Here is a 144,179-nt window from a genome sequence, read left to right as displayed (position 1 = left end):
GTGCATAAGTGATTTTTCCATAACTTGCTAATTTTAGCTTTATTTAAAGGTGTTTTGTAATTTCAATCAATTTATTTTCCCACCTTTAAATAAGCTTAATCTTAACTTCAACTGCATCAACAAACGTTAAAATATCTAAAAATAATTTATGCAGATAAAAATCACTTTTTAAGACATTTTTATCACACAAGCTCAAATAAGCTAATTGTTAGAATTATCAATTAAATCACTCTTTAAGCACATAAATTCAATTAAATACCCAGAATTAAACACTGAATGAGGGTAAAAGTACGCACTCATTAGTGGTCTTTGTTCAAATCAAAAGGAGGCTACAAGCCAAGCTCTTGGCTCTTGATTTTATGCAAAATGGCAGCACTTTGGCAGCACATTTGGAGTTGCATTGTTTCTTATTTTTTTGGCTTTATTTCTTTGTACTTTGTACTTCTTTTTGGCTCATCTTATTTGGTACCATTTTGAAGCCTCCTTGATTGTGAAATTGCACCTTTTGAGCATCAAAATTTGAGATATTAAGTGGCTTGAGGTTGCTTCATTTTGAGTACCAAATAAGTGAACCAAAATTGCTTTTAAGTTCTCAATTGTATCCATGGCCTACTTAGGTATCTTGGGGAACCAAAGGTGTTCAATCCCATCTCCTAAGTAGAACCTTTTTCATATTATAGTGCAACGTTTTAGTAAGTGAGTGTGTTGAAAGTTCTAAGTGCTTTCTCACCTTGCTTTTAGGTCGCATAGATTAGATGCTTAGTGGTTTTAATTTGTGAGACCAAAGTCTCTAAAATTTTTTCCATTTAGGGTTCTGTTTTTAGTGTTAGTCTTTGTTTCTGTTTGTTTGTGCTTAGTGTCTCAAGTGATTCTACTTACTTAACCTTAGACAATTGTGTGATCTTTGAAACCTTTTTCAAGTACATCTTGGCAAGAATTGGCCTTGGTACTTAAGAAGTCTTTTAGACTCACCTCACCTAACCTGGAGGTCTACTTGTGCTTGGTTTCTTCTTTCACCATTTTGTTAAAGTTATAAGTTCTTTCAATCACCATGAGCACTAGAAGGACTACTCATGCTACTACCCAAAATCAACAACAAGTTGATGAAAACAACCTCCACACAAGTGGTGATGAAGAGGTTGAGGTTGATCCTAGAGTCCTAAATAATCTCTCTCAAGAAGTTAGGGACCTTAAAATTCCAATGGCTTCCATGCAAGCCAATCTTCAATTAATTGCCAATCAACTTAACCCTTCCAACCTTCATACCTGTGCCTCTCCTAGGCCTTCTCGTGCCTCTTCAAGGCATGAGTATGATTTTGAAGAGGAGGAAGATGAGCGCATCAACCTTAGACAATCGCCTCGTGTAAGAAGGCAAAGGCGCATACCTCCTCATCTTAAAGAAGTCAAAATCTATTTGCCTCATTTCTATGGAAAGGATAATGTTGAGGTTTTTCTTGATTGGGTTGCAAAAGTGGAACAATTGTTTGAGAGTCATGTTATGGGGGAAGAGAGGCGTGTGTCTCTAGCTACTCTTAGCTTTCAAGGGCATGCTCTTAATTGGTGGACTTCCTTAGTCCTCCAAAGAAGGAGAAAAAGGGCTACATGATATTGAGTATTGGAATGATCTTAAGGAAGCCCTTCATGCCCGCCATGTTCCCTCCTACTACAAAAGAGAGCTCTTGGACAACCTCCAAAGGCTCCAACAAAGATCTATGTCTATAGAAGAGTATAGACAAAAGATGGAGCTCTACATCATGAGAGCCGGAATTGAAGAAGGAGAGGAACTTACCATTGCTAGGTTCTTAAGTGGACTCAATTACAACATAAGAGATAAAGTTAAGTTGCTCCCCTACCGCAATTTTAATGATCTTGTTCAAATGAGCATCAAGGTGGAGCAACAACTTTTGAGACGTCCTTCTCGCAAGGATTCTCCCTCTTTTTCTAAAAGTGATTTTCAAAAGAAAGATTTTTCAAAAGAAAAAGAGTCCACTCATAAGAGCCTTACAAAGGTAAGTGACAAAGGTGAATCCTCCACCAACAAAAGAGGTAGTGACATCAAATGTTTCAAGTGTCTAGGTAGAGGTCATGTGGTCGCCCAATGCCCTACCAAACGCACCATTGTGCTTAAGGGCAAAGACCTCTACACTAGCCAAGAGGAGTCATCTTCAAGTGACTCTGACATTTCTCATTCTAGTGATTCTCAAGAACATTCATATCCAAATGAAGGGAAACTTTTGATGATTAGAGGCTTCTCAATAACCAACCTAGCCTTCCTCTCAATGATTAAAGAGAAAATATTTTCCACACAAGATGCGAGGTTTTGAAAAACACTTGCTCTTTGATCATTGATAGTGGGTCTTGTTGCAATTGTTGTAGCACAAGATTGGTTGAGAAGTTGAATTTGACTTTGTTACCTCATCCCAAACCTTACTGTTCTTACGGAACCGAAGGTTGTAATTCACAAATCGCTTGAGGGCTTCGGATGGTTGATCTCGGTAGTTCTTCTGTTGCTTCCAAAGGAATTCTAGGGGCGGAGCAGGAGACCTGCAAAAGACACTCCGATGCCTAAGTCAGCACTGGTGATATCAGAGTATCAGAATAATTTAATGCGTAATCAATGCATAGAACAGTGTGCTATTTATACTTTTTTACCTATGGGTCTGATGAATATCACCCTATGAGGTTTTTCATAGCATTGGCCAATGCCTAGGCTTTTTCTTTTATTATTAAATAAATGATCTAATTTGGTTTGTTTTGTTAATTGTAGACATTTTTCTAATCTCCCAATACCAATTGGTCCTACGGTCCAACTTCTCCTTCATGCCTTCCGCACACAAACCAGTTTTCTGCATCTCTGCTGATTGGGCCTCGATCTGTCAGCCCAAACCCCGCACACCAACCTACGGTACAAAGGCTCCCTCCAGCGTGCCTCCTTCTTCACACCTCCACGGTGCAGTTAACATCAATCCTTTATTGGGCCCGAGCCCAATTCTGTCACATATTTAAGTGACCAACCAACAACACACGCGCAACTCTTTTCTCTTCACATGGATCTAGCGTTCTTTTATTCTTCTAGCACAACAAAGCTGCCATTTGATTCCAATGTAAAGTTGGGCCTAACACATCAGCCCAAATCTGTCAGCGTGCTTCACAAAGCTTCCAACCCAACTACTTCAAGCTTCTAGTTGTTTCCAGCGCGTTACTGGGACGCATCTTCCATCGGCCACAGACCATAATCCAGCCCTCTGCTAATCAACAAGGCCATTCCCTCATTGCAGCGTAATTAGGTTTTTTTTAATCAAAGAGGGTTGTGCCCCTTGCTTGTAGTGTTCTTGGTCACACCCAAGCCTTTAGCTGCTAGGGTTTTACACTTTCTTCTTCAAACATCCCAATCATAGCTTGGGTTCACGTTTTCCTTTCCTTCCCTCTTCTCTCCTTATAAAAGAGGCAAGCTATCATTGTAACATTTTTCAACTTTGAAAATATATGAGAGTGATTTGATTTGTTGCTTTATCCTTTCACCTTCAGAGTTCAATCAAACCAGAGCTAGGGTTTTTCCCTAACCTTGCTTCACCATAAGCACCGAGCTCCATGATCGGGAGCGTCATTTGTTTCCATCGTTCCTTCACTTCCGCTGCATCTTTCACCGACCATTCACCATTTCCGCTGCGAGAACGAGAGTTTGGCAACGTTCTACCGAACTGGCTCTCATCAGGGTCCTACCTGGGATGGGCCTTTGGGCCCAATATCCCCTTTTTGGTTATTCTTGGATCCAACACTAAAAAGGGGGAAATTACCAGGGAGTCCTCCAAGGGTTGGCGGTACTCGGTAATCACTCATGAGGGTCTCTGTGGGTGGATGTTCTCATCCTGTCCGTCGTGATGGCTACATCTGGATTTAGACTACTTTGGGTAGGCGGCCTAGGAGGATTGTTGTGGGTCGTATACTTTAAGGGGGGTTGTCTGGTGTAATGTATGCGGCCATAGGTCCTGCTTAAGGTCGTGTTCTTCAGGGAAGGTATCCAGCGTGATGTATGCGGCCATGCGATCTGCTGAAAGCCGCACATTCCAAAAGGGGTCATTCTGCGTAGTTAAGCGGCTATAAGGCTTGATGGGTGCCGTATGCTCCAGAAGGTTGATCTCTCGTGGAGTAGGCGGTCAGCAGATATGCTTTGGGCTGTATACCTGAGTATGGCTGGAACACTTACAAACTTCATTGGCTTAATGAAGATGGGGATCTCAAAGTTGAACATCAAGTGAAAGTCAAGTTCTCCATTGGGAAATTTAAAGATAAAGTTTTATGTGATGTAATCCCAATGGAAGCTTGCCATATTCTCTTGGGGAGGCCTTGGCAATTTTATCATAACACCTTACACAATGGCCACACCAATGAGATCACCCTCCAACATCATTCAAAAACTTTTGTGTTGCATCCCCTCACTCCTAGCCAAGTTGCTAGCGATCAAGTTCAAATGCGAGCTAGGAGAGAGGAAGAGAGTTCCAAGAACTCTAATGCTTCTAAAGATTCTAAGGACAAGATAAAGGTAGAGGAAGTTTCTTCTTCTAAGGATGTTGCTCATGAAATTCTTTTAATTCATAAAACTCTTTTGCACACTCTTCATAATGAGCAACCTCCCTTCCTCTTACTTTGTCAAGAAATCCTTACTTATCTTCAACATCCTTCTCTTAAGGATCTACCTCCTTTCATTCGTGCTCTCCTTCATGAATTTCAAGATATTTTTCCAAAGGATGGCCCCCACGGCCTCCCACCTTTTAGAGGGATTGAGCACCAAATTGATTTTGTCCCAGGGGCAAGGCTTCCTAATAGACCCGCCTATAGGACAAACCCAATTGAGACCAATGAGATAGAAACTCAAGTGAATGAGTTGCTAGACAAGGGATGGGTTCAAAAAAGTTTAAGTCCTTGTGTTGTGCATGTGTTGTTGGTGCCCAAGAAAGATGGAAAGTGGCGCATGTGCTGTGATTGTAGGGCTATCAACAACATCACCATAAAATATAGGCACCCAATCCCAAGACTAGATGATATGTTGGATGAATTACTGATTTGGTTCCTTTTGTAGGTATTTTTGATGAAGAGGATAACCACCAAGATTTGAAGGCAAATCCTCTTCAAGGGGGACGGGATGATATGACCCCAACAAGCCCAAGCTCAAGTGCATCAACAACCCCAAGCCCACATCAAGGCCCAATCACTAGAAGCATGATGAGAAAGATTCACATGGGCCTCTCACAAGATGATCAAGTCAATCATGGGCTTTTTACATTATTCACATGGGCTAAAGAAATCTCTAAAATATGAGATGATGCATGAAGGAAGTAGTATAGATTTAAATTGGGCCATTGTTTAAGCTTTGCTTTTCTAGAATAATAAGACAAACAATGTGTAGTTGAATTGAAAAAATTGGGCTTGACTAAGCCCAATATTGGATTTGGCCATGAGCTACCAAAGGTCAAAGGTGGACTAAGTGGAAGTCAACATTCCTTCCTACACCTCATGGATCATGTGTAACATCCCTAAAGAATATTACTGGTTTTTAATAAATAACGTATAAAATAACAATTAAAAATAAAATACCTCATTTAATAGGATACCGTTTCCCAAAAACATGGGAAAATTAAAACCAAATAGTAACCATAACATAGTTCGAATGTACACAATCATTCTATACAAAACTTACTAAAGTTCAGCATAAATAAATTTTACATCAAAATCAACAAAAATAAAGTTTGCTTCCAAAAGCCCAAGTAGCCCATGCTCTCCATCTCTAAGTATCTCTAGGCTCACCTATCAAATCATCTGCTCCCGGATAACATTATCTGATCATCGCCACACACACACAGATAGGGTGAGCTATGCATAATATATAAACATGTACATGAATTAAATATGCCACCCATCCCAAAATAACATAACTTAACATTTCATGATTTTCAAATTACCCAACCATAACCTCATAGTCCATCTTGAGGCATATACATGAACTAGGTCTTGGGACTTCACTGTGTTCCCACGAAACTAACTCATTCGTGGTCCAACCCTATGAGCCTATCCCGCTCATAGTTCTGCCCTACAAACTCCTCGTCTGTAGCAAGACATCCAAGTCTCCTCAACTTGGATCCTGGCACGCACGCAATCACCATACTATGGACTCCTCGCCCAATAGTAGCCGTCGGGAACATAACAGTTCCTTGCCCATCGTGCGCCTGACACATGTAATCACCATACTAAGGACTCCTCGCGCATTAGTAGCCGACGAGAACTCAACCAGTTCCATGCCCATCTTGTGTCCAACCACCAAGCACATCCCAGAACCCTATTGGACTTAGTCCTTCAAGCCCAAAGACCACACCACATGCATATACATCTTATACTTAGGATAATGCAGCCAAATCACACACACAAGCACACACAAACTTGGAATTACGCATAAACTCGCTTAAGCTAGGGACTCTCGCCCAAGCTAAGCCCTCAGTCTCGCTTGGGCTAGCTCACTTCGCTTGACCGAGCTTGTAACAGTAGCATCAACACATCATCTGGCTTAGGATCCTCTTGCCTGGGCGAGTCACACCTTCGCCCAAAACAACACACAAACCTCGCCTAGACGAGTATTCGATAAAACACACATGAATACGCTTCGAGAACTCGCTTAGGCGAGCCACTCTCGCCTAGGCGAGAGTGTTAGTCGCTCAACTCAAAACCTCCCGCCTGGGCGAGATATCGCGCTCAAAACTCTCAGGTTTCCTCACGACCTCGCTTAGGCGAGTGCCTCTCGCTTGAGCGAGAGACCATGTCGCTCAACCCTTTTCCTGGTCGCCTAGGCGAGAACCACGAACCAGGACCCAATGTGAGACTCTACAACTCTCGCTTAGGCGAGATGGACCCGCTTGGGATAGACTTGCAGGTTTTTGAGTCTGCTCACACACTCAATTCACCCAACTTTGCCCAATTCGCACAAGAAACATACTAAAACACAATTAACACAATACCAAGCACAAATATTGACCACAATCATTATAACAGGTCCTATATCCTCCATTTAAATATTCGAACTCGAGATTGAATCATCTCTAACCATTCCATACCCCAAAACCCTCATTCTCAACCCAATAACGCATGAAAGGATTTGCAATCAACAACAACTCATCCAATTCTTAACCACAGTGCACATAATCCAGAATTCATACCTTACAGATTGCAATCGAGATTATAAAGATACAAAATCATATACAATTCATGCAAATTACACACGCAAAACAGACAGCTCCCCTAACATGGACTTCTTGATTCAATTTGGGGAAAAAGAGAATGTTCCTTTGTTGCCCACTCTTTTGTTCCAATACCCTCCCAATTCAGCCTTCAATTCTCTTCTCACACCCTCAGAACTCGTGCTCCTCTCAAAAGCCAATTACCAGCACTGCTAAAACCCTTCTTTTTCCTTAAAATTGCCTTTTATAGGTGTCTTAATTAAGGGTTTAAAGGTTAAAACGAAAATTGACTTTATGGTGAGTTTAATTCCTATTTAGGGGTCATTATAGTGTGTTTTCCAACCCCTCTTGGCTTCCCCTTCAAAGTTTTCTTTTGCCCTCTCATATTCCCTCCAAAACTACACTTTTAAAAAAATAAAGTTCTAATTTCATTCCCAACCAAGTTTGAACTCATGACCACTTAGTCACCATTCAAGTGCATAACCAATTCAACCAAGTCATATTAGTGATACACTCCAAACATGATAAGTTAACAATACCAATTCCATATTCATACATATTATTAAAAATCAATAATAAAACAACAACACATAATTAACATACATAGGACTCGAACCCAAGTCCTCTCACACAATCAAGGTACTCTCAACCATTTGAGTAGTACTTTTCCACGTCACACACATTAAACAATAATTAATGCCATAAAGGCGCTTTCTACCCGTATTTATTAATTAATTAATTAATTTTCACGGGTCTTACATCATGCATCCCATGGAGCCAAGTCCACACTCCACCCATGTGCCTCCTTCATCCAAGGGCTAAGAGAGTGTCTTTTTTTCCAAGTCTTCATCCAAAGGCTAGGAAGATGCCTCCTTCTCCAAGCCACCATTCAAGGGTGATGATTAAAGCTTCTCCTCCATGCTTGATCTAAGGGCCAATAATTAGTCTAGCTTTTAGGATCACATATAAAAGCCAAAAGTAGACCATTTGTACATTTGAACTCTTGAAATTTCTAATAGAATGTATGTGTTGAGATCACTCCACTCTTCTATTATTTTGAGAGCATACATGGCTAACATTCTCCTTCATCTCCTGTAGCCACCTTCCATACCATAGCTCCACTTCTACTCTTCATCTTCACCAAAAACCTTCATTGCCTAGAGCTCTTCTTGCTTTTATCTTCATTTTCGCTACATTTCATCTACTTTTTGGTGTCTTCCATGGATCTCCTTCCTCTCCTACACCAAGGACGTCCATCACAAGTCAGTAAGGATTAACATAGGCTGAAGGAGAAAATAGAAAAAGAAAGAATAGAAAAAGAAGCAATAAAAACTGTAGAAGGAAGGGTAAATGAAGAAAAAGAAATGGAAGTAGAGAAAAATATGATGGAAAGTTTATTTGTCATTGTTTTTTCTTATACAATTTATGAAGTCATTTTATAAGAACAAAAGGATAAGCATATGTATGAAACACACCAACTTCCATGTTTGAAAATGAAGCTTGTTCATAGTGCTTTATTATGTATTTGGTCCGCTGAGGAGAAGCAAATTCACCAAACACAATGCAAGGAATTATTTATTGTTACATATCAAGGATGGGTAGTGTTGGCAAGAAAAGTGCTCCACAGATTGCAACCATTGGAAAGTAATAAATATCAAGTTGAATTTGATCCTGGACGAAGAGAATTAGTTTCAAGTTGTGGAAAAATAAAGTCCTTCACAAGATCATAATAAACTTATATTAAAACTAGTGTTTTAAGATTCGGAACGAATCTTCTCGTTGAAGGTATGGTGTGTTTAAACTCTAAGGCTTATCTTCTATTCTTAGAAGTGTGATGTCTATCAATTTCCATTCCATCTTCTTATATGTTTCCATTTTCTCGTTTTAATTAATTTCTCAAATTTCTTGCTTATTAACATTCCAACCTTGATAGTTTAGTAAAACGAATCCAACCCTCTAGATTCACATCATTTGGTATTCAGAGCTTGGCTATCTAGATTTGGAATTGGAATTGAAGTTCATTATACAAGGTGTTTAATCGAAGGTCACCCATGTTTAGTTGCATTCGTTTACAAACGCGACAACAATGTTGTGAGCCAAAGATTGGTGGAGAAACTCCAGTTACCAACAACCTTTCATCTGAATCAAGCATGGATCAAATTCAGTACATGTGATGAGTGCATATTTTTGCCCTCATTAAGTGTTTAATTCTGGGTATTTAATTGAATTTGTGTGTTTAAAGATTGATTTAATTGGGATTTCCTATAAGTGGGTTTATTGAGCGTGAGATACAAAAACATGTTAAAAATAGCTTTTTAGTTGCATAAATGTTCTTTGGATATTTTGAGGTGTGTTAGTGCAGCTGCAGCTAAGTTGAGCTCATGGAGGTGTGGAAATAAATTGATTAAAGCTTCATGACACCTTAAAGATAAATCCATGAATAAGAAATTATCAAAAGCACAATAATTCAATCCAAGCATTGCATGAAGACGGCAAGAAAAACTTCAAAAAGTGAAGAAGTTTGGCTAAATCAAGAAGAGAGGAACAAAAAAATTGGACCTTGCGGTTTTCTTTATCTTTATGATAGAAGATAATTTGGGAAAAATATATCTTTAGATATTTTATTTGATATTTTTAAATAATTATCTTATTTAATTATATCATAAAATATTAAAAGATATTAACTACCAAATCTTTTTAAATATGACAAGATCTTCTGGAATCTTTTTAGATCCACAACAAACAAATATATCTTGAAGATATTGGATTATTTAAAAGATAATTTGAGGAGATTAAAAAGGGTTGATTTGGAAAATTAATACAAATATTAATTGGTGATAATTTATAATATATCTTAAAGTAATTAATTAATTTAATTATATTAGATATTGATATTATCAACCAACTATATTTGTCAAATACTCTATATCTCTCCAAATATTTTTAAATATTTATATTTATCTTTATTTTAAAAGATATTTGTGAGATTTTAGCAACAGAAAAGCCTAGTCCAATTCCTATATAAAGAGACCAAGGGAGAAGTAGAAAAGAAGCTCGACACGTCAGAATTTAGGAATCCTTAGGGGGTCCTAATTTCTTTCTCTCTCTTTTCTTCTCTCTATTCTTCTTTTATTTTTATTTTGTATTCCATGGATTGCTAAACTTCTTCGGTTGATTCCATTATAATTTCATTATGGATTTTGAGGTTAGAATGAATTAATTTCTTTGTTCTTTTTATTATTGTTGAGGTTTTAATTCATCTATGTCTTTTATCTTTGAATCACGTAAAAAGTAATGATTTTAAATCTATATGCATGTTGATCATATGAGTTCAAGTGTTTTTAAATTTAATTGAGACTTTACTTTGGTTAAAGGTATTAACTCTAACGAAAATTAATCGAGACTTTACTTTGATTAATAAAGTTTTTTATTTGGTGAGGAGATAAAAGAATAGACATGATTAGGCATAGTAAAATTTGATTGAGACTGTACTTTGGTTGAATTTACTGTGGATAATCTAAAAGTTCTCACTTTTAATTGAGACTGTACTTTGGTTAAAAGTGAGAACGCCCACTAATTAATTGAGACTTTACATTGATTAATTTGTAAATCTACAACAATAATTAATTGAGCAATAATCTTTAGATAACCGATGATGAATCTATTTTGAAAAAAGAAATGGAATCAATCTATTTTCTTCACTATTGTTTCTATCTTATTTATATTTTTATCTTAATCCTCCTATATTTTTATTGTTTTATTTGATTAACTCTTTTGTATAGTTTTATAAGAACTAATTTTTTAAAAATCAATTCCGTGTTCGTTTGGAGACGACTTTGGGTTACTTTACCCTTTCTATTTTCTTGACTACTTTCTTAACAATACTGAAGTTGTTATAGATAAGTAGTATTAATTTGATCGCTTGACGACAATGTTATCAAATTTGGCGCCATTGCTGGGGAACACGGTTAGAATTTTTATCATTTTAGTTCTTATTTTTCTTTTTATTCTTTTGATTTTATTTTTGATTTTGATTTTGATTTTGATTTTTTGTTTATCACTAACATTTTCTTTTCTCAATTTTTGTTCTAACATTTTTTTAATTTTCTTTAGTTATTTTATTTTATTTTATTTAGTTATTTTTTTTAAGCATAGTTTTTGTTTGAGGAATTTTGTTGGGAAATTTGTGAAACTAGTTGGGAAAAACTTTGGCTAAGGAAAGACAAGGTACTTAAGTTGTCCATTGAGATACTCCTCTCTTTCCTAGAAGTCTACACAACAAGCATTCAACTTATTTCTTTTCAGAAAACCTCTTTAAAAAATGCAAAATAATTTTTCATACAAAAGTAATCAATATTGTAGTTTTCAAATGGATTACAATTGCTATCCACAACAACCACGTGATTTTCAGCATCAAATTTTCACACCTACTTCTACACCTGATATAAGTGGGTTAACTTTACGACAATTTAATGATATATATCCTAGATCATCTTTTTTGGGATATGAGCAACAACCATATTTTGAGTGTCCACCTCAGCAACCATATGTTCCAAATAGTTTTCAACAACAATATGTACCACCACAACAAGTTGAAGCAACCAATGGACTATCTTACAAGGAAGTTATGTTATTAATGGGTGAAGTTATAGAGAAATTAGAGTCCATGGATGAAAGGTTGCGAGTTGATCAAAGATGTAGAAATATTGAGCAAGAGTGGTACGAAAATAAGCAAATATTGTCTGATATGTTGAGGGATGCAAGTAAGAACAACTTCATAGAATTACTTGTAACTGTTAATACCACCCCTCAACCCCATCAGAGATTTCTTGAAAATCCAGATTTTAATGCACTTCGTCATGAAATCAAAGATGTGCTTCTGAAGTTGGCCATCAAAGCTGAACAAATGTCTGAAGATTTGAGTCAACTAATGAATGATACAGTTAGAAAGGTCACTTTGGAAGATATGATGAATATGATGACTGAAATGATGAAGATGAATCAGACAGATCAGAAAGAGATGATGAATGCTGCCACACAAAGCTTGCAGAATCAGTCTGAAAAACCAATAGCAGAATCACATCACATTGATATATCTACTGATGGATATAATGATTGTCATAGTAATATGTCTACTGATGGACATATTAAGGATCTTGCTGAAGTTGATGAAGAAATTAAAGATTCTCACACAAAGATATCTACTGATGCATATGTTGACAATGCTCCATGTGAATATAAAGTTGTACCTGTTGATGATGTTATGAGTACAAATGATCATTTTCAAGAGCAAAGTTGTGAGAACAATACAATAGAGGAACCAAGTGCAGTTGAAGAGCCAACAGTATTCGAAGCTGCAGCTGAAGCATCTATTATTGCAACTGAGTTGGTTAATGATGAAGCAGCATATTCAACTACATCAAGTGCAGATTTTTGTTCACAAGATGAGATTACAAGGATTACTGATGATCCAGTTAACCATCTGAATGCAACTGATGATGCTCAAGTTGAGTTGAAGCCACACACTCCACACATCAAATTTGTTGATGTGAATGATGCAAATAAATTTTCATTGGTTATCTTTGTTGACATGGCTGCAGAAAAAGAAGAAAGGTTGCTACAACATGTAAAAAGCTTAGATTCAAATTCTTTTGAAATCACTCTTGATAGAAAAGTTAATTTGTGTGCATGTTTGTTTTTTGTTTCTGTTTTTAATTTTAAAAATATTAAAAAAAATTCAAAAATATGTGTTTTTGTTTTCTTTAATAAAATTGTACAAGCTGACTTGTACTTTATAAAATTAAAGAAAATAAATTTTGACATATGGCCAGATTGAGCCAATAGTCATAAGATTTTTCGTTTCCTCCCCAAAAAAAGTTCATCAAGGACATTTTTTTTGTAATAAGTGTAGGGGAAACAAACTGTAGGTAGAAATTTTCTTTTCTTTTTTCTGTTTTTCAATTTTTTGTTTTTGTTTTCATTTAAAAAGAAAAAAAAATTGTGATTTATTTTTGAGAAAATTGTGAAAGAATTAACTTTTTACTAAGTGAAACTTTTAAGCAATATGTCTCATAAGAAATCCACCAAAAATATTTTCCTGCTTTCAATAAAACAATTGACATTGGATTTTGGATTTGATTCAATAATTGGGATGATCATAATTTTGGAAAAAATAAAAGTCATGTTGATATGAGTGGATTATTTCTATGATTTGCTAATTGAGTTGATTTGAGAATTTCTTGATTAAATCTTTTGTGAAAGAATTTTGACCTTGTAAGTCTTGAGCCTTAATGCAAAGGATGGTCTGCCTTGTGCCATTTTTATTTTTTCTTGAGTGACTTGCTCATGTTTGTTTATACTTAAATATTTAGCTTGACTCTTTTGTTTTGCATCTTAGGTGAATATGCATGATTTGATATGACTGAGGCATTTCTTGTTTTTAGCTACTTGGCCAAATAAGCCCACCTTGATATTAATCCATTGGTAGCCCTTTTGAGCTTTTAACCCTTTTTTTCTTGTTTTAAGCCTATTGCATAACCTTGAAAGAAAAAGACCATATTCTACCTTAGGAAGAAAGAAGGAGCTAATGGATTGTGTTCAAGAATGGTTGAGGAATAAAGTGTGTGGGTGAGTACCTCACCCCCAAATTAATAAAAATGGCAAAAGGAAAAAATTGTTGATGAAAAAGTGTTGAAATAATTGCTTTCTAAAAGAAAAAGAGAGAGCAACAAGCAATAAATGAAAAAGAGTTGTTTTTGAAATTATGCTCCATTATTCTTTCTATATTTTAATTTCAAAAATCCCAAAAATCCTAAAATTTTTCCTACCTTTGCCTTGGGCCCATTATAACCTGTGAAAAGTCCTCATGATCTTTGAATGCATATTTTTCTAAAAGTTTGTGAATATTAGAGTCTTGTTAAGTATTATGAGAGTTTGCTTACATTAGTATTTTGAGTGAAAACACAAGCCAAAACACTTGAGAGAATTTCGGTGAGAAAATACACATTTAACTTGAGTGCTTTCTTTCATAATTGATTGTCTTGTCAATTCAAAAGATTAACTCATGTGTGAAAAATAGAACCTTTCCATTTGTATATACATGATAATTTGATTTCTAGAAGATTGATTTGTCTCCAATGATGTTCATTCCTTTGATCCAGTGTTGATGTGAAATAAAATACCTCAGAACAAGTTTTGAAATTACTCAATTTTGCCCAGGAGTGCAAAAGGATAAATGTGTGGGTATGATGAGTGCATATTTTTGCCCTCATTAAGTGTTTAATTCTGGGTATTTAATTGAATTTGTGTGTTTAAAGATTGATTTAATTGGGATTTCCTATAATTGGGTTTATTGAGCGTGGGATACAAAAACATGTTAAAAATAGCTTTTTAGTTGCATAAATGTTCTTTGGATATTTTGAGGTGTGTTAGTGCAGCTGCAGCTAAGTTGAGCTCATGGAGGTGTGGAAATAAATTGATTAAAGCTTCATGACACCTTAAAGATAAATCCATGAATAAGAAATTCTCAAAAGCACAAAAATTCAAGCAAAGCATTGCATGAAGACGATAAGAAAAACTTCAAAAAGTGAAGAAGTTTGGCTAAATCAAGAAGAAAGGAACAAAAAAATTGGACCTTGCGGTTTTGTTTATCTTTGTGATAGAAGATAATTTGGGAAAAATATATCTTTAGATATTTTATTTGATATTTTTAAATAATTATCTTATTTAATTATATCATAAAATATTAAAAGATATTAACTACCAAATCTTTTTAAATATGACAAGATCTTCTGGAATCTTTTTAGATCCACAACAAACAAATATATCTTGAAGATATTGGATTATTTAGAAGATAATTTGAGGAGATTGCAAATGGTTGATTTGGAAAATTAATACAAATATTAATTGGTGATAATTTATCATATATCTTAAGGTAATTAATTAATTTAATTATATTAGATATTGATATTATCAACCAACTATATTTTTCAAATACTCTATATCTCTCCAAATATTTTTAAATATTTATATTTATCTTTATTTTAAAAGATATTTGAGAGATTTTAGCAACAGAAAAGCCCAGTCCAATTCCTATATAAAGAGACCAAGGGAGAAGTAGAAAAAAAGCTCGGGACTTTGGAGTTTTGGAACCCTTAGGGGGGCCTAATTTCTTTCTCTCTCTTTTCTTCTCTCTATTTACTTGAGACTTTACTTTGATTTTATTTAGAAACTTTCATGTGATTGAATGATTTTTTACTAATAGTTGAGACTTTACTATGGTTAAAGGTATTAACTCTAACGAAAATTAATCGAGACTTTACTTTGATTAATAAAACTTTTTATTTGGTGAGGAGATAAAAGAATAGACATGATTAGGCATAGTAAAATTTGATTAAGACTGTACTTTGGTTGAATTTACTGTGGATAATCTAAAAGTTCTCACTTTTAATTGAGACTGTACTTTGGTTAAAAGTGAGAACGCCCACTAATTAATTGAGACTTTACATTGATTAATTTGTAAATCTACAACAATAATTAATTGAGCAATAATCTTTAGATAACCGATGATGAATCTATTTTGAAAAAAGAAATGGAATCGATCTATTTTCTTTACTATTGTTTCTATCCTATTTATCTTTTTATCTTAATCCTCCTATATTTTTATTGTTTTATTTGATTAACTCTTTTGTATAGTTTTATAAGAACTAATTTTTTAAAAATCAATTCTGTGTTCGTTGGGAGACGACTTTGGGTTACTTTACCCTTTCTATTTTCTTGACTACTTTCTTAACAATACTGAAGTTGTTATAGATAAGTAGTATTAATTTGATCGCTTGACGACAGCGTTATCAACATGGCAATGTGTGAAAGAAGTATTATGTGATATTGCTCCATGGACTCTTGTCATCTTCTTTTGGGATGGGCATGACTTCGTTTTAAAACACTCAATCTTGATTGTAAGACCCGAGAAAAAAATTATACTAAAGGAAAACACAGGGAAAAAATTAATGGCTTGATTAATATTGTTGATTTATTTAATTTAGTTAGGTTATTAAATTATGAAATAATTATTAGTTGAGTGATTTTAGTTACTGTTTTATTTATAATAATTATTTAAGTGATGTAAGTTATTGTTTTATTTATTTTTAATTTTGATATTATATTTAAGGTTGGGGATATGTGTATATAACAAAATGGTGCATATTATGATATGAGAAAACATTTGGCTTGGTGATTGACCTACGTGTTGTTGTGCAAAGCACGCAGGTTCGATTATTAGCTAGGAAAACGTGCTTTAGGTTATTTTATTTTACTAAACTAATCAATTATGGTGGATGGACAATATAGGTTTATATTTCATTCGTGCATAATAATATTGAGAAAGTATCTGGTTTAGTGGTTGGTGTATATGTGTGGTTTGACGTGGTGTGTGTTTTTGAACCCTGCACAGGTTTATTTTTTTATTTTTTCTCTTTGTTCTTTCTGGTGGGATCCACAAAACTTTTTTTAAATTAAATTTCTCTCTCTTTCACGTTGAAGCATGAAGCATACAATTTTTATTTTTTTGTTGCTGCTATTTTTTTTTTCAAAACGTGTTGCCATTGATATACAAAAATAAAAACGGCTAAACCTTAAGATTTTAATAAAAAAGACTATGTAAGAGATAGTAAGGGCCATTTACATTAAAAAGGGTTAGGGTTTGTGAAAAAAAAAAGAAACGGCACACACAAAAATTATAGAGAAAGAGACCGAGAGAAGCCATTGAGAATTGAAATGCGACACTAAAGGAGATGATTGGAAGAATTTCTAAGAGTTAGGGGAAACTAACCTTTTGTATGTTATTCTTTAACTTTTTTTCCTCTTTTGCTTCTTCTTTTGGTTGTTTTTATTGTCATTGCTGCCATGGATTATGTAGTTGTGCTATCATTCCAATATTTGCATGAAGCTTTGTGATGATTTATATGTGTGCATGGTGCCACTGTTTTTAATTGCATTATTCTTCTATTCTTTCATGCATGAGGGGCAACCACGAGTGATGGCTTAGTCAAGAGTTAATGGTATATAAGAGTGGAGTGTAGAACATGCGTCATTGCATGTTCTTTGTGGGTTCTGTTTTTGTTTTTGGTGCATGTGCGAGCTTGCACTTGCCCGTTCTCCTTGGCTGCCATACCATCAAACCCTTGGTTTGGTTAATTGGGTTCTTTGTGAAAGTGGGTTCTATGTGAAAATGGGTTCTATGTGAGAGAGGGTTCTATTAACATGCAAATTAATTTTTCATTCTTCCTGTTACTCATGGTGTAGTAGTAGGTTTATGGTGCAGCAGTTTGGTTTGCATGGGTTAAAGTGTTGGTTCTTTTGTTTTTTTCTTTTGGCTTACCTCTTAATAGTAATTGCATAGATAAGGTTGTGTCTCATTTGTTTCTTTCAGTAAGTGTAGTTACTCTTGGTTGGATAAGGGATAAAGGAAGCAACGTTTGCACGTTCACGTGAATTCATCTTTCTCTTCACATGCGAAATTCTGTTTCACTTTTTGGTCTCTTTGTTTTGTTTTCATCCTTTATGCGTCGTTGTTATTTAATCTAGAGAGTGCATGTTCATGGGGTTTGTATTTTAAAAGTTTATATAATCTGTTAGTTAGAGGTATGGGTTCTTAGAACATTGAAGGGTGGTTTACGCATTGTTTGGTATGGTATTGGGGTTTCTTCACTTTGCAGGGAAGAGAATGGGTTCTTAAAATTTTTCACTTTCTTCACTTTTTCTTAAATTCACATAAAGGTATGGGTTTTTCTCTTCCGTAATGATATTTTAACAACCAATTTTCACAACTTCTCTCACTACCTGACGTGGTAGTGAGAGATTTAATTTTTTTTTTAAAATCCACTAAGGCACGTTTTTTATGAGAGAGTGATTAGTGGTTTGAAGGAGTTATAGAACTGAAATAGAAACAAGTGAGAGAGAGAGAAGCAGTGGTTGAAGTGAGAGAAGCGAGAGTTATAGACTTGAAAGAGAATGAGGTGAGAGAGAGCGAAGTAGTGAGAGAAGGAAGTGAGAAAAGCGAGAGAGGAGTTATAGAGAACGCAGTGGAAGTGGTTTGAGCAGTGGTGGTGAGCAATTTGTGGTTAAACCAGGTATCATTTTCTTCCTTGCCTACTATTTTTAGGTCCCCCATCTCGTCTCGTATGTGTATTGTTGGCGAGCCCTGTAATTTTCTTCTTCCTCCATGGTCGTTATTCTGTTCCATGGTCTTCCCTTTCTGTTTTGGTGGAGCACAAAAATTTTTGGGTTAACCCATTGCAAGAAATTTGTTGATGTTTGTGGAAATGAGTGATTTTTGTTTCTATTTTTGGTTAATATGTGATAAAGTTTTGATTTTTTTTTAAATGTGTGTTGTTCAAGAGGTAAGCAAAGTGATTGTTGAAAATTTATGCTAACTTGTTAATATAAGTGCTAAGGCAAGGTATTACTTTTGCACAAACGTTGCAGTAATTTATTGGAAATGAATATTTAAATTGTTTGCACAACAGAGCTGTGAGTGGGGTAATTGTTTTTGCAGATATGATGATTGGTTCGATATTATGTTAAGTGGAAAAAAATATTTGGTGTGCTAAAGCATGCTTATATGTTGGCACATATGATGTCCGTTGTTGTTGCATTTATTCATAGGTGATATGGATTGCATTTATGGTATGCAGTTATTATATAATTGCTAACCTCTTAGTTTGTAAGTGCTAACCTATCAGTTTGTTATTGCTAGGCTATCATTTTTTATGTGTTAAGCTTTCAGTTTGTAAGTGCTAAGTTATGAGTTTTTAAGTGTTAAGGTATTGTCCCAGCCTAGGTACGCGGCACCAAACACACCCGCCAACCGCATACCAAAGCCCCTTCCCAGATCATGAAACACCCAACAAAGCTGATGACCACCCACATCACGTTACACCATGGAAGGTCCCAACCCCTAGTATACGGCCCCCAGCAAAGCCTTGTGGCCGCTTACTCGAAGTCTTGCGGCCGGGTACTCAACCAAAGTCACACCAGCCGCATGCACTACGCCAAACACCCTCCCTAGAGCACGGCCCTCAGCAGAACTGGGGGCCACATATTCGTAGAAAGAAACCTCACAAGATGCGCGGCCCTCGGCGACCACCATACCCCACGTTACAGATGTCTTTCCACCAAGTAGCTCAGATCCGCGACACAACCAGTCAACATGAAACCCCAAAGATCCTCATGACCGAGTACCGAATACCGCAAACCCCTGAAGGATCCTTTGGTAATTTCCTCCCTAAGAAGCACTGGATCCAAGAATAGCCAAAAAGGGGATGATTGGGCCAGAAAGCCCATCCCAGGTAGGACCCACAGGTAAAATAGTATAAATATCACACTGTTCCATGCATTGATTATGCATTAAATTATTCTGATATTCTGACATCACCAGCGCTGACTTAGGCATCGGAGTGTCTTTTGCAGGTCCCCTGCTCCACCCCCGGAATTCCCTCGAAGCAACAGAAGAACGACCGAGATCAGCCATCCGAAGCCCTCAAGTGATTTGTGAATTACAACCTTTGGTCCCGTAAGAACATTTGGCGCCCACCGTGGGGCCGAAGAGTACTTCACAGGTCCAAAACAACAGTCCAAGAAGACAAGATGGTTTCCACAAGAAGCAGGACAGCGGACATCCCCCCCGTGGTCCCAACTGTTGAAGTTGGGGACCCCGGACCAGCATCGGAGATTTCCCGCATCCTGGAGGCCCAAGCCAGGATGCAGCAAGAATTCGCAGAGTACAAGAAAAGAAACGCAGATGAAATGGAAGCATTGAGAGAGGAAAATTATCGCCTTAGGTAGAAGATAGAAGCAGACCAAGCGGCTGGGGAGCCCTACCGACCTCGGTCAAGGGCGGATGTCCCCCCAAACTCAAGGGTCACTGCCCCTCCCCACTCAAGGGTTGACATCCATCCAACTGAAGACGAAAGCGAATACAGGCCCACCGGGCCAACGACAAGTGGTAACTACAACTCCTTTGCGTCGAAGAGGAATCGCCGCCACCCCTTCATAGATGGGATCACAGAAACTCCCCTACCCCATAAATGGAAAGCGCCCACCGTGACGTATGATGGCACAACGGACCCAGACGAGTTTGTGTCTATTTACACCAACCAGGTGGGGTTATATTCCACGGACGACGCCGTCCTATGTAAGTCGTTTTCGGTAGCCCTCAGAGGATCGGCTTTAGAATGGTTCATGAGCCTTCCCCCCTATACCATTGACTCCTTCACCACGCTTACCACCACCTTCACCACCCAGTTCGACACGAGTCGTCGCCACGATCTCACCACAATTGCCCTCCTCAATCTCAGGCAGGAGGAGGGGGAACCTCTCCGAGTTTTTATCGACAGATTTGGCGCCATAGCCATGAAAATCAAGGACCTCACCCCCAATCTCATATTGATGTACATGATGACCTCCCTCCGGCCAGGACCCTTCGCTGATGAGCTAGCAATGCGTCCCCCCATAAGCATGCAGGAGCTTAGGAAAAGAGCGGCCATGTTTATCAGAGTCGAGGACATGAGGCGATACCAAAGTAACGCTCAAACTCCCTCAGCACAAACCAACATCAGGAAACCTAATAAAGAGCCCGCCCGATGGAGCGAAGGCCCGCTAAGTTCTCCAACTACGCTCCCTTGAACGCACCCAGATCTCGCATACTAGACGAAGTGCTGCAGGCAGAACTCATCCCCCCGCCCAGGAAGTACCAAAACCCGCCTAATGCAGACCTGAGCAAGTACTGCCATTACCATCGTAACAACGGCCATACGACTGATGAATGCGATACCCTGCGGGACAAGATAGAAGAACTCGTGCGGGCTGGACATCTCAAACATTACATAAGAGAAACCGGGGAAGGCCCACCCAGACCTCGGTATGAGAGGAATGACAATAGGCGAGTCGAGCGACGAACAGACCGACGAACTGAGCGTAGAGAGCCAAGAAGAGAACCCGCAAGAACCCAACATACAGAACAGCGAGCGCCAGCCCAACAACAACCCAAGCGAACCGACGATAGACCACCCTTACGCGGAACAATCAACACCATATCTGGAGGATTCGCCGGAGGAGGGAAGTCATCCTCGTCCAGGAAAAGGCACCTAAGAGCAGTCCAATCAGTACATGCTGTGTCTGGCAGAACGATAAGAAGAATGCCACCCATCACCTTCTCAGACTCAAACTTTCAAGGCACCGACCCCAACCAAGACGACCCCATGGTCATAACCATATAAGTAGAAAACTTCGCAGTCAAGAAAGTGCTCATCGACCAAGGAAGCTCCGTAGATATCTTATATTGGAAAACTTTCAACAAGCTGCAGATACCCTTAGCCGACCTCACTCCCCATAATGAACCAATATACGGGTTCTCAGGCGAAAGGGTCCCAACCAAAGGGTATATCGACCTCCACACAACCTTTGGAAAAGGCAGGCAAACGAAAACCATACCCATCCGCTACCTAGTTGTGGAGGCACACACATCCTACAACATACTTCTGGGAAGACCATCCATCAACGCCTTGGAAGCCATCGTATCCACCCAACATCTCGCCATGAAATTCCCATCCTCGCAGGGCGACATAATCACGGTACACGGCGACCAGCGCGCCGCTAGGGAATGCTATATAGCAAGCCTAAAACTTCCCCACCCACCCTTGACAACCCACAATATCGAGCAATCCCAGGCCAAAGCAGCCTTGGCAGGCGACGACCTCGACCCTAGAATAAACTTTGAAGCCAGGGTCGAGCCCGTTGGGGACATAAGACACTTCCCCCTCGAACAGCCAAATCGATTGCTCCAAATTGGCACCACCCTCCCCAAAGGAGAAGAGCACCACATCGAGCGCATCCTTACACAGAACGCCGATCTCTTCGCCTGGTCCGCCGCAGATCTCCCTGGTGTACACCCCAAGATAGCCTCCCACAGGTTGTCCGTCTTCCCCAACGCCAAACCTGTTTCATAGAAGAAGAGGAAACTCGGAGAAAGCAGAAGACAAGTAGCAATCGAGGAAGCCAATAAACTCAAGCAGGCCGGATTCGCCGATGAAGCCCAGTACACAACCTGGCTAGCAAACGTGGTGCTAGTAAAGAAACCCAGTGGCAAGTGGCGCATGTGCGTCGACTACACAGACCTAAACAAAGCATGCCCGAGAGATGCCTACCCACTTCCTAGCATCGACAGACTAGTCGATGGGGCTGCGGGACACGCGGTACTTAGTTTCCTGGATGCCTATTCCGGCTACAATCAGATACCCATGGCCGAAGAGGACAAGCTTAAAACCGCTTTCATCACCGAGGCGGCCAACCTTTTCTATAAGGTCATGCCCTTTGGCCTCAAGAACGCCGGCGCGACTTACCAGCGCCTCATGGATAGAGTCTTTCACCCACTCCTCGGCAGAACAGTGGAAGTTTACGTAGATGATATCATCGTAAAATCCCCCAACCCCAAGCAGCACTCAACAGATTTGGCAGAAGTCTTCAAGGCCCTGCGAGCATATAACATCAGACTCAACCCCGAGAAATGTACCTTCGGGGTCGACGGCGGCAAGTTCCTCGGTTTCATGCTCACGCAACGCGGGATCGAGGCCAACCCCGAAAAATGCCAAGCAATAATCGACATGAGAAGTCCCACAAACGTCAAGGAAGTACAACGCCTAGTGGGCAGGTTAACCGCTATCTCACGTTTTCTCCCTAAGTTGGCCGACAAAACCCAACCAATGATCAAGCTCCTATAGAAATCGGCCAAGTTCGTTTGGGACGAGACCTGCGAACAAAACCTCAACACCTTGAAACAGCTGCTAACCACCCCCCCCCCCAATTCTCACCAAACCAGACCTCAACCTTCCCCTCGTCATGTACATAGCGGCATCTGCAGGCGCACTCAGCTCCGCTCTCGTCCAAGAGAAAGACAACACCCAACAACCCATATATTTCACCAGCCGAATCCTCCAGGACCCAGAAACGTGATACCAGATGATTGAAAAGGTAGCCCTTGCGTTGATAACCGCAGCACGACGATTATGCCCATACTTTTAGTCCCACACCGTCATCGTCAGAACGGACCACCCTGTACAAAAAATCCTCCAAAAACCAAATTTGGCAGGACGCCTATCTTCGTGGGCCATCGAATTATCCGAATTCAACATCCAGTACGAGCCACACGGTCCCATCAAAGCATAATACTTAGCAGACTTCACCAACGACCTTCAGAACCACCCATCCACCCAAGACACTTGGTGGACGATGCATGTAGATGGCTCCTCAAACCCCCAAGGTGCCGGCGTAGGAATAGTACTGGAAGGCCCCGGCGACATCCTCGTCGAGCAATCCCTCCGCTTCAATTTCAAAACGTCCAACAATCAAGCAGAATACGAGGCCATAATAGCCGGCCTCAATCTAGCACGCGACGTCGGTGCCAAGAAGTTGTTTTGCAAAACAGACTCCAAGCTCACAGTGGGGCACCTCAACGACGACTATCAAGTCAAAGACTCCTTGCTCTCGCAATACTACCACACGGTAACCGCCTTAATCGAACACTTCGAGGCCTTCAAGATCGAACATGTCCCCAGAAGTAACAACACTAGAGCCGATATCCTCTCCAAGCTTGCTAGCACTAAGAAGAAGGGGCGATACAAGTCACTTTTGCAACACACCCTGAGCATACCCTCCATCGAACAGACTAATCAATGCCTCAACATCACCACAGCCGGCACCTGGATGGAACCTTTTGTCACGTACCTAGAAAAAGGAACCACCCCGGCAAACGAAGACAAAGAATGGGCCCGGAAAGCGGCGCGCTATATTTTAGTCGAGGGAGAACTATTTAGACGAGGATTCAGCAGACCCTTGCTCAAGTGCATCACACGCGAGCAAGCCGAATATGTCATGCAAGAAATACACCAAGGAATTTGTGGCTATCACTCGGGCCCCAAGACCATGGCCACCAGGATATTGTGAGCCGGCTACTACTGGCCGACAATGGAGGGAGATTGCACCACGTATGTTAGAAAATGCGTTCAATGTCAAAAGCACGGCCCCGTGACGCACGTACCCCAGGAAGAACTCCACCACGTATCCTCACCATGGCCATTCTCCAAATGGGGAATAGACATAATCGGCCCTTTCGCACCAGGTAAAGGCCAAGTCAAATTCCTACTTGTCGCCGTCGATTACTTCTCCAAGTGGATCGAGGCAGAACCCCTTGCCACCATAACTGCCAATCAGGTGCAGCGTTTCGTCTGGAAGAACATCATATGTCGTTACGGTATACCTCACACCATCATAACTGACAACAGCCGCCAGTTCATAGACAAGGGCCTCAGCAAATTCTACCGCAACTTGAAAATCACACACATCACCAGTTCCATCGAGCACCCCCAAACAAACGGCCAAGCAGAAGCTGCAAACAAAGTCCTCCTCGGCCAACTCAAGAAGCAGCTTGACGGGGCAAAAGGGAAATGGCCAGACGAGCTCCTCCAAGTACTTTGGGCATATAGATGCACGCCCCAATCCTCCACCCACGACACACCATACACCCTTGTCTACGGCACCGATGCTGTGATTCCCGTAGAAATCGGACAACCATCCCTACGCCAGCAACACCATAACGCCCAATCCAATGACGACTGTATGAATACCCATCTCGACCTTCTGTATGAAGCACGAGAAAAGGCACGCATCCACGACCTTGCGACCAAATTAAGAGCCGCTAGAAGATACAACTCCAAACTCAAACCGCGCTCTCTCCACAAGGGCGACTTAGTCTGGAGGATGACCAGTAAAGCACGAAAACACGAAGGCAAAGTCTCACCAAATTGGAAGGGCCCATTCCGTATACTAAAGGACGTCAGCAAAGGAGCATACCGTCTGGAGAAGCTTTCTGGGGAACCACTACCCAACACTTGGAACATTTCGCATTTAAAGTTGTATTTTAGCTGAACAGTACTTGTAATTAGATGTACTCTTTCCTCCCCTAGCATTTTTCCCTAAGGAGGGTTTTGGCCAGGAAGGTTTTAACGAGGCATCCACCCACCAATAAATCACAAGGAAAACATTAGTCAAGATTGTCCTGTCGCAACTCCCAGCCACTACTCTAGGTGCCGCTGGTCGATATTAAAAACTAACACTCCCAGCCACTACTCTAAGTGCCGCTGGTCGATATTAAGAACTAACACTCCCAGCCACTACTCTAAGTGCCGCTGGTCGATATTAAGAACTAACACTCCCAGCCACTACTCTAAGTGCCGCTGGTCGATATCGAGAACTAACACTCCCAGCCACTGTTCTAAGTGCCGCTGGTCGAAATTCAGAATAACACTCCCAGCCACTGCTCTAAGTGCCGCTGGTCGATATTAAAAACTAACGCTCCCAGCCACTGTTCTAAGTGTCGCTGGTCGAAATTCAGACTAACACCCCCAGCCACTACTCTAAGTGTCGCTGGTTGATATTAAGAACTAACGTTCCCGGTCGCTGACCTAAGTGTCGCCTGGCCGAAATCTATTCAAAACCCTAGCCACTACCCTAAATGCTACTAGTCGAAAGCCAAAACGAGTATCTCAACCACTACTTCAAAACGCCGAGCGGTAATACACTATCAAGAAGCCGATTCACTAAACATGATATATCAACCCAAGCGCATCATATAACAGAAACAAATCACGACACCATTCAACCAACCGCACGTACACACAAATATATAAACCTCAACTGAGTAAGTATAACGATATACAGAATGAAATAGAATATGAACAAACAAGCTTAGCATTCATTTCCAAATAAATTTCCCACCCTACAAGCCAATGCATAGCGGCCCTCTCAGATTAACACAACAAAAGAGAAGTACCCAAGCACAAGCAAATTAAAATTAAGTTCTCAAAAAACAAAGGCCTATAGTCACATTACAAAAATTACAAAGATGTCGGCGTCCTCGCCCCCAAGAAACTACGCTAAAAAACCTACTCCTCCCCTGCATCATTATCTCCATCAGCAGCCTCGGCTTCGGCCTCCTCACCCACACCTTCCTCGTTGGAAGCGCGGTCATCACCAACGTGTATTGGAGTCGTCATCAAAGTGCCCTCCTCATCCCGTGAGACCTCCTCGCCCTCGGCAACCGCCTTCAGTTTGCTAATCTCTGCCACGTCCAACATCTTGTTATCATAGATGTCCAAATTTACGTTGAAGCGACAGTCGGTGACAGAGACCTCTTTATACAAAAACTTCGCCTGCCTCAGCGCCTTCTCAAAACCCTTCACATGTTCCGTATACACGGCCTGCTGTAAGCCACTAATCTCATCGGCAGCCTCCTCAGACTCCGCTTTCCTCTTCGCCTGCAACTTTTCTACCTCCACTTGCGTTAACTTCAATTTTTTCTCCGCGGCCAACACGCCTACCTCCAACTTCTTCACTTTCGCCTCCAACTTCTTCTTCTCCTCATCCCATGTACGTTGATCAAGCTCCACCTGCACTTTCAACGTAGCCAGCTCATCGGCCAGTTTCTTCTTGTCACCCGCAGCGATCTCTTCCTGCATCATGGCTGACAACCGGCGCCCCAACACAAGTCCACGAGACGTATACTCGTTCTAGGCCCTCATAATCAGCCCAGGATCGGCGGCCTCAACAAGTGCAACCTCTGGATCCGTCAACTTGATCTCCACTCCCTTCCTCATCTGCACCTTCGCCCTCTCAAATCCGTCCAAGTCCGGGTTGTTAGTTCCACCAGGCGCAACACCTCCCGTCTTGGCAAGAGCTCTTAACCTTTTCCTATCCTTACCAACCCCCTTCAGTTTTGAAACAGCCGGCCTTTTCGCAGCAGGACGAACCGTCTCCACCACAGGACCCGCCAAAGCGGGCGCCTTCGAAGAACCCTCCCCCTTCGAAGAAGCCGCTAGCTGATCCCTGATTTTAGCAAATAAATCTTCTGAACCCCCCACTTTCTTTGCGTAATGAGCCATCACACTTGCAAAAACGCAACACATTCAGATTAGTCCAACACGCGAACCCATATAGCTACAAGAGAACATACAACAAACATCCCGCCCCGGATCATCCGTCAAGTAGCAACACACTATCCACTTCCCAGGAACCCTAGGCGGCAATCTTTCCAAAACTTCTACAATCCACCTACTGCCTACATCCAACGTATCTCTAGACACCACCTCCCACTTGGTAGGTGAACTCGTCCAATACAGCGGAAACCTCGCCACACCCGCCTGATAACGTTGTCGTTGACGCGATCAAATTAATACTACTAAACTATAGCAACGTCAATATTGCTAAGATAGTAGTCAAGAAAATAGAAAGGGTAAAGTAACCCTAAGTCGTCTCCCAACGAACACAGAATTGATTTTTAACAAATTAGTTCTTATAAACTATACAAATGAGTTAGTCAAATCAAATAAAAAATATAGGGGATTAAGATAAACAAAGATAGAAATAAAATTTAAATGATAAAAAGAAATAAAAACAATAGTAAAGAAAATTGATTGATTCCATTGCTTCTTCAAAATAGATTCATCCTCGGTTATCTAAAGATTATTGCTCAATTAATTATTGTTATAGATTTACAAATTAATCAATGTAAAGTCTTAATTAATTTGTTGGTGTTCTCAGTTTTAACCAAAGTACAGTCTCAATTAAAAGTGAGAACTTTTAGATTATCCACAGTAAATTCAACCAAAGTACAGTCTCAATCAAATTTACTATGCCTAATCATGTCTATTCTTTTATCTCCTCACCAAATAAAAAGCTTAATTAATCAAAGTAAAGTCTGAATTAATTGTAGTTAGAGTAAATACCTTTAACCAAAGTCTCAATTATTGGTAAAAACTCATTTAATCATATGAAAGTTTCTAAATAAAATCAAAGTAAAGTCTCAATTAAATTTAAAAACCCTTGAACTCATATGATCAACATGCATATAGATTTAAAATCATTACTTTTTATGTGATTCAAAGATAAAAGACATAGATGAATTAAAACTTCAACAATAATAAAAAGAACAAAGATATTAATTCATTATAACCTCATAATCCATAATGAAATTACAATGGAATCAACCCACAAAGTTTAGCAATCCATGGAATACAAAATAAGAATAAAAGAAGAATAAAGAGAAGAAAAGAGAGAGAAAGAAATTAGGTCCCCCTAAAGGTTCCTAAATTCCGAAGTGTCGAGCCCGTTGTTTCTGCTTCTCCCTTGGTCTCTTTAAATAGGAATTGGACTGGGCTTTTCTATTGCTAAAATCTCTCAAATATCTTTTAAAATAAAGATAAATATAAATATTTAAAAATATTTAGAGAGATATATACTATTTGACAAATATAGTTGGTTGATAATATCAATATCTAATATAATTAAATTAATTAATTACTTAAAGATATATGATAAATTATCACCAATTAGTATTTGTATTAATTTTCCAAATTAACCCTTTGCAATCTCCTTAAATTATCTTCTAAATAATCCAGTATCTTCAAGATATATTTGTTTGTTGTGGAACTAAAAAGATTCATGAAGATCTTGTCATATTTAAAAAGATTTGGTAGTTATTATCTTTTAATATTTTATGATATAATTAAATAAGATAATTATTTAAAAATATCAAATAAAATATCTAAAGATATATTTTCCCAAATTATCTTCTATCATAAAGATAAAGAAAACCGCAAGGTCCAATTTTTCTTTCCTCTCTTGGTTTAGCCAAACTTCTTCACTTTTTCAAGCTTTTCTTGCTGTCTTCATGTAATGCTTGGCCTGAATTTTCGTGCTTTTGATAATTTCTTATTCTTTGATTTATCTTTAAGGTGTCATGAAGCTTTAATCAATTTATTTCCAGACCTCTAAATGAGCTTAAAACTTAACTTCAGCTGCATCAACAAACGTTAAAATATCCAAAAATAATTTATGCAGCTAAAAATCACTTTTTAAGACATTTTTATCACACAAGCTCAAACAACCTAATTATCAGAATTATCAATTAAATCACTCTTTAGGCACACAAATTCAATTAAATACCCAGAATTAAACATTAAATGAGGGTAAAAATACGCACTCATCATACCCACACACTTATCCATTTGCACTCCTGGGCAAAATTAAGCAATTTCAAAACTTCTTCTGAGGTATTTTATGTCACATCAACACTGGATTAAAGGAATGAACCTTACTTGAGACAAATCAATATTCTTGAAATCAAGTTATCATGCATACACAAACAGAAAGATTCTATTTTTCACACATGAGTTAATCTTTTGAAGTCACAAGACAATCAATTATGAAAGAAAGTACTCAAGTTAAATGTGTATTATCTCACCAAAATTCTCTCAAGTGTTTTGGCTTGTGTTTTCACTCAAAATACCCATGCAAGTAAACACTCCTAATACTTAACAAGACTCTAATATTCACAAACTTTCAGAAAATATGCAATCAAAGATCATGAGGACTTTTCACAGGTTATAACGGGGCCAAGGCAAAGGTAGGAAAAATTTTAGGATTTTTGGGTTTTTGAAATTAAAATATAGAAAGAATAATGGAGCATAATTTCAAAAACAACTCTTTTTCATTTATTGCTTGTTGCTCTCTCTTTTTCTTTTAGAAAGCAATTATTTCAACACTTTTTCATCAACAATTTTTCCTTTTGCCATTTTTATTAATTTGTGGGTGAGGTACTCACCCACACACTTTATTCCTCAACCATTCCTGAACACAATCCATTAGCTCCTTCTTTCTTCCTAAGGTAGAATATGGTCTTTTTCTTTTCAAGGTTATGCAATAGGCTTAAAACAAGAAAAAGAGGTTTAAAAGCACAAAGGGGTTACCAATGGATTAATATCAAGGTGGGCTTATTTGGCCAAGTAGCTAGAAACAAGAATTGCCTCAATCATATCAAATCATGCATATTCACCTAAGATGCAAAACAAAAGAGTCAAGCTAAACATTTGAGTATAAACAAACATGAGCAAGTCACTCAAGAAAAAATAGGAATGACACATAGTAGTTCATCCTTTACATTAAGGCCCAAGACTCACAAGGTCAAACTCTTTCACAAAAGATTTAATCAAGAAATTCTCAAATCAACTCAATTAGTAATTCATAGAAACAAACCACTCATATCAACATGACTTTTATTTTTTCCAGAATTATGATCATCCCAATTATTGAATCAAATCCAAAATCCAATGTCAATATGTTTTATTGAAAGCAGGAAAATATTTTTGGTGGATTTCTTATGAGACATATTGTTTAAAAGTTTCACTTAGTAAAAAGTTAATACTTTCACAATTTTCTCAAAAAGAAATCACATTTTTTTTTCTTTTTAAATGAAAACAAAAACAAAAAATTGAAAAACAGAAAAAAAAAATTCTACCTACAGTTTGTTTCCCCCAAACTTATTTCAGAAAAAAATGTCGTTGATGGACTTATTTTGGGGAGGAAACGAAAAATCTTGTGACTATTGGCTCAATCTGGCCATATGTCAAAATTTATTTTCTTTAATTTTATAAAGTACAAGTCAGCTTGTACAATTTTATTAAAGAAAACAAAAACACATATTTTTGAAATTTTTTTGATATTTTTAAAATTAAAAATAGAAACAAAAAACAAACATGCATGCAAATTAACTTTTCTATCAACAATGATTTCAAAAGAATTTGATTCTAAGCTTTTTACCTGTTGTAGCAACCTTTCTTCTTCTTTTTTTTGCAGCCATGTCAACAAAGATAACCACTGAAAACTTATTTGCATCATTCACATCAACAAACTTGATGTGTGGAGTGTGTGGTTTCAACTCAACTTGAGCATCATCAGGTGCATTCGAATGATTAAGTGGATCATCAGTAATCCTCATAATCTCATCTTCTGAGCAAAAATTTTCACCTGGTGTTGTTGACTCTGCTGCTTCATCATTAACCAAGTCAGTTGCAATAGTAGATGCTTCCACTACTTCTTCGAATATTGTAGGCTCTTCAACTACACTTGGTTCCTCCATTGTATTGTTCTCATAACTTTGCTCTTGAAAATGATCATTTGTACTAATATCCTCATCAACGGGTACAACTTTATATTCACATTGAGCATCGTCAACATATCTATCAGTAGATATGTTTTTGTGAGAATCTTTAATTTCTTCATCAGCAACATCTTTAGCAAAATTGATATGTCCATCAATAGACATATTACTATGAGCATCATTATATCCATCAGTAGATATATCAATGTGATGTGATTCCGCTATTGGTTTTTCAGACTGACTCTGCAAGCTTTGTGTGGCGTCATTCATCATCTCTTTCTGATCTGTCTGATTCATCTCCATCATTTCAGTCATCATTTTCATCATATCTTCCAAAGTGACCTTTCTCACAGCATCATTCATTAGCTGACTCAAATCTTCAGACATTTGTTCAGCTCTGATGGCCAACTTCAGAAGCACATCTTTGATTTCATGACGAAGTGCATTAAAATCTGGATTTTCAGGAAATCTCTGATGGGGTTGAGAGGTGGTGTTAACAGTTACAAGTAATTCTATGAAGTTGTTCTTACTTGCATCCCTCAACATATCAGACAATATTTGCTTATTTTCGTACCACTCTTGCTCAATATTTCTACATCTTTGATCAACTCGCAACCTTTCATCCATGGACTCTAATTTCTCTATAACTTCACCCATTCGTATCATAACTTCCCTGTAGGATGGTCCATTGGTTGCTTCATCTTGATGTGGTGGTACATATTGTTGCTGAAAACTATTTGGAACATATGGTTGCTGAGGTGGACACTCAGAATATGGTTGTTGCTCATATCCCAAAAAAGATGATCTAGGATATAGATCATTAAATTGTCGTAAAGTTAACCCACTTATATCAGGTGCAGAAGTAGGTGTGACAATTTGTTGCTAAAAATCACGTGGTTGTTGTGGATAGTAATCATAGTTCACTTGAAAATCACACAGTTGATTATTTTCATATGAAAAATTATTTTGCATTTTTGAAAGAGGTTTTCTGAAAAGAAATAAGTTTAAGCTTGTTGAGTAGACTTCCAGGAAAGAGAGGTGCGTCTCAATGGACAACTTAAGTACCTTATCTTTCCTTAGCCAATGTTTTTCCCAACTAGTTTCACAAATTTCCCAACAAAATTCCTCAAACAAAAACTAGCTTAAAAAAATAACTAAATAAAATAAAATAAAATAACTAAAGAAAAAAAAATCTTAGGACAAAAATTGAGAAAAGAAAATGTTATAAACAAAAAATAAAAATAAAAAATAAAAAAATAAAATCAAAAGAATAAAAATAAAAATAAGAACTAAAATGATAAAAATTCTAACCGTGTTCCCCGGCAATGGTGCCAAATTTGATAACGTTGTCGTTGACGCGATCAAATTAATACTATTAAACTATAGCAACGTCAGTATTGCTAAGATAGTAGTCAAGAAAATAGAAAGGGTAAAGTAACCCTAAGTCGTCTCCCAACGAACACAGAATTGATTTTTAACAAATTAGTTCTTATAAACTATACAAATGAGTTAGTCAAATCAAATAAAAAATATAGGGGATTAAGATAAACAAAGATAGAAATAAAATTTAAATGATAAAAAGAAATAAAAACAATAGTAAAGAAAATTGATTGATTCCATTGCTTCTTCAAAATAGATTCATCCTCGGTTATCTAAAGATTATTGCTCAATTAATTATTGTTATAGATTTACAAATTAATCAATGTAAAGTCTTAATTAATTTGTTGGTGTTCTCAGTTTTAACCAAAGTACAGTCTCAATTAAAAGTGAGAACTTTTAGATTATCCACAGTAAATTCAACCAAAGTACAGTCTCAATCAAATTTACTATGCCTAATCATGTCTATTCTTTTATCTCCTCACCAAATAAAAAGCTTAATTAATCAAAGTAAAGTCTGAATTAATTGTAGTTAGAGTAAATACCTTTAACCAAAGTCTCAATTATTGGTAAAAACTCATTTAATCATATGAAAGTTTCTAAATAAAATCAAAGTAAAGTCTCAATTAAATTTAAAAACCCTTGAACTCATATGATCAACATGCATATAGATTTAAAATCATTACTTTTTATGTGATTCAAAGATAAAAGACATAGATGAATTAAAACTTCAACAATAATAAAAAGAACAAAGATATTAATTCATTATAACCTCATAATCCATAATGAAATTACAATGGAATCAACCCACAAAGTTTAGCAATCCATGGAATACAAAATAAGAATAAAAGAAGAATAAAGAGAAGAAAAGAGAGAGAAAGAAATTAGGTCCCCCTAAAGGTTCCTAAATTCCGAAGTGTCGAGCCCGTTGTTTCTACTTCTCCCTTGGTCTCTTTAAATAGGAATTGGACTGGGCTTTTCTATTGCTAAAATCTCTCAAATATCTTTTAAAATAAAGATAAATATAAATATTTAAAAATATTTAGAGAGATATATACTATTTGACAAATATAGTTGGTTGATAATATCAATATCTAATATAATTAAATTAATTAATTACTTAAAGATATATGATAAATTATCACCAATTAGTATTTGTATTAATTTTCCAAATTAACCCTTTGCAATCTCCTTAAATTATCTTCTAAATAATCCAGTATCTTCAAGATATATTTGTTTGTTGTGGAACTAAAAAGATTCATGAAGATCTTGTCATATTTAAAAAGATTTGGTAGTTATTATCTTTTAATATTTTATGATATAATTAAATAAGATAATTATTTAAAAATATCAAATAAAATATCTAAAGATATATTTTCCCAAATTATCTTCTATCATAAAGATAAAGAAAACCGCAAGGTCCAATTTTTCTTTCCTCTCTTGGTTTAGCCAAACTTCTTCACTTTTTCAAGCTTTTCTTGCTGTCTTCATGTAATGCTTGGCCTGAATTTTCGTGCTTTTGATAATTTCTTATTCTTTGATTTATCTTTAAGGTGTCATGAAGCTTTAATCAATTTATTTCCAGACCTCTAAATGAGCTTAAAACTTAACTTCAGCTGCATCAACAAACGTTAAAATATCCAAAAATAATTTATGCAGCTAAAAATCACTTTTTAAGACATTTTTATCACACAAGCTCAAACAACCTAATTATCAGAATTATCAATTAAATCACTCTTTAGGCACACAAATTCAATTAAATACCCAGAATTAAACATTAAATGAGGGTAAAAATACGCACTCATCACCGCCTCATCCAAATACCACGGCTCATTCCCTGCCTCCATACTCACACGGAAAAACCCATCTTTAAAATTCTTGAAAGATTGGGTGAACCCATCCAACACACAACTCCTTGGTCTTCCCACCAGCGACACCCAACTGCACGGATCCCTTGGCCTCGTCACATAAAAGTACAAGAAGCTCTCGGCGGTCGGCTCTAACCCAAGCGCCCTACACAACAGTCTGAACGCTTGCAAACTACCCCAGCTGTTCGGATGCAACTGGGTAGGCGCCACGTTCAACAGCCTGAGGACACCCATCGTAAAGTTGTCAAACAGAAGACGGACGTGCAACTTCACGAACATACATGAATACATGTAAAAGAAGTCAGTAGAAGCCCCCTCTCGCCCATGGCATACACACTCCACGACACTCACCCGCTCCACTCTCATCGTGTCCGGATCGAAACCCCTCTCAAAAAGGTATATGCTATTTAGCCAAGATCTAAGCAACCGAGACCATCTATACTTCGAGTAACAATTCCCAACACCTTCGGCCACCCAAACGTACCCGTCCCGCTTCGGCCATAGGGACTCGGCATACTCGCTTGGTGGATCCTCCCGCACCACCCGCTCCACCTCAACTCGCAACGACTCAGACGAGCTGCTGAGAAACTCTAATCTCAATTCCCCATAACTCGCGTCAGACTCCCCGGAATTAGAACCATCAGAAGAGGACGACATACCTTCACAAGAAACAACACGGCCAATTCACGCAACTATCCTTAATCCCCTGCCGCTTTCCCTCTTCGCAACTTCAAGAGCACAACTCAAATATGACCCAACCACCACCCACGAGCCTTAAATACCAGGCACGCACCCTTTCACATCCCACACCAAACAGTACAAGCCCAAGGCCCAAACCCCTTCGAAAAATTCACCCTGGCGCAAAACAGTGCAACCCAAACGTTGCATCAATTCAATGCACCCTGACACCCCTATAGAACCTTCTGATAGCCACCTACGAACTCCCACTCAACCTTGAAAATCACCCAAACCGGCACATACATAGCGGCCTCTCCACAACAAAGCCCCCCCCAACCACCACCCAGTAAGTCTTTACATCACTCCGTTTCCCCAAGACTGGGAGGCTGGTATAGCCATAGGGCACGCGACCTTAACCCGCAAATGGAAATTGCAAAATAACACAACACTGGTAAGTCTTTTCGTCAATATCTCCTCAAGACTGGGAGGCTGATGTCCCAGCCTAGGTACGCGGCACCGAACACACCCGCCAACCGCATACCAAAGCCCCCTCCCGGATCATGAAACACCCAACAAAGCTGATGACCACCCACATCACGTTACGCCATGGAAGATCCCAACCCCTAGTATACGGCCCCGAGCAAAGCCTTGTGGCCGCTTACTCGAAGTCTTGCGACCATGTACTCAACCAAAGTCACACCAGCCGCACGCACTACGCCAAACACCCTCCCTAGTATACGGCCCCCAGCAAAGCCTTGTGGCCGCTTACTCGAAGTCTTGCGGCCGGGTACTCAACCAAAGTCACACCAGCCGCATGCACTACGCCAAACACCCTCCCTAGAGCATGGCCCTCAACAGAACTGGGGGCCACATATTCGTAGAAAGAAACCTCACAAGATGCGCGGCCCTCGGCGACCACCATACCCCACGTTATAGATGTCTTTCCACCAAGTAGCTCAGATCCGCGACACAACCAGTCAACATGAAACCCCAAAGATCCTCATGACCGAGTACCGAATACCGCAAACCCCTGAAGGATCCTTTGGTAATTTCCTCCCTAAGAAGCACTGGATCCAAGAATAGCTAAAAAGGGGATGATTGGGCCAGAAAGCCCATCCCAGGTAGGACCCACAGGTAAAATAGTATAAATAGCACACTGTTCCATGCATTGATTACGCATTAAATTATTCTGATATTCTGACATCACCAGCGCTGACTTAGGCATCAGAGTGTCTTTTGCAGGTCCCTTGCTCCACCCCCGGAATTCCCTCGAAGCAACAGAAGAACGACCGAGATCAGCCATCCGAAGCCCTCAAGTGATTTGTGAATTACAACCTTTGGTCCCGTAAGAACAGGTATCATTTTTTAAGTGGTAAGCTATCAGTTTGTAAGTGCTAACCTATTAGTATGTCAATGCACATATGGCAGGACGTGACAGTAGTTTACATAAGTGATAGTATCATGGCTCATTATAGTCATAGCAGTGAATGCAGTGGTCAGAAGAAGTATGAGTTTAAGGTGTGAAGACTTAAATTTTGGTTATTATTCACTAACATCACTAGTGCAGGAAAGAGATTATGCAGCGGTTATTTTGACTTTTTGGCTTCGGTTTTACACCCGAGGTATATGCAGGCGAGGTAAAAAAGAACATGTTTATGCCTCGGTTATGAACCGAGACATATGCGAGGGTTACTGCCTCGGTTCTAGAGGGAATCGAGGCCTAATGTGCATCACAGATTTAAAAAAAAAAAGTATTTTCTGACCCAATAACAGCATCACACGTAGCCATGATCCTTGTACACACACCTACACCAATCACAGTGTGCCACATCATCATCTTCAACCTTCTCCCAAATCAGAAACCCTAGCCACCATTCAAACCCTAAATGCCGCCAGTGTGTCGTGACCAGCATCTTCGACCACCGCATCACGCCGGAACAACTTCACGACGCCTTCATTCATCTCGCCGACGACGTAGAACACCCTCTCTTCACTACCATATCTGAACGAAAACATCCCACGACTAACCATCGTGAGCCAAATCGCGACTTCAACACACAGATCGACGTTCAAAACCCATAGAAGAGTTTTACAATTTGAAAAAGGAGAAGTACATACCTACAAGCGAGATTGAATGACGACAATGGAGGCAGTTTTGCAACCTCTGCGATGACAACAATGGAGGAGGCTCGCGTGACGGAGGAGTCTCATTCAACGGCGAACCGACGGTGGAGAGACGAAACTGCTACTACGTGGAAGAAGGAACCTTTGCGATCTGGAACAATGGCATTCAAAAATGGAAGAGAGAAAAATGGCTGCTGCTCTATGCGAAGAAGATGAACAGTGGCACGATTTATTTTAAACCCTAAGAAGGCTTATTGCCACGGTTGATTTTAAACTGAGGCATAAACATCTATCTGCCTCGGTTAGATGTGACCCGAGGCGTATTCCACTTGAAAAGGAATCAAATATGCCTCGGTTAAAATAGACCCGAGGCATAAACATCTATCTGCCTCGGTTAGAATTGACCCGAGGCATAAAAGTCTGCCACCAATTTAAAAATATCAATGTAGCGGGAAAAATAAAAATTTTACGGGATTTATGCCTCGGTTCTAAGTATAACCGAGGCATAAAAGTTTGAAAAAATTACAAAAGTGCCACCGCGTCTTCATATGCCTCGTTTGGAAGTGAACCGAGGCATATAGGGCGCTGTAAAAACCCCATTATGCACTAGTGCATGTACAATTACATTTCATAAGTTTTCCTGATGCATATGTGCAGACTTTTAGGCTTTGTTGCCAAACCAAGTACATTGCTTCGTTGAATAAAAATTTAACTGGAGAACAAAGGTCCGTAATTGAAGACACACCAGTTAGATGGTTTTTTATGTTGAAAAGAAGTGTAAAAATGAGTAATAAACTTCTTAGTTCCTTAATTAGTGTGTGGGTTGAAAGGATGGGAGTATAATAAGTAATAAAGTTGTCGTTTATCTTTATTGGATGTTTGTTTGGAACTCGGATTACAGGTTGTTGGTCATAGAATCAACTTAGATGACGTTTTTATGGAGAGCAAGTGTAGGAAATTATTGAATAACGAAATTGTTGATGTTGAATGTTATATGATTTTCTAAGATGTAAGGAGTCGGTTAGCCCGGAGGATTATTGTAGGTTATATATTGTTTTGGGAATATCAGAGTTCCTTATTCCAAGTTGCAAGGGAACAATTTTTCCCATGTTATTTGCCATTGTGGATGACCTTAGTGGTCTTGGCAAATACAATTGCGGTGGACTTGTTTATGAACCCTTAGTTGGAGCATATGCAATGCATCCATGTTCTTATAGGAGAAAGGAAAGAAGAGACATTTCCACATTGTTGGTTGTGTGTACTTGTTACAGGTAATTTCTAATGAATCCGTTTGAATTGAAATGTCTATTGTTTAAAATAGGAAGAAATGTATTCATTTAATTTTATTGATTTTGAGATGGTTTATATTTGGGCTTTTGAGCACTCTTTGATTTCAAAATGTGATGTTGGAAAGTCAAGCACAATGTTCCCCCGAATATTGCAATGGATAGATATGAAAGTGGCTGAGGAAAAAATAAGTATTGCTTTGAATAACAACAAGGTATGAAAGTGGATTTAGTATTAGTAGTTACTTTTAGGTATTCACATAAATTATATGTTTTAGGTTGTGATGGAGGTAGGTGTATCAAAGTTCGAGCTTATGCGAGGAGGAGGAAGCGAAGTAGTTAGAAGTTGTTGGATGTTTGTAGTGATGTTAGATTTGATTTGAATTAAACATAGTGTAAATTAATTGTGATAGCCTTAATTTGTGTAAGTTGTGGACGAATTATGAATTTATACTAGTAATTTTTGGAACAAGAATTAAAATTATATTCTTAATTTTTTTACTGACATTACAATGTGGTTCTTTTATTGGTTCTTTATTGAATGTAGTTTAATGGACTGGAATGATGTAGTTGTAGGGTGTAATGAAGGAAAGAAAGATTGAGAATGAGCAATGTGAAATTCTGTTGTCATGTATTCTGCAAGAATAACATATTTTTTTCCAGGATTCCTTTAATACTATTTTTACTCCATCCTACAATAGTTAACAATGCTATATGCGCATGGTTTTGTCTATCTTAATTGGTTTTCTAAGTGCAAAGCAATGACATAAGTTCTGATAACCCAGGTGAATGATTCTTAAAGAAATTTTCCTTGTGCTGCCAAATAAGAGGGTGCAGTTTATGTGCTAACTCGTGCCTTAATAACTGCTAAGCAGTACTACTTTCTTTTCAGTTATATTGATATTTTCAGGAGGCATGTAATTGTCATTGTACTCCATCCTGCAATAGTTAATAGTGATATATGTGCATGGTTTTGTCTATCTTAATTGGTTATGTATGTGCAAAGTAATGACATAAGTACTGCTAACCCAGGTGAATAATTTTTGAAGAAATGTTCTTTGTGTTGTCAAATAAGATTGCGCAGTTTATGTGCTAACCCATGCCTTAATAACTGCTAAGCAGTACTACTTTGTTTTCAGTTATATTGATATTTCCAAGAGACCTTTAATATTGTTTAAAGTCATATATGCACATTCGTAAGTTTGTCTTCACTGGTTCAAAAAGTGTGAAGCAATGACATAAGTACTTCTAACCCAGGTGAATGAGTTTTAAAGAACCGTTATTTGTGCTGCCAATTAACAGTGTGTAGTTTTTGTGCTAACCCGTGCGTCCGTAAGTGCGAATTTGTATGTGTTATTTGTTATTGATATCCATATTAGAGTTAAAAAGATTAAAGGACACAAAAAAAACTTAGCCATTTAATGTTGTTTGGAGTTAACAGAAATTTTTGTTTAACATTGTTTAATTCGTTTAAAATAATTATGAATGCATAATGTAGTGTTATCCTGGTCTACAATTATTTAAGTTTTGTGAAGTAAAACTTAAAAAAAAATTCTTGAATAACGTTTTTGCTTGTATAGTTTGTTCATGTCAGGTATACGACAATGTCAAGAAGTTGTAAATCCAAAAGATTCTAACAAAGTTCAAACATGAAATTATCTACAAACCTACAACAACGTATGTGCTAAACTACATTGGAAATAATATTTGTTGTTACTGTCTGAATACCACCAAATCAACCTTCATCCACCATTACAGAAGAAGTGCAGAAAGAACCTTCATCCACCAAATCAACCTTCATCCACCATTTCGTAATGACAAATATAGAATAGCTCCAAAAAGACAATACAAAATAACCCTCAAAATGTTGTAAATCATTTCTGCAATGAAAATTGAAAGTCATGACATATGTTCAATGGTTTGGATGTTAATAAATAACAGCAACGTGATATATTACCTAATGATGTCTTCATTTGTAGATATTTGAGTATCGATATTGTGCTCTAATGACGCTAGGAGAGACATAAAACCTGTGGAAGGTGAGAGTGATAAAAGGTTGTTTGAATTACCCATGGTCGTGGGTAGCTGAACTGTGGGTGCTCCACTTTCCATATTAAGGGTAACCTGGTGCAAAATGTAACCGCGTAAATTGGGTGTAATGAAGTAATTTTAATTCAATTCGTTCGGGGTCAACCCTTCCTCTTAACATGTGAAGGGCTTCGTACCATGTTGTCCATAGTAGGCGTTGGATGTTGGGTTAATTTTTCCTTCCCCTTTTGGGAAGGAAGACTTACTATATTCAATATAGGTAAGTCAAGAGTTGCATACATGGACTCAAGTTAGGTTAACACATAATTTGTCGCATTCTCAAATTGACATGGAACTTCTACAATTTCATAAAATCTCTTACACATGAAGTCATACCTTTCCACATGGGGATCGTCCTTATTATGATTGTATCACGCTCTTATATAAGTGTGTCTTCGTCGGATGCGTTTGCTCCACCTCTTCAATAGGTACTTCGGTGATACACTTTTGACCACTTCTTGTGCTAGTACAAGAAAGCTGTGTCGGCATAAAATACCTCTAAATTCAAACAAAAGACAAGTACATCCAATTTGTTGTGTCACTTTATCAAGAACAACTTCATTCATTTTGTCATCACCTTGTCCATTACATATGCACTCCTCCTTAACCATGTACTTTGAATAGATTTCATCACATTCGCAACTTTTGATAGTGTAATTGATCTTACTCCTTAACTCTTATTGAACTTCAGCTAGCTTTGCATGAGTGTATTTTTCTTGGAACTGCCTTTCAATAAATGATTGAGTGCCACAAGGTAGGGTGGTATTGGAGGAAGCAAAATTAGCTTCAATTTCCTTCTTGTCCTTCGACCATAGCATATTGTCATATTGGACGACAAATTGTTTCAGTGTTGTGGTTGAATTTATAAAGCGATCAAAGAATGCATTCATACTCTCACTTCTTTGAGCGGTGGATATATCATCCTAAAATTGAGACTTCAAATAACAAGGAACTCATCTACTTCTTTCGTCGTAAAGCGTAGAAAAGCCATTCATTATGATGTAAGTCGAAGCTGGATATGAATTGTTCCCAACCTAGCTCAAAATCAATTGTTGAGGTAGACTCGTACACCAATTATTTCAAATCATGCTTTATGGTCTTGTACGTTGTCTATCCACCCAACTTTTCGGGAACTCTCTTCATGATGTGCTACAAACACCAGCGGCTCTACTCCTTGCATCTGCCCAAAACCCATTAATGATTCTATTTTCAGCATTAATGTCACTTTCATAATAGAAGGAATTATTCAACTCTCTCATTCCTGAGAAATGTTGCATCAAAGCCTGCCTATCTCCCTCCTTGCAAAAAGCTCTTCTTTGTTGCCCGATGTACTTCCTTGTGTCTCGCTTAAGAAACTGTAAGTTGTCAAAACCTCCTGCATGACCAACCAACGACCTAAATGTCTTGTTCAAACGTACACTAGCCTCATCATTAATATCAAGTGTTCACTTTGACTACAAATTCAATTTTCTATTCCCACGTATTAACCTTGATTTGGTTGGACTAATGTCATGATTCTGATCATGTACCACAGTGCGTAGTATCCATGCTTCTGGTTTTTTTACTGTTGTTAAGCAAGTTGGACATTGTCTTTTTTGGGTTGGGTGGGTCTTCAATTCCACCTGGGATTTGGGACACGTACTTCCCTTCCCTTGCGCAAACTAATTTAAGGTAACACAACTGGTTATCGTCATCCCTTTTTAATGTACGAGTTCGAACACCAAAAGCACATTTCACAACAAGTTGCTTGTAGACTCTTAAGCTCTTCTGCACTTTGAAATCGCATTCCAACAGTGGGCACAACACCCATCTGACTGTTATTAATGACTTGAGCACTATCATACATTTCATCCCCATCAGATGTGCCAAGACCACAATCTTCATCAAGTAAAGTTATGTTGTCCAAGCATATTGGGTGATCATTGATGAAGGATTGGCCCCAACCAAGGATGAAGGCACATGCTTAAGAAGACTAAGCATGTTTAGAAAGGAAGTTCATTAATCCTTCATCCCTTTCATTTGTGTTTGTTATTTTTGATTCCCTAAGTTGACTTACTTAAATCAACTTTAGTTGACTTGTTGACCTTTGACTAGGTTTAACTTGTTGACTATAGTTGACTTGACTTAAGCCAACATGCTAATCTATGTTTATTTGCTTTGTAGGTTAATTAGGAGTAAGAAAGCAATGCTAGGTGGCGCATGGTGATTGGGGAGCATAAATGATGTGGAGGAGAGAGTAAAGCAAAGGCATAAAGCATAAAGTAAAAGGCATAAAACAAGTGTACCTATGTACCTTTGGTCTCCTTTGTTTTTAGCACACTTTGGCCACTTTTTGGAGACATATGAGACACATTCTTTGTCTCCTTTTGTGCTAGAACGAAACTAGCCTTGCACACACCATAGTTGGCTCTTTTGTCTCTTATTTTTGTAACCTTATTTGACCTAGGTTCTAGAAGCTAGGGTTAGGTTTTTGTAGAGACATCCTTAGGTATCTTTTATTTGCTTAGAGGCCCCTAAACTCTTCTATATAAGGGGTGCTCCAAGACATGTAAAAGGGTTGAACATTTTGAAGTAAAAACACTCTTGTGTCTCAACCATTTGTGAGAGTTTCCTCCCTTGGGAGTGAATACTTTTAAGCCTTATCTTGCATAGCAAGTGGCGGCACACATCCACTCATCTTCAAGGTTGCCATGGCTTCTAGCCTAGCCTTGTAGTGGCGTGCTTCTCACATTTTTACCATTTCTTTCCTTTCCATTTTATGTTTTCTTCTTCCTTTAATTGTTCTTGGTATTCTATGGTTTATGTGCCTTTCATTTCCTTTTTGTTTTGAATCAATCCATCATCTTCTTCTCTTGAGCTTTGTGAAAGGAACCTTCACATCTAGATAGCTTGCTATCTTAATGTCCAGTGGGGATTTCACTTAGCTTTCTTAATCAACTCACACCATATTCAATATTCTTAAAAAGGAACAAGATAATCCTTCATCATTTGGTATCAGAGCTTTGGTTGTCCTTGAATATGGTGTTTTCATGTTCTAACCTTGTCTTGTATAGCTATCTTTTAATGGTTCACATAAAAACAATGCTGGCGGAAACTGTTCACGATTTTAAAAGATTAAACTGCACCTGCTCAGTGGTCCACAAATTACGTTCTTTATGTCCAAAGAAAGCTCTGTTAGTCTAGTTTTTAAAAAAAAAAGAACCAATGCATTTGGAGTTCTGTGGAGAGAGTTATGATTGAAATAGTGAGCAAAGGTCAGTGCTGCCGAGATCACCGCGAATCAACGTTTTTCAGGTTATGTTGGGCAGTTTTGGCTACTGTTTTTGTTACTCTTCTTAATCCTAAATGTTGTTGGATAACATGTCTTTGTGTGCTTAATCATTGACCTTCATTTCCAAAAGTTTAAATGCATGATAGCTACATGTTTGAGTCTTTAAATGTGCCTAACTTTTGCTTGAGTCATATGTCATATGTTAGCTTGAAGTTTTCTTATTCTTGTTTTTCCAAGTATTTGAATCTTGCTTTCACTTTATGTCTTGCTTGATGTATGCCCCATGAAATTGATTTTGGCCTAAAACTTGAGGAACTAAGTGTCCAAGCCACCTAAAACTCTTTCTCACCATTTTATGAAACTAGTTGTGAAAGAAGAAAAATTTGCACCAATTTTTGCCTAAAAACCGAGAGCAACCTTGCTCCTTGGTGAACTAAAAGTGTGTTTTTTCACTAGGTGTTATGCTACTAGTTTTCATACTTGAGAATTGGGTGATATTGGCTAATTAGTTCCGTGCTTTAACTTGGTTATGATCTTTCTTGGTGCATGCATGATTTAAGACTTGAAGATGCTTGTCAAGTACTTTCCATAGAGTCTTAAAAATTTGCTTTTCTTGTGTTAGTGTTGTTCAAAGTTTTGTCACCAATATTTTTCTTTCCTTAGAGTTTAGCTTTCCTTGTTTTTGTGCTTTTCTTGCTTGTTACTAGGTGTTCTTTGTTTTGTCTTAGTAGTTTTCTTTTCTTGAAACTCTTGGGGTGTTGTGACCGAATCACTTGTCTTGCATTTGAAGGTTTTGAACAAGTTTTTAAAAGTGTTTGCTTCACTCCTTTGGTGGATTTTGAGTGCTAGCCTTGCCTTATTACTTTGGAGAGTGATCTAAACACTTGGGTTACATTTTGGGTTGGAATTGGTCTCGGTTTTCATGTTGTCTAACTCCTAATTCATTTATTTTGTCTTGGCTTTGAGTGTTTTGTTGTAGGAATCATGGCAAGTTCATCAAATGCACCTACTCTAAACAAAAACAATATATTGATGAGATTACTTCGGGATTTGGAGTTCACTAGGAAGGAGTCCTTTGAAAAATTGAGAAAAGAAAAGGAGCAAAGTGACCTAAGAATCCAAGAGCACATTCAAAGGCTTGAAGCTAAAGAGCAAGAAAGAGAGGCACATTCACATTCAGTTTACTTCACCCATAAGTCCAACATCCCAATGGCCATAACTCCAAACATGATAAGTTTACAATACCAATTCCATATTCATACATATTATTAAAAATCAATAATAAAACAACAACACATAATTGGCATACATAGAACTCGAACCCAAGTCCTCTCACACAATCAAGGTACTATCAACCATTTGAGCTAGTACTTTTCCACATCACATTAAACAATAATAAATGTCATAAAGGCACTTTCTACCCGTATTTATTAATTAATTAATTATTTATTTAATTAATTAATTTTCACGGGTCTTACAATTCCCCCACCTTTAAAAGTTTTCGTCCTTGAAAATAGGACTTACTAGCAAAGAGGTGAGGATAAGACTTCCTCATGACATCCTCCATCTCCCAAGTCATCTCCTGGGTTCCTTCGTCCTAAAGAACCTTCACAGTCCGAATCTCCTTCCCTTTGAGTTGTTTGACTTGGGAATCTAGAATCCTCACCGGTCCAACTCCCAAAGTCAGATTCTCACGCACCTGAACATCATCCTGCTCCAACACATGAGTAGGATCCGCACGTACTTTCTCAATTGTGATACGTCGAAAACATTGTGCAGGTTTGCCAAGTGAGGTGGCAATGCAATCTCGTACGCCACCGATCCAATTCGCCTCGTAATCTGATATGGACCAATGAATCGAGGAGTCAACTTCCTCGACTTCAATGCTCTCTCAATACCTGTTGTAGGTGTAACCCTAAGGAACACGTGCTCACCAGCCTCAAACACGAGTGCCCTTCTCCTCTTATCCGCGTAGGATTTATGCTGGTTGAAACATCAACTTTTGGACTATGGTGTAAGGCTAAGCAAGGTACCCTTGTATTGTGATAACACTAGTGCAATCAACTTAACCAAGAATCCAATACAATATTCTAAAACCAAGCATATAGATATTAGGCATAATTTCATTCGTGATCATGTTCAAAAGGGAGATTGTGAAATCAAATTTGTTAAAACTGAAAATCAATTGGCGGATTTGTTTACAAAACCATTAGCTAGAGATAGGTTTAACAAGCTAAGAACTGAACTAGGCATTTTAGACATCAAGAATGTGGTCTGATGTGTTTGTAGCATGTTAATCTTATGTACTCATGCATTGGTTTCATAAAAATTTGTTGATGTATGCAAGAGCTAAAAACTGTCATAGTCAACCTGTTGATTTTGCATTTCAACGTGTTTATTTCACTTAAATATGCCTTTGTTTGCACAATTCATGATTTGTCAACCTGTTATTTCTGTGTTTCAACATGTTTATTTCACTTAAACTTCCACTGGATGATGAAAAATTGATTTGCTATAATTTTTAATCTGGTGTTTTCATAATTCAGTATGTTGATTTCATTAAATCTGAATCTGAAAAAATGAAGTTCAATTTCACGATTTTCAATCGATTGATTTTCAAAATCAATCAGCTGATTTCACTTAACCAGATTCTGTTTTTAATCTCTGATGCTCTAATGCTGTTTTAGTCGACTAATTCTGTTTTTCAACGTGTTGATTTTACTTAAACTGTGCTTTTACTCACGAAATGAATTGTTAAGCTGACTCAGTCAAAGAAAGCATCTTTTTGTCAAGTATTATCTGCTCTTAACTACCCATTTCATCAGCCATGTGTTACTTGTACTGAATTATTTGACCAAAAAGCATTCTAGTGTACAATTCCAATGTGCATGCAGCTCACATGATCTGAACTGATTGATTCTCTCATAAAAACACATTGAAAACATCATGAATGCACAAGATACTATTTTGGACTGCATTAAATTGATTTGGGTAACATAAAACGAATTAATTAGAAAAATCTGCACCATTTAATCAACTATTTCTGGAAATCAGTTTGTTGAATTATAAATATTGCACTTGTATTGCTGCATTTGCATCATACATCTCTTAGAAATAGCCACACCAACCCTCATCATGCCTCGTCATTCCTAAAGAGCTACCCAATCTGATGATGAACACTCCACTCCTCCTACTCCAAGGTCTCCAAATCATGAAAGCCATGGGAGAATTGAAGCATGGTTTGAGGATCATGAGGACAACATTCAAGTGTTCCTCATTAAAATGAATAGGAAGCAGATCAGCATCCCTAAGGTGTTGAGGTTCTCTTGGCTAAGGGCTGAAGGCTTTGAGAGCCTATTCCAACAACTAAAGCATCAAAAGTTGAAGTCCTTCCCTGAACTTTCAGGGAAAATCTATCTAGACTTGGTGAAGGTGTTTTTCTCTAACTTGGAGTTCAAAAATGATGTCCTCCTGTCCAGCATCAAGGGTGTTCAAATGGAGATCAATAAAAGGGCTTGGAAAGATGTGGTTGGACTCAAACCAAAGGGTGTGCAAGTCAGAAAAGGTGAAATTGGGGCTGTTCCAGAATTCAACAAGATGCAATACTACAACCAATGCTTGAGAAATCCTATTGTTGAGATCAAAAACTTCCATATTGGTGGTCTCAAGGTGGATCAAAGGTTACTTGGTATGATTGTCACAAAAATCCTTGTTCCACGTGGTAGCAACCATTCAACATTGAATGAGGGAGATTTGATACTCATGTACTGCATTCAACACAACATTCAAGTGGATTGGATCTATGTGTTTCGTGATCACATGCTCAAGGCCAAGAGGCTCACAAATTTTAGGCTTCCATATGTGGTTTTGCTGTCTAAATTCATTGAATACTTTGGTATTGATGTAGAGGATGAGCTAGAGGAGTCAACTAGACTATTGAACCATACCTCCAACCAAAATCTGCACAAAATGGGCTTTATCAAGGTGGGAAATGGATGGACAACTTTTGGAGCTGTTGTTGGTGGTAGACATGACCATGAAGCTGGTCCAAGTGGTGCAAATCAAGAGGAAGAACCAACTATTGGACCCATGGACTTGATTCTCTACAATCCTCCAAAGGATAGAGGCCCTGTGTACTCACATTTTGAGAGGATGGTGCTGAACCAGATACATGAGCTTAATGTGTCTCAACATGAACATCACAACTATTGCAATGAGAGGTTCAATGCATTGGATGGCCAAATCCATGATATCCATGATATGCTCCACTCATTCCAGACCAGAAATGACCCTCAGGATGATTGAGTGTGGTGGTTGTTTAGGATCATGCATTGCATCCTTATGTTTGTGAATTTTCAGTTTGAGTTCTGTCTGTTTCAATTGGTTGTTTTTCATTTCAGTCGGCTTATTGTATGAACTTTATGCATCTGTTTTCTAGTTTTAGTTTCTGTTGGCTGCATTCCCCTATAGTATTAGTGAAATGAAATGCAATGCTTGTTATCTTTATGCATTTGTTCTGTTTGATGAATCCAAAGGGGGAGAAAAATTGGAAAATTGGAAAATGGATAATTGATCACATTAAACTAAGAATTAAAAATTGGAATCAATAATCAAATCTGAATTTGAACCCATATTATTGATAAAGGGAGCATGATCATAGTTGTATACTTGCTAGCTTGTGTGTATTGCTGCTGTAAAATGTGTTTCAGGTTCACAAGCTTCAAGCTAAGGTGTTACTTCATCAATTGGTTTCCAACAAATGGAAGAAGCATTTTGCAATGGAAGATAAAAGAAGATAGATGGAATAGAGGTTGGCTTCATCAAATGAGGGGGAGATTATTGACATGAGAAGCCAAGGTGGTTTGCTTCTTGAAGATTTGATGAAGATTGAATGAAGCTCTTTTGAACTATCTTGAAGCCATAACCATTGGAATGAAGCCTACATTGATGAAGGAAAGGAGATTTGATGATATCCATGGTGATCAAGACTGGAATGTGTGCTCTCCATGTAGTTACATCATTAAGAAAGTGTACTTGTAGTTTGTAATTCATGTTGTAGGCCTTAAAGCATTCATTAGATGTAGTTTGGTCTTTGTTGTGTTTTTAATCTGTTGAATGATTTTTCAATAGGTTAAAAGGTCTGTTTTAATCTGTTGAATGGCTTTTTAACAGGTTAAAAGGTTGGCTGCAATAGTCTTAAATTGTAACAAATTCAATTAGTTGATTTAGTTTTTAATCGACTGATTTCATTAAGTCAAGTGAAATCAACCGATTGATTTGAAAATCAACCTGTTGAATTTCGTAATAGTTTGACTATAAAAGCTGTGATTTTCGAAAGAGATGTGAGTTGATCATTTTAGAGCACGATATGGTTCTAGAAACCTGTGGAAACTCTCTCTTTCGTGATCATAGTTGTTGCAGCTGTTGAAGATTGATCTTGGATGAATTCTTGAAACTTTTGGCTTGGTTTGATGCTTAGAGAAAGTGGTTTGTGGTAGGCTAGGCTGTGGTACCATTAAGGTTTGATCTTTCTCTAGCTTTGTGTGCGTGCCTGGTGGTTTTCCAGGTCTGCAAGAGGGTTCTTGCTATGCTGGTGTGATTCTTGTGTGATTTAAGAGTCTTTTGTGGTGTTTTTGCATATTTTGGAAACGTAAGTGTAACATCTCGTTTTCATAGTTTTTATACTATTAAACAAAACATTAAATTTTAATAATTCAGAAGCAGATGATAAACATAGGCCAATATAAAGTACAATACAGTCATCCTCAAAAAATAACCATACATATACTGTCTAATATATATACAGCCCATACAGAACAAAGGGTTTACAAAACACCCAAACATCCAAGGCAGAACAAAAGGGCGACAACTACCACTGGAGACATCTAAACACCACTCAACTCCTGTCCAGGAGGGGTGTATCCTCACCTGCACCTTTATCTGCTCACGTCATACAATACAAACGATCATTGCAAAAGTAGAAGCACACAGAGCACACAAAAACAAAAAGGGTAAGCTAACTTAAATGAGAATGAATCATGTAATTTAATGATGAAGCATAGTTCAGGGTCCATTACACAATTATTAGAATCATCCAATTCATCACAACCATAACACTATATCACAAATCTAGACTCGATATCCAGATTATGTAAGTGACATTGGAGCTCTCGGCAGCTTGCACTTGTGACGGTTCCCAAACTCTGCAGAGTTTTGGGCACAAGGGATATTCACCCAACCACTCCCAAGGTAAGCCCCTTCACGTCTATGATGGATCGGGTCCATAGACCAGGACCTCCTGCTACTCCCCCGGACAAAATCCATCATACTCTACATGAGTCTTAATGGTTATTAGGAGCGTCAGGATGCCACCAATATCAGTCCTCATGTCCTTACATTTACTAAAACCACATTCCTTAGAATTTCCATTTAAATCCTAACTCCAACATATCCTCACACAGACCAAATCCACACTCAATTCCATCATAAGGATCAAAATAGGCTGAAGGAGAAAATAGTAAAAGAAGCAATAAAAACTACAAAAGGAAGGGAAAATAAAGAAAAAGAAATGGATGTAGAGAAATATGTGATGAAAAGTTTATTTGTCAATGTTTTTTCATCTACTGTTTGTGATGTCATTTTACATGAACAAAAGGTTAAGCATGTGAATGAAACACACCAACTTCCATGTTTGAAAAGAAAGCTTGTTCATAGTGCTTTATTATGCATTTGGTCCGCTGATGAGAAGCAAAATAATCAAACACAATGCATGGAATTATTTATTCTTATATATCAAGGTGGGGTAGTGTTGGCAAGAAAAGTGCTCCATAGATTGCAACCATTGGAGAGTAACAAATACCAAGTTGAATTTAATCCTGGAGGAAGAGAATTAGTTTCAAGTTGTGGAAAAAAAATCCTTGACAAGATCATAATAAACTTATATTAAAACTAGTGTTTTAAGATTCAGGACGAATCTTCTCGATGGAGGGTATGGTGTGAATTGCATATAGGCCAAATGGAGGATGACTAATGCCCCATGTTGATGCAATTTCTTTTATTTAAATAAGGGCCCAATGCTTTATAAAATTGGCATACCAAATTGTGTTTTGGCTTAACAAATTAATGGGCTTTAGTTTTGCTTTATTTTCAAATTGTAATAAGGGTCCATTTTCCAACTTAAGAATCAACCTTTGGTAGATCAAGAGGACCTTTGCTGAAAGTTTATGGATGACTTTTGGTAGCCTTAAATTCAGTTACAATCAACCATTAAGTAGCGGATCATTATTAGCTTGACTGGATCATTAATAGCTTCAAGTGTGTTGTAATTGAAATTTATGTGTCTTTTGTAATTCTGATGGTTAAAGCTCCTATATAAGCTTAACCATTTTCATCAATGAAGGCAAGCTGAATTTTATTTAGAAAATATAAGAGTTTTGTCTCTTCTATCTTAGTGAGAGTGATTCTCCTAAGTTCTTAGGTGATTCAAGAATCCCTAAGTTTTTTCAAAGGTCCTTTATCCCTTTGTGTGTTTAAACTCTTAAGCTTATTTTCCATTCTTGGAAGTGTGATGTCTATCAATTTCCACCACATCTTCTTATATGTTTCCATTTTCTCATTTTGAATAATTTCTCAAATTTCTTGCTTATTAGCATTCCAACCTTGGTAGATCAGTAAAACGAAACCAACCCTCTGGATTCACATGATTTGGTATTTAGAGTCTGGCTATCTAGATTTCGAATAGGAATGGAAGTTTATTATACAAGGTGTTTAATCAAAGGCCACCCATGTTTTGTTGCATTCGATTACGAAAGCGACAACAATGTTGTAAGCCAAAGATTGGTGGAGAAAGTCCAGTTACCAATAACCTTTCATTCGAATCAAGCATGCATCAAATTTAGTATATGGCAATGTGTAATAGAAGTATTATGTGATATTGCTCACATGGACTCTTGTCATCTTCTTTTGGGATGGGCATGGCTTCGTATTGAAACACTCAATCGTGATGAACGTTTCCTTTATTTGAGGCATGAGGGAAATAAAATGAAGTTGAAATTTATGTCACCAAGACGAGTAAGTAAGGATCAAAATAGGCTGAAGGAGAAAATAGTAAAAGAAGCAATAAAAACTTCAAAAGGAAGGGAAAATGAAGAAAAAGAAATGGATGTAGAGAAATATGTGATGAAAAGTTTATTTGTCAATGTTTTTTCTTCTACTGTTTGTGATGTCATTTTACATGAACAAAAGGATAAGCATGTGAATGAAACATAGCAACTTCCAAGTCTGAAAAGAAAGCTTGTTCATAGTGCTTTATTATGCATTTGGTCCGCCGATGAGAAGCAAAATCGTCAAACACAATGCATGGAATTATTTATTCTTATATATCAAGGTGGGGTAGTGTTGGCAAGAAAAGTGCTCCACAGATTGCAACCATTGGAGAGTAACAAATATCAAGTTGAATTTGATCCTGGAGGAAGAGAATTAGTTTCAAGTTGTGGAAAAAAATATCCTTCACAAGATCATAATAAACTTATATTAAAACTAGTGTTTTAAGATTCGGGACGAATCTTCTCGATGGAGGGTATGGTGTGAATTGCATATATGCCAAATGGAGGATGACTAATGCGCCATGTTGATGCAATTTCTTTTATTTAAATAAGGGCCCAATGCTTTGTAAAATTGGCTTACCAAATTGTGTTTTGGCTTAACAAATTTATGGGCTTTAGTTTTGCTTTATTTTCAAATTGTAATAAGGGTCCATATCCCAACTGAAGAACCAACCTTTGAAAGTTTGTGGATGACTTTTGGTAGCCTTAAATTCAGTTCCAATCAACCATTAAGTAGCGGATCATTATTAGCTTGAGTGGATCATTAATAGCTTTAAGTGGGTTGTAATTGAAATTTTTATGTCTTTTGTAATTCTGATGGTTAAAGCTCCTATATAAGCTTAACCATTTTCATCAATGAAGGCAAGCTGAATTTTATTTATAAAATATAAGAGTTTTGTCTCTTCTATCTTAGTAAGAGTGATTCTCCTAAGTTCTTAGGTGATTCAAGAATCCCTAAGTTTTATCAAAGGTCCTTTATCCCTTTGTGCGTTTAAACTCTTAAGCTTATTTTCCATTCTTGGAAGTGTGATGTCTATCAATTTCCACCCCATCTTCTTATATGTTTCCATTTTCTCATTTTAAATAATTTCTCAAATTTCTTGCTTATTAGCATTCCAACCTTGGTAGATCAGTAAAACGAATCCAACCCTCAGGATTCACATCATTTGGTATTTAGAGTCTGGGTATCTAGATTTCAAATAAGAATGGAATTAGCGGATGCTTCCAAACAATACACTACGACTCGACTCGACTCATCAAAATACATATAACTTGGTCGGATTTAGCGGATGCTTGCACTTGTGGTGGATACCTCTGCTCAACCCCGAGCTATGAGTTACAAGTAATACAATGAATCAATTTCCCTCACCACAAGGTTAGCCCTTAATGAATTTCAGGCCTCCTACTACTCTCACCACAGGAGTCAGTCCGCTCTATGTGAGACTAACTGACCCCTTAGAGCGTCAGGATGCAACCTTACCTTGAATCTTTACCTAGTTATACAGATGGGGCACCACCATGGACACCCACTAACAGGGTCCATGGAATTACTTCTCGACCACTGAAGCGTGACCCTGAAAGTCTCACCTAGAGACCCCAAGGTATTACGCACTGACATAGACAATACATGGTCACACAGTCAAATAGTATTTGTCATGCAAGGATATATTCATTATGTCAACCTTTAAAACCAATTCCAACTCAATCCAACTCATCATAACCCATCCATGCACATAGGATTTCAACTCATCTCGTTATCATGCCTCTTTAATAATAACCACCTCATTTATTTCACATGCCAAGTCCATACCAAACCCATCATCTATCATTCATGAATCATGCCAAGCATACATAATATTCCATTATATACATGTTTCTCATCATAACATTCATTTCCAAACCAATACTAATCATCCAAGAACTAACAAGCATCCAAACAGCCCACTGCCTCACCCAGCACCTCGCTCGGGCTGAAGGGTCTCGCTCGGGCAAGACGAGCTCGCTCAGGCGAGCCCCCTTCGCCTAGGCGAGGGCTCGAAAGAGCATCCAGAAACCAACGCGAGATCTGGCTTAGGCGAGACCCCTCTCGCCTGGGCGAGATGTTCGCTCGCTCAAAAATTTGAGCGGGTTGCCTGGGCAACCTTTCGCGCAACAGGGTTTGGGCGAGCCTTTGTTAGACTCGCTTAGGCGAGTCTGACTCGCCTGGGCAAGATTAACAGCTCTCGCCCTGATTCACCTGCAACATATGTGTTTTTCCGATTCAACCAAACATATCAAGCACTTCACGCACCAAAACAATAATTTATCCATACAAACATTAAGAAAGCTCAAGAACAAGCCACAAACAACATAACTCGAAACCCTAACTTCCCGTACCTGGAAAACAAGCTAGCGGAACGCTCCGACACGTACACAGTGAGCAAAACTATCCCTAGGATGGTCAACAAGCTGGAACGAACGATAAAACAGAGAAAAGGGGCGGGTTATTACCAAACCCTAACGGTAACAGTGAACATAGACTATGAAAAGAAGGAGCATGAGCTGAGGAATGACTTATGTAGAGTAGGAGCTGGTGTGCGTTAGCTCAGAGAAGAGCTAGAGCAAACCCTAGCAGAGCGTTCTATGAGGGCCAAGAGTGGTGACGGCTGGTTCTGTGGAATAGAAAGAGTGAGAGGGTTAGGTCAAATTAGGGTTTCGTTATATCACTTGGGCCATCCCTAGGCCCAATTACAAAAGGGCAGCCTTTTACTTTAGGGCAGAAATAATAAAACAAATTTTTAATGGGCCTCACATTGTTCATAGTGCTTTATTATGTATTTGGTTCGCTGATGAGAAGAAAAATCGTCAAACACAATGGATGGAATTATTTATTGTTACACATCAAGGTGGGGTAGTGTTGCCAAGAAAAGTGCTCCACAGATTGCAACCATTGGAGAATAACAAATATCAAGTTGAATTTGATCCTGGAGGAAGAAATTTAGTTTCAAGTTGTGGAAAAAAAATCCTTCACAAGATCATAATAAACTTATATTAAAACTAGTGTTTTAAGATTCGGAACGAATCTTCTCGATGGAGGGTATGGTTTGAATTGCATATGGGCCAAATGGAGTATGACTAATGCGCCATGTTGATGCAATTTCTTTTATTTAAATAAGGGCCCAATGCTTTGTAAAATTGGCTTACCAAATTGTGTTTTCGCTTAACCAATTAATGAGCTTCAGTTTTGCTTTATTTTCAAATTGTAATAAGGGTCCATATGCCAACTTAAGAACCAACCTTTGGAAGATCAAGAGGACCTTTGCTGAAAGTTTGTGGATCACTTTTGGTAGCCTTAAATTCAGTTACAATCAACCATTAAGTAGCGGATCATTATTAGATTGAGTGGATCATTAATAGCTTTAAGTGGGTTGTAATTGAAATTTTTATGCCTTTCGTAATTCTGATGGTTACAGCTCCTATATAAGCTGAATCATTTTCATTAATGAAGACAAGCTGAATTTTATTTAGAAAATATAAGAGTTTTGTCTCTTCTATCTTAGTGAGAGTAATTCTCCTAAGTTCTTAAGTGATTTAAGAATGCCTAAGTTTTATCAAAGGCCCTTTATTTTCCATTCTTGGAAGTCTGATGTCTGTCAATTTCCACCCCATCTTCTTATATGTCTCCATTTTCTCATTTTAAATAATTTCTCAAATTTCTTGCAAATTAGCATTCCAAACTTGATAGATCAGTAAAACGAATCCAACCCTCTGGATTCACATCATTTGGCATTCAGAGTTTGGCAATCTATATTTGGAATAGGAATGGAAATTTACTATACAAGGTGTTTAATCGAAGGCCACCCATTTTTTGTTGCATTCAATTACGGAAGCGACAACAATGTTGTAAGCCAAAGATTGGTGGAGAAATTCCAGTTACCAACAACCTTTCATTTGAATCAAGCATGCATCAAATTTAGTATATGGCAATGTGTAATAGAAGTATTATGTGATATTGCTCATATTGACTCTTGTCATCTTCTTTTGGGATGGGCATGACTTCATTTCGTAACAATCAATCTTGATGAACGTTCCTTTTATTTGAGGCATGAGGGACATAAAATGAAGTTGAAATTTATGTCACCCAGACGAGTCAATAAGGATCAAAATAAGCTGAAGGAGAAAATAGATAAAGAAGCAATAAAAACTACAAAATGAAGGGAAAATGAAAAAAGAAATGGATGTAGAGAGTGATGGAAAGTATATTTGTCAATGTTTTTTCTTCTACTGTTTGTGATGTCATTTTACATGAACAAAAGGAGAAGCATGTGAATGAAACACATCAACTTCCATGTCTGAAAGGGAAGCTTTTTGATGAAGGATTGACCCCAACCAAGGATGAAGGTACATACTTAAGAAGACTAAGTATGTTTAGAAAGGAAGTTCACTAATCCTTCATCCCTTTTCATTTGTGTTTATTATTTTTGATTCCTAAAGTTGACTTAGTTGAATCAACTTTAGTTGACTTGTTGACCTTTGACTAGGTTTGACTTATTGACTATAGTTGACTTGACTTAAGCCAACATGCTAATCTATGTTTATTTGCTTTGTAGGTTAATTAGGAGTAAGAAAGCAATGCTAGGTGGCGCATGGTGATTGGGGAGCATAAATGATGTGGAAGAGAGAGTAAAGCAAAGGCATAAAGCATAAAGTAAAAGGCATGAAGCAAGTGTACCTATGTACCTTTGGTCTCCTTTGTTTTTAGCACTCTTTGGCCACTTTTTGGAGACATATGAGACACATTCTTTGTCTCCTTTTGTGCTAGAACGAAATTAGCCTTGCACACACCATAGCTAGCTCTTTTGTCTCTCATTTTTTGTAACCTTATTTGACCTAGTTTCTAGAAGCTAGGGTTAGGTTTTTGTAGAGACATCCTTAGGTATCTTTTATTTGCTTAGAGGCCCCTAAACTCTTCTATATAAGGGGTGCTCCTAGACATGTAAAAGGGTTGAACATTTTGAAGTAAAAACACTCTTGTGTCTCAACAACTTGTGAGAGTTTCCTCCCTAGGGAGTGAATACTTTTAAGCCTTATCTTGCATAGCAAGTGGCGACACACATCCACTCATCTTCAAGGTTGTCATGGCTTCTAGCCTAGCCTTGTAGTGGCGTGCTTCTCACATTTTTACCATTTCTTTCCTTTCCATTTTATGTGTTCTTCTTCCTTTAATTGTTCTTGGTTTTCTATGGTTTATGTGCTTTCCATTTCCTTTTTGTTTTGAATCAATCCATCATCTTCTTCTCTTGAGCTTTGTGAAAGGAACCTTCACATCTAGATAGCTTGCTATCTTAATGTCCAATGGGGATTTCACTTAGCTTTCTTAATCAACTCACACCATATTCAATAATCTTAAAAGAAAACAAGATAATCCTTCATCAGAGCTCTTCTATCTTGTCCTACAGGGTGTCGCAGTCATCGGTAGTGTGGCCGTTGTTGCGATGGTAATGGCAGTATTTTCTTAGGTCCGCGTTGGGTGGGTTCCGGTATTTTCTGGGTGGGGAATGAGTTCTGCTTGAAAGACCTCGTCTAGTATGCGGGACCTAAGTGCATTTAGGGGGGCGTAATTCAAGAATCTGGCTGGTCTCTGTTCAACGGGGTGGTTCTGGTCACGCGGGGCAGTTTCCTTGTTGGCCCTCTTGGTGTCTACTCGCACTGAGGGGACTGGGCGTTGTTCTGATATCATCGCATGTCGTCGACCCTGATAAACATGGTTGTTCTCTTCCAAAGCTCTTGCGTGCCCAAGGGGGGCGCATGGCCAGCTCGTCAGCAAAAGGCCCCGGCTAAAGGAGGTCATCATATACGTTAGGATGAGGTTAGGGGTAAGGTCTTTGATTTTCATGGCGATAGCTTCGAACCTATCAATGAAAGTTCGGAGGGGTTCTCCTTCTTCTTATATGAGGTTTAGAAGGGCAATCGTGGTGAGCTCATGGCGGCGACTTGTGTCGAACTAGGTGGTCAAGGCAGTGGTAAGTGTGGTAAAGAAGTCGATGGTGTAAGGTGGTAGGTTCATGAACCACTCCAAGGCTGACCACCTAAGGGCCATCGAGAACGAGTCACACGGTGAAGTACTCTTCGGCCCCACGGTGGCCGCCAATTGTTCTTACGGGGTCGAACTCTGTAATCCACAAATCAGTTTAGGGTCTCGGATGTCTGATCTCAAGTCAATATTCTCTTGCTTCGATGGAGATCCGGGGGCGGCGTAGGAGACCTGCAAAAGACACTCTGATGCCTAAGTCAGCACTGGTGATGTCAGGGTTTCGAGAATAATTTAATGCATAATCAATGTATAGAATAGTGTGCTATTTATACCTTTTTACCTGTGGGTCCTACCTAAGATGGGGCTTTCGACCCAATATTCTCTTTCTGGTCATTCATGGATCCATTGTTAAGGGGAGAAAGTACCAGGAGGTCCTTCGAGGGTTGGCGGTGCTTGGTATTCGGTCATGAGAGTCTCTATGGGTGGACACTCCTGTCTTGTTCATCGGGACGGTCGCATCTGGACTTGGATTGTTTGGGGGAGGGGTGCCTAGTGTTAAGTAGGCGACTTAGGGGGTTGTTGAGGGTCGTATACCTCAAGGGGGTGTCTTAGTAAAGGCTATACGGCCATGAGACTTGCACAAGGTCGTATACTCCCAAGGGGGTTATCATTCATAGAGTAGGTGACCCTTGGGCTTACTGGGGGTCGTATACTTGAGTAAGGTTAAGACAGGTGCCTAGTGCGGAGTAGGCGGCCTAGGGGTGCTGCTGAGGGCCGTATGCCTCAGGGGGGTACCTTAGTATAGGGTATGCGGCCATGAGGCTTGCTGAAGGTCGTATACTTAGGTATGGTTAGGATAATTGGCAAGAAAAGTGCTCCACGGATTGCAACCATTGAAAAGTAACAAATATCAAGTTGAATTTGATCCTGGAGGAAGAGAATTAGTTTCAAGTTTTGGAAAAATAAAGTTCTTCACAAGATCATAATAAACTTATATTAAAACTAGTGTCTTAAGATTCGGGACGAATCTTCTCGAAGAAGGAGGGTATGGTGTGAATTGCATATGGGCCAAATGGAGGATGACTAATGCGCCATGTTGATGCAGTTTCTTTTATTTAAATAAGGGCCCAATGCTTTGTAAAATTGGCTGACCAAATTGTGTTTTGCCTTAACCAATTAATGGGCTTTAGTTTTGCTTTAATTTCATGTTGTAATAAGGGTCCATATGCCAACTTAAGAACAAACCTTTGGAAGATCAAGAGGACCGTTGTTGAAAGTTGGTGGATGACTTTTGGTAGCCTTAAATTCAGTTACAATCAACCATTAAGAAGCGGATCATTACTAACTTGAGTGTATCATTAATAACTTTAAGTGGGTTCTATCTTAGTGAGAGTCATTCTCCTAAGTTCTTCAGGTATTCAAGAATCCCTGAGTTTTATCAAACGTCCTTTATCCCTTTGTGTGTTTAAACTTTTAGGCTTATCTTTCATTCTTGGAAGTGTGATGTGTATCAATTTTCGCTCCATCTTCTTATATATTTCCATTTTCACTTTGTAAATAATTTCTCAAATTTCTTGCTTATTAGGATTCCAACCTTGATAGATCAGTAAAACGAATCCAACCCTGTGGATTCACATCATTTGGTATTCAAAGCCTGGCTATCTAGATTTGGAATAGGAATGGAAGTTTATTATACAAGGTGTTTAATCGAACGCCACCCATGTTTAGTTGCATTCGATTACGGAAGCAACAACAATGTTGTGAGCCAAAGATTGGTGGAGAAACCCCAGTTACCAACAACTCTTTCATCTGAATCAAGCATGGATCAAATTCAGTACTTGGCAATGTGTGAAAGAAGTATTATGATGTGATCCCAACAAGGCTTATAGCTTCGGTCAACGTCTAGGCCCAAATCATGCTCAAGGCCCAATACATGGCCCACATTCACCTTCAAGCCCAAGCCCATCAGGAGGCCCAATAACAAGGAGCGTGCTCAAAAAGATCCAATTAGGCTTCATTCAAGATGGCCTAAACCCACTTGGGCTTCTCACACTCTTAACATTGGCCAAAGAAGATATGAAGATTTGAAGAGGTGTATCAAAGAGCAATAGAATAACAATAAGATTGGCCCATTATTTAGGCCTTGCTTTCTAGAATAATAAGTCAAACAATGAGTAGTTCAATTGATAAAATTGGGATTGACTAAGCCCAATAGGAGATTTGGCCATGAACTATCAAAAGAGCCAAGGTGGACTAAGTGAAAGTCAACACTTCTTCCTACACCTCATGGATCCAAAGCATCCAAGGGTTAGGAATGCTTCCTCCTTTTCCAAGGCATCATCCAATGGCCAAGATCAAGCCTCCTTCTCCAAGCTTAATCTAAGGGCCAAGATCAAGGCCCACTCCATCCAATGGCTCTCCTTTCTCATGTGTTAATGGCTTCATATAAAAGCCAAAATTTCACTCATTTGTAGACACTCTTGAAATTTTAAGCAATAGATGCAACTTGAGTTGAGAGCACTCCTCCCTCTATTGCCTTTGAGAGTCACCACTTTCTAGAGATTTCCTCTCTCTACCTCTAGCCACCTTCCCTAGGCTAGCATAGATTAAGAAATCCTATCACCTCTTTCACCTTCCATTGCTTGCAAGTGCCTTCCAACTTGCCTACATTCCTTCATCCATTTCCGCTGCCCATGGAGCTCTTGATGCACCTTTGGAGCTCCACCATAATGGTATCAAGAGCCATCAAACCATGGTCTGTCAAGGTTTGGTAAGGTTCTTTCCTAGTCTTGTGTTTCCTTCATTTTCCGTCTTGTTCTCATCTTCTTCTTCTTCTTCTTCTTTGTTTTTCTTTCACATTTACCATTCATTGTCTATTATATTGTGTTTCTCCATTGATTCCATGCAACTATGAGACTACAAGAGTGTTCTACACTTTATTTGTAGATTTCCTTGCTTGCTATGGTTCACATATTTTACTAGCTTTCCTTTACATTTCAGCACCATTTTTTTTGCTTCCATTGTGTTTCTTGTCATTTTTATTCGGTGATTCTTTTTTCTTTTCAATTTCCACCGTTCAAGTTGTGTTCTATGTCTTGTTTATGCTTTCTTTTACATGTTTCTTCAATTTTCCACTGTTTACATTCATTTTCTGCACTTGCTTGAGTGAAACCGTGCCAAACTCCACTCCAAAACGCAATGAAGCTTCATGCTATGTGTGTGGTTATTTGAGTCAGCTTTCCTCACTGTTTTAATGCCATTTCACCGATTGGTTTGTGCCTTAGAGTGTCCTAAGATGTTCATCTTCATCTATGCTTGATTCTAGATCATACTCAAGCTCCAAATCGAATTGATTTGTCTATTGAACATCTTCCCCTTTCACTCTGCTTTTGCTTCTGTTTTCAACTTTTTTTCCACTGCACACCTTCTGTTTGAGAAGTGTCCCGAGTGACTCAGTGCACCAAATTTTAAGCTGATTGTTGCTTCGAAAAGCTAAGTCATAGACAAAAATTCTCCAACAAGAATCGTTCAATTATGTTGAGAATTGAATTCTATACAAATTTTTGAAGTAGAGGCAACTTTCTGCGTTTTTCAGTGCCAGTTTGCTGCTATTTTCACTTGTGTCCTGACGCACACTTTTCTTGTGTGATTTAACTGTAACGATTCATAACACCGAATCACCTTCTGATTTTTACATAATTTTCTTAACATCTAGACGAAAAAGTAGCAAAACGAATCATTCAAATATGTCAAGTAAAAAAAATATGAAAATTCTTCAAAGTTAAGGCATCTGTCAGCGTTTTCTGGTGCTGTGTTTTCGGAAAAATCACTGTTTAGTGCGTTTTTGGTGTGTTTTGCTTCAGAATTTCAGTGCTCTTGGTCTATACATTTGCTTGTTTATATGTGTATTCAATATTGCCATCAATTGCTTTCATTTGGAGTGGATTACTTCCCTCACATTGGCATACATGCAATGAATACCATAAGCATTTTATAAGCACTGCAGTTTCTGTTTTTGGTTTTAACTCTATTCTAGTTCCATTCTAGGATTCCTTTTGTTGTGCTTTCCTTTCTTTCAAGCCTTAATTTCTTGCTTGTCCTTGTTTTTGGCTATTCAATTCAGTCTTGTCAAATCATATTCAATGTGGTTCAACTTTCTTAATTAGCTTTTCTTGTGTTATACATTTCAATTGGCAAGTAATGTTGGCTTCAATGCTCTTGATTGTGAATTAAGTGATTTTGTTTTCCAAATTGGTTGCTAGTCTAAGGTAGCATTTTAGGTGGTGGTTGAGAAGTAAAACTCTAGAGAGTGTGCTTGAATTCTTCCTCTCACCTTCACCATCTTTTGGAAAGTTTTGAGCCACCAATTTCTTGCTTGAGTGAGAGCTAACCAATGCCTTTGGCATAGTTTGTTTGCTATTTTTGTTCATTATGTTGGCCAGGTTTTGTTGCTGTTTGGTGTTGCATTTTGCATCCACAAGGGGTCCAAATATTCCTCCAATTGGTGTATACTTCAAAGCCATCAACTAAGGCTTCATTTGGCACCAAAGTGCTCTTGGGAGTGCATCACTTTGCTGTCCAAAATTGTGCTGTTCAAGTTGGCCTTGGGAGTAGCTTCCAACACCAATTTCAAGCATTTTTGTTGGCCATTGTGGCTTGTAATTGTTGCATCCTTTAGTTTACTAGTTTTTCTACAATTTGGTCACTTCTTTTGGTCAATTTGGAGCATCCTTTGTGCCTTATTTTCTACTCAAAGTTCTCTAAAAGTTTGGTGCTCTTGGGTTGCTCCTCTTCGCCTAAATTTTGTGTACCAATTTTAACTCTCTTTGAACTTGTATTTTGGCCTACTTAGGTGTCTTGGGGAACCACAAGGTGTTCAATCCCATCTCCTAAGTAGAACCTTTCTCATCCATTAGTAATTCGCTTTTAGTGGTAAGTGTGTTGAAAGTTCTAAGTGCTTTCTCACCTTACATTAGGCCGCATAGCTTAGATTCACGTTTTCACGTTGCATAGTGGCTTGATTTGTGAGACCAAAGTCTCTAATCTTTTGTCATTTAGGGGTCCGTTTTTAGTGTTAAATTTCTTTGAGTCTTGTTTGCTTGTTTTGTGCTTAGTGACTCAAGTGATTCTATTTACTTAGCACTTAGACAATTGTGTGATCTTTGAAACCTCTTACAAGTGTATCTTGGCAAGGATTGGCCTTGGTATTTAAGAAGTCTTAAAGACTCACCTCGCCTAACCTGGAGGTCCACTTGTGATTGATTTCCTCAACCACACTTTTTTTCAAGTTGCATAAGTTCATTCAATCACCATGAGTACATATTCTACATATAGTCCTAGGTTGCATAAGCATGGTAGTCATGAGTTGCATCATACATTTCATAGTGACATTCCATTCTTTGGGGAGGATATAGGACCAATATCATTTAGAGATTGGATGTGGGATACTGAGAAATTGGTGCAACCATTGTTTAGTAAATATAGTCAATTTGACATTCTTAAACATGTTACTTCTAGGTTTATAGGACGTGCATCCGAGTGGTGGCAAGAGAGGCAATATAGAGTGAAAAAGGGGAGAAAATCATGCATTAACACATTTTCTGAATTAAAAGCATGCATGTGGAAACATTTCATTCCCCCTTCATTTAGGATCACTAAAGAGCAACAAGCTAGGATAGAAAACTTCATTGACATAGGGGATGCTTTCATCCAAAATCTTGCTAAGTTTTCTAGACTAGAAAAAGATTTTAAGCACAATTTGGACTTGCTCTTGAGTGAACAAAGAAAGAGAGCAAAACATAAGAAAGAGCAAGCAAAACTTAAAAAGCTTCGAGAGTATTTAAAGAAGAGAGAAAAAGAAGAGCTTGAGAAACTTTGTGCTAAAAGAGAACAAGAGGAAAAAGAGATGAAGAAGAAAAGGAAAAAGAGGAAAGTCTTAGAAAAGACAAAGAAGAGAATGAGAGAAAAGAATTAGAAGAAAGAGAGAAAATAAGACAAGAGAGTGAGCTTGAAATACAATTACAAGTGGTAGAGTTAAAGAGCATTTGAAAAGCAAAAAAGGAACTCATTGTTAGGGATTTGGTGTACCATCCTTCACCAATTCCTTCCACGAGGATCAAATTTCCAAAGGGAGTTCTCTCATCTTTAAACTCTTTTCACTTTGTCATTAAATCTTTTGTTTTGCTTCCCTCTCAAACATTTTGTTCTCCATCTCATTCACTTATTTCATACTCCTCATCATATTGTACCAAAATACACTTTGACTTTAAAACTCTTTTCAAAAATCATCTAAGTCAAAGTGTAAGACATTTTTTGTGTGAAGTGGGCCTATTATCAACCTTTTTCCATTTTATAAGCCCATTTTCACAAATTCCACATTCCTGTATGCTGCATGGTCTCCATGATTTTACTGCCATTTTATTTTTTAACTATTGCAGATATGTGTTTGATCCTGGTGGAACCTGAAATTTGGTTACTGTAAGCCTTAAACAACCCTCTTGATCTGAGGTCAGATCCTCTTCAAGTGGGAGGGGATGATGTGATCCCAACAAGGCTTATAGCTTCGGTTAACGCCTAGGCCCAAATCATGCTCAAGGCCCAATACATGGCCCACATTCACCTTCAAGCCCAAGCCCATCAGGAGGCCCAATAACAAGGAGCGTGCTCAAAAAGATCCAATTAGGCTTCATTCAAGATGGCCTAAACCCACTTGGGCTTCTCACACTCTTCACATTGGCCAAAGAAGATATGAAGATTTGAAGAGGTGTATCAAAGAGCAATAGAATAACAATAAGATTGGCCCATTGTTTAGGCCTTGCTTTCTAGAATAATAAGTCAAACAATGAGTAGTTCAATTGATAAAATTGGGCTTGACTAAGCCCAATAGGAGATTTGGCCATGAACTATCAAAAGAGCCAAGGTGGACTAAGTGAAAGTCAACACTTCTTCCTACACCTCATGGATCCAAAGCATCCAAGGGTTAGGAATGCTTCCTCCTTTTCCAAGGCATCATCCAATGGCCAAGATCAAGCCTCCTTCTCCAAGCTTAATCTAAGGGCCAAGATCAAGGCCCACTCCATCCAATGGCTCTCCTTTCTCATGTGTTAATGGCTTCATATAAAAGCCAAAATTTCACTCATTTGTAGACACTCTTGAAATTTTAAGCAATAGATGCAACTTGAGTTGAGAGCACTCCTCCCTCTATTGCCTTTGAGAGTCACCACTTTCTAGAGATTTCCTCTCTCTACCTCTAGCCACCTTCCCTAGGCTAGCATAGATTAAGAAATCCTATCACCTCTTTCACCTTCCATTGCTTGCAAGTGCCTTCCAACTTGCCTCCATTCCTTCATCCATTTCCGCTGCCCATGGAGCTCTTTAGAGCTTCACCATATTATGTGATATTCCTCCCTTGGACTCTTGTCATCTTCTATTGGGATGGGCATGGCTTCGTTTTAAAACACTCAATCTTGATGAACGTTCCCTTTATTTGAGGCACGAGGGACATAAAATGAAGTTGAAATTTATGATACCAAAACAAGTCAGTAAGGATCAACATAGGCTGAAGGATAAAATAGAAAAAGAAAGAATAGAAAAAGAAGCAATAAAAACTGAAGAAGGAAGGGAAAACTAAGAAAGACAAATGGAAATAGAGAAAAATATATATGATGAAAAGTTTATTCATCAATGTTTTTTCTTCTACAGTGTGTGATGTCATTTTACAGGACCAAAAGGATAAGCATGTGAATGAAACATACCAACTTCCATGTTTGAAAAGGAAACTTGTTCATTGTGCTTTATTATGCATTTGGTCCGCTGATGAGAAGCAAATTCGTCAAACACAATTCATGGAATAATTTATTGTTACATATGAATGTGGGGTAGTGTTGGCAAGAAAAGTGCTCCACGGATTGCAGCCATTGGAAAGTAACAAATATCATGTTGAATATTATCCTCGAGCAAGAGAATTAGTTTCAAGTTGTGGAAAACTAAAGTTCTTCATAAGATCATAATAAACTTATATTAAAACTAGTGTCTTAAGATTCGGAACGAATCTTCTCGAAGAAGGAGGGCATGGTGTCAATTGCATATGGGCCAAATGGAGGATGACTAATGCGCCATGTTGATGCAGTTTCCTTCATTTAAATAAGGGCCGAATGCTTTGTAAAATTGGCTGACCAAATTGTGTTTTCGCTTAACCAATTAATGGGCTTTAGTTTTTTTTATTTATTTTCAAGTTGTAATAAGGGTACATATGCCAACTTAAGAACCAAGCCTTGGAAAATTAAGAGGACCTTTGCTGAAAGTTTGTGGATGACTTTTGGTAGCCTTAAATTTAGTTACAATCAACCATTAAGTAGCGGATCATTACTAGCTTGATTAGATCATTAATAATTGTTCTTATGGTACCAAGCTTTAATCCGCAAATCTGTTGAAGGGTCCAGATATCTGCTTTCTGACGATATTCTCCTACTCTGGTTGGGCTCCAAGAACGACGAATGGGAACCTGCAAAAGACACTCTGATGCCTAAGAGGACCTTCTTGGGATCCACTGGCCATGGGTGAAAATACCAATAAGCCCTTTGAGGGTTATTAGCGAATGATTGTTGGTTTTGAGTGTGGAGTGTCGTGTCCCTTGAATGGCGCTTCTTAGTATGTTGGACCCGACACTCGGCCATATGGATCTAAAGGGTTGATTACTTGGTGTTGCCTAATTACTCTGACTGCTGGTCGTGGGTTGTTTGCTCTACACTTTGGGGGGGCCTAGAAGGTGCTCTTAGTATGCGAAATTTGGCGTTCGGCCTAATGGGTACGAGTGGCAAGCCACCTGGTGCCGCTTAGTCAACTTAGGTGGCTGCTGGCTGTGGGCTACTTGGTTTCTGCTTTGGGAGGGCCTAGAAGGTGTTCCTAGTGTGCAGGACTCGGGACCCAGCCTAGGGAGTTCATAGTGGCCGTGCACGGTTAATGACTTTCGGGATACGGCCCTCGGTAGGTTGCGTACTGTGTACCTCGGTAGGTTGCATACCGTGTATTATATGCGTCTGTGGTATGATTGGGACATCAGCCCCGCAGTCTTGAGGAGCACAATGACGTATAGACTCAGTGGTTGTTGTTAGGTGTGCCCTTTGCGTTTGTGCCACTATGTTTTCCCCTGTGTTTGCAATTTTAATTGGTGGCATTTGGTCGTGTACCCTATGGATATACCATGCCAGCCCCCTAGTCTCGAGGAGTAGAGTGAGCGTATGTGTCGCCTTGTTTGTTGTGTATTTTGGGGTGTTTTATTTTAGGAGAGTGATTTACTTGTGAAGGGATTTTGGGCGCTTGCTTGCGAAGGAATTTTGGCTGCCTCGATTCCGAGTGAGTAAGTTGGGTCGTTTACTTGCGGCCAGCTCGATTTCGAGTGAGTAAGCTTGGCCGCTTACTTGCGAAGGGATTTGGCTGCCTCGATTCCGAGTGAGTAAGTTGGGCCGCTTACTTGCGAAGGGATTTGGCCAACTCGATTTTTAGCGAGCAGACTAGGCCGCTCACTCGCGAAGGGATTTGGCCGGCTCGATTTTTAGCGAGCAGACGGGGCCGCTCACTCGCGAAGGGATTTTGGCCGCCTCAATTTCTACTAAATGATATGACTATTCGTCGCATTCCTTCGTGTTGGCGTGATTTTCGAGGCAAGGTTATTGTTTGGTGATGTGACTGTTCGTGTTGGTGTAACTTTCGAGGTGATTTGACGGTTGGGCCTTGGGCCTTTAGGGTTTTAACTAAAGGTGAAAGGTTTTCGCGTGGTCTTTAAATATTGCCTTCATTGTAAATTTGTGCTTCAGAGTCTTCACCTGTTGTTTGAGTTGCGCTTTTGGAGTTGCTTCGGTTTGATTCTCATTTGCCGTGGGCCGATTACTAAGCTATGTCGACCTCATCTAGCGGTTCTAATTCCGGGGATTCGGGTGCCAGCTTTGGTGGCCTTAGTTTAGAGTTTCTTTGTACTTCCTCCGAGTCCCTACATGTCGAGACGAAAAGGGAGGTCCGCGAGGATCTAGCTAGTGAGCATGCAGAGTCTTCATAGCCGAAGAGGGGTGGGTACTAGTGGGTCAATGAAGGTGTTAGGAATTGCTTTTCGAAGTTTAGGTGGTCTCGTCTCCTTCAATCATGGTTGGGGAGAGTTTACTTGTTTGAGAGGGGGGCCGGCCGATACAAATGTTGTGTCGATCGAACGGATGAGTGGTATTGATGTTGTTTGCCACGGTCGTGAGGGGTTGGAGGACGACTTCCTTTACGCGTATGTGTGTATGTTTATGAAGTTGCACGTGCGCCTGCCCTTTGAGGAGTTTATTATGGGGGTTTTGCGGAAGCTCAATGTGGCGCCTACTCAACTCCATCCGAATAGTTAGGGTAGCCTGCAAGCTTTTAGGTTGATTTGCAAAGCTCTTTATTTGTCGCCGACCCTTGAGAGTTTTCTTTATTTTTATACAACTCGGCCGAGGGACCCAATATCGTGGTTATCGCTGATTAGCCGACCTAAAGTTGGGCTGCTGAATGGGTTTACGCCATCTTTTAAGAAGTTTAAAGATGGATTTTTTCACGTGCGATTGCTTGTTGGAGGCCAGTCGTTGTATTATGATGATGGCGGACTTCCTAAGTTCCTGTTTTTTTAGACGGAAGCGCCTGCTCGCCTGGATGCGGCGTCTAAGGATATGTTGGATGTGGAAAGTAGGCGGGTGGTAGACGTGCTTGAGAGACTCCCTACTAAGGTTCCCGGAAAGTGGGTTGTGTGCTGTTACTTGACTGATAATTCGACGAGGTATCTATGCGGTGAGTTCTTTGTGCTCTAGCTGTTGCAGTTATTGGACTAATCTAAAAATTTTGGTTTATGCAGGTGTGATGGCGCATCATGCGAAAAAGGTTGGCGGAGAAGTTGATCTGTTTGCGAAGATCCGAGACAACCTAGAGAATGTGATCTGTTTGCGAAGATCCGAGACAAGCTAGCTGGGCCGGCTGTTGACACGTATCCTCCTCCTATTGCGAAAAGGCTGGCTCCTTCTAAATTTAGAGGGTGTTGGGAAATATCGCAAAAGGCTTCGTGTGTTGGCTAAGATTGGGGGTGTCAGTTCCAACGGTTCGAGCAATCCTGATCTGGGTGGGTTTGAAAAGAATAAGGTGAAGATGAGGAAGGGTGTTGAGATAAAGGTGAGTGATGAGGAGGTGGTCGTAGTGGAGGCGGCTGACCGAGGGTTGGTTATGAGGGTGACGACCATGCTGTCAGAGGAGCTTTCTGAGGGAGATAAGAAAAAGCTTGCTGAAGAGGTTGTTGGCTTGAAAGTGCAGAGGGAGCGTGACTAGAAGGCATGGAATTATTTAAGTGTTTTGGGGGGTCGAGAAGAAGTTGGTTGTTAATTAAGTTGGCTGTTAATTAGAAGGCTATTAATTTCTCAAATTTCTTGCTTATTAGCATTCCAACCTTGAAACATCAGTAAAACGAATCAAACCCTTTGAATTCACATCATTTGGTATTCAGAGCCAGGCTATGTAGATTTGGTATAGGAATGGAAGTTTATTATACAAGGTGTTTAACCGAAGGCCACCCATGTTTAGTTGCATTCGATTACGAAAGTGAAAACAATGTGGTGAGCCAAACATTGGTGGAGAAACTCCAGTTACCAACAACCTTTCATCTGAATCAAGCATGGATCAAATTCAGTACATGGCAATGTGTGAAAGAAGTATTATGTGATATTGCTCCCATGGACTCTTGTCATCTTCTTTTGGGATGGGCATGGCTTCGTTTTAAAACACTCCATCTTGATGAACGTTCCCTTTTATTTGAGGCATGAGGGACATCAGAAGAAGTAGAAATTTATGATATTAAGTGTTTTGGAGGTCGAGAAGAAGTTGGTTGTTAAGCAACTTCAAGCTGCCCATGTAGCACTCTCTAGCTACTCTTTGATCACCGTGCACCGTGAGGATGTCCCTTGACGGTGAAGGGAATTTCATGGCCAAGTGTAGGGTGGACACTATTGCTCCTAATGCGTTGAGCGAGGGGCGCCCCAGTAGTACGTTGTAAGAGGTGTGGGCATCCACGACTAGGTAGCGGACCAATATGGTTTTAACTACCCTTCCTTCGCCGAAGGTTGTGTCCAGGTCGATATAGCCCTTGGTCGGAACTCTCTCGCCAGCGAATCCATATATGGGGTCATCGTATGGGGTCAAATCTTCCGGGGATATCTGCAGTTTTTGGAATGTCTTCCAATATAGTATGTCCATTGAACTGCCCTGGTCGACTAGTACTTTCTTTACCGCAAAGCTTTGGAGTTTAATGGTTATGACCATGGGATCATCTTGGTTTGGATCGGTGCCTGCGAAGTCTGAGTTAGTGAATGTGATGGGGGCATTCTCCTCTGTGATTTGTTGGCTATGGCGTGTACAAATTGGATGACTCTTAAGTGCCTCTTCCTTGAGGATGATGAGCATCCTCCACCTGTAAATCTGCCGGATATGGTGTTGATCGTTCCCCTTAGGGGAGGTCTGTCGTCGGGTCGTCTATCTTGTTGTTGATTCGCCGCCTTGTGTTCCACATTTTGGTTTCTTCTTGGTTCTCTCCATTCGAATCGTTTTTCGTCCCTTCGCTCAAAACTCCTGCTATCTGATCTGTCGTAACGGGGTCGAGATCCCCCTTCTTCGCCCCTGATGTAGTGTTTAAGATGACCAGCGCATATCAACTCTTCTATCTTGTCACGTAGTGTTTCGCATTCTTTGGTTGTGTGTCCGTTGTTACGGTGATACCGGCAGTATTTGCTGCTTGTAGGACCTCATCCAGGATGCGCGTAGCTGGTAAATATAGATTGTTTTCGTTCTCTTGGGCGGTTTGACTCGCACGTCACTAGTTCATTGACGGCTCTCTTAGTTTTTACTTGGATTGGGGCGGACTGGACGTTATCCTGGTATCGTCGCATGTCTTTGACTCTGATGAACATAAATGCCCTCTTCTTGAGCTCCTACATTGATAAAGGATTGATCACTACCAAGGATGATGGCCCATGGCACATGCTTAGAAGAAAGGGAGTTCCTTGATCCCTTCCTTTGCTTTTATTTTCTTTAGTTTAAAATTCCTTTAAGTTGGCTTGGTTGACTATTTTTGAGTTGACTTGTTGACCTTGACTTTGGGTTGACTTGTTGACTCAAAAGATTAGCTTAACCTTAAACCAACATGCTAATAAATTCCTTAAATTGCTTTTGTAGGAATAAGAAAGGAGGAGGACCACATAGGAGACACTTGGCGTCCTAAGGAAGAGAGAGAAGGAATAAGACTTTCTAGAAGCATCTAGAAAGAGGAGGCCCACATGCCTTGGACACCAAGTCTTCTAGAATGTTCTAGAACCTTCCTTTGGGAGCCTTGGCCATGAAGACTTGCCACCTAGATGGCTTGGACGAAAATTCACCCATGTGCACCCTAGGATGACCTACTTTCTAGAACATGCTAGGTTTCTTTTGTAATCCTTTAACTTAGTTGTTTTGCTAAGGGGCCCCTAGACTTGTCTATTTAAGGGGACCTCTAACACTTGTACAAGGGTTGAACATTTTGGAGAAATTATACACTTTGTGTTTCAACCTTTTGTGAGAGCATTCCTCCTTAGGGAGTGGAGTTCTTTCAAGCCTTATCTTGCCTTGGCAAGTGGCGGCATACACCACTCATCTTCAAAGTTGCCATGGCTTCTTCTAGCCTAGCCTTGTAGTGGCGTGAATCCTCCATTCCTCCCATTTCCCTTGCTTTTCATTTTATCTTTCTTTACTCTTCTTGGTTTATATTGTTTCTATTATATGTTTTTCCTTTTGATTTCTTACTCCCCATCAATCCATTCTCCTCCTCTCTAGAACCTTGGAAAGGAACCTTCACATCTAGATAGCTTGCTATCTTAATGTCCAGTGGGGATTTCCTTGGTTTTCTTAATCAACTCACACCATATTCAATAATCTTAAAAAGGAACAAGATAATCCTTCATCATACATTCCTAGGGGTCGGCGAACGGTCTTGGCCTAAGGAAGTCATAATGTAAGTCAAGAAGAGGTTGGGGGATAGGTCGTTAATTTTCATGGCGATCGCCCTCGAACCTATCTATGAAGACTCGAAGTGGGTCTCCCTCCTCTTGCCGGAGATTGAGGAGGGCAATTGTTGTGAGGTCGTGGCGGCGGCTGGTGTTGAATTGGGTGGTGAAGGCAGTCGTCAACTTGGTAAAAGAATCAATGGTGTAAGGGGGCAAACTCATGAACCATTCCAAGGCGAAGCCTCTAAGTGCCACTGAGAATGACATGCATAGGACAACATCGTCGGTGGAGTACATGCCAATTTGGTTAGTGTAGATGGACACGAACTCATCTAGGTCTGTCCTGCCGTCATAAGTGACTATGGGCGCCTTCCACTTATGGGGTAGGGGGTTTCGGTGATACCATCCACAAAGGGGTGCCTACGGTTCCTTCTGGAGGATAGGGGTCCCCAACTTCGGCATTTGGGGCCACGGTTGGGACTTCCACTACTCCACTTCTCGTGGATACCATTATCTCTGGGGTCGTTGTCAGGATTTGCGAAATACTTTTCGACCCCACGGTGGGCACAATTGTTCTTATGGGACCAAGCTGTAATCCGCAAATCTGTTGAAGGGTCTGGATATCTAGCTTCTGACGATCTTCTCCTACTCCGGTTGGGCTCCGAGGATGGCTCAGGGGAACCTACAAAAGAGACTCTGATGCATAAGTTAGCACTGGTGATGTCAGAATCTTAGGGAATATATTAATGCGTAATTAATGCATGGAGTAACGTGCTATATATATATATATATATATATATATATATATATATATATATACTACTTTACCTGTGAGTCCTACATACAATGGCCTTTGGAGGCCCAAATACCCTTTTACCTTCTTGGGATCCACTGGCCATGGGTGAAAATACCAATAAGCCCCTTGAGGGTTATTAGTGGATCATTGTTGGTTATGATTGTGGAGTGCCGCGTCCCTTGAATGGCTCTTCTTAGTATGCGGTACCCGGTACCCGACCTAGGGAGTTGATGGTGGCCATGCACGGTTAATGACTTTCGGGATACCGCCCTCGGTAGGTTGCGTACCATGTATTATGTGCGTCTGTGGTATGATTGGGAGAATAACTTTAAGTGGGTTGTGTAACACCCCAAATTTTGGGATGTCACGGAACGTTAGAAATTTTTTTTACGTTAAGCGGAAAAGCATTATCATTGAAAATATACTAATAAAAAACTTTTCATTTAATTTAAATTACACAATTCCAAACGTCACTTTGTCAAAAACTTCCAATAACATTTGCGAATAAAAGATAATTACATAATTTTAGAATCTGATTTAAAACAACTAAATATATCATAAAAACTCCAGAGTCCACCCCAGCCTCTCGTCAATCTACTCCAAGCCAAGATTATCTGCAATATCATCTGCTCCCGTATAACACACACGTTATACGATCATCGTACATACAACAAACACACAAACAAACAAATAGGGGTAAGCTAACATAAACAATGATATTTATAAAAGAAATTCATAACTAAAACATGTCCAATAATACTCAACATCGCATTCAAGTAAAACTTAACCAAAATGCAATCCATCATGCCAAACCAAACATAACATCACATTGATCTCAATTCTTCACATATAGTAATTATAATCACTCTTTGGTTTTTCGCGGCCTCTCACCCCACAACAACATCTAGTTTCCTAAAACAGACGGTTCAATGTGTTCCGCTTAATGCAGCCAGACTGTCTCCCTTATTCCTCAAGGAATTATGAGTAAAAACGTCAATGCATCACACATTGGGCACTATACTTGCAACGAGCCGAAATAAAGAGAAACATCTTTCCCCTCCCCACTGCTTCACACAGGCGAGAGGGTACCACACTCGAACCAATCATTTACCATTGCTTCACACAGGCGAAAAGGACCCCTTTCCACTGCTTCACACAGGCGAAAGAGTCTTCACTAGGTTCCTAGGTACTGAAAACCTCACACAACACTTAATTCCACCAAGAGTTCTTCAAGCAAGGCAAACACTTCCAACATGTAACACATGAGAATTACGGATTTCCAACAACACACCACCACATCATGCATAGCAATAGTTCCATAACAAATTAACACCACCACATCATGCTTGAAAATATAAAGTTTGATAACATAAACCCGTCAACTTATCAAATAATACATTCAAGCAATGAACTCTACAAGTGGTTTCCAAACCAAAAGAAACAATAAACAACTAAAGCACCAAGCCACCATTTTAATTCTCTAACATGGAACTAGAATATTACATATAACCAAGAAAAAGAAATAGCATTGATATTGCAACTATGTGGGTCCCTGGTTTTATTCTAAGCACATTCAATGAGTTAGAAATAGACATGTTATAAGGAATGTAAACGAAACTAAAAGTTGTGACCATCTAAAATAACACCATGCATTTACCGTAAATGTTACAACCAAAAACCTCACAAAGAAATAAAAGTAAGTTTATACGTTGTTCCATAAAAAAATGCCATGCTAAAACTTTAATATGATTACAAAAGTGAACTTGAAGAAAATAAGAAGAAAAACAGAACCTCCACCTATCTTTTACGTAAAGTTGCCACCAAAATCCAAGAGAGAGGTAAATAAGAATGTGGGTCCCATGCGGAAATTGTGAACCAATGCATGTGCACCCTACGATTTCCAAAACATTTTGTACTGCAACCAATGAAAATTCAATGAAAAGCCTAGAAAACCTAGTGAACTACCGCTGCAATGAAAAACCATACCTGCATGCCATTAATTAAAAAGAAAATCCAACCTAAATAAACTAATGTAATAGTAATATAATTACCCCACCCATTAATTACACTACTTATATATATATATATATATATATATATATATATATATATATATATATATATATATATATATATATATATATATATGGCAATTCATTTAACCATGGGTTTGTATACAATATAAAAAGGAAAAGAATAATCATAATGAATGAAAATTGCCTTTGCATGCTGCACCGTAAACTAAAGAAACCAAAGGGTTCTCCAACAAGCCACCAATGTTAACGACTACAACTCCTCCAAAGTGATGTGAATAGTTTAAAGAAAAAGAGACAAAAGCAAAACCATGGCCCCTGTCCATCTCTCGTGTGAGCACGCACACACACATAAGCACATAGTGTTTGGTCAATGATTGACAACGAATAAATGAATGAAGAAAAGAGAATAAAAATTGTTGAAACCAAAAACATCCAAATCTTGAGCACTATGTACGCAAACTAAACAACCATGGTACCAATCATCAATGTTCTGTTATAAAAATACGAGAAAACAAGGAAAACGAACCCAGTGTAGCTTCCTCTAAAATCCCCAGAATGAAAGGCATGAGATGCTAGTGAACTAAGAAAACTGCACCCAACGAAAAGGAAACCCAACGTTTAAAGGTTTATACACCCACTGGACAAGGAAACATAGTAACAAAAGCATTCAAGCATCAAACCACACAAAAAACAAAGTTAACTTTCACTATACCCTACACATGCATACTTTTCAAGTTTATTCGTCAAAAAGAAAGCAAAAGAAGAAAGCAAGGTTGACTTCTCCTACCTGGACTTGGTTCATCACTAAGCATTTCTTTCACAGCCTCCGCTTTCACTCTCCATGTTTCTCCAACTCTCCTCTCCCTTTCATCTTTTTCCCACATTTTAGAAACCTAAAACTATTATATCTTCTCTCCTAAAATCTTATCTTTTTGTCTATAATTAACATATTTTCTGTTTATATTTAAAATAATAAAATATATTATTTGGCCATTTGGCCTTTTTATAAAAGAATGGCAGCAAAGATTTTCCCAAAAGAAAAGAAAACAGATTTGACTAAAAAAAACCAACAACCACATATATATATATATATATATATATATATATATATATATATATATATATATATATAATGTACCATGCACGTTAAGTGAATGGAGATGCAATTCCAATTCCATTCCGTAAATCTCTGCATCGTGAATGAGGAGAGATTCAATGTTATAAAGTTTCGTGGGCCCCACAACTTAAATGAGAAAGAAAAGAAAACATAATTTAACCACCAAGCCAGATGTTTTCTCACGTCATAATAAGCACAAATTGGTTATATACACAAATCCCCAATCTTAAATATAATATTAAAATTTAAAATAAATAAAACAATACCTTACATCACTTAAATAATTATTATAAATACAATAATAACTTAAATCACTCAATTAATAATTATTTCATATTTCATAATTTATCACCTAATTAAATTAAATAAATCAACATCTTAATCAAGTCATTAATTTTTTTTCGTATGTTTCTCTTTAGTCTAATTTTTCTCGGGTCTTACAGGTTGTAATTGAAATTTGTGTGTCTTTTGTAATTCTGATGGTTAAAGCTCCTATATAAGCTGAACCATTTTCATCAATGAAGGCAAGCTGAGTTTTATTCAAAAAATATAAGAGTTTTATCTCTTTTATCTTAGTGAGAGTGATTCTCCTAAGTTCTTGAGTTATTCAAGAATCCCTGAGTTTTATCAAAGGTCCTTTATCCATTTGTGTGTTTAAACTCTTATGATTATCTTTCATTCTTGGAATTGTGATGTGTATCAATTTCCGCTCCATCTTCTTATATGTTTGCATTTTCTCATTTTAAATAATTTCTCAAATTTCTTGCTTATTAGCATTTCAACCTTGATAGATCAGTAAAACGAATCCAACCCTGTGGATTCATATCGTTTCGTATTCACAGCCTGGCTATCTAGATTTGGAATAGGAATAGAAGTTTATTGTACAAGGTGTTTAATCGAAGGCCACCCATGTTTAGTTGCATTCGATTACGGAAGTAACAACAATGTTGTGAGACAAAGATTGGTGGAGAAACTCTAGTTACCAACAACCTTTCATCCGAATCAAGCATAGATCAAATTCAATACTTGGCAATGTGTGAAAGAGGTATTATGTGATATTCCTCCCATGGTCTCTTATCATATTCTTTTGGGATGGGCATGGCTTCGTTTTAAAACACTCAATCTTGATGAACGTTCCCTTTATTTGAGGCACGAGGGACATAAAATGAAGTTGAAATTTATGACACCAAGACAAATTAGTGAGGATCAACATAGGCTGAAAGAGAAAATAGAAAAAGAAACAATAAAAACTGCAGAAGGAAGGGAAAATGAAGAAAAAGAGATGGAAGTAGAGAAAAATATGATGGAAAGTTTATTCATCAATGTTTTTTCTTCTACAGTTTGTAATGTCATTTTACATGAACAAAAGGATAAGCATGTGAATGAAACACACCAACTTCCATGTTTGAGAAGGAAGCTTGTTCATAGTGCTTTATAATGCATTTGGTCCACTCATGAGAAGCAAATTCGTCAAACACAATTCATGGAATTATTTATTGTTACATATCAAGGTGGGGTAGTGTTGGCAAGAAAAGTGCTCCAGGAAAAATTATTTTGCATTTTTGAAAAAGGTTTTCTGAAAAGAAATAAGTTGAAAGCTTGTTGAGTAGACTTCCAGGAAAGAGATATGTGTCTCAATGGACAATTTAAGTACCTTATCTTTCCTTAGCCAAAGTGTTTCCCAACTAGTTTCACAAATTTCCCAACAAAAATCCTTAAACAAAAACTATGGTTAAAAAATAAACAAAAAGAATAAAATCAAAAGAATAAAAATAAAAATAAGAACTAAAATGATAAAAATTCTAACCGTGCTCCCCAGCAACAACGCCAAATTTGATAACGTTGTCGTTGATACGATCAAATTAATACTACTTATCTTTAACAACTTCAGTATTGTTAAGAAAGTAGTTAAGAAAATAGAAAGGGTAAAGTAACCCAAAGTTGTCTCCCAACGAACACGGAATTGATTTTTAACAAGTTAGTTCTTATAAAATCTATACAAAACAATTAGTCAAATAAAATAATAAAAATATGGGAGGATTAAGATAAAAAGATAAAATAAGATAGAAACAATAATAGAGAAAATAGATTGATTCCATTGCTTTTTCAAAATAGATTCATCATCGGTTATCTAAAGATTATTGCTCCATTAATTATTGTTGTAGATTTACAAATTAATCAATGTAAAGTCTTAATTAATTTGTTGGCGTTCTCACTTTTAACCAAAGTACAGTCTCAATTAAAAGTGAGAACTTTTAGATTATCCATAGTAAATTCAACCAAAGTACACTCTCAATCAAATTTACTATGCCTAATCATGTCTATTCATTTATCTTCTCACCAAATAAAAAGCTTAATTAATCAAAGTAAAGTCTCAATTAATTTTAGTTAGAGTAAATATCTTTAATCAAAGTAAAGTCTCAATTAATTTTAGTTAGAGTAAATACCTTTAATCAAAATAAAGTCTCAATTATTGGTAAAAACTCATTCAATCACATGAAAGTTTATAAATAAAATCAAAGTAAAGTCTCAATTAAATTTAAAAACCCTTGAACTCATATGATCAACATGCATATAGATTTAAAATCATTACTTTTTGTCAACACTCAATTTTGTCCGGTTAATAAAAACAATTAACTAAATTTTTTTTTTTAAAAAAAAAAAAAGAGAAGAAAAAACACATCACAAAAAATCAACATTAATTTGGATGTACATATATACTCCTTTTCTTTTATTTAATTATTTGTTTTTGTTTTTAATTTTAATTTTAATTTCGTCTTGCTTTTTATTTATCTATTTTATTTATTTTATCTTGTTTTATTTTATTTTATGTTATTTTATTTTAATTTTTACTTCACTTTATCTTATTTTATTTTATCTTTTTTTAATTTCAATTTCCATTTTTATTTTTATTTTCACACCATTTTGTTTTTCTGCTCTTAAAAAAAATATGAAAAATATATATGAAATAAAAAAGAATAAATAATAATGAGAGTCATTTGACTTGACTCTGCCATGCAAAATATGGCCAGAGTTGTTGGGGGGGTTTTTGGACAGAAGAGGAAGAAAGGTTGGGGATTGGTGTGTCATGGTGGCAGCAAATAGAGGAGGCAGTCTGAGCATAGCAGTGCTGCCATGGCTAAAAGGCAACTCCACACATAAGCAAAGGGGGGGAACCGTTTGAAAAAAAAACTGGCTAGCAGAAAAAGAGGGAGGGGGCGAGAGACACAGGGCTAACTGGCAGCAGAGAAAAGATTTCAAAATATATCCAGAGCAACAAAAGAAAAAGAACTTCCTAGCACAAAGGAGCTCGAACAGATTTTCATCACATAAGAGGAACAGAAGATGGCAGAATAACACTTGGAAAAGAAAAAGCAAACGAGCAAAAAAGGAAAGAAGAATCGTTTGAGTCGCGTAGACACTGATAGGGAGGACTGCGAGAGGTAAGCACTTCATTTGCATACTTGAATGTGAACCTGATGCAGCTGCGTCGTGCTTGAGATTGAACATAATATAGTCATATATACTGGGCTTGGCTTGTCATTTATTTAGCTCATTGAATATGTTGTATGCATTACTACACTGAATCTTTCATCATCATCCTAGTCATCCTCACACCTTCATCGTACCTCCACTTTTTAAAAATGGGGTTTTATCACCATCATTCATCCACCACCTTCACGCTCTCACCATTCCATAATCTCCAGATCAGTTTCATCCACCAATCCCTTATCCTCTATGGTTCATCATTCTTCATGATCCATCAACACTTTCACTCGCTTCATACTCATTTTCACCAACACACAACTAACACACGAACGAGCCAATATCTGTCTTGACTCACCTTCAAGTTCATTCACCTGCACAAAAACCAGAGAGAACAAAACCCACATGCTTAGAACACATTGACATACTCTTGATCATCTTCTTCACGCCGCAACCCTAACTTTTCACCACAAATCAACCAATCTCGCACAGTACACCAAACACCAAACACTCGCGTCTCAAATTCGCCGAAATAACCCAACACAAATCAAAAAAAAAAAAACAAAAAAACAAGAGAATGGAAACCCTCGCCGGCGGCGATTCGAAGCTCGTCGACGGTGGAACGTGATCGCGTGACGTTCTCGAACCGGGTCGCGGTGTGGTCGGCACGATGGTGGCGAGTTGAGGGAGTCACGACGCCTTTCTCTCTCGCGGAAGAAGAGAGGCAAGGATTGGGATGAGTGGGCGCTGGTGTGACGCCAACGAAGGCCGGAGTTCGAGCTTCCATGGCGCTCGCGTGTCCCGATCGTGGTGGCTGGTACGGTGGCGGCAAGTCTTGGTTGGCTACGGAGGTGCGACGAAGGAGCCTCGCGCGCAGGAGAAAGAAACGAGGTTCTCGCCGACGGCACTGCCGATGGTGATTAGCGTCGACGGCGTGGCCTCTCGCCGGTGATGGGACGTGCGGTGGCGGCTCAGACGTTGTGGTGTGCGGTGATAGGAAGAAGAGCTGCGTGTGTGTAGACATTAGGTTAATTAGGTTAGTTGGTTTTAGAAAGAGTTGAACACTGCTCCGCGCACCCCCCTCTTTCAGCTTCACCCCTCCTGGTTTTGGATCCATTAGGATTTTCACAAACGCACCCCCTTTTTTATCTCTACACCTCCATGTTCATCTTTTCTTTTCTTCGTGCACCACCATTTTAATATTCTACACCTCCATGTTCATCTTTTCTTTTCTTCGTGCACCACCATTTTAATATTCTCACTCTCTTGCATTTTTGAATCATGTTTGCTTCCTTCCCGCACCTCCTTTATCTTTATTCTTGCGCACCCCCCCTGTTTTTTTTAATTGCAGCCCTTGCTTCACTATGCATACACCTCCCAATATCTGCTGACGACACCACCATGTTTACTGACCCCACTCCCCTGACATGCTTTATAGTGTTTTTGGGCTTGTTTTATATTTACTTGTTACACTCTCATTTTTATTGTACACACCCAATTTACTTCATGTACATCTCGCTAATCACTCATGTACCCCCATATTTTGTTTTCCACTTTCATCCTTCTTAATTAAATTATTTCTTTTTGTTTATTTATTTATTTATTTATTTTTATTTTTATTTATTTTTTTTTTGTTTTTTTATTTTTGTTATTTATTTATTTTTGTTTATTTATTTATTTATTATCATAATTATTATTATTATTATTATTATTATTATTATTTTCTTTTATTCCTAGAAAACCAAACATTTGAAAATTATTAAAAATTACAAAAAAGAAAAATAGAAAATCTAAAAAATGAAAAATTTTCTCTTTCACTTTATTGTGTCTGTCCGGTCGCTCGCACCGTGTGACACTTATTTTCTAAAAATACCAAAAATAGTTTCTTTTCTCTTTTAGTGTCTGTCCGACCGTTCGCGTCGTGTGACACACATATTTTCAAATAATTCAAAAATACCAAAAAAATATATTAAATTTCAAAAATATAAAAACATCAACATTTTCAAACAAAAGTCCTTTAAGAACTACGTGATCCTTGATTCTCCACCGTGAGATACGTAGGAGCAAGGCCAGTCCTTGTCAGGTTCACCTCCAAAAAATCAAATCATTTTCTCAATTGTTTTCCAAATCGTTTCTCTAAAGAACTACGTAACCCTGACTTCTCATTTTGAATGAGAATACGTAGGACCAAGGTCAATCCTTGTCGGGCCCAAAAAAAATACTTTTTCTCTTAGCATTTTTGTCTCATTATTTTTGGGGAAAATTAATATTTTGAAAATCACGTCAGCTTTGCATTTTTTATTAAAGGTACCGCCCTCGGGCGGGCGCAGTAAGGTGCTAACACCTTCCTTACGCGTAACCGACTCCCGGATCCAAAATCTGGTTTTTCGCAGACTTATTTTATTTTCATGGTTTTCCATAGTTTTTCCAGAATAACTATGGTGGCGACTCCCAAATCTTTTTTAAACCCGTTTTCTTTTTTTCGGTTCGCCTTCCCGTCGCGATTCCGGTTGCGACACTTTTTACGTGATTCAAAGATAAAAGACATAGAGCAATTGAAACCTCAACAATAATAAAAAGAACAAAGAAATTAATTGATCTAACCTCAGAATCTCAATTAAGAAATTACAATGGAATCAACCCAAGAAGTTTAACAATCCATGGAATGCGAAAGTAAAAATAGAAGAATGGAGAGAGAGAAAGGAAACGAAATTCAGGGGAAGTTCCTCTTAGAGTATTTCCCCGACAGTGTCAAGTATGCCAAGGAGGTGGAGTTCCTCCAACTAACTCAGGGGAGCAAATTTGTGACTGAGTACACTGCGAAGATCAAGCGTCTCAGTCGCTTTTACACTCTACCGCTCAACAAAGAATGGAGGTGCCGCAAATTTGAGAATGGTCCCCGCGGTGATATCCGCTTGATGGTGGCTCCCTTGTCCATCAAGGACTTTGTTGCTCTATGGAGAAGGCCAGGGTGATGGAGAAGATGAAGCGAAAGATAGAAGGCCAGCGTGCGCAACAATTACAACAACCGTAGAGGACTGGTGGACCATCTGGGTCCAAACCTAGACATAAGGAGCAGAGGAGGCCATATGATAGACCGAACCATTAGTCCCTGGGGTCTAGGAGTTTCTCTCCCTAGCAGGGCCGAGTACAATGCTATATCTGTGGAGGCCCTCACCTAAGGAATGCCTGCCCGCATATGGAAGGTTACCGCCGGTGCATAAATTGTGGCAAGGAAGGCCACTTTAGGAAGGATTGCCCCAACCTTGCTAGAGTAGTGACACGCCCTCCAGTCCAGACTCCTCACCAGCATCAGTGGAGGGACTTAGGCAACAGGCCTTAAGCGACGGGCAGAGTCTACACTGTGACAGGAGTAGAGGCTGCACGCTCGAGTAACCTTGTTATGGGTTATTGTGTGATTTCTGGGATGATATGCTGTGTGTTATATGATTTTGGAGCGACACACTTCTTTGTGTGAAATACATGTGTGGAATGGTTGGGTCTGTCGGTGTGCGAGCTGTAGTGTTAGCTTACGGTGTCTACTCTGGCGTCGGGTTTGGTCAGGACGTCGTCCTTATGTGCTAGGTGTCCAATGGAGGTAGAGGGACGCAGGTACAAGGTGAATTTGATATGCCTACCTCTACAGGAGTTGGAGGTGATCTTGGGGATGGATTGGCTCTCTACCAATCGCATTCTTATAGATTGTCGAGAAAAGAAGCTGTTTTTTCCCAACTCAGAGGAGCCTGAGTTGATAACATCTCAAAGGGTTGTGAAGGAACTACAGGGGGGTGCACAGTGTTACATCATCTTCACGCATCTAGGGTGGAGAAAGAGGAGAGGATGTCAGTTATACCGGTCGTACATGAGTTTGAGGATGTATTTTCGGACAAGGTGCTAGGGTTGCCTCCCCATAGAGAAGTGGAATTCTCTATCGATCTAGTACCAGGAACCGGTCCGGTATCGATGGCTCCATACTGTATGGCTCTGGCAGAGTTAGTGGAACTCAAGAAACAAATTGAGGAGCTGATGGAGAAACAATTTATCTGACCTAGCACTTCGGCTTGGGGAGCCCCAATGTTGTTGGTGAAGGAGAAGGATGGGAGTTCACGCCTGTTTGTGGACTATAGGCAACTGAACAAGATGATGATCAAGAATAAGTATCCGCTCCCAAGAATTGACGACTTGATGGATCAGTTGCATGGGTCGCAAGCATCCGCTGAATCCGACCAGGATATATGTATCTGGATGAGTCGAGTCGTGTCTTAGTGTATTGTTTGAAAAGTCATAACATTCTTGGTTTATACGTGTATATGGGATTGTGAAAATATATTTGATTGTATGGATGAAATCTTTTGTGCTCTAGCTAACCCTACTTTCATTGTTGTGTGTTCTGCTGTGTGGTACTCTCTTTTGCGATGATCATGAACTTATTGGTGTGAGCAGATGCGAGGAACACCCGTGGACAACAGGGAGGTGATGGTTCCGCTGCATAGTCCGCGTGGACTGGACCTTATCCCTTAATGGGCTTTTCTTTAGGGTTATGGCCGATGTATTGCTTTATGCTTTATTACTCTACTTTCATCTGTTAAACTTTTCAACTGGTTTTCTGTTGGCATCGTGGTGTGCCTAGTTTTGTAGGGGTGGTGCGAAGGACCCTATGACTGTGTTGTTGTATTATTTGTGTGTGGCGTTTCTTTTAATTACGCTTATTAATTAAATGGGACGTTACAAAGAAAGGAAACGAAATTAGGCCCCCTTAAGGGTTCCAAAACTCTAAAGTCCCGAGCTTGTTATTTTTGCTTCTCCCTTGGTCTCTTTATATAGGACTTGGACTGGGCTTTTTTGTTGCTAAAACCTCTCAAATATCTTTTAAAATAAAGATAAAGATAAATATTCAAAGATATTTCGAGAGATCTAAACTATTTGACAAATATACTTTGGTTAATAATTTATGATATAATTAAATAAATAAATTATTTAAAGATATCTAATAAATTATTAAAAAATAATATTTGCATTAATTTTCTCAATAAGCCATTTTTAATCCTGTAGTCCAAATTTGCAAAGACATCCAAAAATATCAATATTTACAACTAAACCCTTCTCGTTTGACCAGCTTTGACCAGTTTTGAACATTTGACCAGAGTTGACGGTTTGATTGTCCATTGATAAGATGACACGTGGCATCCTAGCTCATTCTCTCACATCAGCCTTCTCTTTCCTTCGTTAGGGATTCAACTTCCCCTAGGCTTGTGAATGATGGCTGCCACGCTTCTAGGCGCGTGATGTAGGTTTTCGACGAGCGGAGCAGATACGTGAATGTTGTTGTTGCTGGTTGAGGTTTGTTCCTGCGTGAATGGTTCACATTTGTAATGGTGGAGAATGAAGATGCGCGAGATGGAAGATAATTCCATGGTGGTTGCGTTGGTCATGGTGGTTGAAACAGATGCGTGTTCGAAGTGCTTCTTCGCAGTTGCAAGTGGCTCCCGGCAGCGAAAATGTGGTGAAGATGGAGGCTAGGGTTTCTGGTTGTGTGAAGATAAAGATGATGATGTGGCAAATGTTATTGGCTCAATTTCTTTAGTTGATGAAGGATTATCTTGTTCCCTTTTAGAGTTATGAATATGGTGAAGTTGTTTAAGAAAGCTTTTTGAAAATTCCCACTGGACATTAAGATAGCATGCTATCTAGATGTGAAGGTTCATTTCTCAAGCTCATGAAAGGAAGAAGAGAGTTGGATTCAAGCTTAAACACACACGGCAATAACAACACTAAAGAGCAAAATGAAAGAAGAAACAATAAAAATGGAAAGCATAGAAGATGAAGAATGGAAGAAGCACGCCACTCATAGGGGGGGATCTAAGCCAACCAAGCCCTAGAGATGAGTGATGGTGCCGCCACTTGCAAGCAAGATAAGGCAAAGGTGAGTTCACTTCTAGGAAGGAGAGCTCACGAAAATTTAAAGGTTGAAACACAATAGTTTAGAAACAAAATGATCAACCCTTTTACAAGACAAGGAGCACCCTTTAAATAGGAGTTCATAGGGGTCCTTTAGCAAATACAAAAACATGAAAAAGGATTAACTAGCAAACCCTAAACCTAATGTGAGAGTGAGTCTTGGCCAAGTGAAGGAAGATGATTGGTGGAGGCATTCCCATGAGGATTCTAGGCCAAAAGAGGAAGGAGACCAAGTGACCTTCTAAGGCATAAACCACAAAGGCAAAAGGAGACAAGGTACATGTCTACTTTTGCTTTTGCTTTATGCTTTTTGCTTTCCTCTCTCTTCCACTTCATCCAAGTGCTCCAATCACCAAGTGCCACCTAGCCATGCTCTACTTCCTCTTAATTACCTACAAAACAAGACAAACAAGGATTAGCATGTTGGTTTAAGTTAATCTAATCTTGGTCAAAGGTCAACTTTGGATCAAAGTCAACAAGTCAACCAAAATAAATCAACTAGAAACCAACTTAGGGAATTCAAACTAAAGTAATGCAAAACAAAGATAAAGGTGATGGAATAGAAGACTCCCCTCTAGACATGCTTCTAGTGATCCTTCTTGATGGAGCTTCTAAGGAGGTGGTCATGCCTTCATCATCCTCCCCTTCTTGGAGAGAATTCGACCACGAATTCTTAAACCCTACATCAAAAGGAGAAAGGTCACAAACATTAAATGAGTTACTTATGTTGTAGCTTGGGGGTAAGTCTAACTCATAAGCATTGTTGTTAATTCTCCTAATGACTTGAAAGGGGTCATCCCCTCTAGGGAGGAGCTTATACTTCCTTTGAGTAGGGAATCTCTCCTTTCTTAAGTGAATCCAAACCCAATCTCCCTCTTGGAAGATGACTTCCTTTCTTCCCTTATTACCATCCTCTTGTTGTTTCTTAACTCTCCTCTCAATGGTTTCCTTAACTTGTGAGTGCAAGTCTTGGATGTACTTGGCTTTGGTCTCACCATCTTGGCAAGTCCATGCCTCATGAGTGGGTAGGGGAAGGAGGTCTAAGGGAGTTAGGGGATTGAACCCATACACAACCTCAAAAGGGGAATGAGAAGTAGTGGAATGCACAACCCTATTGTAGGCAAACTCTATGTGGGGAAGAAGTTCCTCCCACTCTCTAATGTTTTGCACTATCATACATCTTAGCATTTGCCCTAGGGTTCTATTAACCACCTCGGTTTGGCCATCACTTTGGGGATGACAAGTGGTGGAGAAAAGAAGCTTGGTGCCAAGTTTACCCCACAAGGTTCTCCAAAAATGGCTTAGGAACTTGGAGTCCCTATCACTTACAATGGACCTAGGTAGGCCATGTAGTCTTACCACTTCCTTGAAGAAAAGATTTGCAATATAAGTTGCATCATCAATCTTATGGCAAGGAATGAAATGGGCCATCTTAGAGAACCTATCCACCACTACAAAAATGGAATCCCTACCTTTTTTGGTCCTTGGGAGACCTAAGACAAAATCCATAGAAATGTCAACCCAAGGCTTGGAAGGGATAGGCAAGGGGGTGTAAAGACCATGGGGTTGGACTCTAGACTTGGCTTTCATGCATGCTATGCAACCTTTGCAATGCCTATCTACATGCTTCCTCATGTGAGGCCAATAGAAGTGTTCCTTCAAGACTTCCAAAGTCTTGTTTGGCCCAAAATGCCCCATTAATCCTCCCTCATGTGCCTCTCTAATGAGTGAGGCTCTTAAGGAACCTTGGGGAATGCAAAGTCTCTTACCTTTGAAAAGATATTGATTGAGAAGGTAAAAGTCTTTGTAAGCCCCTTGGTGGCACTCACTAAGAATGGGGGAGAAATCAACATCCTTTGGATACAATTCCTTAATATGATCAAAACTAAGAAATTTAGTTTCAAGAATGGAAAGGAGGGAATGCCTTCTTGAAAGTGCATCCGCCACATTGTTAGCCTTTCCTTGCTTATGTTTGATCACATATGGGAATTGTTCTAAGAACTCTACCCACCTAGCATGTCTCTTGTTTAACTTGCCTTGATTTTTCAAAAATTTGAGTGACTCATGGTCACTATGTATCACAAACTCCTTTGAAAGAAGATAGTGTTGCCAAGTTTGCAAAGTTCTCACTTACATTCTTTGGGGGAGGCCAATCCTTGATTGCCATCACTTTTTCTTGGTCCACATGGACCCCATGTTGATTTATTTTGAAACCTAGGAAGATCACATGATCCATCCCAAACACACATTTCTCCATGTTAGCATACAAGGATGCCTTCCTTAAGGTTTCTAACACACTCCTTAAATGATGCAAGTGGTCATCTTGAGACATACTATAAATGAGAATGTCATCAAAGTATACCACAACAAACTTCCCTAAGAACTCTCTAAGAACATGGTGCATGAGTCTCATGAATGTACTAGGTGCATTGGTCAAGCCAAAAGGCATGACTAACCACTCATATAATCCAAACTTAGTCTTGAAAGAGGTTTTCCATTCATCACCTTCTTTGATTCTAATTTGATTGTACCCACTTTTCAAGTCTATTTTGGAAAATATGGTTGCACCATGTAACTCATCAATCAAATCATCTAACCTAGGAATGGGATGCCTATACTTGATGGTTATGTTGTTGATAGCCCTACAATCTATGCACATTCTCCATGTTCCATCCTTTTTGGGGACTAGGATCACGGGCATTGCACAAGGACTCATGCTATGTTGCACCCACCCCTTTTCTAACAACTCATTCACTTGTTTTTGAATTTCTTTAGCCTCCTCGGGACTAGTCCTATAGGCTGGCCTATTAGGCAAAGATGAGCCTTGTATGAAATCAATTTGGTGTTCTATACCTCTTAGGGGTGGGAGACCCTTTGGAGGTTCTTGAAAAACATCTTTGAACTCATCTAAGACTAATGACAAGTCTAAGGGACATCTAGAGTGAGGGTTTTGGAAGGACGGGGAGGATTCACTAGGATAAGCTAGGAAGATGGGTTTTTGGGCAAGCATTACCTTCTTCACCCCTTTGAGGGTGATCATGCTCTTCTTGGACTCATTGCCATGCCCTTGCGCCTTCTTTTGCGCCTTCTCTTCTTTTCTTTTCTTAATCATTTGCAATTGGTCCTCATTGACTTCTCTTGGTGAAAGAGGTAGTAATGTGATCTTTTTGCCTTGGAAGCTAAAGGTAAACTTGTTAGCATGGCCATCATGAAAATCTTTTCTATCAAATTGCCATGGCCTTCCTAATAAAATGTGAGTTGCTTCCATGGGCACTAAGTCACATAATACCTCATCCTTGTAGTTTCCAATGGAGAAGTTAATAAGGACTTGTTTGTCCACTTTAATTTCACCTTCCTCACTAAGCCAAGAAAGCTTATAGGGCTTGGCATGAGGGATGGTTTTCAAGCCAAGCTTGTCCACAACCCTTGTGCTAGCCACATTAACACAACTTCCACTATCAATTATGAGGGAGCAAGTTTTGTTGTTGATTTGGCACCTTGAGTGAAAAATATTTTCTCTTTGGTTTTCAAATTCTTTAGGCACTTGGCCTAGCATGCGCCTAACCACCAACAAACCTCCTTCATTAGGTTTGATTTCATCCTCACTTGAAGATTGGGAAGAAGTGTGGGAGGAAGAACTTTTAGGGGAGGGGGGAGAAGAATGTTCACTTTCAACCTCTCCTTTAGGGTTCAAGATCATGTTCCTTTTTGTTGGGCAATTTGAAGCAATGTGACCATAGCCCAAACACTTAAAACATTTGATGGAACTAGTTCTTGAACTTTGAGAAGAGTTTGCATTTTCATGGGAGGTTCTAGACGAATTGGTCCTAGGTGGGTGGTCTTTGGAAGGAGGTTTCTCATCCTTTCTTTCTTTTCCTTTCCAAGTTCTAGAGTAGTATTCATTGTATGAAGTATTCCTCTTGGCCTCTTGTTTCTTTTTCAATTGACTTTCAACTTTTAAGGCCAAGTGTAAAATTTTGTCAAGAGTGGAATACTCATACAACTCAACTACATCTTGAACTTCTCTTCTAAGACCACTCACAAATCTAGCTACCTTTTCTTCTTCACTTTCAAATTGGAGTCCTACTTTGAGAAGCATTGACTCCATCATTTTAAAATATTCATTCACACACATAGACCCTTGTTGAAGCCTTTGGAGCTTCAAAAGAGTCTCCCTCCTATAGTAGGAAGGAACAAATCTAGCGCGCATCAAAGTTTTAATGTCCATCCAAGAGGCCGCGGGTGGCTCTTGGTTAATATTGTCCATACACAATTGATGCCACCATGTCATGGCATAATCTTCAAATTCTAAAACTACTAAATCTACTTGTTCTTGATTACTAACTAAATGAATATTGAAGATTTGGTCCACTTTTTGCTCCCACTCTATGTAGAGGTTTGGATCATTCTCCCCCTTGAACTTTGGAATCTTGATTGGTGGAGGTTGTCTTTGTGGGAGTTGATTGCGCCTTCCACCACCATCATAGCCATGTCTTCTTCTTCTTCCACCATGGCTAGAGTCCTCGGAAGAGGACCTCCTCCTTCTCCTCTCATCTTCCCTAAGCTCAAGTCTTTGGATGTGCTCTTGTAGGAAGATCTCACTTTACCTCCTATCCGCCTTCAATTGGTCAAAAGTTTCTCTCCTACTCACTTCCATCTCACGTAAGATGTTGGCAAGGGTTATTTGTCCACTTTCTTGGGCCATAGGAGTCACCATGGGAGGGGAATAAGGTGAGGCCGATTCCTCCTCTTCTTCTACCTCCAAGATTGGATCCATATTCATGTTCCTACACCAAAAACTCACCAAAAACCGAGACAAGGAAGAGGTTAGCTAACAAATAATTCCAAACCCGAGACCAAGTGTGGTCTTCTCAAGCACCCAAGTGTTTTTGATCACACTCCCAAAGCACACAAGCAAGGCTAGCACTCAAAAACCTTCCAAACAAGTGAAAACACCTTTAAAGAGATGAAAACCTTTTCAAAGCTCAAACAAGTGGCTCGGCCACAACACTCTAGGAAGACAAGGAAAAGAAAACTACTAAGACAAAACAAAGATTACCTAAAGACAAGCAAGCAAAGCTAAAAAAAAACAAGAAAGTTTAACTTCTAAGGAAACTTGTTTTTAAAGACAAAACTTGAACAAGACTAAAATAATGAAAAGCACTTTTAAGGACTCTATGGAAAGCATTTGAACAAGCCAAGATTATACCTCAAATTATGCATACACCATGAAAGATCATAACCAAGTCAAAGCATGGAACTAATTTGCCAATATCACCCAAAATCCAAGTATAAATTTTGGTAGCATAACACCTAGTAAAAATGGCCAAATGGATTCACCAAGCATTGTAAAAGCTCTCGGCCAAACTGTTTTTGGTCTTGAAAACACTTTTTCTTTTCAAAACTAGGTACTTCAAATGATGAGAAGGATGTTTTAGGGTGTCTTGAACACTTAGTTCCTTAAAATTAGGTCAAAATCAATTTCAAGGAGCATACAACAACACAAGGCATAGATCTCATGCAATAGTTCAAAAACTTAGAAGCATATGACAAGAGACTCAAGCAAAAGTTAGACACATTTAGAGACTCAACATGACATACACAAAGACACAAACATGTAGCTATCATGCATTTAAACTCATGGATTTGAGGCTCAAAGAGTAAGTATCAAAAGACATGTTATCCAACCACATTTAGGAGCAAAAGAGTCACAAAACCGAAGCCAAAATTGCCACAACATAACCTGAAAACGTTGTTTTTCGTATTCTCGGCAGCTCTGACCTTTGCTCACTCATTTGATCATAACTCTCTCCACAGAACTCCAAATGCGTTAATTCTTTTTTTGTTGGAAACTAGACTCACAGAGCTTTCTTTTGATATAAAGAACGTTACTTTTGGACCACTGAGCTAGCTGCAGTATTTTTTTCAAAAACGCACACGTTGCTGCCAGCACTGTTTTTTATGTGGACCACTCAAGATAGCTACACAAGACAAGGTTAGAACATGAAAACACCATATTCAAGGACAACCAAAGCTCTAGATACCAAATGATGAAGGATTATCTTGTTTCCTTTTAGAGTTATGAATATGGTGAAGTTATTTAAGAAAGCTTTTTGAAAATCCCCACTGGACATTAAGATAGCAAGCTATCTAGATGTGAAGGTTCATTTCTCAAGCTCATGAAAGGAAGAAGAGAGTTGGATTCAAGCTTAAACACACACGGCAATAACAACACTTAAAGAACCAAAATGAAAGAAGAAACATTAAAAATGGAAAGCATAAAAGATGAAGCATGGAAGAAGCACGCCACTCATAGGGGGGGATCTAAGCCAACCAAGCCCTAGAGATGAGTGATGGTGCCGCCACTTGCAAGCAAGATAAGGCAAAGGTGAGTTCACTTCTAGGAAGGAGAGCTCACGAAAATTTAAAGGTTGAAACACAATAGTTTAGAAACAAAATGATCAACCCTTTTACAAGACAAGGAGCACCCTTTAAATAGGAGTTCATAGGGGTCCTTTAGCAAATACAAAAACATGAAAAAGGATTAACTAGCAAACCCTAAACCTAATGTGAGAGTGAGTCTTGGCCAAGTGAAGGAAGATGATTGGTGGAGGCATTCCCATGAGGATTCTAGGCCAAAAGAGGAAGGAGACCAAGTGACCTTCTAAGGCATAAACCACAAAGGCAAAAGGAGACAAGGTACATGTCTACTTTTGCTTTTGCTTTATGCTTTTTGCTTTCCTCTCTCTTCTACTTCATCCAAGTGCTCCAATCACCAAGTGCCACCTAGCCATGCTCTACTTTCTCTTTATTACCTACAAAACAAGACAAACAAGGATTAGCATGTTGGTTTAAGTTAATCTAATCTTGGTCAAAGGTCAACTTTGGATCAAAGTCAACAAGTCAACCAAAATAAATCAACTAGAAACCAACTTAGGGAATTCAAACTAAAGTAATGCAAAACAAAGATAAAGGTGATGGAATAGAAGACTCCCCTCTAGACATGCTTCTAGTGATCCTTCTTGATGGAGCTTCTAAGGAGGTGGTCATGCCTTCATCATTAGTGGAGATTAAGCCCACGTGTCATGTGCTGATTGGCCAATTTTAAGAGTTGAGGATTGCCACATGGCAACATCTGAGTGCATCTATTTTATGAGTGGAAAAGGGGTGCAAATAGACAAAGGCAGGGGTGCAGAAGTAGGTTTTGTGAGACCCATTTGGAAATAGGAGAGTGTTTAAGTAATGTATGGGCAAACATTAAAATATCCAAAAGTAATTTATGCAACTAAAAATCACTTCTAAACATATTTTTATCACACAAGCTCAAATAGCCTAATTGTTAAAATTATTGATTAAATCAATCTTTAAGCACATAAATTCAATTAAATACCCAAAATTAAACACTGAATGAGGGCAAAAATACGCACTCATCAACGAGGGACATAAAATGAAGTTGAAATTTATGACACCAAGACAAGTCATTGAGGATCAACATAGGCTGAAGGAGAAAATAAAAAAAGAAAGAATAGAAAAAGAAGCAATAAAAACTGCAGAAGAAAGGGAAAATGAAGAAAAAGAGATGGAAGTAGAGAAAAATATGATGGAAAGTTTATTCATCAATGTTTTTTTTTCTACAAATTGTGATGTCATTTTACAGGAACAAAAGGATAAGCATGTGAATGAAACACACCAACTTCCATGTTTGAAAAGGAAGCTCGTTCATAGTGCTTTATTATGCATTTGGTCCAATGATGAGAAGCAAATTTGTCAAACACAATTCATGGAATTATTTATTGTTACATATGAAGGTGGGGTAGTGTTGGCAAGAAAAGTGCTCCACGGATTGCAACCATTGGAAAGTAACAAATATCAAGTTCAATTTGATCATGGAGGAATAGATCATAATAAACTTATATTAAAACTAGTGTCTTAAGATTCGGGACGAATCTTCTCGAAGAAGGAGGGTATGGTGTGAATTACATATGGGCCAAATGGAGGATGACTAATGCACCATGTTGATGCAGTTTCTTTTATTTAAATAAGGGCCTTATGCTTTGTAAAATTGGCTGACCAAATTGTGTTTTGGCTTAACCAATTAATGGGCTTTAGTTTTGCTTTATTTTCAAGTTGTAATAAGGGTCCATATGCCAACTTAAGAACCAACCTTTGGAAGATCAAGAAGACCTTTGCTGAAAGCTTGTGCATGACTTTTGGTAGCCTTAAATTCAGTTAGAATCAACAGTTATGTAGCAGATCATTATTAGCTTGAGTGGATCATTAATTAATAGCTTTAAGTGGGTTGTAATTGAAATTTTTGTGTCTTTTGTAATTCAAATGGTTAAAGCTCCTATGTAAGCTGAACTATTTTCATTAATGAAGGCACGATGAGTTTTATTTAGAAAATATAAGAGTTTTATCTCTTCTATCTTAGGGAGAGTGATTCTCCTAAGTTTTTGAGTGATTCAATAATCCCTGAGATATATCAAAGGTCCTTTATCCCTTTGTGTGTTTAAACTCTTAGGCTTATCTTACATTCTTGGAAGTGTGATGTCCATCAATTTCCGCTCCATGTTCTTATATGTTTCCATTTTCTTGTTTTAAATAATTTCTCAAATTTATTGCTTATTAGCATTCCAACATTTATAGATCAGTAAAATGAATCTAAGGATTCACATCATATGTTAGTCAGAGTCTGGCTACCCAGATTTTGAATACGAATGGAAGTTTATTATAATAGGTATTTAATCAAAGGCCACCCATGTTTAGTCGCATTCGATTACGGAACCAACAACAATGTTGTAAGCCAAAAATTGGTGGAGAAACTCCAGTTACCAACAACCTTTCATCTGAATCAAGCATGGATCAAATTCAGTACATGGCAATGTGTGAGAGAAGTATTATGTGATATTGCTTCCATGGACTCTTGTCATCTTCTTTTGGGATGGGGATGGCTTCGTTTTAAAACACTCAATCTTGATCAATGTTACATTCATTTGAGGCACCATGGACCTAAAATGAAGTAGAAATTTATGACACCAAGACAAGTCAGTAAGGATCAACATAGGCTGAAGGAGAAAATAGAAAAAGAAGCAATAAAAACTACAAAAGGAAGGGAAAATAACAAAAAAGAAATGGAACTAGAGAAAAATTTGATGGAAAGTTTATGCGTCAATGTTTTTTCTTCTAGAGTTGGTGATGTCATCTTACAGGAACAAAAGCATAAACATGTGAATGAAACACACCAACTTCCATGTTTGAAAAGGAAGCTTGTTCATGGTGCTTTATTATGCATTTGGTCCGCTGATGAGAAGCAAATTCGTCAAACACAATGCATGGAATTATTGTTTGTTACATATAGAGGTGGGATAGTGTTGGCAAGAAAATTGCTCCATGGATTGCAACCATTGGAAAGTAACAAATATGAACTTGAATTTGATCCTGGAGGAAGAGAATTAGTTTCAAGTTGTGGAAAAATAAAGTCCTTCACAAGATCATAATAGACTTATATTAAAACTAGTGTCTTAAGATTCAGGACGAATCTTCTCGAAGACGGAGGGTATGATGTGAATTGCATATGGGCCAAAAGTGAGGATGACTAATGCGCCATGTTGATGCAATTTCTTTTATTTAAATAAAGGCCTAATGCTTTGTAAAATTTGCTGACCAAATTGTGTTTTGGCTTAACCAATTAATGAGCTTTAGTTTTGCTTTATTTTCAAGTTGAAATAAGGGTCCATATGCCAACTTAAGAACCAACTCTTGGAAGATCAAGAGGACCTTTGCTGAAAGCTTGTGCATGACTTTTGGTAGCCTTAAATTCAGTTAGAATCAACAGTTATGTAGCAGATCATTATTAGCTTGAGTGGATCATTAATTAATAGCTTTAAGTGGGTTGTAATTGAAATTTTTGTGTCTTTTGTAATTCGGATGGTTAAAGCTCCTATGTAAGCTGAACTATTTTCATTAATGAAGGCACGATGAGTTTTATTCAGAAAATATAAGAGTTTTATCTCTTCTATCTTAGGGAGAGTGATTCTCCTAAGTTTTTGAGTGATTCAATAATCCCTGAGATTTATCAAAGGTCCTTTATCCCTTTGTGTGTTTAAACTCTTAGGCTTATCTTCCATCCTTGGAAGTGTGATGTCCATCAATTTCCGCTCCATATTCTTATGTGTTTCCATTTTCTTGTTTTAAATAATTTCTCAAATTTCTTGCTTATTATCATTCCAACCATGCTAGATCAGTAAAACGAATCCAACCCTTTGGATTCACAACAATTGGTATTCAGAGTCTGGCTATCTAGATTTTGAATAGGAATGGAAGTTTATTATACTAGGTATTTAATCGAAGGCCACCAATGTTTAGTCGCATTCGATTACGAAAGCAACAACAATGTTGTGAGCAAAAGATTGGTGGAAAAACTCCAGTTACCAACCATCTTCCATCCGAATCAAGCATGGATCAAATTCAGTACATGGCAATGTGTGAAAGAAGTATTATGTGATATTGCTTCCATGGACTCTAGTCATCTTATTTTGGGATGGGCATGGCTTCGTTTTAAAACACTCAATCCTGATGAACGTTCCCTTTATTTGAGGCATGAGGGACCTAAAATGAAGTAGAAATTTATGACACCAAGACAAGTTAGTAAGGATCAACATAGGCTAAAGGAGAAAATAGAAAAAGAAGCAATAAAAAGTGCAGAAGGAAGGGAAAATAAAGCAATAAGAAAGTTTATTTGTCAATGTTTTTTCTTCTATAGTTTGTGGTGTCATTTTACAGGAACAAAAGGATAAGCATGTGAATGAAACACACCAACTTCCATGTTTGAAAAGGAAGCTTGTTCATGGTGCTTTATTATGCATTTGGTCCGTTAATGAGAAGCAAAATTGTCAAACACAATGCATGGAATTATTTATTGTTATATATCAAGGTGGGGTAGTGTTGGCAAAAAAAAGTGCTCCACGGATTGCAACCATTGGAAAGTAACAAATATCATGTTGAATTTGATCCTGGAGGAAGAGAATTAGTTTCAAGTTGTGGAAAAACAAAGTCCTTCACAAGATCATAATAAACTTATGTTCAAACTAGTGTCTTAAGATTCAGGATGAATCTTCTCGAAGAAGGAGGGTATGATGTGAATTGCATATGTGTCAAAAGTGAGGATGACTAATGCGCCATGTTGATGAAGTTTCTTTTATTTAAATTAGGGCCATATGCTTTGTAAGATTTGCTGACCAAATTGTGTTTTGGCTTAACCAATTAATGGGTATAGTTTTGCTTTATTTTCAAGTTGAAATAAGGGTCCCTATACCAACTTAAGAACCAACCCTTGGAAGATCAAGAGGACCTTTGCTGAAAGTTTGTGGATGAATTTTGGTAGCCTTAAACTCAATCACAATCAACCGTTAAGTAGAGGATCATTATTAGCTTGAGTGGATCATTAATTAATAGCTTTAAGTAGGTTGTAAATGAAATTTGTGTCTTTTGTAGTTCTGATGGTTAAAGCTCCTATATAAGCTGAACCATTTTCATCAATGAAGGTAAGTTGAGTTTTTTTCAGAAAATATTAGAGTTTTATCTCTTTTATCTTAGTGAGATGGTTCTCCTATGTTCTTGAGTGATTCAAGAATCCCTGAGATTTATCAAAGGTCCTTTACCCCTTTGTGTTTTTAAACTCTTAGGCTTTTCTTCCATTCTTGTTTGTGTGATGTCCATCAATTCCCGTTCCACCTTCTTATATGTTTCGATTTTCTCGTTTTAGATAATTTCTCAAATTTGTTGCTTATTAGTATTCCAACCTTGATAGATCAATAAAACGAATCCAACCCTCTGGATTCACATCATTTAGTATTCACAGTCTGGCTATCCAGATTTTGAATAGGAATGGAAGTTTATTATACTAGGTATTTAATCGAAGGCCACCCATATTTATTCGCATTCGATTACGGAAGCAACAACAATATTGTTAGGCAAAGATTGGTGGAGAAACTCTAGTTACCAATAACCTTTCATCCGATCAATCATGGATCCAATTCAATACATGGCAATGTGTGAAAGATGTATTATGTGATATTTCTTCCATGGACTCTTGTCATCTTCTTTTGGGATAGGCATGGCTTCGTTTTAAAACACTCAATCTTGATGAACGTTCCTTTATTTGAGGCATGAGGGACCTAAAATGATGTAGAAATTTGTGATCCCAAGACAAGTTAGTAAGGATCAACATAGGCTGAAGCAGAAAATAGAAAAAGAAGCAATAAAAACTGCAGAAGGAAGGAAAAATAAAGAAAAAGAAATGGAAGTAGAGAAAAATATGATGAAAGTTTATTCGTCAATGTTTTTTCTTCTATAGTTTGTGATGTCATTTTATAGGAACAAAAGGATAAGCATGTGAATGAAACACACGAACTTCCATGTTTGAAAAGGAAGCTTGTTCATGGTGCTTTATTATGCATTTGGTCCGCTGATGAGGAGCAAAATCGTCAAACACAATGCATGGAATTTTTTATTGTTATATATCAAGGTGGGGTAGTGTTGGCAAGAAAAGTGCTCTACGGATTGTAACCATTGGAAAGTAACAAATATCATGTTGAATTTGATCCTAGAGGAAGAGAATTAGTTTTAAGTTGTGGAAAAATAAAGTCCTTCATAAGATCATAATAAACTTATATTAAAACTAGTGTCTTAAGATTCATGACGAATCTTCTCGAAGAAGGATGGTATGATGTGAAATACATATGGGACAAAAGTGAGGATGGCTAATGCGCCATGTTGATGCAGTTTATTTTAATTAAATAAGGGCCCAATGCTTTGTAAAATTTGCTGACCAAATTGCGTTTTGGCTTAACCATTTAATGGGCTATAGTTTTGCTTTATTTTCAAGTTGAAATAAGGGTCCATATGCCAACTTAAGAACCAACCCTTGGAAGATCAATAGGACCTTTGCTGAAAGTTTGTTGATGACTTTTGGTAGCCTTAAATTCAATCCCAATCAACCGTTAAGTAGTGGATCATTATTAGCTTGAGTGGATCATTAATTAATAGCTTTAAGTGGGTTGTAATTGAAATTTTTTTGTCTTTTGTAATTCTGATGGTTAAAGCTCCTAATAAGCTGAACCATTTTCATCAATGAAGGCAAGCTGAGTTTTATTCAGAAAATATTAGAGTTTTATATCTTTTATCTTAGTGAGAGTTATTCTCCTAAGTTCTTGAGTGATTAAATAATCCTTGAGATTTATCAAAGGTCCTTTATCCCTTTGTGTTTTTAAACTCTTAGGCTTATCTTCCATTCTTGGAAGTGTGATGTCCATCAATTCCCGTTCCATCTGCTTATATGTTTCCATTTTCTCGTTTTAAGTAATTTCTCAAATTTGTTGCTTATTAGTATTCCAACCTTGATAGATCAGTAAAACGAATCCCACCCTCTGGATTCACATCATTTGGTATTCACAGTTTGGCTATCCAGATTTTGAATAGGAATGGAAGCTAATTATACTAGGTATTTAATCGAAGGCCACCCATATTTATTCGCATTCGATTACGGAAGCAACAACAATGTTGTTAGCCAAGGATTGGTGGAGAAACTCCAGTTACCAATAACCTTTCATCCGATCAATCATGGATCAAATTCAATACATGACAATGTGTGAAAAATGCATTATGTGACATTTCTGCCATGGACTCCTGTCATTTTCTTTTGCGATGGGCATGGCTTCGTTTTAAAACACTCAATCTTGATGAACGTTCCCTTTATTTGAGGCTTGAGGGACCTAAAATGATGTAGAAATTTATGATCCCAAGAGAAGTTAGTAAGGATCAACATAGGCTGAAGGAGAAAATAGAAAAAGAAGCAATAAAAACTGCAGAAGGAAGGGAAAATAAAGAAAAAGAAATGGAAGTAGAAAAAAATATGATGCAAAGTTTATTCGTCAATGTTTTACAGAAACAAAAGGATAAGCATGTGAATGAAACACACCAACTTCCATGTTTGAAAAGGAAGCTTGTTCATGGTGCTTTATTATGCATTTGGTCCGCTGATGAGGAGCAAAATCGTCAAACACAATGCATGGCATTTTTTATTGTTATATATCAAGGTGGGGTAGTGTTGGCAAGAAAAGTGCTCTACGGATTGCAACCATTGGAAAGAAACAAATATCATGTTGAATTTGATCCTGGAGGAAGAGAATTAGTTTCAAGTTGTGGAAAAATAAACTTATAACTAGTGTGTTAAGATTCAGGACGAATCTACTCGAAGAACGAGGGTATGATGTGAAATACATATGGGCCAAAAGTGAGGATGACTAATGCGCCATGTTTATGCAATTTCTTTTATTTAAATTAGGGCCCAATGCTTTGTAAAATTTGCTGGCCAAATTGTGTTTTGGCCTAACCAATTAATGGGCTATAGTTTTGCTTTATTTTCAAGTTGAAATAAGGGTCCCTATGCCAACTTAAGAACCAACCCTTGGAAGATCAAGAGGACCTTTGCTCAAAGTTTGTGGATGAATTTTGGTAGCCTTAAACTTAGTTACAATCAACCGTTAAGTAGCGGATCATTGTTAGCTTGAGTGGATCATTAATTAATAGTTTAAGTGGGTTGTGATTGAAATTTTTGTGTCATTTGTAATTTTGGTGCTTAAAGCTCTTATATAAGCTGAACCATTTTCATCAATGAAGGCAAGTAGAGTTTTATTCAGAAAATATTAGAGTTTTATGTTGGTATCGCGCAGCGGAATGACTAAACAATGGTCAAAAACCAAGAGGTGGGGTGAATTGGATTTTTAAAAATCTTGACAGGTTTTAAAAGTTTTCTCAAAATTTAATTAATTAACTTAAAATAATAGTTACTTTAAATGCAAGTGCAGATAAATAAGGAGTTTGAGGGAAGAAGATGCACACTGATATTTATGCTGGTTCGGATCAAAAGACCCTACGTCCAGTTGTTAATCTCTTAAACAAAGAGATTAACTCAATCACTATAATAATCAGATTACAACAGATTATATAAGAGTTAAGATTAGAAAACACCTCTCTTGAACAACCACAAGAGATGAACAAAACTCCCCCTGAATCTCACAGAGGATGACCAACTTTCCTAGCAACAGCACAACACTCAATCTTCTAAGAACTCACTTAGAAAAAGTTATCACTTATTCACACTAGGTTTTTCAAAGCTTTCTTTAAGAATCTCACAGAGCAACACTTTGCAGTCACAACCAAAGAACTTTGAATCTTAAAAAAGGTATTTTCGAAGTTGAACTGCAGTTCCTTAAATAGGGTTTTCGAAAATTAGCTTAAAAACTGAATCGTTATGTTCCAACTGCCAAGGATAATCGATTATCACTAAGGATAATCGATTATTCCAGTAGGTTTCCTGAAAAACAAATTTTGAACAGGATAATCGATTATTTCAGGAGATAATCGATTATTCCAGTAGGCTTTCGAAAATTAGGTTAAAAACTGAATCGTTATGTTCCAACTGCCAAAGATAATCGATTATCATTAAGGATAATCGATTATTCCAGTAGGTTTCCTGAAAAACAAATTTTGAACAGGATAATCGATTATTTCAGGAGATAATCGATTATTCTAGTAGGTTTTCGAAAAATACAAGTTATGCATAGATAATCGATTATCAATAGTGATAATCGATTATCACTGTAGTTTTTCTAAAAATAAGAAACCTTCTAGAGAGACGAATGCAATGCTGCTGATTCTAAGTTTAATTAAACTATTCTACAATACACTTATTTTATTTTACAAGATAACATCTGCATAATTAAACACTTTGTCTTCATTAGTGCTTGATCATCATTCAAAATCACTAGACTTCCTTTTTTTTGCCAACAATCTCCCCCGTTTTGATGATGATCAAAAATATGTTTAAGTACCTATTGCTACCTGCAGTTTAGAGACTTGTAAAGAGAATGGTTAAGATAAAATAATGTGTCTTTATCATTTAAACTTATTCTCCCCCTTTTTGATCATATGAGAAAAGGGTAAAGCTCCCCCTAAATGGAATAATCCTTGAGGGCACACAGCAGGAGATAAGATACTTAATCATTCATTGATTCATAAATTAAAAGAGACTATAAGCAGTGGTAAAACATATGTTAGAAATCCTCCCCTTAAAATTCTGCACTCATGTCATCATCATGAGTGAATTCCTCATCAAACCTATGTTCTAAATGGGAAATTCTAGTATCAATCCCCCTAATTAGCCCGACAACTTCTTCTAGTCATTTGTTCATGTTTGCTGTGTTGTCTTCTCTAGAGAAGTATGAGCCAACACCACTTGAAGAGCCAACATTTTGTGCAGCAGGACGTATGGGATCAGTAGGAGGAAGTTCTTCATCTTCAGCGTCATAATTGGGCATATCATCTCTATGGACATAGGTATCACCAAGAGGAACAAGCTTTAGCTGTTTGAGAGAACTTTCAGCAATATGATTTGCACGTATGGTACTTTGACAAAGCTCCCCGGTGGTGTCAACTCCCTTGTATTCGCAAATCCTTGAAATTAAGAGGGAATATGGGAGAGGATATTGTGGGTACCTCTTTGCTTTGAGCATAGTGTCAAGGTTCAAAGTAGACCATTTTATCGGAACACGATTTAGAATCCCATACATTATGAGAAGGTCAGCCTATGGGCACTGAGCATGATTGGTTCCTCTAGGACACAAAATCCAGACAATTAAGTAATGGATGAGTCTTTCATCCATTTTTAGTCCTCCAGCCAATAATTGTCTCCCAACATCCTGTGTTGGGTTGTGTAAGAAAGATTGATAGACCAGGATTCGATTAAAGCCATCAATCCCATTGAAAATTGATTCTGCAGCATCATTGATGGGAAATTTTGCCACATTTTCCCAAATATCATTATCGATGATAATGTCCACTCCTTTCACTTTTGATAAAGCAACTTCATCTCTGATCTTGAGATTGTAGTAGAAAACTCGTACGAGATCGGGATAGTATTTTCCTTGCATTTCCACAAATGGTCTGATGCCTTGAAAATTAAAGAGAGCAGGAAACTCAAAACCTACAGCTGTGAATTTTCGAGTAGTGATGTACTTGGGAGAGATGATTGCTTTGTTTTTCCAAATCTGAACGAATTCATCCCTTTGATCTTCGTCAGAGATCCAACCTTCAATGGATGCTGATCTGATAGAAGGTTGAGTTGGACGTGGAGCAGTTCGTCTACGTGTTGGGATCTTTCTGCGAGATGATTCTGCCATGGCACTGATTTTTAAGAGAAAAAGATGATATTGAAGGGGTCTTTAGGGTTTAAAAAAAAGAGGGCAAATGATGAGAGGATTACTTTTCTACGTGAATAGTTGAAATTGGGATTCTCAATTTATGAAGAGTAGGCTACCAACAGCTAAAATGAGAGAACCAAAGCAAATCTAGCCGTTACAACGGCTAGTTTTTCGAAAATTTTTACATAACTGATGAGTCATTATTTTCTTCCATTCCACTAGCCTTTGTGTACCCATTAGACAGTTGATTATTGCTTAATTATTCATCATTAGAGTGTTTTTCATCTGTTGGGCTTTATTGGGCCACTGTTCCGAATTTGGACTAATTTCACATTATTTGGCCTAATTTTTTGTTTTTAATTATTTTAGGTATTTGGGTGAAGCAATTTTGGAGCTTGGACATTAATCTTTAGTTGAAGAGACTTTCCACATCATTTCCACATCATTTCCATATCATTTCCACGTTAGCAAAGTCAATGGGTCAACATTTGAGGTCCAGAGTGGCATTTTTGTAATTCTGCGGCTCATAATGGCAGTTTTGTAATTCTGAGTGGCAGGGGGTGAAAAGACTACGAAAATTAGGTTTGCATGGGGAGGAAGCCGCCACTTGACCTTCTACATTCTCTCCAACTCCATTTTTTTCGTGCTCCAAGCTTCCATGGATGCCTCCCCTTGCGGTTTTTCACATTTTTTGGTCATTTTTACCGTTTTTATGCACATTTGACAGCACCCATTGAGGGTTTTGCGTTTTGATTTTGTTTTCTACATTGGGCAGCTCGTTTTGTGATTTCATTGAGTTGAAACAATACCCATTCATGGGGTTTTCGCATTTATATATGATAGCACCGTTTGGCATTCCATTTAAGCTTTGAAATCTCTATTTTTGCTCTTAAATTGTGTTTTCAGATTTGATAAGTTAGGGTTCTTGGTTCTGTTTTGTGATTGCAGTTTTGAAATGTTTAATTGTTCATTCTCTATGTCTAGCTAAGTTTTTCGTATTGGTTCCTTGAAGAAACTGATTTGAAACCATGAGGTTGATGATTTGCAGTGCACTCCAATTCCTATTTTCTCTTCATCATATTCAATTTCGTAGCTTTGAATGAAATGGAATTTGTGATGCTTAATCGTGGGTTCATGTTTTGCACAATTTCAGAATCCTTGTCATGCTTAGTGAGTTCGGGTTTTGGCCACAGTTGCTTAATCTGTGTGTGTGTGTGTAAAATTGAAAGAAGGATGTGTGCTATGCTTAATGGCATAATGAAGTTGTGTTAATTTTCGCATAGTTGATTAATTCAGATTTCATGAGAGTAAATTGGATAAGAGAATTGATTTAGTAACCTGTGATTGGTGGATTTTCAGTGGAATCCAGGGACCAGTACGTTTTGAATTCTGTATTTAATTCAGTTTTGGTGTTTTGATTAGAATTTAGCAAAGTTGTGTGAATCTGCCAAACCCCCCCTGTGTTTTATTGTTGTGTTCATTTGGAAATTTGGCTTTGAATGAAAATATTGGTCGTTGGGAGACGACTTGGTTCACTTTCATATACTATATTGAATATGTTTTAATTTGGTGGGGTAAGACCTCTATCAAATTTGGCGCCATTGCCGGGGACCAATCGTTTCGTTCAAAGAAAAATTTTCAGTGTGCTTGTGTTCTGTGTGTAGTTCAAGTGTGGTTGAGTTGGTATATGTTCATTGTGATGTTAATGTTGTGTTAAGTACAGTGCCTGTTTCCATTCCTGTGTGTTTCTGTGCAGTGTAGTGAATAGTGTCGCGGCGCGCATGAATAGTGTCATTTGTAGTAGTGAATAGTGTTTGAATAGTGTTCGAATCTGACAATTAACTTCTGGATTTCTGTTTTGGTAGCTACGGTGCTTGTTTTGACTTGAAATTTTTCCCCCCACTTCTAAGACATTGAACTTGATAGGAAAAATAGCTGGAGCAGTTGGTATGGTCTGAGTTAAGAGATTCAAAAAAATTTTGGACAGATTTTTAATGAAACTTCAGAGGACCATAACTTTTGCTCTGGTTATCAGAATCACTATTATTTTATATGGATTTGGGGTAGAATTTGATTTCCCACCTTGTTGAAACCCGCTCCGCCGGTTTGCAAACTCAGATTCTCCAGAAAATTCCATTTTCTACATTTCAGCAATCTTTTTTGTGATTTTTCTTCTTTTTTTCCACTTTTCAAAATTTTTTAAAAATACTTGTGCTTTGAGTTTTGATCTGATATTTTTGTGCTTCTGTATGACCACTCAAAGGAATATCCTACCAATTTTCAAGTCATTTGAAGGTCGTTTGAGTATACTTGTAGTTATACCCTATGTTATGCCAATATCACTACAATTAGTGCTTTTTGGTGCATGACTAGGGGAAACCCAAGTGAATTACAACCATTTGACCCTGAGATTGATAGCACATTCCATAGAGGAAGTAGGCATCTTAGGAATCCATCTTTGCATGCTCAATATTCAGTGACGTTTCCTGACTCTTATGATTCTCATCATACTCCTGACACTTCTCATTCCTTGCATTCTGAGCATACTGTTTATTCTAAGCATTTTCATTTTCATACTGATAACATGGCTCAACCTCCTCCACCTCATGAGAGAACCATGAGTGAGCTCACTGCACCAGGGTTCACTTATGATAGTTTATGCATTCAATACCCTGAGGAGGAGGTTCCATATGTGCTGAAAACTAGTTTAATACACTTGTTGCCAAAGTTTCATGGTCTTGCAGGTGAGGACCCGTGCAAACACTTGAAGCAGTTTCATGTCGTCTGTTCCACCATGAAGCCTGTAGATGTGCAGGAGGACCATGTATACTTGAAGGCTTTCCCTCATTCTTTGGAGGGTAATGCGAAAGACTGGCTGTACTACCTAGCACCCAGGTCCATCACAAGCTGGGATGACCTGAAGAGATTGTTCCTTGCCAAGACCCTTTATGAGTACTGGGAGAGGTTCAAGAATCTCTGTTCAAGCTGCCCACACCATCAGATCTCTGAACACCTCCTTCTGCAGTATTTTTACGAAGGCTTGCACCACATGGATCGAAATATGATTGATGCCGCAAGTGGTGGTGCCCTTGGTAACATAACCCCAGCTGTAGCCAGACAACTAATAGAGAACATGGCTTCAAATTCTCAACAATTTGGCACAAGGAGTGATGCCATAGTTGTTAGAGGTGTTCATGATGTAGGAGCAGCCGAGTACACGAAGAAGTTGGAGAGTAAGATTGATGCTCTTACCACACTAGTCAACCAACTTGCTTCCAATCAGAGAGCTCCAGCTGCAAGAGTTGTGGCCTTTGTACATCTGTTGATCATTTTACAGACTCTTGCCAAGCATTGCAACAACAGGCTGCTTCTCCTTCTTTTTCTACACCAGTGGACACACCTCAGGCCTATGCAGCAAATATTTTCAACAACAATAGGCCCCAACAGCAACAACAAAACCACCATGATTTGTCAACCAACAGATATAATCTAGGATGGAGGAATCACCCAAATTTGAAATGGGGAAACCAGGGTAACCAACAGCCCCAACAATTTCAAAATGTGCAACCACCTCCACAACAAAGAGTTGCACCTGCACCACAAGCTACTCTTGCTCCACCTGTACCCACACCAGCTCCTGCTGCAGCACCTGTACCTTCTTCTTCTACTTCATTGGAGGAGTTAGTCAGGATGATGACCCTTTTAAATATGCAATTCCAGCAGGAGACTAGGGCCTCAATCCAGAGTTTGACAAATCAAATGGGGTAGATGGCCACTCAGCTAAACCAGGCACAAGCTCAGAATTCTGACAAGCTTCCATCACAGACAGTGGAAAATCCTAGGAATGTGAGTGCCATTACTTTGAGATCTGGGAAGAACATTGAAGTTCCCACTTCCGAGCCTACACTTCCAAAGGAAGCCAACCCTGCCACACTTCAGAGAAAGCGTGATGCTCATGCAGCTGGTCCTTCCACATCTGGTGTGACTTCTACACCTTCCACCTCTACTGCTGCACCTTCCATACCTCTTCATTTCCCTCCAAGAGCCATTCCAAGCAAAAAGATGGAAGAGGTTGACAGGGAGATCTTAGAAACTTTCAGGAAGGTGGAGGTGAAAATACCTCTGTTGGATGCCACTAAACAGATTCCCAGATATGCAAAGTTCTTGAAGGAGATATGCACGCACAAGAGGAGGCTAAAGGGAAACGAAAAGATCAGCATGGGCAGAAACGTGTCAGCATTGATAGGTAAATTTGTTCCTCAGATTCTTGAGAAGTGCAAGGACCCAAGTACATTTTGTGTACCTTGCATCATAGGTAACAATAAATTTGAAAATGCAATGCTTGATCTTGGTGCTTCAATAAATGTAATGCCTCTGTCTATTTTTATATCTTTTTCTCTTGGACCCCCGCAACCTACGGGTGTGGTGATCCAATTGGCAAATAGAAGTGTTGCCCACCCCGCAGGTTTGGTTGAATATGTTTTTGTTCGTGTTGGTGAATTGATTTTCCCTGCTAATTTTTACATTCTTGATATGACAGAAGGATGTGTGCTATACTTAATGGCATAATGAAGCTGTGTTAATTTTCGCATAGTTGATTAATTCAGATTTCATGAGAGTAAATTGGATAAGAGAATTGATTTAGTTACCTGTGATTGGTGGATTTTTAGTGGAATCAAGGAACCAGTACATTTTGAATTCTGTGTTTAATTCAGTTTTGGTGTTTTTATTAGAATTTAGCAAAGTTGTGTGAATCTGCCAAACCCCCCCCCCCTGTGTTTTATTGTTATGTTCATCTGGAAATTTGGCTTTGAATGAAAATATTGGTCGTTGGGAGACGACTTGGTTCACTTTCATATACTATATTTAATATGTTTTAATTTGGTGGGGTACGACCTCTATCAATAACGTCATGCAATAATCGATTATCCTGAGTGATAATCGATTATTGTTTCATAATATGAATTCCAGAAATTATTGGTATGAGCAGATAATCGATTATTGTAAGTAATAATCGATTATTTTAGAACGATTTTGAGTATTTTGAGTAGGGTCATGATAATCGATTATCCTACTTGATAATCGATTATTCCAGGAATTTAGAAGTTATTTAGGGAAAAGATAATCGATTATCCTGAGTGATAATCAATTATTGAGCACTATTTTACGAAAATATGAAAAGTGACGTTCATTGCTCTTTCAAGAGACTTCTAATATTCCTAAATCTCTCATAAGCTCATAAAATCTGTGTTTGGCTAAAGGCTTTGTAAAGATGTTCGTCGATTGATGCTTGGTGTCTACATAGTCTATCACACAATTGCCTTTACTTATGTGATCCCTTAAGAAGTGGTGTCTAATTTCTATGTGTTTTGTCCTAGAATGCATTATGGGATTCTTAGTTAAGTTTATGGCACTAGTATTGTCACACTTTAGAGGTATATGATTTAGATAGATATTGTAATCCTCTAATTGTTGCTTCATCCATAGGATTTGGGCACAACAATTGCCAGCAGCAATGTATTTGGCCTCTGTAGTTGACAAAGCCACACAGGCTTGTTTCTTGGAGTGCCAAGAAACTAATGAGCTTCCTAAGAGGTGACAAGTACCACTGGTACTTTTTCTATCTATTTTACAGCCACCATAATCAGCATCAGAGTACTGTATTAAACTAAGTGATGCCCCAGAAGGATACCAAAGTCCAAAAGATATAGTTCCTTTGAGATCTTTTTACTGCTATAAGATGGGATTCCTTAGGACTAGCTTGATATCTAGCACAAACACATATAGATTGCATAATATCAGGTCTACTTGTAGTAAGATATAAAAGAGACCCTATCATAGCTCTAAACATGGTTTGATTTACCTCAATACCTGATTCATCTTTATCCAAATAGCAGAAAGTTGCCATAGGAGTACTTGCTGCTTTAGCATTATCCATTTCAAATTATTTAAGTATTTCCTTACAATATTTAGATTGAGATATGAATGTCCCTTCATCCATTTGCTTAATTTGCAAACCAAGGAAGAACGTTAATTCTCACATCATTGACATTTCAAACTCACCCTGCATTATGCTTGCAAAACCTTCACATAGAGATTTATTAGTTGATCCAAAAATTATATCATCAACATACACTTGAACCAATAAAATGTGTTCACCTACTCTTTTAATAAAAAAAGTTGAGTCTATTTTACCTCTTTCAAAATCATTTTCGAGCAAAAAAGTGCTTAAGCGTTCATACCAAGATCTAGGTGCTTGCTTTAAACCATAAAGTGCTTTTTGCAATTTATAAATGTGATTTGGAAATTTATAATCCTCAAAACCAGGAGGTTGTTCAACGTACACATCTTCTTTGATAAAACCATTTAGGAAAGCACTTTTGACATCCATTTGATATAATTTAAATTTCATAATAGAGGCATAAGCAAGAAGTAAGCGTATAGCTTCTAACCTTGCAAAAGGGGTATATGTTTCATCATAGTTTATACCTTCTTCTTGTCGATATCCCTTTGCCACAAGCCTAGCTTTATTCTTAGTAATATTTCCATCCTCATCCATCTTATTTCTGAAAACCCATCTTGTCCCAATCACTTGAAATGATTCATTTCTTGGAATCAACTCCCATACTTTATTTCTTTCAAATTGATTGAGCTCCTCTTGCATTGTAATGCACCATTGATCATCTTGAAGAGCTTCTTGAACATTTTTTGGTTCAATCTATGAAACAAAAGCAACATTCATACAAAAATTATTCATATTTCTAGTGATTACCCCTTTTGAAATATCACCAATGATGTTGTCTAGAGATAGTCCTCTTGGTGACTTCCAGCATATTTCAAGATCTTCAGATTGAGAAGGTGGATTCTCATTTAAATACATCTCATCAAGGGCCTCCTGAATATATTCTTCATCACCTGTAATTTGCTTATTTGACTCAAGAGGGTTCACCTCAAGGTCTACAACTTCATCAAAGACAACATGCATGGATTCTTCAACATTCAAAGTTCTTCGATTAAAGACCCTATATGCTTTACTAGTAAGAGAATATCCTAGAAATATTGCCTCATCAGCTTTAGAATCAAATTTTCCTAAATTTTCTTTTCCATTATTTAAAACAAAACATGTGCATCCAAAAATTTTAAGATGGGCAACATTTGGCTTTCTACCTTTAAATAATTCATAAGGAGTAATTTTTAAAATAGGCATAATAAGCATTCTATTTAAAACATAACATGCAGTACTCACAACATCAGCCCAGAAATATTTAGGAACATTATATTCATTTAGCATTGTTCTAGCTAGTTCCTCTAAGGATCTATTTTTCCTCTCTACAACTCCATTCTGTTGAGGTGTCCTAGGTGCAAAGAAATTATGCAAAATTCCATTTTCATCACAAAATTTTTCAAATGACTCATTTTGAAATTTCCCACCATGATCACTTCTTATAATCTTAATTTTCAAATCTTTTTCATTTTGAACTAATTTTGCAAATTTTTTAAATGCTTTAAAGGCTTCACTTTTTAAAGTAAGAAAGAAGGTCCAAGTAAACCTAGAGTAGTCATCCACAATAACAAGAGCATAATAATTTCCTCCATAACTCTTAATCCTAGAGGGACCAAATAAATCCATATGCAAAAGCTCTAAAGGCTTTGAAGTAGATAAAATATTCCTTGATTCTCCTTCTTATTACTCTTCAATTGATTTCTTCCTTTGGACTTCATGAACTTTGTGAACTTCTTTATCATGAGACTGAGATTCTCATCATCATCATCATCAGAATCTTCTTCCTCTTTTTGCTTCTTGCCTTTGACAACCTCAGTTTTGAATGCAATATTCTTCTTTCTTCCTTGATCTTCTTCATCATTCAATCTTCCCAGTTCAAGCTCGTGCTTTCTCAGTTTTCCAAACAGAGCTGCCATTGTCATTGTTGCAAAATTCTGTGACTCCGTGATAGCCGTCACCTTTGTCTGCCAAGTCCTATTCAAAGATTTAAGAATTTTTATGTTAAGTTCATAAGTATCAAAGGTTTTACCTAGCCCATTGAGATGGTTGACAATGTGTGTGAACCGCTTCTGCACATCGTAGATGGTTTCTCCCTGCTGCATTCAAAACATCTCATATTCTTGTATCAAAGAGTTCTTTCTAGCCCGTTTGACATCGTCAGTTCCTTCATGAATCACTCGAAGGATTTCCCACATCTCGCGTGCACTTGTGCAGACAGAAATTCTGTAGAACTCATCAAGAGTTAGAGCAAATGATATAATGTTTAGGGCTTAACGTCATATTGAGCTCGCCTGTTTTCATCAGTAGTCCATTGAGCAAAAGGCCTTGGTTCTTGCACTTCATTAACAATGGTCAAAAACCAAGAGGGGGGGTGAATTGGATTTTTAAAAATCTTGACAGGTTTTAAAAGTTTTCTCAAAATTTAATTAATTAAATTAAAATAATAGTTACTTTAAATGCAAGTGCAGATAAATAAGGAGTTTAAGGGAAGAAGATGCACACTGATATTTATACTGGTTCGGATCAAAAGACCCTACGTCCAGTTGTTAATCTCTTAAACAAAGAGATTAACTCAATCACTATAATAATCCGATTACAATAGATTATATAAGAGTAAAGATTAGAAAACACCTCTCTTGAACAACCACAAAAGATGAACAAAACTCTCACTGAATCTCATAGAGGATGACCAGCTTTCCTAGCAACAACACAACACTCAATCTTCTAAGAACTCACTTAGAAAAAGTTATCACTCATTCACACTATGTTTTTCAAAGCTTTCTTTAAGAATCTCAAGGAGCAACAATTCGCAGTCACAACCAAAGAACTCTGAATCTTAAAAAAGGTATTTTAGAAGTTGAACTGCAGTTCCTTAAATAGGGTTTTCGAAAATTAGCTTAAAAACTGAATTGTTATGTTCCAACTACCAAGGATAATCGATTATGATAATCGATTATTCTAATAGGTTTCCTGAAAAACAAATTTTGAACAGGATAATCGATTATTTTAGGAGATAATCGATTATTCTAGTAGGTTTTCGAAAATTAGGTTAAAAACTGAATCGTTATGTTCCAACTGCCAAGGATAATCGATTATCACTAAGGATAATCGATTATTCCAGTAGGTTTTCTGAAAAACAAATTTTGAACAGGATAATCGATTATTTCAGGAGATAATCGATTATTCCAGTAGGTTTTCAAAAAATACAAGTTCTGCACAGATAATCGATTATCAATAGTGATAATCGATTATCACTGTAGTTTTTCTAAAATAAGAAACCTTCTAAAGAGACGAATGCAATGCTGCTGATTCTAAGTTTAATTAAACTATTCTACAATACACTTATTTTATTTTACAGGATAACATTTGCATAACTAAACACTTTGTCTTCATTAGTGCTTGATCATCATTCAAAATCACTAGACTTCTTTCTTTTTGCCAACATTTTATCTCCTCTATCTTAAGAAGAGTAATTCTCCTAAGTTCATGAGTGATTCAAGAATCCTTGAGATTTATCAAAGGTCCTTTATCCCTTTGTGTGTTTAAACTCTTAGGCTTATCTTCCATTCATGGAAGTGTGATGTCCATCAATTTCCGTTCCATCTTCTTATATGTTTCCGTTTTCTTGTTTTAAATAATTTCTCAAATTTCTTGCTTATTAGCATTCCAACCTTGATAGATCAATAAAACGAATCCAACCCTTTGGATTCACATCATTTGGTATTCAGAGTCTGACTATCCAGATTTTGAATAGGAATGGAAGTTTATTATACTAGGTATTTAATCGAAGGATACCCATATTTTGATGAAGGATTGACCCCAACAAAGGATGGAGGCACATGCTTAAAAAGACTAAGCATGTTTAGAAAGGAAGTTCACTAATCCTTCACCCCTTTCATTTGTGTTTGTTATTTTTGATTCCCAAAGTTGACTTAGTTGAATCAACTTTAGTTGACTTGTTGACCTTTGACTAGGTTTGACTTGTTGACTATAGTTGACTTCACTTAAGCCAACATGCTAATCTATGTTTATTTGCTTTGTAGGTTAATTAGGAGTAAGAAATCAATGCTAGGTGGCGCATGGTGATTGAGGAGCATAAATGATGTGGAAGAGAGAGTAAAGCAAAGGCATAAAGCATAAAGTAAAAGGCATGAAGCAAGTGTACCTATGGACCTTTGGTCTCCTTTGTTTTTAGCACTCTTTGGCCACTTTTTGGAGACCTATGAGACACATTCTTTGTCTCCTTTTGTGCTAGAACGAAATTAGCCTTGCACACACCATAGTTGGCTCTTTTGTCTCTCATTTTTGTAACCTTATTTGACTAGTTTCTAGAAGCTAGGGTTAGGTTTTTGTAGAGACATCCTTAGGTATCTTTTATTTTCTTAGAGGCCCTTAAACTCTTTTATATAAGGGGTGCTCCTAGACATGTAAAAGGGTTGAACATTTTGAAGTAAAAACACTCTTGTGTCTCAACCATTTGTGGGAGTTTCCTCCCTTGGGAGTGAATACTTTTAAGCCTTATCTTGCATAGCAAGTGGCGACACACATCCACTCATCTTCAAGGTTGCCATGGCTCTTGTAGTGGCGTGCTTCTCACATTTTTACCATTTCTTTCCTTTCCATTTTATGTTTTCTTCTTCCTTTAATTGTTCTTGGTTTTCTATGGTTTATGTGCTTTCCATTTCCTTTTTGTTTTGAATCAATCCATCATCTTCTTCTCTTGAGCTTTGTGAAAGGAACCTTCACATCTAGATAGCTTGCTATCTTAATGTCCAGTGGGGATTTCACTTAGCTTTCTTAATCAACTCACACCATATTCAATAATCTAAAAAGAAACAAGCTAATCCTTCATCAGAAGGCCACCCATATTTAGTCGCATTCGATTACGGAAGCAACAACAATGTTGTGAGCCAAAGATTCGTAGAGTGATGAGTGCGTATTTTTGCCCTCATTTAATGTTTAATTCTGGGTATTTAATTGAATTTGTGTGCTCAAAGAGTGATTTAATTGATAATTATGATAATTAGGTTGTTTGAGCTTGTGTGATAAAAATGTCTTAAAAAGTGATTTTTAGCTGCTTAAATTATTTTTGGATATTTTAATGTTTGTTGATGCAGCTGAAGTTAAGTTTTAAGCTCATTTAAAAGTTACAAAACACTTTTGAATAAGGCTAAAATCAACAAGTTCTGGAAAAATCACTTTTGCACCCCAGTTTTTAGTTATACACTCCCCTATTTCTAAGTGGGTCTCACCAAAAACCTATTTTGTACCTTCTAACATGTTTATTTACACCCCTCCTACCACTTAAACCCAACTCACTCAGGACATGCCATGTGGCGATCTCTAACTTTCAAATTTGTCCAACCACATGTTGACATGTGTCATGACCCAACAACTTAAAATTTGGCCAAACAACTTATGCCACGTCATCATCTTCAACCCTAGCTTCTTTTCTTGGAAACCCTAGCCGCCACCATTCCGGCAGCCACCACAGCCACTGCTCCGTCACCACCTTCACCGTCCACCTTGCCGGAAAACGTAACAGCAGCGCCGACAACCATGGCAGTTGCGACCTGCTCGTAGCCACCATCATCCTCGTCTATCTTCTCGCGCCATCCGCACCGCAACAGTAGCGCAAGAGCCACCGCGCCACCATCTTTCTCCACACGAATTTGCAACACACCTTCATCATTTCATTCACGCACAAGCAGTTCAAACCGTCGCAGCACCACTAGCGTACCTCTGTCCCGCTATCGCCATTGCAGACCATGCTGGAGAAGAGAAGATCTAAAAACCTCACTAGAACGACATATCTGTAGCAAAAGAAGAAGAAACGTGAGTCCCTCATACTGGTTGCAGAACGCCATTGAAGCCATCATTGATGGAAAACTTGCGACACTTGGAGCAGCACCACGTCGGAACATCACCATCCCGCAGCCACCATGAATGCACACGAGACAATAGCTTGGAGCAACTTCATTGTGCGGTAGAAACCGTAAGGAAGGAGAGAGAAATCTGATTTGGAAGAGCTGACACGTTGCAGTCTCTCAATGGACACTAAAATGGTCAATGTTGGTCAAATCTAGTCAAATATTCAAATCTGGTCAAAGACTGGTCAAATGAGAGGGGTTTAACTGCAAATATTGATATTTTTGGATGTCTCTGCAAATTTGACTACATGATTAAAAATTGCTTATTGAGAAAATTAATGCAAATATTATTTGTTAATAATTTATTAGATATCTTTAAATAATTAATATATTTAATTATATCATAAATTATTAACCAAGTATTCAGCGACCATAAAAGTTTGAAATACTTGTTTGATCAGAAGGAGTTGAATATGAGGCAGAGGCACTGGATGGAGTACTTGAAAGACTACGACTTTGAGCTTTTGTACCATCCTTATAAAGCCAATGTCGTTGCCGATGCTTTGAGCAGGAAGAGAGTTCATGTGTCAACTTTGATGATTAAAGAGCTAGAGTTGCTAGAACAGTTGCGGGACATGAATCTGGGACTGGATATGGGGGAAGGTCAGATACGGTGCAGTATGCTCAGGATCACCAATGAGTTTCTAGATGAGGTTCGGGTGGAACAGGGTAATGGTCAGGAACTACAACAAATCATTAGTGAGTTGGGCCCTAAGAAGAGGAAGGATTTCCGAATGGGCAGGGACGGTACCCTACGGTTCAGGAAGAGAGTGTGTGTTCCCAGTAGTAGAGTCTTGAGGAAGATGTTCCTAGATGAGGGGCATAAGAGTCATCTTAGCATACACCCAGGTATGACTAAGATGTATAAAGATTTGAAAGCTACTTTCTAGTAGACGGGCATGAAGACAAATGTGGCTGATTACATCGCTTCCTGCTTGGTATGTCAAAAAGCGAAGATTGAGCATCAGAGGTCGGGTGGTATGTTGGAGCCTCTGGATATTCCTCAGTGGAAATGGGACAGCATTTCCATGGACTTCGTTACACACTTGTCGAGGTCGGTGAGAGGGCATGACTCCATCTAGGTGATTGTAGACCGGTTGACGAAGTGTGCGCACTTCTTACGCATAAATCAGAAGATGTCCCTGGACAAGCTGGCAGAGTTAAATGTCAGAGAGGTGGTCCGACTACATGGTGTGCCTACCAGTATTGTATCTGATAGAGACCCAAGGTTCACATCGAGGTTTTGGTAGTCTTTGTAAAATGCCTTGGGTACTCAACTGAGAATGAGTTCGGCATATCACCCCCAAACTGATGGGCAGTCTGAGAGGACTATCCAATCGTTGGAGGATTTGTTGAGGACTTGTGTGTTAGATCATCTGGGCACTTAGAGTGATATCCTGCCATTGGTGGAGTTCACGTATAACAATAGTTAACATTCTAGCATTGGAATGGCACCGTGTGAGGCATTATACGGTAGAAGATGTCGAACACCCTTGTGCTGGCACCAGGACAGAGAGTCGATAGTGCTTGGGCCAGAGTTCTTGCAACAGACCACCGAGAAGTTGAAAATGATACAGGATCGCATGCGTGCAACTCAAAGTCGGTAGAAATCCTATGCAGACAAAAGGAGGAAGCCGCTTGAGTTTGAGGCTCGTGATCACGTATTTCTCCGAGTGACCCCTACAGCAGGCATTGGGAGAGCTCTTAAATTGAGGAAGTTGACTCCTCGATTCATCGGTCCGTATCAAATCACGAGGAGAATTGGACCTGCAGCATATGAGATCGCCTTGCCACCACACTTGGCAAACTTACATAAAGTTTTCTGTGTGTCGCAGCTGAGAAAATACATAGCAGATCCTACACATGTCCTGGAGGATGATGATGTGCAGGTGCGGGAGGACTTGACAGTTGGAATCGGACCAGTGAGAATCTTGGATTCTCAAGTAAAGCCGCTCAGAGGGAAGGAGATCAGAACGGTGAAGGTGCTATGGGATGAGGCAACTCAGGAAATGACATTGGAGATGGAAGATGTCATGAGGCGGTCTTATTCTCATATTTTCACTAGTAAGTTCTCTTTTTCGAGGACGAAAAATTTTAAAGGTGGGGGTACTGTAAGACCCTTGGAATTTAATTAATTAAATAAATAAATAATTAATAAATGTGGGTAGGAAAATCATTTATGACATTAAATTATGAAGAGTATGATGTGGAAAAGTACTAGCTCATATGGTTGAGAGTACTTTGATTGTGTGAGAGGACTTGGGTTCGAGTCCTATGTATGCCAATTTTGTGTTATTATTCGTTATTATTTTAAATATAGGATAATCCTGCTGTAAAATAATGTTATTTGGATAATGATTGTTAGCATGAAACATGAATTGGCATGATGGTTTGATATTGATTTGGCAATTGCATGGTTATGGGTTCAAGTGTTGGAGGACTCACATTAAACTTTATTTTTGATATTTTTGGCTTTGGCTTGAATATGAAAAGTTGAAGGAAATACTAGTGGAATGGCAGAATAGGGGTGGCTGTAAAACAACCCATAATGGGATAATGAATGGCAATTAACCACTATTAAGTGGCAATTTTCGTTTTGGGATTAATAACCTAGCTTTAGGCACCCTTTAAAAAGCAAAATTAGGTTAATAGCTAAGGTTTGGCAAAGCTGAAATTATACCCAGAAAGAGAGCACGAAAATTGGAGGTTTTGTGACGTTTGAGTGAGACTTTTGGGGCTGAATTGAGAGAAGGCGAAGGAGGCAATTGGTGTAGGGAGAAATCTCAATCGTCAAAGCTTTAATCAAAGGAAAAAACTAGGTTAAGGGAGCTGTAATCGTTAATTTATTTTGTCTTACGATAATATACCATGAAATGTATGAACTGGATGCATATTTGTGAATTCTTCCATTTTTCCGTGTTTTCTGGAAAATTTCCAGGAACCGCCTGGCGGGCTGTTCATCGCCGCCAGGCGGTGCAAGCATTTTTGCCTTATTCTGGGTTACTGAGGGGAAACTGCCTCGCGACACATTCTCGGCCGCCAGGCGACGCATGTGTTTTACACTATTCTGGGTTTCTCTGTATGAAACGCCTGGCGGGATTGGTCGGGACCGCCAGGCGACGCGGGTCTGTGACTCGATTTGGGGTTTTCTGTGTATTTTGACGTGAGTTATTTGGAGGGAAAGCAAGGGGAGGGCCTTGGGAGATGATTCGGTGTGGTAATGTTGGACTTCGAGCGTAATTGATAGGAAAAAAATTCGATGGAATAGTGATAAGGATTTTTATGGTTGAGCACTTGGGGTTTGATGTCGGGAGTATTGCTGGTGATTGAAATGCTTTGATAATATGCTGATGAGTGTGTGTGAAATTTGAGTGGTGGATATTGGAAACTGTTGGAGATTGATAGAGTACACTTGCGGGAATGAATAATGGGTGAGGGGTTGTGTGTAAGCGAGGGTAACTGGTATAACAGTAGAAGAGTATAATCATATGAGATGGGCATCTCGACTACTAGGGTAATGTAGGGCACAATCTGGCAGAAAGCAGTTTGGGTGTTGAAAGGATGAGTTTCACATGGAGTGTAATGAGTAATAAGTATACTGATTGGTGTTCTGATGAAGGATTATCTTGTTCCTTTTTAAGATTATTGACTATGGTGTGAGTTGATTAAGAAAGCTAAGTGAAATCCCCACTGGACATTAAGATAGCAAGCTATCTAGATGTGAAGGTTCCTTTCTCAAAGCTCAAGAGAAGAAGATGATGGATTAATTCAAAATGAAAAGGAAATGGAAAGCACATAAACCATATAAAACCAAGAACAATTAAAGGAAGAAGAAAACATAAAATGGAAAGGAAAGAAATGGTAAAAATGTGAGAAGCACGCCACTACAAGGCTAGGCTAGAAGCCATGACAACCTTGAAGATGAATGGATGTGTGTTGCCACTTGCTATGCAAGATAAGGCTTAAAAGTATTCACTCCCTAGGGAGGAAACTCTCACAAATGGTTGAGACACAAGAGTGGTTTTACTTCAAAATCTTCAACCCTTTTACATGTCTAGGAGCACCCCTTATATAGAAGAGTTTAGGGGCCTCTAAGCAAATAAAAGATACCTAAGGATGTCTCTACAAAAACCTAACTCTAGCTTCTAGAAAGTAGGTCAAATAAGGTTACAAAAAATGAGAGACAAAAGAGCTAACTATGGTGTGTGCAAGGCTAATTTCGTTCTAGCACAAAAGGAGACAAAGAATGTGTCTCAAATGTCTCCAAAAAGTGGCCAAAGTGTGCTAAAAACAAAGGAGACCAAAGGTACATAGGTATACTTTCTTCATGCCTTTTACTTTATGCTTTGTGCCTTTACTTTACTCTTTCCTCCACATCATTTATGCTCCCCAATCACCATGCGCTACCTAGCATTGCTTTCTTACTCCTAATTAACCTACAAAGCAAATAAACATACATTAGCATGTTGGCTTAAGTCAAGTCAACTATAGTCAACAAGTCAAACCTAGTCATAGGTCAACAAGTCAACTAAAGTTGATTCAACTAAGTCAACTTAGGGAATCAAAAATAACAAACACAAATGAAAAGGATGAAGGATTAGTGAACTTCCTTTCTAAACATGCTTAGTCTTCTTAAGCATGTGCCTCCATCCTTGGTTGGGGTCAATCCTTCATCATCCTTCCCTCCTTGGAGAGAATTTGACCACAAATTCTTGAAGCCTTTGTAGATATGGAGCTTGACTTGATTTGGGGGAGGATTTGTGCCTCCCTTTTTTTAGTTCTTGTTCCATCCTTTCTAAGGGTATTACCCCTAGCTTTGGTTAGGCCATCTTTATTTTCTAGACTACTCTTCCTTTCTTGTTTGTTCTGTGGGCCTTCCTTTTTGGCTTGGGAAGAGAAGGAAAGGTAATGCACATCTTGCTTTGGAAGATTTTTTTTGTAGGCAAGTAATACCTTGGTAAAAGCTTGCCCCTTTTGTTTTTCTTCTTTATCTTTTCTTATTATATTTCTATCCTTATTAACTTCTTGAGGTGATAGAGGTAGTAAAGTTGTCTTTTTCCCATTTATGAAGAAAATGTATTGGTTGGTATGGCCATCATGTAAAGTTTGTTTATCAAATTGCCATGGCCTACCTAGTAAGATATGTGTGACTTCCATGGGAACAACATCACATAGCACCTCATCTTTGTAGCTTCCTATAGAGAAGTTAATTAGGACTTGTTTATTGACATCTATTTCTCCCTTTTTACCTATCCAAGCAAGCTTGTAGGGCTTAGCATGAGGAATGGTCTCTAAGCTAAGCTTTTCCACCAACCTTGTGCTAGCTACATTGGTACTACTTCCTCCATCAATAATTAGAGAGCAAACCCATTTGTTAATTTTGCATCTAGATTGAAAAATGTTTTCTCTTTGAGTTGGCTCAATCTCACTTTGATCTTGACCTATCATGCGCCTTAATAACATAGGGTCTTTCTAAAAAATTTTAGTTTTACTAGAGGAAGAAGATTCTTTTGAAAGACAATGGGGAGATGAGTGTTCACTTTCAACATCATTACTCTTCTTTAAGATCATGGTCCTTTTGGTTGGGCAATTTAAAGCAATGTGATTATAACCCAAACATTTAAAACATTTAATGGAACTTGATCTTTGAGAAGTGGAATGGTGAATGTGATCACTTGGTGACTTACTTTTACTTAGTGGTTCTTGATGAAAGTTAGAAGGGAACTTATCATGTTTCTTTTTATCCTTTCCCTTCCATGAGTGACTAAAGTAGTGGTTGGGTGAGTAACTCTTCTTTGCCCTTCTTTTTCTTTTCAATTGAATTTCAATCCCAAGGGCAAGTGTGAAACCATTTTCAAGAGTGGAGTACTCATACAACTCTATTTGGTCTTTTATGTCTCTCCTAAGACCACTCACAAATCTTTTTATTTTCTCTTTGTTAGTTTCTTTTATTGCAACCCTACGCATTTGAGACTCTAATTCTTTAAAGTATTCACTCACACTCATAGGACCTCGGTGAAGCCTTTGGAGCTTCATAATAAGTTCCTTCCTATAGGAGGGAGGAAAAAATCTAGCGCGAATAAGAGTTTTAATGTCCATCCAAGAAGCCACGGGTGGCCCTTGGTCATAATTCTTACAAACTTTATGCCACCAAGTATTGGCATACTCCAAAAATCCTAAAACTACTAGATCAACTTATGCTTGATCCTTTACATGATTTTCAATGAAAATTTGATCAACTTTAGCTTCCCAATCAAGGAAGATTTTGGGATCACTTCCACCATAAAACTTAGGAATCTTTGGAGTTTGCTTCTCTTGTGATGGGTTGCGCCTAGAGTGCCCTCTTTTCCTAGGATCTCTTTCTTTCTCCCTAGCTTCAAGCCTTTGAATGTGCTCTTGGATTCTTAGGTCACTTTACTCTTTGTCTTAGATCAACTTATGCTTTGGGAGTGTGATCAAAAACACTTGGATGCTTGAGAAGACCACACTTGGTCTCGGGTTTGGAATTGTTTGTTAGCTAACCTCTTCCTTGTCTCGGTTTTTGGTGAGTTTTTAGTGTAGGAACATGAATATGGATCCAATCTTGGAGGTAGAAGAAGAGGAGGAGTCGACCTCACCCTATTCCCCTCCCATGGTGACTCTTATGGCCTAAGAAAGTGAACAAATGACCCTTGCCAACATCTTACGTGAGATGGAAGTGAGTAAGAGAGAAACTTTTGACCAATTGAGGGCGGATAAGAGGCAAAGTGAGATCTTCCTACAAGAGCACATCCAAAGACTTGAGCTTAGGGAAGATGAGAGGAGAAGGAGGAGGTCCTCTTCCGAGGACTCTAGCCATGGTGGAAGAAGAAGAAGACACGGCTATGATGGTGGTGGAAGGCGCAATCAACTCCCACAAAGACAACCTCCACAAATCAAGATTCCAAAGTTCAAGGGGGAGAATGATCCAAACCTCTACATAGAGTGGGAGCAAAAAGTGGACCAAATCTTCAATATTCATTTAGTTAGTGATCAAGAACAAGTAGATTTAGTAGTTTTAGAATTTGAAGATTATGCCATGACATGGTGGCATCAATTGTGTATGGACAATATTAACCGAGCCACCCGCAGCCTATTGGATGGACATTAAAACTTTTGAAGCTCCAAAGCCTTCACCAAGGGTCTATGTGTGTGAATGAATATTTTAAAATGATGGAGTCTATGCTTCCAAAGACCACCCACCTAGGACTAATTCGTCTAGAACCTCCCATGAAAGTGCAAACTCTTCTCAAAGTTCAAGAACTAGTTCCATCAAATGTTTTAAGTGTTTGGGCTATGGTCACATTGCTTCAAATTGCCCAACAAAGAGGAACATGTTCTTGAACCCTAAAGGAGAGGTTGAAAGTGAACATTCTTCTCCCCCCTCCCCTAAAAGTTCTTCCCCCCACACTTCTTCCCAATCTTCAAGTGAAGATGAAATCAAACCTAATGAAGGAGGTTTGTTGGTGGTTAGGCGCATGCTAGGCCAAGTGCCTAAAGAATTTGAAAACCAAAGAGAAAATATTTTTCACTCAAGGTGCCAAATCAACAACAAAACTTGCTCCCTCATAATTGATAGTGGAAGTTGTGTTAATGTGGCTAGCACAAGGGTTGTGGACAAGCTTGGCTTGAAAACCATCCCTCATGCCAAGCCCTATAAGCTTTCTTGGCTTAGTGAGGAAGGTGAGATTAAAGTGGACAAACAAGTCCTTATTAACTTCTCCATTGGAAACTACAAAGATGAGGTATTATGTGACTTAGTGCCCATGGAAGCAACCCACATTTTATTAGGAAGGCCATGGCAATTTGATAGGAAAGCTTTTCATGATGGCCATGCCAACAAATTTACCTTTAGCTTCCAAGGCAAAAAGATCACATTACTACCTCTTTATCCAAGAGAAGTCAATGAGGACCAATTGCAAATGATAAAGAAAAGAAAAGAAGAGAAGGCGCAAAAGAAGGCGCAAGGGCATGGCAATGAGTCCAAGAAGAGCATGATCACCCTCAAAGGGGTGAAGAAGGTAATGCTTGCCCAAAAACCCATCTTCCTAGCTTATCCTAGTGAATCCTCCCCGTCCTTCCAAAACCCTCACTCTAGATGTCCCTTAGACTTGTCATTAGTCTTAGATGAGTTCAAAGATGTTTTCCAAGAACCTCCAAAGGGTCTCCCACCCCTAAAAGGTATAGAACACCAAATTAATTTCATACAAGGCTCATCTTTGCCTAATAGGCCAATCTATAGGACTAGTCCCGAGGAGGCTAAGAAAATTCAAAAACAAGTGAATGAGTTGTTAGAAAAGGGATAGGTGCAACATAGCATGAGTCCTTGTGCAATGCCCATGATTCTTGTCCCCAAAAAGGATGGAACATGGAGAATGTGCATAGATTGTAAGGCTATCAACAACATAACCATCAAGTATAGGCATCCTATTCCTAGATTAGATTATTTGATTGATGAGTTACATGGTGCAACCATATTTTCCAAAATAGACTTGAAGAGTGGGTACAATCAAATTAGAATCAAAGAAGGTGATGAATGGAAAACCTGTTTCAAGACTAAGTTTTGATTATATGAGTGGTTAGTCATGCCTTTTGGCTTGACCAATGCACCTAGTACATTCATGAGACTCATGCACCATGTTCTTAAAGAATTCTTAAGGAAGTTTTTTGTGGTGTACTTTGATGACATTCTCATTTGTAGTATGTCTCAAGATGACCACTTGCATCATTTAAGGAGTGTGTTAGAGACCTTAAGGAAGGCATCCTTGTATGCTAACATGGAGAAATGTGTGTTTGGGATGGATCATGTGATCTTCCTAGGTTTCAAAATAAATCAACATGGGGTCCATGTGGACCAAGAAAAAGTGATGGCCATCAAGGATTGGCCTCCCCCAAAGAATGTAAGTGAGCTTAGGTCTTTCCATGGGTTGGCTAGTTTTTATAGGAGGTTTGTGCCAAACTTTAGCACCATAGCCGCCCTTCTCAATGAATTGGTCAAGAAAGGTGTGGTCTATAAGTGGGGCAAAGATCAAGAAAAGGCTTTTGAAACTTTAAAACAAAAATTGATCAATGCACCACTCTTAGCCCTCCCTAACTTCTCCAAAATTTTTGAAATTGAGTGTGATGCATCCAATGTAGGCATTGGGGCCGTGCTTCTCCAAGAAGGGCACCCCATAGCCTATTTTAGTGAGAAACTCAAGGGGAGTTACATCAACTACTCCACCTATGACAAAGAGCTTTATGCTCTTGTGAGAACTTTGCAAACTTGGCAACACTATCTTCTTTCAAAAGAGTTTGTGATACATAGTGACCATGAGTCACTCAAATTTTTGAAAAGCCAAGGCAAGTTAAACAAGAGACATGTTAGGTGGGTAGAGTTCTTAGAGCAATTCCCATATGTGATCAAACATAAGCAAGGAAAGACTAACATTATGGCGGATGCTCTTTCAAGAAGGCATTCCCTCCTTTCAATTCTTGAAGCTAAATTTCTTAGTTTTGATCATATTAAGGAATTGTATCCAAGGGATGTTGATTTCTCCTCCATTCTTAGAGAGTGCCACCAAGAGGCTTACAAAGACTTTTACCATCTCAATCAATATCTTTTCAAAGGTAAGAGACTTTGCATTCCCCAAGGTTCCTTAAGAGCCTCACTCATTAGAGAGGCACATAAGGAAGGATTAATGGGGCATTTTGGGCCAAACAAGACTTTGGAAGTCTTGAAAAATGATGAAGGATTGACCCCAACATAGGATGGAGGTACATGCTTAAGAAGACTAAGCATGTTTAGAAAGGAAGTTCACTAATCCTTCATCCCTTTAATTTGTGTTTGTTATTTTTGATTCCTTAAGTTGATTTCGTTGAATCAACTTTAGTTGACTTATTGACCTTTGACTAGGTTTGACTTGTTGACTATAGTTGACTTCACTTAAGCCAACATGCTAATCTATGTTTATTTTCTTTGTAGGTTAATTAGGAGTAAGAAAGCAATGCTAGGTGGCGCATGGTGATTGGGGAGCATTATGATGTGGAGGAGAGAGTAAAGCAAAGGCATAAAGTGATGAAGGATTGACCCCAACCAAGGATGAAGGCACATGCTTAAGAAGACTAAGCATGTTTAGAAAGGAAGTTCACTAATCCTTCATCCCTTTCATTTGTGTTTGTTATTTTTGATTCCCTAAGTTGACTTAGTTTAATCAACTTTAGTTGACTTGTTGACCTTTGACTAGGTTTGACTTGTTGACTTTAGTTGACTTGACTTAAGCCAACATGCTAATCTATGTTTATTTGCTTTGTAGGTTAATTAGGAGTAAGAAAGCAATGCTAGGTGGCGCATGGTGATTGGGGAGCACAAATGATGTGGAGGAGAGAGTAAAGCAAAGGCATAAAGCATAAAGTAAAAGGCATGAAGCAAGTGTACCTATGTACCTTTGGTCTCCTTTGTTTTTAGTACACTTTGACCACTTTTTGGAGACATATGAGACACATTCTTTGTCTCCTTTTGTGCTAGAACGAAATTAGCCTTGCACACACAATAGTTAGCTCTTTTGTCTCTCATTTTTGTAACCTTATTTGACCTAGTTTCTAGAAGCTAGGGTTAGGTTTTTTTAGAGACATCCTTAGGTATCTTTTATTTGCTTAGAGGCCCCTAAACTCTTCTATATAAGGGGTGCTCCTAGACATGTAAAAGGGTTGAACATTTTGAAGTAAAAACACTCTTGTGTCTCAACCATTTGTGAGAGTTTCCTCCCTTGGGAGTGAATACTTCTAAGCCTTATCTTGCATAGCAAGTGGCGGCACACATCCACTCATCTTCAAGGTTGCCATGGCTTCTAGCCTAGCCTTGTAGTGGCGTGCTTCTCACATTTTTAGCATTCCTTTCCTTTCCATTTTATGTTTTCTTCTTCCTTTAATTGTTCTTGGTTTTCTATGGTTTATGTGCTTTCCATTTCCTTTTTGTTTTGAATCAATCCATCATCTTCTTCTCTTGAGCTTTGTGAAAGGAACCTTCACATCTAGATAGCTTGCTATCTTAATGTCCAGTGGGGATTTCACTTAGCTTTCTTAATCAACTCACACCATATTCAATAATCTTAAAAAGGAACAAGATAATCCTTCATCATTTGGTATCTAGAGCCTAGGTTATCTTGAATATGGTGTTTTCATGTTCTAACCTTGTCTTGTGTAGCTATCTTTGAATGGTCCACATAAAAACAATGCTGGCAGAAACTGTTCACGATTTTAAAAGATTAAACTACACCTGCTCAGTGGTCCAAAAATTACGTTCTTGATGTCAAAAGAAACTCATTCAATGTTTGTGACCTTTCTCCTTTTGATGTAGGGTTTAAGAATTCGTGGTCGAATTCTCTCCAAGAAGGGGAGGATGATGAAGGCGTGACCACCTCCTTAGAAGCTCCCTCAAGAAGGATCATTAGAAGCATGTCTAGAGGGGAGTCTTCTATTCCATCACCTTTATCTTTGTTTTGCATTACTTTAGTTTGAATTCCCTAAGTTGGTTTCTAGTTGACTTATTTTGGTTGACTTGTTGACTTTGATCCAAAGTTGACCTTTGACCAAGATTAGATTAACTTAAACCAACATGCTAATCCATGTTTGTCTTGTTTTGTAGGTAATTAAGAGAAAGTAGAGCATGGCTAGGTGGCACTTGGTAATTGGAGCACTTGGATGAAGTGGAAGAGAGAGGAAAGCAAAAAGCATAAAGCAAAAGCAAAAGTAGACATGTACCTTGTCTCTTTTTGCCTTTGTGGTTTATGCCTTAGAAGGTCACTTGGTCTCCTTCCTCTTTTGGCCTAGAATCCTTGATAACGCTGTCGTTGACGTGATCAAATTAATACTACTTATCTATAACAATTTCAGTATTGTTAAAAAAGTAGTCAACAAAATAGAAAGGGTAAAGTAACCCAAAGTCGTCTCCCAACGAACACGGAATTGATTTTTAACAAGTTAGTTCTTATAAAACTATACAAGAGTTAGTCAAATAAAATTATAAAAATATGAGGGATAAAGATAAAAAGATAAAATAGGATATAAACAATAGTAAAGAAAATAGATTGATTCCATTGCTTTTTCAAAATAGATTCATCATCGGTTATCTAAAGATTATTGCTCAATTAGTTATTGTTGTAAATTTACAAATTAATCAATGTAAAGTCTCAATTAATTTGTTGGCGTTCTCACTTTTAACCAAAGTACAGTCTCAATTAAAAGTGAGAACTTTTAGATTATCTACAGTAAATTCAACCAAAGTATAGTCTTAATCAAATTTACTATGCCTAATCATGTCTATTCTTTTATCTCCTCACCAAATAAAAAGCTTAATTAATCAAAGTAAAGTCTCAATTAATTGTAGTTAGAGTAAATACCTTTAACCAAAGTAAAGTCTCAATTATTGGTAAAAACTCATTTAATCATATGAAAGTTTCTAAATAAAATCAAAGTAAAGTCTCAATTAAATTTAAAAACCCTTGAACTCATATGATCAACATGCATATAGATTTAAAATCATTACTTTTTACGTTATTCAAAGATAAAAGACATAGATGAATTAAAACCTTGACAATAATAAAAAGAACAAAGAAATTAATTCATTCTAACCTCAGAATTCATAATGAAATTACAATGGAATCAACCCAAGAAGTTTAACAATCCATTGAATACAAAATAAAAATAGAAGAAGAATAGAGAGAGAAAGGAAATGAAATTAGGCCCCCCTAAGGGTTCCAAAACTCCGAAGTCCCGAGCTTGTTTTTTCTCTGCTCCCCCTTGTTCTCTTTATATAGAAATTGGATTGGGCTTTTTTGTTGCTAAAATCTCTCAAATATGTTTTAAAATAAAGATAAATATAAATATTTAAAAATATTTGGAGAGATATAGACTATTTGACAAATATAGTTGGTTGATAATATCAATATCTAATATAATTAAATAAATTAATTACTTAAAGATATATGATAAACTATCACCAATTAATATTTGTATTAATTTTCCAAATCAACCCTTTGCAATCTCCTCAAAGTATCTTCTAAATAATCCAATATCTTCAAGATATATTTGTTTGTTGTGGATCTAAAAAGATTCCAGAAGATCTTGTCATATTTAAAAAGATTTGGTAGTTAATATCTTTTAATATTTTATGATATAATTAAATAAGATAATTATTTAAAAATATCAAATAAAATATCTAAAGATATATTTTTCCCAAATTATCTTCTATCATAAAGATAAAGAAAACTGCAAGGTCCAATTTTTTTGTTCCTCTCTTCTTGGTTTAGCCAAACTTCTTCACTTTTTCAAGCTTTTCTTACCATCTTCATGCAATGCTTGGCTTGAATTTTTGTGCTTTTGATAATTTCTTATTCTTGGATTTATCTTTAAGGTGTCATGAAGCTTTAATCAATTTATTTCCACACCTCCATGAGCTCAACTTAGCTGCAGCTGCACTAACACACCTCAAAATATCCAAAGAACATTTATGCAACTAAAAAGCTATTTTTAACATGTTTTTGTATCTCATGCTCAATAAACCCAATTATAGGAAATCCCAATTAAATCAATCTTTAAACACACAAATTCAATTAAATACCTAGAATTAAACACTGAATGAGGGCAAAAATATGCACTCATCATACCCACACACTTATCCTTTTGCACTCCTGGGAAAAATTGAGTAATTTCAAAACTTATTTTGAGGTATTTTATTTCACATCAACATTGGATCAAAGGAATGAACATCATTGGAGACAAATCAATCTTCTAGAAATCAAATTATCATGTATATACAAACGGAACGGTTCTATTTTTCACACATGATTTAATCTTTTGAATTCACAAGACAATCAATTATGAAAGAAAGCACTCAAGTTAAATGTGTATTTTCTCACCAAAATTCTCTCAAGTGTTTTGGCTTGTGTTTTCACTCAAAATACTCATGTAAGTAAACTCTCATAATACTTAACAAGACTCTAATATTCACAAACTTTCAGAAAAATATGCATTCACAGATCATGAGGACTTTTCACAGGTTATAAGGGGGCCAAGGCAAAGGTAGGAAAAATTTTAGGATTTTTTGGTTTTTGAAATTAAAATATAGAAAGAATAATGAAGCATAATTTCAAAAACAACTATTTTTCATTTATTGCTTGTTGCTCTCTCTCTTTCTTTAGAAAGCAATTATTTCAACACTTTTTCATCAACAATTTTTCCTTTTGCCATTTTTATTAATTTGTGGGTGAGGTACTCACCCACACACTTTATTCCTCAACCATTCTGAACACAATCCATTAGCTCCTTCTTTCTTCCTAAGGTAGAATATGTTTTTTTTCTTTTCAAGGTTATGCAATAGGCTTAAAACAAGAAAAAAAAGGTTTAAAAGAACAAAGGGGTTACCAATGGATTAATATCAAGGTGGGCTTATTTGGCCAAGTAGCTAGAAACAAGAATTGCCTCAATCATATCAAATCATGCATATTCACCTAAGATGCAAAACAAAAGAGTCAAGCTAAACATTTGAGTATAAACAAACATGAGCAAGTCACTCAAGAAAAAATAGGAATGACACATTGCAGTTCATCCTTTACATTAAGGCCCAAGACTCACAAGGTCAAACTCTTTCACAAAAGATTTAATCAAGAAATTCTCAAATCAACTCAATTAGTAATTCATAGAAACAAACCACTCATATCAACATGACTTTTATTATTCCAGAATTATGATCATCCCAATTTTGAATCAAATCCAAAATCCAATGTCAATATGTTTTATTGAAAGCAGGAAAATATTTTTGGTGGATTTCTTATAAGACATATTGTTTAAAAGTTTCACTTAGTAAAAATTTAATACTTTCACAATTTTCTCAAAAAGAAATCACAATTTTTTTATCTTTTTAAATGAAAACAAAAACAAAAAATTTAAAAATAGAAAAAAAAATTCTACCTACAGTTTGTTTCCCTCACACTTATTTCAAAAAAAAAATTGTCCTTGATGGACTTATTTTGGGGAGGAAACGAAAAATCTTGTGACTATTGGCTCAATCTGGCCATATGTCAAAATTTATTTTCTTTAATTTTATAAAGTACAAGTCAGCCTGTACAATTTTATTAAAGAAAACAAAAACACATATTTTTGAAATTTTTTTAATATTTTTAAAATTAAAAACACAAACAAAAAACAAACATGCACGCAAATTAACTTTTCTATCAACAATGGTTTCAAAAGAATTTGAATCTAAGCTTTTTACCTGTTGTAGCAACCTTTCTTCTTTTTTTGCAGCCATGTCGACAAAGATAACCACTGAAAACTTATTTGCATCATTTACATCAACAAACTTGATGTGTGGAGTGTGTGGCTTCAACTCAACTTGAGCATCATCAAGTGCATTCAGATTGTTAACAGGATCATCAGTAATCCTCATAATGTCACCTTGTGAGCAAAAATCTGCACTTAAAGTAGTTGAATTTGCTGCTTCATCATTAACCAAGTCAGTTGCAATAGTAGATGCTTCAGATGCATCTTCGAATATTGTTGGCTCTTCAACTGCACTTGGTTCCTCCATTGTATTGTTCTCACAACTTTGCTCTTGAAAATGATCATTTGTACTCATATCCTCATCAACGGGTACAACTTTATATTCACATTGAGCATCATCAACATATCCATCAGTAGATATGTTTGTGTGAGAACCTTCAATTTCTTCATCAACTTCAGCAACATCCTTAATATGTCCATGAATAGACATATTACTATGACAATCATTATATCCATCAGTAGATATATCAATGTGATGTGATTCCGCTATTGATTTTTCAGACTGACTCTGCAAGCTTTGTGTGGTTCATCATCTCTTTCTAATCTGTCTGATTCATCTTCATCATTTCAGTCATCATTTTCATCATATCTTCCAAAGTGACCTTTCTCATTGCATCATTCATTAGCTGACTCAAATCTTCAGACATTTGTTCAGCTCTGATGGCCAACTTCAGAAGCACATCTTTGATTTCATGACGAAGTGTATTAAAATCTGGATTTTCAGGAAATCTCTGATGGGGTTGAGGGGTGGTATTAACAGTTACAAGTAATTCTATGAAGTTGTTCTTACTTGCATCCCTCAACATATCAGACAATATTTGCTTATTTTCATACCACTCTTGCTCAATATTTCTGCATCATTGATCAACTCGCAACCTTTCATCCATGGACTCTAATTTCTCTATAACTTCGCCCATTAGTATCATAACTTCCCTGTAGGATGGTCCATTGGTTGCTTCAACTTGCTGTGGTGGTACATATTATTGCTGAAAACTATTTGGAACATATGGTTGCTGGGGTGGACACTCAGAATATGGTTGTTGCTCATATCCCAAAAAAGATGATCTAGGATATAGATCATTAAATTGTTGTAAAGTGATGAAGGATGGGCATCTCGACTACTAGGGTAATGTAGGGCACAATCTGGCAGAAAGCAGTTTGGGTGTTGAAAGGATGAGTTTCACATGGAGTGTAATGAGTAATAAGTATACTGATTGGTGTTCTGATGAAGGATTATCTTGTTCCTTTTTAAGATTATTGAATATGGTGTGAGTTGATTAAGAAAGCTAAGTGAAATCCCCACTGGACATTAAGATAGCAAGCTATCTAGATGTGAAGGTTCCTTTCCTTTTAAGATTATTCCAAAGACATGTAATGCAACCACATTTAGGAGTAAGAAGAGTAACAAAAACAGTAGCCAAAACTGCCCAACATTACCTGAAAAACGTTGATTCGCGGTGATCTCGGCAGCTCTAACCTTTGCTCACTATTGCAGTCATAACTCTCTCCAAAACACTCCAAATGCATTGGTTCTTTTTTTGTTAGAAACTAGACTAACAGAGCTTTCTTTTGACATCAAGAACGTAATATTTGGATCACTGAGCAGGTGTAGTTTAATCTCTTAAAATCGTGAACAATTTCTGCCAGCATTGTTTTTGTGTGCAATGGAAGTGGATTTGAACCATACAAAGATAGCTACAAGAAGACAAGGTTAACACATGAAAAACACCATATTCAAGATAACCTAGGCTCTAGATACCAAATGATGAAGGATTATGTTGTTCCTTTTTAAGATTATTGAATATGGTGTGAGTTGATTAAGAAAGCTAAGTGAGATCCCCACTGGACATTAAGATAGCAAGCTATCTCGATGTGAAGGTTCCTTTCACAAAGCTCAAGAGAAGAAGATGATGAATTGATTCAAAATGAAAAGGAAATGGAAAGCACATAAATCATAGAAAACCAAGAACATTAAAGGAAGAAGAAAACATAAAATGGAAAGGAAAGAAATGGTAAAAGTGTGAGAAGCACGCCACTACAAGGCTAGGCTAGAAGCCATGGAAACCTTGAAGATGAGTGGATGTGTGCCGCCACTTGCTATGCAAGATAAGGCTTAAAAGTATTCACTCCCAAGGGAGGAAACTCTCACAAATGGTTGAGACACAAGGGTGTTTTTACTTCAAAATGTTCAACCCTTTTACATGTGTAGGAGCACCCCTTATATAGAAGAGTTTAGGGGCCTCTAAGCAAATAAAAGATACCTAAGGATGTCTCTACAAAAACCTAACCCTAGCTTCTAGAAACTAGGTCAAATAAGGTTACAAAAATGAGAGATAAAAGAGCCAACTATGGTGTGTGCAAAGGTAATTTCGTTCTAGCACAAAAGGAGACAAAAAATGTGTCTCATATGTCTCCAAAAAGTGACCAAAGTGTGCTAAAAACAAAGGAGACCAAAGGTACATAGGTACACTTGTTTTATGCCTTTTACTTTATGCTTTATGTCGTTGCTTTACTCTTTCATCCACATCATTTTTGCTCCCCAATCACCATGCAACACCTAGCATTGCTTAATTACTCCTAATTAACCTACAAAGCAAATAAACATAGATTAGCATGTTGGCTTAACTCAAGTCAACTATAGTCAACAAGTCAAACCTAGTCAAAGGTCAACAAGTCAACTAAAGTTGATTCAACTAAGTCAACTTTGGGAATCAAAAATAACAAACACAAATGAATGGGATGAAGGATTAGTGAAATTCCTTTCTAAACATGCTTAGTCTTCTTAAGCATGTGCCTCCATCCTTGGCTGGGGTCAATCCTTCATCAGTTACCAACAACCTTTCATCTGAATCAAGCATGGATCAAATTCAGTACATGCCAATGTGTGAAAGAAGTATTATGTGATATTGCTCCCATGGACTTTTGTCATCTTCTTTTGGGATGGGCATCACTTCGTTTTAGAACACCCCATCTTGATGAATGTTCCCTTTATTTAAGGCATGAAAGACATCAAAAGAAGTAGAAATTTATGACACCAAGACAAGTCAGTAAGGATCAGCGTAGCCTGAAGGAGAAAACAAAAAAAGAAAAATAAAAAAAGAAGTAATATAAACTACAGAAGGAAGGGAAAATAAAGAAAAAAGAATGGAACTAGAGAGAAATATGATGGAAAGTTTATTCGTCAATGTTTTTTGTTCTATAGTTTATAATGTCATTTTACAGGAACAAAAGGATAAGCATGTGAATGAAACGCACCAACTTCCACGTTTGAAAAGGAAGTTTGTTCATAGTACTTTATAATGCATTTGGTCCGTCGATAAGAAGCAAATTCGTCATACACAGTGCATGGAATTATTTATTATTACATATCAAGGTGGGGTACTGTTGCCAAGAAATGTTATCGACGGATTGCAACCATTGGAAAGTAACAGATATCAAGTTGAATTTCGTCCTGGAGGAAGAGAATTAGTTTCAACTTGTGAAAAAATAAAAGTCCTTCACAAGATCATACTAAACTTACATTAAAACTAGTGTCTTAAGATTCGGGACAAATCTTCTCGAAGAAGGAGGGTATGATGTGAATTGCATGTCGGTCAAATGGAGGGTGACTAATGCGCCTTGTTGATGTAATTGCTTTTATTTAAATGAGAGCCCAATGCTTTGTAAAATTGGCTGACCAAATTGTGTTTTGGCTTAACCAATTAATGGGCTTTAGTTTTGCTTTATTTTCAAGTTGAAAGAAGGGTCCATATATGGCAACTTAAGAACCAACCTTTGGAAGATCAAGAGGACCTTTGCTGAAAGTTGTAGATGACTTTTGGTGGCCTTAAATTCAGTTAAATCAACCATTAAGTAGCGGATCATTATTAGCTTGAGTGGATCATTAATTAATAGCTTTAAGTGGGTTGTAAGTGAAATTTATGTGTCTTTTGTAAATATGATGCTTAAAGCTCCTATATAACTTGAACCAATTTCATCAATGAAGGCAAGCTGAGTTTTATTCAGAAAATAAACGAGTTTTATCTCATCTATCTTAGTGAAAGTGATTCTCCTAAGTTCTTGAGTGATTCAAGAATCCTTGAGTTTTATCAAAGTTCCTTTATCCCTTTGAGTGTTTAAACTCTTAGGCTTATCTTCCATTCTTGGAAGTGTGATGTCTATCAATTTCGGCTCCATCTTGTTATATGTTTCCATTTTCTCGTTTTAAATGATTTCTCAAATTTCTTGCTTATTAGCATTCCAACCTTGAAAGATCAGTAAAACGAATCGAACCCTTTGGATTCACATCATTTGGTATTCATAGCCTGTCTATGTAGATTTGGTATAGGAATGAAGTTTATTATACAAGTTGTTTAACCGAAGGCCACCCATTTTTAGATGCATTAGATTACGAAAGCGAAAACAATTTTGTGAGCCAAAGATTGGTGGAGAAACTCCAGTTACCAACAACCTTTCATCTGAATGAAGCATGGATCAAATTCAGTACATGGCAATGTGTGAAAGAAGTATTATGTGATATTGCTCCCATGGACTCTTATCATCTTCCTTTGGGATGGGCATGGCTTCGTTTTAAAACCATCCATCTTGATGAATGTTCCCTTTTTTTGAGGCATGAGGGACATCAAAAGAAGTAGAAATTTATGACACCAAGACAAGTCAGTAAGGATCAACGTAGGCTGAAGGAGAAAACAGAAAAAGAAAGAATAGAAAAAGAAGTAATATAAACTGCAGAAGGAAGGGAAGATAAAGAAAAAGAAATGGAACTAGAGAAAGTTTATTCATCAATGTTTTTTCTTCTTCAATTTGTGATGTCATTTTACAGGAACAAAAAGATAAGCATGTGAATGAAACACACCAACTTCCATGTTGGAAAAGGAAGCTTGTTCATAGTGCTTTATTATGCATTTGGTATGTCGATAAGAAGAAAATTCGTCAAACACAATGCATGGAATTATTTATTGTTACATATCAAGGTGGGGTACTGTTGCCAAGAAATGTTATCGACGGATTGCAACCATTGGAAAGTAACAAATATCAAGTTGAATTTGATCCTGGAGGAAGAGAATCATTTTCAACTTGTGAAAAAGTAAAAGTCCTTCACAAGATCATAATAAACTTACATTAAAACTAGTGTCTTAAGATTCGGGACAAATCTTCTCGAAGAAGGAGGGTATGATGTGAATTGCATATCGGTCAAATATAGGATGACAAATGCGTCGTGTTGATGCAGTTTCTTTTATTTAAATAAGGGCCCAGTGCTTTGTAAAATTGGCTGACCAAATTGTGTTTTGGCTTAACCAATTAATGGGCTTTAGTTTTGCTTTATTTTCAAGTTGAAGTAAGAGTCAATATATATGCCAACTTAAGAACCAACCTTTGGAAGATGAAGAGGACCTTCGCTGAAAGTTTGTGGATGACTTTTGGTAGCCTTAAATTTAGTTACAATTAACCATTAAGTAACGAATCATTATTAGCTTGAATGGATCATTAATTGATAGCTTTAAGTGGGTTGTAATTGAAATTTATGTGTCTTTTGTAATTCTGATGCTTAAAGCTCCTATATAAGTTGAACCATTTTCATCAATGAAGGCAAGCTGAGTTTTATTAAGAAAATAAACTAGTTTTATCTCATCTATCTTAGTGAGAGTGATTCTCCTAAGTTCTTGAGTAATTCAAGAATCCTTGAGTTTTCCAAAGTTTCTTTATCCCTTTGAGTGTTTAAACACTTAGGCTGATCTTCCTTTCTTGGAAGTGTGATGTTTATCAATTTCGGCTCCATCTTGTTATATGTTTTCGTTTTCTCGTTTTAAATGATTTCTCAAATTTCTTCCTTATTAGCATTCCAACCTTGAAAGATCAGTAAAACGAATCGAACCCTTTGGATTCACATCATTTGGTATTCATTGCCTGGCCCTATAGATTTGGTATAGGAATGGAAGTTTATTTATTATACAAGGTGTTTAACCGAAGGCCACCCATTTTTAGTTGCATTCGATTACGAAAGCGAAAACAATGTTGTGAGCCAAAGATTGGTGGAGAAACTCCAGTTACCAACAACCTTTCATCTGAATCCAGCATGGATCACATTCAGTACATGGCAATGTGTGAAAGAAGTATTATGTGATATTGCTCCCATGGACTCTTGTCATCTTCCTTTGGGATGGACATGGCTTCGTTTTAAAACCATCCATCTTGATGAACGTTCCCTTTTTTTGAGGCATGAGGGACATCAAAAGAAGTAGAAATTTATGACACCAAGACAAGTCAGTAAGGATCAACGTAGGCTGACGGAGAAAACAGAAAAAGAAAGAATAGAAAAAGAAGTAATATAAACTGCAGAAGGAGGGGAAGATAAAGAAAAAGAAATGGAACTAGAGAAAGTTTATTCGTCAATGTTTTTTCTTCTTCAATTTGTGATGTCATTTTACAGGAACAAAAAGATAAGCATGTGAATGAAACACACCAACTTCCATGTTGGAAAAGGAAGCTTGTTCATAGTGCTTTATTATGCATTTGGTATGTCGATAAGAAGAAAATTCGTCAAACACAATGCATAGAATTATTTATTGTTACATATCAAGGTGGGGTACTGTTGCCAAGAAATGTTATCGACGGATTGCAACCATTGGAAAGTAACAAATATCAAGTTGAATTTGATCCTGGAGGAAGAGAATCATTTTCAACTTGTGAAAAAGTAAAAGTCCTTCACAAGATCATAATAAACTTACATTAAAACTAGTGTCTTAAGATTCGGGACAAATCTTCTCGAAGAAGGAGGGTATGATGTGAATTGCATATCGGTCAAATATAGGATGACAAATGCGTCGTGTTGATGCAGTTTCTTTTATTTAAATAAGGGCCCAGTGCTTTGTAAAATTGGCTGACCAAATTGTGTTTTGGCTTAACCAATTAATGGGCTTTAGTTTTGCTTTATTTTCAAGTTGAAGTAAGAGTCAATATATATGCCAACTTAAGAACCAACCTTTGGAAGATGAAGAGGACCTTCGCTGAAAGTTTGTGGATGACTTTTGGTAGCCTTAAATTTAGTTACAATTAACCATTAAGTAACGAATCATTATTAGCTTGAATGGATCATTAATTGATAGCTTTAAGTGGGTTGTAATTGAAATTTATGTGTCTTTTGTAATTCTGATGCTTAAAGCTCCTATATAAGTTGAACCATTTTCATCAATGAAGGCAAGCTGAGTTTTATTAAGAAAATAAACTAGTTTTATCTCATCTATCTTAGTGAGAGTGATTCTCCTAAGTTCTTGAGTAATTCAAGAATCCTTGAGTTTTCCAAAGTTTCTTTATCCCTTTGAGTGTTTAAACACTTAGGCTGATCTTCCTTTCTTGGAAGTGTGATGTTTATCAATTTCGGCTCCATCTTGTTATATGTTTTCGTTTTCTCGTTTTAAATGATTTCTCAAATTTCTTCCTTATTAGCATTCCAACCTTGAAAGATCAGTAAAACGAATCGAACCCTTTGGATTCACATCATTTGGTATTCATTGCCTGGCCCTATAGATTTGGTATAGGAATGGAAGTTTATTTATTATACAAGGTGTTTAACCGAAGGCCACCCATTTTTAGTTGCATTCGATTACGAAAGCGAAAACAATGTTGTGAGCCAAAGATTGGTGGAGAAACTCCAGTTACCAACAACCTTTCATCTGAATCCAGCATGGATCACATTCAGTACATGGCAATGTGTGAAAGAAGTATTATGTGATATTGCTCCCATGGACTCTTGTCATCTTCCTTTGGGATGGACATGGCTTCGTTTTAAAACCATCCATCTTGATGAACGTTCCCTTTTTTTGAGGCATGAGGGACATCAAAAGAAGTAGAAATTTATGACACCAAGACAAGTCAGTAAGGATCAACGTAGGCTGACGGAGAAAACAGAAAAAGAAAGAATAGAAAAAGAAGTAATATAAACTGCAGAAGGAGGGGAAGATAAAGAAAAAGAAATGGAACTAGAGAAAGTTTATTCGTCAATGTTTTTTCTTCTTCAATTTGTGATGTCATTTTACAGGAACAAAAGGATAAGCATGTGAATGAAACACACCAACTTCCATGTTGGAAAACGAAGCTTGTTCATAGTGCTTTATTATGCATTTGGTATGTCGATAAGAAGAAAATTCGTCAAACATAATGCATAGAATTATTTATTGTTACATATCATGGTGGGGTACTGTTGCCAAGAAATGTTGTCGACGGATTGCAACCATTGGAAAGTAACAAATATCAAGTTGAATTTGATCCTGGAGGAAGAGAATCATTTTCAACTTGTGAAAAAGTAAAAGTCCTTCACAAGATCATAATAAACTTACATTAAAACTAGTGTCTTAAGATTCGGGACAAATCTTCTCGAAGAAGGAGGGTATGATGTGAATTGCATATCGGTCAAATATAGGATGACAAATGTGCCGTGTTGATGCAGTTTCTTTTATTTAAATAAGGGCCCAGTGCTTTGTAAAATTGGCTGACCAAATTGTGTTTTGGCTTAACCAATTAATGGGCTTTAGTTTTGCTTTATTTTCAAGTTGAAGTAAGAGTCAATATATATGCCAACTTAAGAACCAACCTTTGGAAGATGAAGAGGACCTTCGCTGAAAGTTTGTGGATGACTTTTGGTAGCCTTAAATTTAGTTACAATCAACCATTAAGTAACGAATCATTATTAGCTTGAATGGATCATTAATTGATAGCTTTAAGTGGGTTGTAATTGAAATTTATGTGTCTTTTGTAATTCTGATGCTTAAAGCTCCTATAAAATTCTGTTTTTCACACATGAGTTAATCTTTTGAGTTTACAAGATAATCAAATATGAAAGAGAAACACTCAAGTTAAATATATATTTTCTCACCAAGATTCGCTCAAGTGTTTTGGCTTGTGTTTTCACTCAAAATACCCACGCAAGTAAACACTCTCAATGCTTAGCAAGACTCTAATATTCACAGCTTTCAGAAAACATGCATTAAAAAATCATGAGGACTTTTAACAGGTTATAACGAGGCCAAGGCAAAGGTAGGAAAAACTTTAGGATTTGTGTGTTTTTGAAATAGTAGGGAAGAAAGAATTATGGAGCATAGTTTCAAAATCCATCCTTACTTCTTTTTTTTTCTCTTTTATCCTTTGTTTCTCTTTTTCAGACAGCAATCATTTTCATTTCAAAACTCTGTCATCAACAATTATTTTCCTTTTGCCATTTTTACAACTTTGTGGGGGAAATACTCACCCCCACACTTTATTCCTCAACCAATCTCAACATAATCCACTAGCTCCTTCTTTCTCCCTAAGGACAAACATGGTCTTTTTCTTTTTAAGGTTTAACAGTATGCTCAAAACAAGAAAAAGAGGTTTAAGCTCAAGGGGCTACCAATGGATCAATGTCATGGTTAGCTTATTTGGCCAAGTAGCTAAAACAAGAAATGCCTCAGTCATATCAAATCATGCATGTTCACCTAAGATGCAAAACAACAGAATCAAGCTAAACATTTGAGTACCAACAAGACATGAGCAAATCACACAAGAAAAATAGGAATGGCACATGGTAGTTCATCCTTACAATAAAGCTCAAAACTCACAAGGTCAAAAACTCTTTCACAAAAGATTTATTCCAGAAACTCTCAAATCAACTCAATCAGTAAATCACAGAAACAATCCATTCATAGCACATGACTCTTATTTTCTCAGAATTATGACCGTTCCAATTAGTAAATCAAATCCAAAAATCCAAAGTCAATATGTTTTATTGAAAGCAGAAACTTTTTTTTTTTTAATAAAAACAAACAAAAAACAAAATTAGAAAAGGAAAAACAAAACAAATAGAAAACAAAAACAAAAAAGGGGGAAAATCTCCCCACACCCCCACACTTTATCCATGCATTGTCCTCAATGTATTCAATATGTATAAAATGCAAAGAAAAAGTATGAAGTGTACTTACCTCCTCAAGGTGGAAGGTATGAGGGAGAAGTCAAGTTCATCCCATCCATCGTCTTATTCAGCATATCTTGATTTTCATTGAATATCCGAAGACGATGCCCATTAACTTTAAAAGTTCTTGCTGAGGATTCTTCCTTGATCTCCACTGCTCCATAAGGAAAGACTTCTGTAACAATGTATGGTCCTTCCCAAGTAGAACGCAACTTACCACTCATGTGACCAAGCTTAGATTTGTATAGTAACACCTTCTGGCCTACCTTGAAATCCTTTCTAGCCACAAGCTTTTGGTCATGGAACTTCTTGGTTTTCTCTTTGTAGAACTTTGAATTTTCATAGGCTGCTAGCCTAATCTCCTCTAGTTCTTGCAACTGAAGCTTTCGCTCATTTCCTGCTTCTTCCAAATCCAAGTTGCATGCTTTCACGGCCCAATAGGCCCGATGTTCAATCTCCACAGGTAGATGACAAGCCTTTCCAAAAACCACCCTGAAAGGTGACATACCTATAGGTGTTTTGTAGGCTGTCCTGTGTGCCCAAAGTGCTTCATCCAATCTTGTGGCCCAATCCTTTCGACTAGGCTTCACTACTTTCTCTAGTATCTTTTTAATCTCTCTGTTAGAGATCTCTGCTTGTCCATTGGTTTGGGGGTGATATGGTGTAGCAATGCGATGTGTCACCCCATACTTCTTCAACATGTTCTCAAGTAGCCTATCACAGAAATGAGTCCCCTGGTCACTGATGATGGCTCGTGGTATCCCAAATCTGCAGAAAATGTTAGACCTGACAAAACTCATAACAACTCGAGAATCATTAGTCCTTGTAGCTATGGCTTCCACCCATTTGGAGACATAGTCTACAACAAGCAAAATATAAGAAAACCCAAAAGAAGGAGGAAAAGGACCCATAAAATCAATACCCCAAATATCAAATACCTCACAATATAGCATGGGTTGTTGAGGCATTTCATCCCTTCTTGTAATGGATCTGGCTGCCCTTTGGCACTGCTCAGAATTTTCATACACCCTCTGTGCATCTTTAAAAATAGTAGGCCAATATAATCCACAATCCAACACCTTCCTACCTGTTCTTTGTGTGCCATAATGTCCACCAAAAGGAGACGAATGACAGAACTCAAGCACATGAGGTATCTCGATATCTGGAACACACCTCCTTATGACTTGGTCACTACCAATGCGCCATAAAATTGGGTCTTCCCAGATATAGTACTTTGCCTCACTTTTTAGCTTGATTCTTTCATATTTGGAGAAGGAAGGAGGAATAGCAGAAACAACCAAATAATTAACAATGTCAGCAAACCAAGGTTCAGGAAACATACCTTTCACAGCAGTCAATGCTAGGAGGACTTCATCAGGAAAGTCATCCTTAATAGGAATGTTATCTTCTCCATTTTCAATCCTGCTAAGATGATCAGCTACCAAGTTATGTGCTCCACTTCTGTCTAGAATCTCAATGTCAAACTCTTGGAGCAGTAGCATCCATCTGATCAACCTTGGTTTCGAATCTGCTTTCTTCAGAAGGAATTTTAATGCTGCATGATCAGTATAAACAATTACCTTGGAACCAAGTATATACGGTCTGAATTTGTCCAAGGCAAACACAACAGCCAATAATTCCTTCTCAGTCGTGGTGTAGTTAGCCTGCGTTGTGTCCAATGTTCTGGAAGCATAATATATCACATGTGATAGCTTCCCATCTTTTTGTGCAAGCACCGCTCCTACTGCAAAGTTTGATGCATCACACATCAACTCGAACGGTAATGTCCAGTCAGGTGGCTGGATGATAGGAGTGGTGGTAAGCGCCCTTTTCAATGTATCAAATGCATCTTTGCACCTCTCTCCAAAGTCAAATACTATATCCTTTTGCAACAAGTTGGAGAGAGGGTTGGCTATCTTGCTGAAGTCCTTGATAAACCTCCTGTAAAATCCTGCATGTCCAAGAAAAGATCGAACCTCTTTCACAGAAGAGGGGTAAGGCAATTGTGAAATAATATCAATTTTAGCAGGATCTACAGATATACCATTCTTGGAAACAACGTGACCTAAAACTATACCTTGTTCCACCATAAAATGACATTTTTCAAAATTTAGAACAAGGTTAGTTTCTTCACATCTCTCCAAGACTCTAGCAAGATTAGACAAGCAATGATCAAAAGATGAACCATATACACTAAAATCATCCATAAAAACCTCAATACAATGCTCCAACAAATCTGTAAAAATACTCATCATACATCGTTGAAATGTTCCAGGAGCATTGCAAAGGCCAAATGGCATTTTTCTATAAGCATATGTACCGAATGGACAAGTAAAAGTAGTCTTATGTTGATCCTCTAGGGCAATACAAATCTGAAAATACCCAGAGAATCCATCAAGAAAACAGTAATGAGACTTACCTGCCAATCGATCTAACATCTGGTCCATGAATGGTAAAGGGAAGTGGTCCTTCCTGGTGGCCTGGTTTAGTCTTCTATAATCAATACAGACCCTCCAGCTATTCTGAATACGAGTAGGAATCAACTCGTTCTTCTCATCCTTGACCACGGTGATCCCAGATTTCTTTGGGACCACATGTACAGGACTCACCCAAGTGCTGTCAGAAATGGGATATATAATACCTGCTTGTAGCAACTTGGTGACTTCTTTCTTCACAACCTCCATCAGCTGAGGATTCAGTCTCCTCTGAGGTTGCCTCACTGGCTTAGCATCCTCCTCCAAGAGTATTCTGTGCATGCAGAAAGAAGGACTAATACCAGGAATATCTGCCAAAGTCCAGCCTATTGCTCGCTTGTGATCTTTGATAACCTGCAATAGCTTTTGTTCCTGCTCGTCAGTAAGCAAGGCAGATATAATAACAGGGAGTTTCCCATCCCTCTCAAGATAAACATATTTCAAATGAGATGGTAAAGGTTTCAACTCCAAAGTGGGTGGCTGTTCCACAGATGGCAACATTTTATTGCCTAAGGTAATTTCAGCCACCTCAGCATCACACTTGGACGCCACAGAGGTATCAAATAGTGACACCGTGTCCTCAACATCACCTGTTTTACCATTTTCTCTTTCGTCTAAAATTGAGCCCGAAATATTCGAAAGAGAAAAATCCAAAGAAGAAGAAAAACCAGATAAAACGTCCAAAAGTCCAAAAGCATAATTGTTCACTACATTACTCAATAAATCAATACAAAACAAAGAATGGTCTTCAATTGGGTGCTTCATGGCTTCTAGCACATTGAACTGCACCTTCTCATCTCCTATCTCCATAGTCAAGGATCCTGCATGCACGTCTATCTTGGTACGTGCTGTCATCATGAATGGTCTTCCCAAGATGATTGTGGTTGAACTCATTCCTTCATCATCCTTCATGTCCAAGATATAGAAATCTGCAGGAAAAATTAATTTGTCCACACGGACAAGCACATGTTCTAGCACACCTGCAAGGTTAACTATGCTACGGTTGGCCAATTGAATGACCACACCAGTAGACTTAAGAGGTCCAAGATGAAGTGAAGTAAAAACAGATAAAGGCATTACATTAATAGAAGCTCCTAAATCTAACATAGCATTGTCAAACTTAGTACTACCTATAATGCAGGGAACAGAAAACATACCTGGATCCTTACACTTTTGCGGCATTCTGACTGCAGGCTTCTTAATTAAGCTAGAGACGTTTCTTCCCATGTTCACTACCTCTTTATCCATAATACGCCTTTTATGTGTACATAATTCTTTGAGAAACTTGGCGTATTTAGGAATTTGTCTCACAGCATCCAACAAAGGAATGTTTATCTCCACTTTCTTGAAAGTATTCAGGATTTCTTTGTCTAACTCCTCCATCTTTTTAGTTTTTGGTTTCAAACGGTTTGGATAGGGAGGAGGAGGAGAATAAGGAGAAGGATTTTCAGAGGAAGTATTAGGGGATACCAACCTGGAGTTATCACTGGGTGCAGGCATTTCAGATGTTGCTGCTTGTGTTGCTTCATTTGATCTTCCTCTTTCATCATTAGGTACAACTTCATTGTCCTTATCTTCATCTTCTTGGGCATCCCCAAGACCTTGTATTTGCTTACCCGATCTTAAAGTAATAGCACTTACAGTTTGTGCAGGCAAATTGCTTGAGCCTTGTTGAGACTTCATCTGATTTAACTCATTTGCCATTTGTCCAATCTGGTTCTGCAAG

At 37.9% G+C, this 144,179-nt stretch overlaps 2 protein-coding genes and 1 long non-coding RNA gene across 4 annotated transcripts; 2 read left to right on the top strand and 1 right to left on the bottom strand.

Annotated features, from left to right (window-relative positions):
- Positions 1–73,318: 73,318 nt before the first annotated feature.
- Positions 73,319–75,835, bottom strand: LOC146887780 (uncharacterized). The gene is made up of 2 exons (XR_014993665.1): positions 75,729–75,835; positions 73,319–73,531 (listed from the first exon to the last, which is right to left on the bottom strand). It is a non-coding gene; the product is annotated as an uncharacterized LOC146887780 (long non-coding RNA).
- A 2,974-nt stretch (positions 75,836–78,809) lies between these two features.
- LOC114176550 (uncharacterized) lies at positions 78,810–107,422 on the top strand. 2 transcript variants are annotated; one of them, XR_003603020.2, is made up of 2 exons: positions 78,810–79,501; positions 83,988–84,322. XR_003603020.2 is itself a non-coding variant. In XM_085671511.1 (2 exons), exon 2 carries the CDS (start codon positions 105,129–105,131, stop codon positions 106,254–106,256), a length of 1,128 nt encoding a protein of 375 aa, XP_085527637.1. In that variant the 5' UTR covers positions 78,816–79,501; positions 103,133–105,128; the 3' UTR covers positions 106,257–107,422. The 2 variants fall into 2 exon arrangements, 1 of the variants encoding a protein (XP_085527637.1); XM_085671511.1 differs by lacking the exon at positions 83,988–84,322 and adding an exon at positions 103,133–107,422 and having other exon boundaries at positions 78,816–79,501.
- Positions 107,423–115,833: 8,411 nt separating this feature from the next.
- Positions 115,834–116,832, top strand: LOC146887779 (uncharacterized). The gene is made up of 2 exons (XM_085670392.1): positions 115,834–115,888; positions 116,318–116,832. The coding sequence occupies exons 1-2, from the start codon at positions 115,834–115,836 to the stop codon at positions 116,830–116,832; spliced, it is 570 nt and encodes a 189-aa protein (XP_085526518.1).
- The last annotated feature ends 27,347 nt before the right edge of the window (positions 116,833–144,179 follow it).

Source organism: Vigna unguiculata, chromosome 3 (genome assembly GCF_037176805.1).
Source record: "Vigna unguiculata cultivar grain cowpea cultivar isolate G323 ecotype 2 chromosome 3, ASM3717680v1, whole genome shotgun sequence".
NCBI classification, from domain to species: Eukaryota; Viridiplantae; Streptophyta; class Magnoliopsida; order Fabales; family Fabaceae; genus Vigna; species Vigna unguiculata.
This window is presented reverse-complemented; position numbering and strand designations above follow the sequence as displayed.

Coding starts and splice junctions, on each gene's coding strand:
- LOC114176550 (XM_085671511.1), top strand. CDS start 105,129: ATGACTAGGGGAAACCCAAGTGAATTACAACCATTTGACCCTGAGATT.
- LOC146887779 (XM_085670392.1), top strand. CDS start 115,834: ATGTCCCTGGACAAGCTGGCAGAGTTAAATGTCAGAGAGGTGGTCCGA. Junction 115,889..116,317: donor AGAGGTGGTCCGACTACATG/GTGTGCCTACCA, acceptor AATCCTATGCAG/ACAAAAGGAGGAAGCCGCTT.